Source organism: Lipophrys pholis (genome assembly GCF_963383615.2).
Source record: "Lipophrys pholis genome assembly, chromosome: 16".
NCBI classification, from domain to species: Eukaryota; Metazoa; Chordata; class Actinopteri; order Blenniiformes; family Blenniidae; genus Lipophrys; species Lipophrys pholis.
Genome location: NC_137634.1, coordinates 26,165,003 through 26,277,504, shown reverse-complemented (window position 1 = coordinate 26,277,504; position 112,502 = coordinate 26,165,003). Strand labels below are relative to the sequence as shown.

The window sequence follows — 112,502 nt, the reverse complement described above, 5'->3', positions numbered from 1 at the left end:
TTTGTTTGTTTGTTTGTTTGTTTGTTTGTTTGTTTCTGTGTTTAAAGGAAATTCTTGAAGAGGTGAAAAAGGAGCTGCACAAAGTGAAGGACGACATTATCACAGGTTCAGTTCTAACATCGAGAAACACACACACACACACACACACACACACACACACACACACACACACACACACACACACACACACACACACACACACTGGTTTCACAGTGTTCTCCTGCTGGTGTGTGTTCCTCTGCAGCGCTGGTCCAGGAGCTTCACAGAGCTCAGCTCGGGAGTGACGACTCATGAAGGACCTCCGAGACGTTTCACATTCCACCACCTGGCAAATCACACAGATTTACTGCTGTTTTTACAAACTGTATTTATGCTGTGCGGTGCAGTATTATTTATTCATTGCTGTACCTTATTTAAAATGTCGGAACTGAGAGTTTGTGTGTGTGAGACCACAGAAGATGTTCAGACGGTTCCACTTGTTTTCCTTCTAATTGTCTTCATCAGTGCCACAGTTGTAAAAGTCCATTAACATGCACTGTTTCCCCCCAGAATGTCTTTCATTTGGCTTTTAGAACTGGTTTAAAGTCTGTTTCTGGCTTCATGTTAGCCTGAAGATGTTCATGTTCAAAATATCATCATATGAAAATTAACACATTTTCAATAACACACTTGTGCGTCTGTTTTTTTTTATTCTGACGCTGTATCTAATAGTATTAATGGTATTAATGCACATATAAGAGCAATTCCAGCAACCCTTATGTCGGACTTTGAAACACAGTTATTACCATTTGAGTATTTTTATATTGTTTTCTTCATTCATGTTTGTACTTTGTGTTCATCAGCTAATGCAAAGAATCGATTAGAGGCAAATGATTTGTTCTAATTGATATGAGAGTAACTGGAGAACCTCAATCATTGGGTTATGTAGTGTTTTGCCACCAGTGACTGTAAAGGTGGAGGAGAAGAGTCTGATCTGAAGGTGGAGGTCAGAGGTGAGTGACATCATGGAGGAGAGTGACATCATGGAGGAGAGTGACATCATGCAGGTGAGTGACATCATAGAGGAAAGTGACATCATGCAGGAGAGTGACATCATGGAGGAGAGTGACATCATGGAGGAGAGTGACATCATGCAGGTGAGTGACATCATAGAGGAGAGTGACATCATGGAGGAGAGTGACATCATAGAGGAGAGTGACATTATGGAGGAGAGTGACATCATGGAGGAGAGTGACATCATGCAGGAGAGTGACATTATGGAGGAGAGTGACATCATGCAGGAGAGTGACATCATGGAGGAGAGTGACATCATGGAGGAGAGTGACATCATGCAGGTGAGTGACATCATAGAGGAGAGTGACATCATGCAGGAGAGTGACATCATAGAGGTGAGTGACATCATGGAGGAGAGTGACATCATGCAGGTGAGTGACATCATAGAGGAGAGTGACATCATGGAGGAGAGTGACATCATAGAGGAGAGTGACATTATGGAGGAGAGTGACATCATGCAGGAGAGTGACATCATGGAGGAGAGTGACATCATGGAGGAGAGTGACATCATGCAGGAGAGTGACATCATAGAGGAGAGTGACATTATGGAGGAGAGTGACATCATGCAGGAGAGTGACATCATGGAGGAGAGTGACATCATGGAGGAGAGTGACATCATGCAGGTGAGTGACATCATAGAGGAGAGTGACATCATGCAGGAGAGTGACATCATAGAGGTGAGTGACATCATGGAGGAGAGTGACATCATGCAGGTGAGTGACATCATAGTGGAGAGTGACATCATGGAGGAGAGTGACATCATAGAGGAGAGTGGCATTATGGAGGAGAGTGACATCATGGAGGAGAGTGACATCATGCAGGAGAGTGACATCATAGAGGAGAGTGACATTATGGAGGAGAGTGACATCATGCAGGAGAGTGACATCATGGAGGAGAGTGACATCATGCAGGAGAGTGACATCATAGAGGAGAGTGACATCATAGAGGAGAATGACATCATGGAGGAGAGTGACTTCATGGTTGTGATGCCCGTATGTGTCAGAGTGTCGTAGAGGAAGGAGACATTGTGGTCTGTCTCCAGCACCAGAACGTCTCAGCAATGAGACTGATCGTTACAATTGATAATCAATCAGTTCTATCCTCATATGAACATGGTTCTGCTGATTCAGCAGTAACGTTCCACTAAAGAAACATCTAGAACTCTGCAGCTTGACTATTTATGATCACGTGGATCAATAAGTCTGATATTAGAAGACATTAAACGTATGAGGTGAATCTGGTTCAGTTCTCCACCTCACCATCAGCACCACCAGGTTCTCCGTCTCCAGAATGTGCTGCTCAAGGTTCTAAGTTGTCGTACCGGTACCAACATTCTCCCGCTCACTTCGTTAATTTAGATCAGAGAGTTTGTGTGGGAAGTGGCGTACACATCTTCCAGGACCTGTTGTGCTTCAGCAGCGTTGACAGACGACGCTCCAGAAGCGGGTCAGAGGGTGACGGACGGACCGGCGGACGGACCGGCGGACGGACCGATGGACACCAGAAGTGGAAATATTTTCTGGAGTTATGTTACGTAATGGAATACGTACCAACGTGAAACCCTGAAACACATCAATGCTCTGCGTTCAAATCAAGGAGGGCTAAAGGTTTACTCGGGTAACCAAGGTTATCCCAGGTATGTTTAGACCGAGTTGGAGTACAGGCGTCTGACAGTTTATCTTTTATTGTCATTTAATGTTGTTGTATAAAATAAATATGCTTATGCCTCATCACAGATAGGTAATAAGTAGTGTATTTGCGTGGAATAAGCCCGCTCTGTAGACATACTCCTTAGAAATACTCCTTAGATAAACTTTTTACAGCATATTTAACTATTAACAGTGTTAAAAGGCCGCCTGCAAGAAGCGGTGTAGCCGCGCGCCGCCTGCAGGGGGCGGTGTGGCGGTGTGGTGCCAGCAGGGGGCGGTGTGGCCTCGTGCCCCCTGCAGGGGGCGGTGTCGCGGCGCGCCTCCTGCAGGTGGCGGTGTGGTGCCTGCAGGGGGCGGTGTGGCCTCGTGCCCCCTGCAGGGGGCGGTGTCGCGGCGCGCCTCCTGCAGGTGGCGGTGTGGTGCCTGCAGGGGGCGGTGTGGCCTCGTGCCGCCTGCAGGGGGCGGTGTCGCGGCGCGCCTCCTGCAGGTGGCGGTGTGGTGCCTGCAGGGGGCGGTGTGGCCTCGTCCCGCCTGCAGGGGGCGGTGTGGCGGTGTGGTGCCGCTTGTTCTCACAGAGTTAGAGAGTCGGTGTTGCTGGTTGGAGGGCCTGCTCTGGATCTCCGACACTTTCCCGTCAAAAGTGCCGTGAAAAAGCAGCACCGTGGGACAAAGTCAGTTCAATGTGCGGTAAAGTATGTTGTTGTGGGGTTACTTGTTGAAATAGGAACTTTAAACGCCGTCAGTATGTGAAGAAGCGGGTTTGAGTGACTTCATGACTAAATCTGCAAAAACCATATGATCGCTCATAAAACCTGTTTCCTCACAATACACGCACTTTCGGGCAGATTGTCTCTGTTTCTGCAGGATTACTTGTTCACGTCTCACGATATTTTCTCGGTTTATCTGCGGTTAAAATTGGATTTGAAGCTATAATTAGCTAAGTTAATTTACCCTGGACAACATGTTTTTCCAACCTCGTAAATTCGTGAAGAGTGGACTTTAACTGCTGAACATCGACCAATAGACGATCGTTTCATTAATCGGAGATACTTTTTGCCAACGATGTCCCGTCACGTTTAGTAGAAGTGAACTTTTAACTTGTAGCGCACAGCTAGCTGTTGCTAAGTGCTAACTAGCTCCATAAGGTTAAACGGCAGCCGAGCTAACGGACAAAATGCAACCATCTGATCGATTAATCGATCATTTCTCTTTGACTTCACCTTCAGCATGTCTTTATAAGCGATCGCTGGTCAACGCCTGTTTCTGCCCTTTGTGAACCACCACCAGATCTCCGGGGCAAATGACCCCGATTTCTACCTGCCCCACATCTGCTCCGTCTGTGTCTCTATTTAGCAGCTCTACGTCTCCCTTCTCACCTCCACCCTCCTCTTTTAATCCTATTGTTGGTTTGAGAGGAGACACATGACATAAACCTCCTCCTCAGGACTGAAGCATCTCGGATGTAAATGAAATCACTCCGTATTTAAAGCAGGAGGACCACAGCTGCTTTTATTGTAACCAGACGGAAAGTTTCCTCATAGTTCACTTATTATTGAAAAGTATTTTAAGTATGCGTCCTCTGTCAAATAATGTCTCTTCTGTATAGAAAATCAAAATACAACAGAATAACTGCTCTTTGTTCAAGTCCAGCCTGACAAAAAAAGTAAAGAAAACCTGAGATAATAAATAATAATGCTTACTTTATTAAGAACTCCAGCTTCAACATGATACCTTTTACTGTTTAATTAATGAAAACATGTGAAGGCCCCAGCATCGCCACTCTTAATAAACTAAAAATAACTCCAGGTCAGTTTTCGTTTCCTCTGAGAGGCGGTGTAAGATGAGGTGCAATGCTGCTCCTTCGTTTACATTTTCATTGATTTGTAAAGCTTCTGATGCTTCGAGCAGGACATCCACCGTGGGCTCACCTTTTCATCCTTGTTTATAGGCGCTCACTAAAGTACGTTCAGAGGCTTTTACTGTTCTGAAACAATGAAGAGATAACATTGACGTGCCATTTATTCATTTGAAAAGTTGTGTGAGAATTGTGAAATTGTCACAGAGTTTCTTGTTTATATATAGAAAAGTGTTCTCACGAAGTATTCTGCTCAGTGGAACGTGCTTTTTATCAGACATTCAAGTTTATTTCCCACAAAGAAGGTTTTTGTCTCACGGGTGATGAAAATATCCAGGTCATTTCAACAATTAGTCCCTTTTCTCAAGTTAGAGGCAAAAACTCTCCTGGATTTCTACGGCAGGGTTATTTAATAGATTCTGTTACGGTGATGAAACGATTGAAGGTCATGTGGGCTTGTTGTGGCGGCTCTATTGGTCGCATGTCCCCCATTCATGTTCTACCTGTGCTAATCACCAGAATATATTTGGAAGCGGGAGTTTGTTGACGACTGAATCTGTTTTCGTTTCTTGGGATTCAGACTCTCAGGTGCTGTGTGTGTGTGTGTGTGTGTGTGTGTGTGTGTGTGTGTGTGTGTGTGTGTGTGTGTGTGTGTGTGTGTGTGTGTGTGTGTGTGTGTGTGTGTGTGTGTGTGTGTGTGTGTGTGTGTGTGTGTGTGTGTGTGTGTGTGTGTGTGTGTGTGTGTGTGTGTGTGTGTGTGTGTGTGTGTGTGTGTGTGTGTGTGTGGGGCTCAGTGATTCAACCCTTAAAAGCTCCACTGTGTAAATAGTTGCTCCTGTATCTCTATGGAGTATCAGGCAGTAAGCCATCACTACACCTGCAAACTTTATATGTACATTTCACTTGAGCCAGATTAAGTGTTAACTTCACCCCCCAACAAAGACCGGCAGGGACACCCAGCTGAAGGAGAGCGTTAAACAGCATTTTCATGTGATTTAGTTTCAGTTCGTAGCTAGTGGTGAATGTTTCTGAAGTGGTTCCTTCAACAACTTCTACATCTAGAGTCTGACGTTGGAATGAGTGACCTTGTCGACACTGTCACTTTAATGCAGAAGCCATGAAGAAGACGTGTTGGATCTGGTCCTGACGCCTCTTTTCTGTTCTTCTGGCTCGGTTCAGCAGGTGCGGTTCCACTTGGACTGACTGAGACTTAAAGAAGCAGATAAAGTGCCTCGTCCTGACCTGCTCTGAAACACACATACTCAATATGAATGAAGTCAACGTCGTCCGAGAAGGCTGGCTTCACAAGAGAGGTGAGGAGCGTTTCACTGAGAGAGGCCATGTATGGTCCCGTATCTTCTGACTCTCTTCACACATTCGTAACCTCTTGCGGGGTGAGGTTTCCTCACCGGAGTGCTCATCCTGAGATGTCGTCTCTTTTCTTCCTAGGTGAATACATCAAAACGTGGAGGCCCAGATATTTCATCTTGAAGAGCGACGGTTCTTTCATTGGGTATAAAGAGAAGCCTGATCTAAACGACCAGACATCCCCTCCACTCAACAACTTCTCAGTGGCAGGTAAGTGACGCCTCCCACCTTTTACACTTCTTAGTCTTGAAACCTTCTCTGCTCCCTGAGAACCTCAGTCAGATTTGTGTTGGTTTTTTTTTCAGAGTGCCAGTTAATGAAAACTGAAAGACCGAGGCCAAACACGTTTGTCATCCGTTGTCTACAGTGGACCACTGTTATTGAGCGTACCTTTCATGTGGAGAGCAATGAAGAGAGGTAAGCAGACGTTCGATACCTTGATTAGATGAGCTGCACTCTGGACAGCAGCGCTTGAGGTCCTGCTGTGTTCCGTCTCAGGGAGGAGTGGATGAGGGCCATCCAGTCTGTGGCAAATAGTCTGAAGATGCGGGAGCAAGAGGAGGAGGAACCCATGGATGTGTTCGGCTCTCCCAGCCAAAGCAGTTTAGAAGAGATGGAGGTGGCTATATCCAAGAGCCGCAACAAAGTGGTGAGTGGTGTCTGCGGGCGGAGCCGAGGGAACACTCCCGGTGTTGGTGAAGAAGTGATTGAACTTGTAGGACAAAGTCTGACGAACCCAGAAACCCTCATTGGAGTGAGCAGTGGTCAAAGGTCCCGTCACTGAATCCAGATCTGACCAGAGTGCAGACCCACTGGTTTTATAAAAACTGTTTCAGTCGTAGGAAACGCCTGCTGATGTGAACAAGGTCTCTAAAGAACGGCTCTGCACATCTTCGCTCAGACATTATCGAGCTGGATTAACCTGCAGGACGTCACAAAGCTTCAGTCCACTGCTGTCCAACTGTTCGCCACAACATGGCGCTGTTTGGACGTATTTCACGCTCAAAACCCTGCAAAGCAACAGCAACATGCAATGTTTGCAAAGCAACGCAGCAACGTTGATGTTTGCAAAGCAACGCAGCAACGTTGATGTTTGCAAAGCAACGCAGCAACGTTGATGTTCGCAAAGCAACGCAGCAACGTTGATGTTCGCAAAGCAACGTTGATGTTCGCAAAGCAACGCAGCAACGTTGATGTTCGCAAAGCAACGCAGCAACGTTGATGTTCGCAAAGCAACGCAGCAACGTTGATGTTCGCAAAGCAACGCAGCAACGTTGATGTTCGCAAAGCAACGCAGCAACGTTGATGTTCGCAAAGCAACGCAGCAACGTTGATGTTCACAAAGCAACGCAGCAAGACTGTCAGCAGGCGATTCACACCTCCGTGAAGCTGCGTCCTACTCCACGCTAAACTCCCTGAAAATAGTCCCAATGGTTGGAGCTGCGTTAGAGCTGGAAACATTGTGTTGCTGCTGCCTTGCTAAAGAGTTTCCCCAGGGATTAATAAAGTCATTCTGAGCTTTTAAAGATAGAACTAGTTTATTATGAGATGATGACGTCACGCAGACCCCCACATTGTCCACATGGAACCAAAATACTTTGTACTGCTTCCTTTACTGTCCTGATACTAACCTCAAGTTGTCTTTAGAGAGAATACATGTATACATTAGTACATTTCATACTTTACTGTAGAGAGGAGTTTATTACAGCCTCATATAAAATCAACAATAATGATAATAATAATATTAAAGCAAACAGAGCTCTCTGGTATCGGTATGGACAGATATCCACATCCAGGTATCGGGATTGGATCAGACGGTGCTTCTCTAACAGGAACGCCGTTTCACGTAAACGTATTGTAGCTCCACCAAAAACCTATTTAAAGTGCCGCCAGAGGCAGTTATAAATAATAATCCTATATAAGACATAAAATGGCTCCTGCACACATCATTTTTGGCCGTCCAACCACACGGCGCGTCGCTTTAGGCTTTTTTTGGGGGCATTTTCTAAAGTGCTGGCTCGGCTTTGAGGTGTGGACAGAGCCTGAGAAATCCACCACGAGTTCACCTTTTTTGTGTGATTGTACGAAACAGTTGAAATAATGAAGGTAAAGGACCTGCAGAGCACAAGTGCTTTGTGGAAACAGGATGCGTCTAGTTTAGGCTGTATCTTGCTGATTCCAAATCCCAACCTTTCTACGTACCTTTAACACTGTCACAGGAGTTTTTAGTCAATAATTCTAACTTCTTTGTTTTCTTCACAGAATATGACTGACTTTGAGTATCTGAAGCTGCTTGGCAAGGGCACCTTTGGGAAGGTGATTCTTGTCAAAGAAAAGTCCACTGGAGTTCATTATGCCATGAAAATTCTGCGCAAAATGGTCATAATAGCCAAGGTAAGTGAGATTTGTCTTTAGACAGTAAATTGCACATAAAGACGCCCGGGACATCTTTTCCTACGACATGCTAGTGTACAGAAATAAAGCCTGAATATGAGCGCTGCGACCGTCCGACGTATTTGGCGATCACTTGGATAACGTGTGAATTCCTGCCCTCTGCATCTGCTGGAAATTCTTTTGCTCATGTCTGACGCTCACTCGCTCTGTCGTCACTTTATGTGTCTGATCATCTGTGATCCACACACACTCTGGTGGTTTCTGACGCCGTTTCCTCCAAATAATCTTTCAAACAAGTGAAACGCTAAACAAAGTTGAGGCCAGCTTTGTTTTTCTGTCTACAGTAGAGCGAAGTTCCTCACTCTGCCGTGGCGATAAGCAGTGAGCCACTCCAGGGGATTGTCCAGCAGAAAGAACCAGGTTCTAGTTCTGGTCCAGGGCCAGATTTGGCAGCCGTTCTTAGTCTTTCCACAGCCATAGCTCCGGCCTATCAGGGGTTAAACTGGTGCTGAGCCGGCTCCACATCGTTGCTGGGCCAGAGCAGAGCCGGACCTGGGCCTGACTTGTCATCAGCTGGGGGCGGAGTTATCGCCACCTCCTTCTGAACCGGCTTTCTGAAATCTACAGCGAACACGGATCCCCGGGGTGGTTATAGAGAAAATAATAATAATAACTTCAGGGAACGAGATAAATCGTTCCCTGAAGTTAATGGTACCATGGAGACCAGATCATTCAATCTGCGATCGCAGAGCTGCGGCTCTGGAGCTGCAGAGCTCCTCCTGTCCGTCAGCTGGTGGATCTAGAATCTAGAATCAGTTTTTTTCAGGCTTTTCATGGTGACATGATTGTAACTAACTTCACTTCCAGGTCTTGTTTGGCGTTATGAGCGCAGGCTGAGGTCTGCATGAGGCAGCAGGGGGCGCTCCGCTATGAGACGCTCCACAGAACTTCTTTATAATGAAGCCAGACTTCTGGTTCCTCAGGAACTACTAAACAAACTACAAACTACTGTAAATGAAAGCTTGAAGTTTTTAGACATAAAATTAGCCTTTTAATGGCTTCATGTGAAAGAGAACTTTAATCAGAGTGGTTACCTAGGTTACCATGGAAACGGCTGTAGAGCAGCGTTCTATCATTCTACACCTCCATTCCTCCATGTTGAAGCTTTTGATTCAGACACGTCCAGAAATAAAGTGAAAGGAGCAGAAAGTCACTATGGAATGTTGGAATGGTGAAAAATAAGACCCAGGATCATTTACGTTATTATTATGATTATTATTATTATTATTATTATTATGATGGCCAGGTCCATATTGTATTTTGAATGTTATTAGTTTTTTGTAAAAAAAAAAACTAAACATGCTCAAAAACTCACCAAATTTGGCACTGTCATTAACACTGGATAAAGTTATAAGAAAATGTAAAAATGAACCCCCAGAGAGCCAAACTGTGCTCTCTAGCGCCACCTACAAACACTACAACGCCCACCAAAGACACTTAAACGGCGACCACGGCCCGTAGGAATGTCGTAGCGAGATCAAACCAAAACTCAATTGTTCGTCTCATCCAGACCTACAAATCACATGCTGGGACCCCTGACCTAAATCCGACAGGAAGTCTGCAATTTGCCTTTCAAAATAAGATGTGCAAGCGCTACTCCTCAATAATCCCGAATCTCATTTTCAGCTGTCGAGCGGTTTTGTTTTTATTAACCGTCAAAGTTTTGAACACCAAATCCCGCCTCCTCGCCCAGTTTAAAGCTCCTCTGAGGGCGAATATCGTATCGCCTTCAACAAACTATGAAATGATAGAGGACACTCTCCTGCTCAATAATTCTGTTCAACTTTTTGACAAATCCAGCAGGTTTTTTTTAATTAGCCATCAAACTTCCGAACACTGGATGCCGCCTTCTCGTCCATGTGTGTTTCAACAGACATTTTAACCTACTAAACCTGCTCACAGGTTGATGAAACTACACCAATACATAGGTACAGGTGTTTTAGTTTGAATGACGCAATACTTTTGTCTTTATTCTAAACTGTTCTCGATTAACAATCATTTTTTCCGAGATGTCCGCATCGACAGGACTCATTCTCTCTCACGGCTGCTGGCTGCAGACGGAACACACACACACACACACACACACACACACACACACACACACACACACACACACACACACACACACACACACACACACACACACACACACACACACACACACACGGCCTTGTGGTGCAATACTGCCCTCTTGTGATGAGTTGGAAAACAGAACAGTAGCCCAAAAGCTTTAATTTTTCTTTTTCTTTTTTTTTCCAACACCTTCAAAAGAATTGTACTCACGCTGAGTACAGGATTCCAGCAGGTGGCGCCACTGATCCTTAAAGCCTGTTTTATTCTTGACACGTCCGCGAGCTCTGTACGGCTCCGTGCGGCCGAATGACGTCATTTTAGCCGCCAGGCTCCTCCTATGTGTCTTGCACAGACACATATTTAACTTAACACACCGTGATGAGGGACAATGACAACCTCGGTAAACACTCTGATTCTACTTTTCTTTCACATGAAGCCGTTAAAAGGTTCATTTTATGGCTAAAACTCCAAGCTTTCATTTACAGTAGTATGTAGTTTGTTTAGTAGTTACTGATGAACCAAACGTCTGGCTTCATTATAAAGAAGTTCTGTGGGTAGAAAATGCCCGTACATGTTCCATGATTGCTTCATAAAACACTGGATTCACTTCATTGCCAGTAACGTAAGGTAACATCCCTGCAGAGGGGCGGAGCCTAAAACACAGGGTGGAGGACGAGTATGACGTCACGAGTCCTTAAGTTTGACTTTCACATAACAGCAGAGGACATAAGGCCCGTGGACCAGAACCCACCAAGAGGCTCCAATCTGGTCCCACAGAGCAAGGAGGTTTAAAGGGTTTATACAGTATATAGTTTGTTTTGACATTTCAGTGGATTTTCACCAGAAGGTTTCATTCAGATTGACTTCATTTTCAGGAACTGTTGGATCTTGTAAAAATATAGAGAATTTTATTACTTTATTTATTTTTATTACTGAACACAACAAAGAAAAACTTTAAAGTGTAAATGTCACCGTTCTTATAGCAATGGAGGAGTAGAACAGAGCAAGGGGGGGAGGAGGAGGAGGAGGGTAGCATCAGGGGGAGGAGGGGGCATCAGGAGAGGGACGAGCAGGAGATGGCATGCTTTTTAATGCTAATGCTAGGCTAGTTAGCTTAGCATATTAGCATGTGAGATAAGACCAGATTCCAGGTCACCTGGGGAGGAACCTGTGTGATTTTCAGGTAAAGAACATTTAAAGGGGCCTGAGGCTGGGATTGGGCCGACCCTGACAGACCAGGGGGCGAGGTCCCGTCCAACGCTGCTTCCAGCTTTAATTATTATTATTTTTCTCTATGTCCACTCTGGGGCTCCGGACTAAAACAAGACAGATGTGAAAAACCTGCAACAGAGCGACGAGGAGCCTCAATGTTTTCATGAGGTTCAGGTCAGACTAGATGGAGCGACCCGGACCAAACCACTGGTACAGTCCGTCTCCTGGTTCCTGGATCCTGCCGGCGCTACGTTGGTGGAACCAGTGACGTAATGACGTGGCTCTCTCTGGCTCCGTTAACGCTGGAAAAAGAACTGGTTCTTTGAAGCTGCTGATAAAGAACTAAACTAGAACCTGAACTAGCTCCTGGTTCTTGATGGTGGAAAAGCCCTGGGGGGGAGAAGGCAGAGTGGTAGAATATCTCTAAACATGGCGGTCCTCATGTGGATGCTTTGCTGCTGAACGCTCCAGTCAGTAAAGCTTGGTACTGTTGTAGTTTGCCATGTTTTTTGATGAAGGTTTTTTTTGCAGGATGAAGTGGCCCACACCGTCACGGAGAGCAGAGTGCTGCAGAACACCAGACATCCTTTCCTCACGGTGAGAGAACCACACACTCACCGGGAGCGGCGTCACACGTTCTGAATGTAAAACTCACACCGAGCTGATCACCAGCATGTGGAGAGAAAACGCTCAGCTGCCACTGTATTAGGTACACCTTTACTTCAACAAGGTTCTGGAGACACGCTTGTTAAAAAAAAAAATTAAAAAGCCAAATCACAAGGTCTATATTACGTTCAGGTGTGTTGCACCAGGGAGAAAACCTGCAGGACACCGGCCCTCCAGGACCCCCCCCCCCCCCCACCCCCACCCCCCGCTTTAGTGTTTGACAGGCAATGCTGGTGTCAAACTCATTTAATCCAACTCCACATGTTTTCCTTTGCTTCAGAGGAACAAACACTGTGAATAGAGTCTCGATTCCTAAATACTTCCCAGGTTTGAAGGCTGAGAGCTTTACTCTCGATCTGCAGGCCTGATGTTTGTCACCGCTGCTGTTAAAGAACCAAATGGAAGACATCCGCCTGTAGCAGGCTGCTCCATCCCAAACTGCAGTCCCACATAGTAAAGAGGTCCGGTGGAGCACTGCAGCACCCTCAGAATTCTGCTGGGCCTGTGTTTGGACCTGGCCTCTGGTTCTGGACTACTTGAACCTTCTGGGCCTGTGTTTGGACCCGGCCTCTGGTTCTGGACTACTTGAACCTTCTGGGCCTGTGTTTGGACCCGGCCTCTGGTTCTGGACTACTTTTACCTTCTGGGCCTGTGTTTGGACCCGGCCTCTGGTTCTGGACTACTTGAACCTTCTGGGCCTGTGTTTGGACCCGGCCTCTGGTTCTGGACTACTTGAACCTTCTGGGCCTGTGTTTGGACCCGGCCTCTGGTTCTGGACTACTTTTACCTTCTGGGCCTGTGTTTGGACCCGGCCTCTGGTTCTGGACTACTTGAACCTTCTGGGCCTGTGTTTGGACCCGACCTCTGGTTCTGGACTACTTGAACCTTCTGGGCCTGTGTTTGGACCCGGCCTCTGGTTCTGGACTACTTTCACCTTCTGGACCTGTGTTTGGACCCGGCCTCTGGTTCTGGACTACTTGAACCTTCTGGACCTGTGTTTGGACCCGCCCTCTGGTTCTGGACTACTTTCACCTTCTGGACCTGTGTTTGGACCCGGCCTCTGGTTCTGGACTACTTGAACCTTCTGGACCTGTGCCTGCTGCCTGTCTTTGCTCTGACTTCAGCTCCAGTGAAGATCCTCCACCTTCTTCCTTGTCCTCCACCTTCTTCCTCCATGCTCTCTGGGCTCCAGTCACTTTTCCACGGCTGTGTTTGGTCCGGCACTGAGTGAAGAGCAGAATCCTGCAGAGTCGGCACATTTTGTGGAGTGTACTGAACCTGACCGACGGGTTGCCGGCGGTCACCCTGCTCCATTAATGATTTACTCCACCCTGACCTGACGGGCTGTTCTTTCCTTGAAATGGAGCTTTCCAAAACTTGACATTAAAGTATATCCTCATTAAATGAAATGTGACAACAATTTAGCCGTCTGACATCCCAGATTATTCTTTACTGTCTTATTCATAAGACAGTAAAGTTCATATTTAAATCAAAAAAAAATCTGAAGCATTTTCTGAATAGAGTTTTCTAGATGAATCCTATTAAGACATTGAATATCTGTGGTGCACTGATCAGTGGAACGGCCCAACGTGTCCATTGTTTCCTTCTTCCTTAAAGACTTTGAACACTTTAACAACATGCAGCACCTGAAACGTCTGGTTTCTTATCAGACCTGAAACCGGCGCCCAGATAACCGCTCACTTTTATTTTTATGTCCAATCTCTTGCAGACACTAAAATATGCCTTCCAAACCAACGACCGGCTGTGTTTTGTTATGGAATACGCCAACGGAGGAGAGGCGAGTGCTCCGGTCTTCCTTCCATCCTTACATGGACATGAATTAACTACGTGAGGTCAAAAGCATGCGTCCGTCTTCACCTGTCTGTCCTCCTGCAGCTCTTCTTCCACCTGTCGCGAGAACGCGTCTTCACAGAGGACCGAGCACGGTTCTACGGCGCGGAGATCGTGTCTGCTCTGGAGTACCTCCATTCACGGGATGTGGTGTATCGCGATCTGAAGGTCGGTATGCTGTGGTTGGGTTTAAGAAAGCTCTCCACCACCTCCACGACTGTCTCGTGACGTGGAGACATGATTACTTGTCACTGTTGAGATGAGGGTTCCTTCAAACCATAGTTTGCTTTGCAACAAATCAAAATAACATGAACATGGTGTTTTCATATTGCAGACAGCAGTCCCAGGCTATAAACTGTGTATAAAGAAAGGACACTTTTTACTGTAATCTTTGAATCATAAATCCTTCAGTTTGCTTCATCAGCAGCTTTAAAGGTCAGACTTTAAGTTTTGAGATTTAGATTAACATGTTAATCGAAGACATGTTTAACGTTCATTAAAATAGTTTAAGAACAAAACAAGCTGACCTTCGTCCACTGGCCCTTCCTTTCAGTGCTGAAGATCATTGATCCTGCTCAATAACAGAGACTCCAGTCAGGATTTGGTCTTTTTACAGAAACTGTGTTCATGAGTATAAAATATATATATATATATATAGTATAAAGTATAATAGAGAATTTTATTTCTTTCTTTTTCAGCTTGAGAATCTAATGCTGGACAAAGATGGCCACATCAAAATCACTGATTTTGGACTGTGTAAAGAGGGAATCACTCCAGATGCAACCATGAAAACGTTCTGCGGGACTCCTGAGTATTTAGCCCCGGAGGTAGGTCACCGGTTCAGTCCCCTCACATCCTGCCAAGGTGGAGCTGTTTGTTCTCTCCGTCAGGCTGACATGGACACCACTACCACTGACAAACTCACTTCATTGACACACTTCCTGCCTGTGTACACGTCCAGCTCTTAGTTACTGAACAAAAGCTAAATAAAAATGATGGTAATGACAATAGATTGTATTTGAAGGCGCCTTTCCCAGCACTCAGGGAGACCATACAACCATACGTTTAGCAAAGTACAGTAAAACAGTAAAACCAACACAAGACGCAGAGCAGCTGACCTCAAGGAGGATCTGCAGTTTGGATCAGATGTTTTAAGTTCTGATTTGAAACGAGGAAGAGGGTCCAGGTTTCTCAGATGAGGAGGAAGTGAGTCCCAGAGACGAGGAGCAGAGCGGCTGAAAGCTCCTCAAGGTGGTGAGACGGGTGGAGGAGACAGACGGATGAATGGAGAAAGAGGACCTGAGGAAACATGGAGGAGGTGGGATGGGGGGGGGGGGGGGGGGGCGGTCTTGAATGTGAGCAGGATTTAGAATTGGATGCAGAATTGAACTGGGAGGCAGTGGAGCTGATGGAGGACTGGAGTGATGTGGTGGGTGGGGGAGCTGATGGAGGACTGGAGTGATGTGGTGGGTGGAGGAGCTGATGGAGGACTGGAGTGATGTGGTGGTTAGGAGCTGATGGAGGACTGGAGTGATGTGGTGGGTGGAGGAGCTGATGGAGAACTGGAGTGATGTGGTGGGTGGAGGAGCTGATGGAGAACTGGAGTGATGTGGGTGGAGGAGGTATCAGTGTTGATGGAGAAGCTGCTGGTTTTATTGCTGTTCAGTTTGAGGAAGTCGAGGGTGAAGCAGGTTTTTGTTTCAGAGACACAATCAGTGAGGGTGGAGGAGGTGGAGGAGGGGGAGGGTTTCAGTCATTCATGAATGATTTTAGCTTCTCTGACAGTTTTCTGGAGTCTACATCCACTGAAATCCTGGTTGAACAACCAACATGATTAAAGAATCAGTCTTGCTGCTCCAGATTGTTTGAACCAAAGATCAGTTCTCATTATTTCATCTTCAAACCTGGAAACGGGTTCCTCTCGCAGAGGAAGAGAAATCTGGTGGGAACCTCAGAAACGCAGCTGAAAGAGAAACAACCAACACTGTTACTTTAAAACTGGTGTCAGAATCCTGAAAAATCCAGGATCAGACACTGAATTGTTAGTATCTTTAGTATTGTGCAGCCTGGTTCACACCCACATCTTCTGTGTGCGCGGGTAAGAATCCTCTTAGATCCTGTCAACCTGTTTCCTTGTGGTTTGAAGTATCATTGAAACATGAAGTTATGGGATGGCCCTCTGTTGACCTGAATGCTTCAGCTCTGTGCTCTCCATCACGGAGTGAGGGGCGAGCAGGAGGTGTTGGTGACGAGGCCTGGCCGTGTGCTCCTCAGGTCCTGGAAGATAACGACTACGGCCGGGCGGTGGACTGGTGGGGTCTGGGGGTGGTCATGTACGAGATGATGTGCGGCCGTCTGCCTTTCTACAACCAGGACCATGAGCGTCTGTTTGAGCTCATCCTCATGGAGGAGATTCGCTTCCCCCGAAACCTGTCGCCCGAGGCCAAGTCCCTGCTGGCCGGGCTACTGAAGAAAGACCCCAAACAGAGGTCAGTGTGTCGGCGTGCGGCCGGGGGCTCCGTCCTCCCACCGCCCGCTCATCATCACGTTTGCTCTTCAGGTTAGGCGGCGGTCCCAATGATGCCAAAGAAGTCATGAGTCACAAGTTTTTCATCAGCATCAACTGGCAGGACGTGGAGCAGAGGAAGGTGAGTCTCAGGATTCAGGTTGATCTCCTCATTCAGCTGCAAAACTCTCATGAGCTGAAAGAAACCAGCAGCAAGGTAGAGGGACGCCACACGACTGACGATGAGGAGGAGAGAAGATCAGCTCAACTGAAGTGGTCTGGACAGCGTGAGCTGAACAGCAGAACTCCGCCTCAGCAAACTGCTGACCGGGAACACGTCGGGAAGTTCACTATGGAGGCTTCATGACACCAAGTCGCTGCACGTGTCTTTGATTCTGAGTTGAAATCTGTGACCCAGTCAACGTCTGCTCTGTCCTCAGCTCGCTCCACTCTTCAGACCGCAAGTCACATCGGAGACGGACACTCGGTACTTCGACGACGAGTTCACTGCACAGACCATCACGCTGACACCACCAGACAAGTGTGAGTGTTGGTCAGCCGCTTTCCAGGTTTAGAGAACAGCTCGGGGCTTAGAGAACAGCTCGGGGTTTAGAGAACAGCTCGGGGCTTGGAGAACAGCTCGGGGCTTAGCGAACAGCTCGGGGCTTAGCGAACAGCTCGGGGTTTAGAGAACAGCTCGGGGCTTAGAGAACAGCTCGGGGCTTAGAGAACAGCTCGGGGCTTAGAGAACAGCTCGGGGCTTAGCGAACAGCTCGGGGCTTAGCGAACAGCTCGGGGTTTAGAGAACAGCTCGGGGCTTAGAGAACAGCTCGGGGTTTAGAGAACAGCCCAGGGTTTAGAGAGAACAGCTCAGGGCTCAGAGATCAGCTCAGAGATCAGCTCGGGGCTTAAAGAAGAGCACAGAGTATTGACACCAAGCCTCACTGCCTTCTGCTTGTTTTACAGATAATAATCTGGACTGTGAGGACCCAAGTCAGGAAGCACATTTCCCCCAGTTCTCCTATTCTGCAAGCATTAGAGAGTGATTGTTGGCCACACACACACACACACACACACACACACACACACACACACACACACACACACACACACACACACACACACACACACACACACACACACACACAGGTCAGAATCCTTTCAAAGCTCACCTCGGAGGAGGTTTCGCTCCCAGCAGGGTCAAAGTGCCTCGGCCGGCCGGCAGCCATGTTTTTCTACAGAACTCTTCCACCACAGCTGTTCGTCCAACTGGACCTTGATTTCATGTGTTCATCAGCACAATTCATCACTAGTGTGACTTCAACACTGTCAGCTGTACCAGAGGATCAGGGCCACTCCACAAATATACATATGTCTTTTAAAAAAACAAATCCTAAGACTTGTTCTTTGAATTGAATGAATAAGTTCAGATTGATTGTTTGAAACCACATTTGTCTCCACATCTGTATTTCGGTGGCCCTCGTCTTCTTCCATCCAGGTCGTCTACGAACAACTGCTGCTGTTTTCTCCCGAGCCCAGACCTGGGGCTCCCCTCCTGGTGTTTGGAGAAGACGTACGGCGCCCTCTACAGGCCGCCGTCAGGCTGTGAGCAGCAGCTTTGGGTGTCTTTCTATTTGTGTGGATTTATTTTTTCTGTCTTTGGAGACAACCAGGTTTTCTAAATCTGACCTGAAAGGCTTGTGAGTGTTTGTGTTCATATGTATCAGGATTGAAAACATAGAGTGTTTGTAGAGGAAATGCTTGACGGAGGGAAACGGAGCGCGACGTGTTCCAGGCTGTCCTCACAATGTCACCTGTCCAGGTTCACACAGCATTTAATAGAAACTCTGAGAACTCTACTGCAGGTGTATACTTCATATTTTCAAAAAGATCAATTGTCTTGACCGGCCAAATTGAGAGCAGCCACGTGACACACGAGCTTCAGACCTCATTTCTCTCATGTTCTTGATGAGGTTTGCTGACTCGTCTCTTCTCCACCTACTGTTGTTGGTTCTGCACACTATGACTGATGTCAGACAGGTCCTCCACAGTCCAGCTTCTTCTGTGGTTCCTGTCCATCAGTACTGCTGCAGCCTGGGAACATCGGGTGTGGAGTGTAAAGCGCTGGTTCTGCAGTCGCCCAGGTTCCCCCTTCGGTTCCAGCAGCCGTCACAGCAGGGTGGAGGACTGCAGTACTCAGCAGTGTACTCATGTCACTTTGTTGAGAAACAAGGAGCTGGTGCAGAACTTTTACCACAAGTGCTGTTTTTGAGAAAAATTCCGTTACTTTAGATTTTGTCTGGTGGTTTTACCTCCATATCTCCTGTTCTGGAGCTCCTTCATGGGTCGGTTCAATTTCAGGACATGTATAATGGTTAAACGTGATGTATGTGTTTCCAGTTACATTATTCTACTCAAGAATCATTTCTATCTGTGGATGTAATTATGAAATATGATGAACTAATACACCTTTTTATTTGTCTTACTATATCCCCACGTGTGTCTCCATCCTTTCACGTTTACAGTTTGAAGGACATATTTAATATGGTACTGCACATTTTACTGTGACGAGGCATTAAATCTCGTGTGTCCGATAAAATACATGTTAGGTTTCCCAGTGTACTCTATTTGCTTTGTATTTGGTGTGATCATGTAATTGTCACTGAAAGGAAGGATGTGGCAAACCAGCAGGACCAAAGAACCACGGTGAGCTCATCTGGGAACGTATGCAGCTCTTTGTTTCTCTCCTGAACAGCGGGGAGGTACAGCCAGTACTGCAGTATAGGGAGGCAGGTGGGGGTTTTCTATTGGATTTCAAATTGTCTGTTAGTTCAATCAAATCCCCTCCGTCACCCAGGGGCTGCAGCTGACTAGTTATTTTAAATGGAAAACTTGAATGTAGTGTATAAAGTCCTGCATCCTCCCATAAGAACAAGAACGTTCAGCAGTGACGTCAGCCAGCTGCTGAAACAAAAGCTTTTACGTCAGACAGTTCATACTCCGTTAAGAAGCTGATGAGCTTGCAGGCCACGCCCCCTCGCTGCAGACCACGCCCCCTTGCAACAGGACCACTTCTGTGAAGCAGCGTTTTAACTTTTCAACTGCACAGCTTATTTCTGGCCTCCAGTGTTTTCAGAAGTACATTTCTCTGAACTGTTCCAGTAATAACAGAGCTTCTGTCTGAGCGCCATGCTGGTTGGTTTGATCTACAGGAGCTGAGCTCAGAGTGATGCGTTCAGGTGCATCACGTAACTCCGCCCTCCGACATGTTAATGAGCTGCAGGGCTCCTACAGTAGTGAGGCTACAAGTTAAACATTAAAATATGACTGATAGTTATTAGTGAGCTGGAACACATGAGCAGCACGGCAGAGCAGAGGTTTCAGCAGAGCAGCTCTTACTCAGTTCAGCCAGGATGGTTGGAACAACCAAACTAAACTTCATCCAGTCGGAGTTGGACGAAGAAAATGAGGTCATTTAGTTGGGCAGGACCCGGCAGTGCCGAACTTTCTTCTTGGTCTTATGGAGGAGGAATCGGCCTTAAGTCATTGATTTGTAGGACAATAGTACTCATTGTAGTGGGCATTGCGATATAAAGATGTTCCTCGTTCTATGGCCTTCTTATTGCATTCCAGGGATCATGGGTCAGTTTGTCAGCATCAGAACTAAGAGGTCATGGTGCCTCATGCTGAAGAGGAAGTGCTTGAACAAGACAACCACCCTACTCAACACCAGCCAATCAGCAGTGTCTTGGTCCCAAACCAACTAAATTAAACTTATGGAGTGGTCAGCCCAATCCCCGGACCTTAATCCCACAAAAGACTTTTGGAGTTGCATCAAAAATGCTGCTTCTGAGGCTGAACCAGGGTTTATTCTAGAAAGGGGGTTCAACAAACTCTGAGTTTCTCCCTGAACTCTAAGTCGACTGACTCCTCGATAGGAAACTGAGTTTCCAGTTCCACACCAGCTGATCTGAATTAGTTCAATCACCTCTCAGCATGTGGACCTTGAGTTCAGCGCCTGAACAACCAGAATAAAAAGCTTCATCAATGCAGCCCCAATACCACTGGTCACTATGGCAACAGACCCCAAATCCAGTTCTTTCACAGTAAAAGTCCCGCTGCTGCAGCAGCAGAGGAGAGACGGCTGGGAGGAAAGTGCTGCCAGAGTCAACGCAGAAGTTTGAACACATTACTCTATTGACTGAACATCTAACTTAAGATCGCTGCATACAGGTATTTAAATTGATGTAGACTATTACATTTTAAAAATATGAATTCAGTAGCTACTTCAAGTAGGAACTGAAACCCCAAGAAAATGTTGTTTGCACTGGTCCTCTCTTCATATCCTGCTGAGTAGATTCACTCAATGTTTACACATTTTTATTAGAGTGGGGTCATTTAAAATGTGTACATCAACACTCAATAAAATACTACAATTACTACACACACACATACATATTTCATTATCTATACCCCCCCCCCCCCCCCCCCCCCCCCCAAGAAAAAATGTGTTAATCAATAATAAAATAAAATAAAAACTATTGATTTAGTGTGAGGGTGAATTTCTAAGAGCTTGACACTCTGTTGCTTTACTAAAAAGGTAAAAATGCACTCTGGCGTGAGACACGAGACAATTCGGGATGGACTGTCCTCTCCCAAAGATTCTCTCATGACGTCAGGTGGGAGGAGCCAGGAGAAACTCAGGGTTTCCTTTACAAACGCTGCCAGCAAGCAGGTTCAGTTCGGAGTCTGTTACTGAACGGATAACTCAGAGTTTCCCCTCATTTCAGGGTTAACCTACTCTGGGTTCTCACATAACCTGCTTTCTGGAATCCCCCCCAGGAAATGAAGACATATTCTGGAGCGTTGTCCTGCTGGGCTGGAGAACTGCTCCCAGCTCGACTCCACACAACACAGAAACAGCAGTTATACTACTAAATAATAGTTTAGTGATTCATTGGATACCTTTACATTAATACTGTAAAGATTTGAGTTTGTAAAGAGAAATGCAGAAACTGCCCAAATGTCATTTTTCTTCATGTGTGAAGTGAATTAAAACATGAATTCATACTTCGTTGCCTGATTTAGAATATAATGTGCAGCGTTCCCAGATGCACGGGAATAAAAAGCATCAATAGAATTTTGAGCTTAACTCACATTTTTAAACATACTGGAGCGCTGAATCTATTTCATTGTCTTGATGTATAGAAATGAAAGAGCAGCGGTTGAGCCGTCAGAAGAAGAGAGCAAACTAAATAAATTCCTGAGTGAGATTTCATTTTCCTTCCTGTGGGCTCTCCACCTTCCTGTGGGCTCTCCACCTTCCTGTGGGCTCTCCACCCTCATGAAGGTTCTTAATGGTGTAATGTGATCTGGGTGACGGTGCTCAGACTGACACCCCCACCACCCGGAAACGGATAAGAGGGAGAAGATGGATGGATGGATGGATGGATGGATGGAATTTCGTTTTCCACCGGCGTCTTGCTGAGGAGCGGCCAGTGGCCTCCATCCCCGTCCTGCTTCTGGAACCTTCAGATCTTCTGCAGGCATGAAGTGAGATCAGTCGCTGCAGAAGAGCTGAGTTGAGGAAAACACTGTCACTGTTCACTGACACTCCTCACCACATTGTTTGATGATATTGTGATTTTGAAGGATCCTCTTTTCTTTTTTTTTTTACACACTTCTCCAAATATATTGTAGCAGCTGCTGTGAACTGACGGAGGTGCAAAGGATTGTGGGAAATGCTTGCAGTAACTTTGTTTATGTGTTGTCATGGTTACGTGTTTGAGTTCTGTGTTTGACTTGTTCTGTTGTTGCCGGATTATTCAGTTATAGTTGATTCAGTTATCATCTGTCTTGTCCAGATGTGTTTCTATTCATTGTGTGTAACACCCTGAGCTGAGCTGAGCTGAGCTGATGTTGCAGATGAGCACCACCCTCTGAGGTGATGTGATGCTGCAGGTTTGCGCCCCCCTCTGAACTGAGGTGATGTTGCAGGTGAGCACCCCCCTCTGAACTGAGGTGATGCTGCAGGTTTGCGCCCCCCTCTGAACTGAGGTGATGCTGCAGGTTTGCGCCCCCCTCTAGGCTGAGGTGATGCTGCAGATGAGCGCCCCCCTCTGAGCTGATGTTGCAGATGAGCGCCCCCCTCTGAGCAGAGGTGATGTTGCAGGTGAGCGCCCCCCTCTGAGCTGATGTTGCAGGTGAGCGCCCCCCTCTGAGCTGATGTTGCAGGTGAGCGCCCCCCTCTGAGCTGATGTTGCAGATGAGCGCCCCCCTCTGAGCTGATGTTGCAGGTGAGCGCCCCCCTCTGAGCTGATGTTGCAGATGAGCGCCCCCCTCTGAGCTGATGTTGCAGATGAGCGCCCCCCTCTGAGCTGATGTTGCAGGTGAGTGCCCCCCTCTGACCTCAGAATGTATGTGTGGTTCCAAATAAAGGCATTCCTGAGCAATACAGTCCGTCTCTTTGTTCCTGTATCCACTGCCGGCGCCACAATATTGCAATTGTATACCTGCAGTTCTGAGATGGTCCAGCAGGGGGCAGCATGCTCAGCGTTCACACCTCCAGACAGTGTTGCTTAAAGAGCTACACCTTAAATTATGATTGATGTGAATCACAGACTTCACTTTCATACCGTGAATGTCTGTACTGGACACAGGCTCAGTCATGTACAGCTGAGTTACATAACTGTGTGTGTGTGTGTGTGTGTGTGTGTGTGTGTGTGTGTGTGTGTGTGTGTGTGTGTGTGTGTGTGTGTGTGTGTGTGTGTGTGTGTGTGTGTGTGTGTGTGTAGACCACGCCCCCTCAGTTCTCCTCACATGTCTGCACACTCGCTCTGATGAAGCTGTGTGTGTGTGTGTGTGTGTGTGTGTGTGTGTGTGTGTGTGTGTGTGTGTGTGTGTGTGTGTGTGTGTGTGTGTGTGTTCTTTCTACAGTGCAGGAGCATGTAAATGTTAGAAAACATTCTCATTCCCACACCAGAATTCGTCCTCAGGATCGTGGTCATGGCCTTCCTCCATACCTCCCTCCATACCTCCCTCCATACCTTCCTCCATACCTCCCTCCATACCTCCCTCCGTACCTCCCTCCGTACCTTCCTCCATACCTCCCTCCATCTTCTACACTGCAGGATAACTGTTCAGGGTCGTGGGGTGCTGGAGCCGATCCCAGCGCACTGTGTGCGAGGACAGGACACACCTGGACAGGTGAGGACAGGACACACCTTGACAGGTGAGGACAGGACACACCTGGACAGGTGAGGACAGGATACACCTTGACAGGTGAGGACAGGACACACCTGGACAGGTGAGGACAGGATACACCTTGACAGGTGAGGACAGGATACACCTGGACAGGTGAGGACAGGACACACCTGGACAGGTCTTCAGTCTGTCGTAGCACAAACACACACACTCATTCACACTAGAGGCAATTTAAGGTCATCAATTATCCTCACATGTATGTTTTTGGACGATGGGAGGAAACTGAAAAACCCAGACAAAACACACACACACACACACACACACACACACACACACACACACACACACACACACACACACACACACACACACACACACACACACACACACACACACACACACACACACACACACACACACACACACACACACACACACACAGGGAGAACATAGGAACTTCACTCAGAAAGGCCCCTGGGCAGTAGCTGAACCCACAACCTTCTAACACTACTCCACCATACGGCTATAAAGTGTAAGACTGATAAAGAACTTTATGTTATATTTTCTGTCAAAGTCACCACTGAATGTCATTTATCTGGAGGGATTAGGGTTTTTAGTGAGCGCAGCAGACAGAACTCAACACTGCTGAACATCAGTGATGAGCAGAGAAACATCCACCCTAAATCATTCTGCACTGTGCCATCTGGAAAACCTGCCCCAAAAACAACAAACTAAAATAAGTGATGTTTGTAGCATCAATCATAGGAGACAGATTACGTCATGATGAATCATGTTGAATAACCTCCGTCTCCAACCCTTGCTCATCTGATATTGTTGTTGTCTCTGTATTAGTGCCTGGAGATGACTTTGTTCACTTCCAGGTAAGCCCTGCACGAGAATACTTATGTGCCTAAACTGGTCATTTATGTGTACAAATGGCAAAATACAAAATCTAGAATGTTGTTGTGCTATAAATAAAATGAACTGGATTGACTGTAACTCTGAATAAACCCAATCAGAATGTCTGTATTTGGTCGTGGAGGAGAGATTATGCTGTCCTGGGGGACATGAGGAGGTCTGCCTGTCAGCCCGCCTACACGCACACTCCTTTTTACAACAGCACGTCAACACACCGCCGTCCCACAGAGGCGCGCTCACGTGGCCTCCCTGACGTCAGTACTCAGACACGTGTCGCGGCACAGTGATTGGGCGGAGCTTCGCTGAAGCGTCAGGGAGGAGGCGTGGCTATGCAGATGAGCAGCATGGAGGCAGAAAGTGTGTGTGCGTTCATGTGTGTGGTGGGAGGAGGAGGACCGGCCGCTTCTCCTCCTCCTCCTCTTCCTCCTTCTCCTCCCGGAGCGGAGAGCAGCCCGGACCCAGCGGCCGCTGCGGACACGCGCCTCCTCATGTCTCCTTCCCCTCGTGGATGAAGCAGCTGCAGGTGAGTCATGGGTTTGACCCCGGGGTCATCGTCACTCCGCTCTGCTGCTCATCAACATTCTTTCCCCGACGCGTCTGTCTGGATCGATTCCAGGTGAAAATATCGACATTGTCCTCAGATCTGCAGGTAGAAGGTGGAACTATTTCCTCCTGGTGTCGGGATGTTTGTTGTCCTCTAACAGAACCGGTAGTCCTCACCAGGCTCAGAGCTCAGGTGAGTTCAGGTGATGGCTGAACACCAACAACTTTATTTAACTATTTATTTATTTATTTATTTATTTAACTCTATTTTAAAAGCTGTAATTTGAACTGAAATCTTTCCGGATCAGTTGTTGAGTGTTTGTGGCTCATCAACACGCCCAACCTCCAGCCTGAGGATCAGCTGTGCTTCAGCAGGGTTACATAAGAGCTGTGAAGGTCCAGTCTGCAAGGGACCTGCTCCTCCTGCTGCTGCTCCTCCTCCTCCGACTGCTCCTCCTCCTACTGCTGCTGCTCCTGCTCCTCCTTCTCCTGCTGCCGCTACTCCTGCTGCTCCTCTTGCTGCTCCTCCTCCTGTTCCTCCTCCTGCTGCTCCTGCTGCTGCTCCTCTTGCTGCTCCTCCTGCTGTTCCTCCTCCTGCTGCTCCTGCTTCTGCTCCTCTTGCTGCTCCTCCTGCTGCTGCTCCTGCTGTTCCTGCCACTACTCCTCCTGCTGCTGCTCCTCCTCCTGTTCCTGCTCCTCTTGCTGCTGCTCCTCTTGCTGCTCCTCCTCCTCCTGTTCCTCCTGCTCCTGCTGCTACTCCTCCTGTTCCTCCTCCTCCTGCTGCTCCTGCTGCTGCTCCTGCTCCTCTTGCTGCTCTTCCTGCTCCTGCTGCTGCTCCTGCTGCTGCTCCTCTTGCTGCTCTTCCTCCTCCTCCTGCTGCTCCTGCTGCTTCTCCTGCTGCTGCTCCTCCTGCTGCTCCTCCTCCTCCTCCTGTTCCTCCTCCTGCTGCTGCTCCTGCTACTCCTCCAGTTCCTCCTCCTGCTGCTCCTCCTCCTGCTGCTCCTGCTACTCCTCCAGTTCCTCCTCCTGCTGCTCCTCCTGCTGCTGCTCCTCCTCCTGCTGCTGCAGGGCCATGTGATCTTGTCCATCCATGTGATCACTTTGACCTGCCAGGCTTTTGTTTACACCGGCAGACATGTGCACCTCCACTGACACCAGAACTCTGGTGTGAGTCTCCACATGTTCTTATAGGAGGAGAGACAGACGGGACCAGTGGACCAGAACATTATAAACACCCTTTGTTTGTTGGTGCTTTTTACTCTCTTATCTAAAATAAAGTGTGATGAAATGAGACAGATGATGAAGACTTACTTTTCCATAGAATATACATGTATTATCAGGTGTAGAGAGAGGTAGAGAGAGGTAGAGAGAGGTAGAGAGAGAGAGAGAGGTAGATAATAGCAGTATTTTGTGGACTGCCTAAGAATAAATCCCAGAATGGTTTTACTGTCTTTACAGTGGACAGTTTTCCCCTCCATCCCACGGAGCAGAATAAACACATATCCATTGTAACCCCCCCCCCCCCCCCCCCCCCCACACACACACACACACAACCTGTTCTCAGGACATAGTCCTCTGATTAAAACGGATCCTGAAGGTTCTTCAGCGCATTAGGAACATGTTCTGTTTAACATTTAGATGAAGCCTTTTGCAGCGTTTGGCTGCCGCTGCCCTTTGTGATTTAAATGTTTTGTAACTTTCTCCATCTGTTGATGTGAGTGTTTCTATGATGTGCATGTCGCTGCCTGGTCTCTGGTCTCTGGACGCTGGCTGCCCGGTCTCTGGACGCTGGCTGCCCGGTCTCTGGTCGGTGGCTGCCTGGTCTCTGGACGCTGGCTGCCCGGTCTCTGGTCGGTGGCTGCCCGGTCTCTGGTCGGTGGCTGCCTGGTCTCTGGTCGGTGGCTGCCTGCTGTTGTCGTGCTCACGCCCTTGAGGACCGCCGTCTCCTAAACATTGTTGGCGTTTCCTCAAAGCTTGTTTGTTGCTCTGCAGCTGCTTTTCAGCCACTGCCAGTGTCAGGCCCTGTTTACACCACAACGTTTCACATGACGACACCGAGTCCGTTAAAGAGCGTTGTGTTTCCACTGCAGCGGCGGACACACAGACAGCGGTGTAGTTAGTCTACCAGGCCACTGGAGGGCGCTGTTGCTTTATTTAGTGATGAAACCACACAGACATTTGCAGAGGACAACACGCTATAGATTGTTTGCACTGACGTCGGGAACATCCCATGATCCTCTCTGATTCGCTAGTGTCCACCATCTTTTATGACGGCTTTTATTTACAACACACCGATCACTGCTGACGAAGGCGGAAAATATTTAATTTCATATTGTGTTGGTGCTTTTTTTGTGGGGATTTTCAACACAGAATGATCTAATACAGTCATCCTCAAAGTGTGGTACGTGTACCACTAGTGGTACTCGGGGCTCCCTCTAGTGGTACGCCAAAGGATCACTGAAATAGATATAAATGCGCTGACATCAACAGTTAAGGCCTCTTCATCCTCCATAAGAACAAGACGAAAGTTGGGCAGTTCAGGTCCTGCTGAACAAAATGACGTAATTTCCTTCTTCCAGCTCCTTCTGGCCGAAGAAATTAGTTTGGGCTGTTCCAACCGCCCTGCTGAACTATGTGGGAGCTGCTCTGCCGAAACTTCTGCTCTGCTGTGCTGCTCATGCGTGTTCCAGTTCGCTCATGACTATCAGTCATATTTTAATCATATTTAGCTCGTAACATCGCTACTGTACGAGCGCCGCAGCTCGTTAAAATGTCGGAGTGTAGGCTTTTACATGATGCACCTGAACGCATCACGAACAGCTGTCAGCTCATGTAGTTAATACCGGACCAACAACTCTCTTTTATTACTGAAACAGTTCAGAGAAATGTGTTTCTGAAAGTACTGGAGGCCAGAAATATACTGTGCAGTTGAAAAGTTTAAATGCCGCATCACAGACGTGTGGCTGCTGCGAGGGGGCGTGGCCTGTTGTGTGGGGCGTGGCCTGCCGTGTGGGGCGTGGCCTGCGAGTTCGGCAACTTCTTATCGGAGTATGAACTGTCCTGCTGAAAAAGCTTTTTTTCAGTTGCTGGCTGACGTCACTGACGAATTTTCTTCTTGTTCTTATGGGTTCAAAAAGGGAGGATGAAGGGGCGTTGTCATGCCCACCTGATGGTGGCACAGGTGGGCCTCTCCGCCTATACGGCTCCGGACAATGTTTCTGAACATGAATTTCCAGGAGTTCCTCCCCTGTACCATGAATAAAAAATAAAGTTTTTATGTGAAAACGGTTATTCAGCGGTGCTTTCTGTGGACTGACCCCGACAGAGGGACCTCATTTCTGGGTTCGCGTCATGGCAACCCACGGTAGAGCGTTTATACCCGTAACTTATTCTGTACTGCAGCTGAAAACACGGGATTTAGCCAGCCAGAAGTATTTTGTGTGTAAAATGACTTTTCACGTCGAGTCCCGGAGGTTAGCAGGTCGCTAAGCATTATGGGCGATCGTGACACAAAGTGCCGCCACTGCCGTAACGCCGCCGAAACGCCGCCGTAACGCCGCCCGCTGATTACTAATATGGATGAACTGGACGGTGGAAGAGGAGTTACTTCAATCGCTTCTGAAGCCGTTATCTACTTCATAATGTTTATCGTCTGAAATACTCAGTCCGTGAATAAAACATCATTTTCTGAAATGGCAGCCATGTTTGATTTTCGATTGGCTCAAGCGGGGCCATGTGACACGAGAAGGGAGGGGTGATCCCAGATCTATAGTAGAATGATAGAGAGACATTCGCTAGAATCCATTGACCATCTGTTTATCATAGTTTTATTCTTAATCTTATTGTTCTTCGTGTGTGTGTGTGTGTGTGTGTGTGGGTGTGTGTGTGTGTGTGTGTGTGTGTGTGTGTGTGTGTGTGTTCAGTCAGCCTGTTTTGATATTTTTTTAATCAAGTACTTTACATTCTTTACTTAACATTTAAGTACAGCTTTATTTCATCTTGAAGAGTTTTTTGTTCGTTTGTTTTTCATTTATTAAAGTACAATGTTTATTTAACTTTTCTGTGCAATATATTTTAATTGAATCATTATTTAAGTACAGTCTTTTATTTTCCTATATTTAAGGGCAGTGTTACTAATCTAACTGTGTACAATGGTACAATGGCTGACAATATTAAATATACTTCTTTAGGAGTAAAACCTCTGCCTTGTTTTTGATGAATACTTAGGCTTACTACGCTGTATAGTGTTGGTCATTATGGTGGTACTTGGAGAGCCAAGTATTTTCTGTGTAGTACTTGGTGTAAAAAGTTTGAGAACCACTGATCTAAGGGTTTTCCTGACGGTGCAGATAGAGAACATCTGGCAGCAGAGAGCAGCACCGCCAGCGGCTCCTCTGTCCAAATGGTGCAAAGGGCCATATTGGTGTGTACAGAAGGCCATTGCTGCAAATATACATAAGATATATATATTTATATATATATATGGGGTTAGAATGTGTTTGCTCTTTTCCTGATTTCTTACGTTTTTGCATGTTTTCCACACTTAAATGTTTCAGATCATCAAACCAATTGAAACATTAGTCAAAGATAACAAATAAACACAAAATTCAGTTTTTAAATGAAGATTTTTATTAATGAGGAAGAAAAGTCCAAAGCTCCATGGCCCAGTGTGAAAAGGTGTTTGTCCCCTAAACCTAGTAACTGGCTGGGCTGTCGGCTCCAGCAGGTAGACCGGACCACATAGAGCAGCACACGGTGGCGGCAATAGTGAGACGAAGTCAGGAAGACAAAGTTCACTTTTAGAGAAGCCGAGGCTCAGAACAGCTCAGATACTGGAGGAAGAAGGATCTGATGCTCGTTCCAGAGCGCAGCTCTCGCCAGAGCAGTTTGACTTTAACAGAGTGGAAGGCCGTAGCTGGGGGGTGGTGGGGGGGGGGTTGATAACATTAATATCATATCCTGCATAACTTCTCAAATATATTGTTGATTTAATCTCTGTGTTAATAACTGGAAAGACTAGAACATGAAGAGGAGAAGAGACTAGAAAGACTAGAGCATGGAGAGGAGAGGAGACTAGAAAGACTAAACCGAGGAGAGGAGACGAGAAAGACTAGAACATGGAGAGGGGAAGAGACGAGAAAGACTAGAACATGAAGAGGAGAAGAGACTAGAAAGACTAGAGCATGGAGAGGAGAGGAGACTAGAAAGACTAAACCGAGGAGAGGACATGAGAAAGACTAGAACATGGAGAGGGGACTAGAAAGACTAGACTGAGGAGAGGAGACGAGAGACTAGAGCATGTTCTAGTTATTTTTCTTCTGCCAGATCTTTGCTGCTGCAGCGACAGACATTAAAACGATGAGAACGTTTGGGAATCGGTTGATTTGATTTTTAACAATTCAGCAAACAATTTTGGCAAAAATTGCAAAAAACGTTCTTATTGAACCGGAGAGGAGTTTGTTGAAGATGGGAGAATATTAAGGCTCGGCAAAAAATCTAACTAATCGATTTATAGGATTTGCAGCTGAAATTGATTTTCATTGTGCAAATTCCAGTTTTTTTCCAGCATTTTTCACGTTCTGTTCTTTTGATCCTTGTGAGTTTCCCTTGTTGCCGTTAGTAACGGTTACACTTTTTGTTTAAACCAGGGTTAAAGCTTTAACTTTTTTTAATATTTATTTTTTAATGGACGCAAACCCACCACCTCCGCAAGTCTCCACAGCAGACCAGGACCTCTTTATAAAGGCTGCTGAAGCACAAAAGGTCCTGAAAGATGCATACGCCACTTCCCACTCAAAGTTTGTGATCTAGAAAAATAAACTTTGGGGGAGAATGTTGGTACCGGTACGACTTAGAACCTTGAGCAGCACATTGTGGAGACGGAGAACCTGGTGGTGCTGATGGTGAGGTGGAGAACTGAACCAGATTCATCTCATACGTTTACTGTCTTTAAATATCAGACTTATTGATCCACGTGATCATAAACAGTCAAGCTGCAGAGTTCTAGATGTTTCTTTAGTGGAACGTTACTGCTGAATCAGCAGAACCATGTTCATATGTTAAACTTTCATCTTCTAATGATCCAGAGGATAGAACTGATTGATTATTAATGATCCAGAGGATAGAACTGATTGATTATCAATGATAGAGGATAGAACTGATTGATTATCAATGATCCAGAGGATAGAACTGATTGATTATCAACTGTGACAAAGTGAGTAACAATCAGTGTAAATCCAGAGTAAACACATAAACAGCACGGTGACAGTCACAGTGAGTAAAGCTGCAGTTTGGATGTTCCAGTGTAAAAACTGATTCCGTCCTCAGGAGGACACTGACTGTCTGTCTCCAGTCTCTGGGGACGTCTGTTCTGTTCCAGCTGCTTTTATTAGGATTTACAGCTTTAAGGTACAAATATACTAAACTGTATGTACACGGTAACAAAGTGAGTCTCTGGGAAAGTCTCATGTAAAAAAAACTGCAGTTGAGATGATTTACCAAAGTTTACATGTAAAATAAAGAAATTATAGATTTTATATTGTTTATTTTATTATTATACAGACGTGATACAGTTTAGTGTATTTTTACATTATGGTTGTTAATCCTGATAAAAGCCGCTCGAGGTACGGTCATGCGCTCTGGATGCTCTGGAGACAGACGACCTCCTCCACCCTCCTCCTCCACCTCTAGTGACTGAGGATAAAACCTAAAGTCCACTGAACCTTTTCACCGTTCAAATATTTAATTTATACATTTAATAACCAGATCAAACTGAACTTTATCAGTCTGCTGGTCTCCACCTAAATGTCTCCTTCCTCTACGACACTCTGACACACGGTGGAGTCACTACCATGATGTCACTCTCCTCTATGATGTCACTCTCCTCCATGATGTCACTCTCCACCATGATGTCACTCTCCTCCATGAACTCACTCTCCTCCATGATGTCACTCTCCTCTGACCTCCATGATGTCACTCTCCTTTATGATGTCACTCTCCTCCATGATGTCACTCTCCTGCATGATGTCACTCTCCTGCATGATGTCACTCTCCTTTATGATGTCACTCTCCTACATGATGTCACTCTCATCCATGATGTCACTCTCATCCATGATGTCACTCTCCTCCATGATGTCACTATCCTTTATGATGTCACTCTCCTCCATGATGTCACTCTCCTTTATGATGTCACTCTCCTTTATGATGTCACTCTCCTCCATGATGTCACTCTCCTTTATGATGTCACTCTCCTCCATGATGTCACTCTCCTTTATGATGTCACTCTCATCCATGATGTAACTCACCTCTGACCTCCTCATCTCACAGTTTAATGTTGTTTTAGAGAGTTGCCAGATTTCTGATCCTTCCAGTGAAAACCCAGTAAGGCTCACTGTAAACAGGTTTTATCATTTAGGGGGAAAACAGTCAATCTGGCAACAGCAGCCACCAGAGTGGCTCCACCGCCTACGTCATTAAAATGTGAAGCATCACGACAAAAACAAGTAGAAGACAGCAGCTCTACCTCAGACTCTGTCTCACCATTAATACTTCATCTTAGGATGGTTACAGTACTTTCTGGACGACAAGCAGCTACATTTTATTTTTTAATTGCTTTGAACCCTGCGGTGGACGACTCGGCTTTTTAAGGGTTAACAAGCTTCATGCTGCTGATACTGGGTGATGCGTTCAGGTGCATCACGTAACTCCAAAGCTCACAGCAACATATTGAAAAACAATTATTAGGAACTAGTTTATTTTTGTCCCCCGGCTAGCTCAGTTGGTAGAGCATGAGACTCATAATCTCAAGGTAGAGGGTTCGTGTCCCACGCCGGGCGCCACCTTCCCGTGGGCTCTCCACCTGCAGAAAGGTTCTTAAATGGTGCGATGTGATCTGGGTGACGGTGCTCAGACTGACACCCCCGCGACCTGGAAACGGATAAGAGGGAGAAGATGAATAAATGAATGAATGAATGAAAGTTTATTTTTAGAACTATGAACTGAACTGGTTCATGTAGAAACTGAACTTTCCCAACACTGCCTGTCAATCACTCTTGTGTGGGGAGGGGGGGGGGGGCACCTGGTACACCTGAGAGCAGCATGAGACCCCCCCGTGAGGAGGAGAAGGAGACATGAGGTTGTTTTGATTCTTTATTTTGGATATTTACAATCTCTTTTTTCATAATACAATTCCTATTTTAAATATTCTTAAGAAATAAAAGTTTATTTATCTTTAAAAGGGTATACTTGTATTATTATACCATTGTTAATATATTAGTGGAAAAATGGTATCAAAACGGCAATATTATCGTTTATCGCAATAATTTCTGGGACAATTAATCGTCCAGCAACATTTGTTATCGTGACAGGAATAGTGACACCAGATAAGATCATCTCCTGACCTCCACCTCCTCCATCACTATTTCTCTCAGTAAAATTCCTTTGCTTCGTCTTTTCTGTCAGGATTTAGCATCAAATGCCGGAAATCAACAGTCTGATTGAGATGTAAAAATATTGACGAGGCACTTTGCATAGAAAGTGGGCGTGTTGGGGGCGGGGCCTGAACGGTCAACCTTCCAGGTGGACTGGATCTAGAAAAGGCTTTTGGGCACACAAACATTTTTAGTAGGAATCCTAGTTTTATAAATGAGGCCCCTGGACTGGGTCTGGTACAGCTTGTCCTCCGTGGGGGGGGGGGGCTCGGTGGAACACCGGCAGTATATTTGCTTCTAAAGCCAGTTTAAGTTGCAGCAGCTCCGTTTCACGACACAGTTTAAAGCAACGAGCCTCCAGACGTCATTTGGACGGTCAATCTTCGACAAAGACGAACCAAAAAATAGCGCCACCTTGCTGAAAGCCTCTCACTTATGTGTTCAGTAGAACCTCGGACGAGAGACATGGTAAGAGTGGATACATACGTCCTACAATTTAGAATGGGAAGAATCTGGATTAGATTGGTCTGCAGCAAACTGGTTTATGTGTTTGTCTTTGTTGTTTCCTGGTAAAATATTTTCATAAGAAAGCCAAGCTGCCGGTCGATATATGAGAAATGAATGTAACAGAGTTTTGATGTTGTTATATAAGTAATAACATATTTGCTTTGTTAGTTAATGGTTCCAAATGTTCAATAAGCCCATTCCAACGTTTTCAATGAAGATTGAATCCGTCCAGCCCTGGACTAGTACCAACATTTTTAATTTGAGTTGGACACAACTGCTCTAGACCCTCTACCGAATCGATGGAAACTACATTCAACATTTCATTTCACAGAATAACTAATGTTTTCAATGTTCAGAGTTCTATACAGAGTCGCTGCAGGATAAAGTGAAAGATACGTTCTCAGGTGCTGTGAGTAATGCAGCATGCTACTGTAGAATTACCTGCACTAAAATTAATATATCCACTCTTCTCTGAACAAACCAGCCCTGAAATAACAAGGAAACACTTTTCTTTTGAGTCCCGATGACGACACAAGTAGGGATGATCCGATCGGTAGATATCGGATCGGGGCCGATATTAGTGATTTGTGAGTGATCGGGGATCGGCAAATCCAGCCGATCACCCCGCCGATCTAAAAAAAAAAAAAACACGCTCCGCTACGTCACCTAATAACCAGAACAATCAGGGACTAGAAGCTCCGGTCGAGCTGCAGAAGCTAGAAGCAGGCGGAGCGGGGCCATAGACCTATAAAACTAGAGTTATATATAGTGGTTTATGTGTTTATGTGCAGAAGTCTACTTCTAAATTTCTATGTGGTCTGTCTTCTTCTGCGTTTTTATTGTGTTTGAGTCACAGCGCCCCTAAAGGCCTGACATGTGTACTACATGCCCTGAAGCCTCGTGTTGAGAAGTGTTCATAGTGAGGTGTGGACGGAAGTTTTTTGGGGGAAGGACAGGGAGGAAAAAGATAGTTTTTCCGTCGTGTGGATGTTCCTCAGTTTACAACAACAACTAAAGAGAAAGAGAAGAATTTTGATTCAATAAGTGAGTTTTACAATAATTTCTATCTAAACAAAGCTTCTGCCAATAGTGCTTTTAGCTTCAGACGTCTTAGTTCCTCCAAAAATAGACTATTGAGTATATTTGCAATAGCTATGTGAGTATCGGATCGGGAAAGTGTCGGTATCGGCCGATACTCAATTCTGAAAAATCGGACCAATATCGGGGGCAAAAAAGTGTGATCAGGACGTCCCTGGTTATAAGCAATGTTCCTGATATGACTTGTCTTCAGTCCAGCTGTAAACCCGGCAGCCTCTGACTGCTGCCGCTTCTCCAGAAGGAAATCTTTGATTGTGCTCTTACTCTTTACAGATTGGCTATGCCGATAGAAGAGGGACATTTCAGGAAGGGTGTCCCCCACAGCACTTCCAAGATTGCCAAAGATAAGAGCAACATGAGCACCCTGCAGGTCACTCTTTCTCCTGGTGGAAAGAGTGACCTGACCAAGCACATGTTGCGCCGCGACTCCGAGAGGGACTCTGAGAAAGACTCCGGATATTCAGGTGAGCCGTGTGGACATGAGGTTTCTGAAACAGAAAATCAGAGACGAACGCTGGCGTATGTCTTGTTTTTCTTACCTGTGTCCCCGACCTTGTCCCCCTTGTCCGACCTTGTCCCCCGCTGCTTAGAGGCCGGTTCTGATGACCAGCGGAGCAGCAGGAGAAAACCTGTCCGAGAAAACGGCAAAAACCTCAACAGCAACAGCGCAAACGCTGCAGATTCCAGCCGCAGTCCACATGGTCAACGCCCGCCTGTTTATGTCCTCAACAACGTGCTGGTCAAACCGGTGAGACGTTCACTTCCACGGCGTCACTTCTTCTTTCATGCAAAAAGAAATTCTTCTTTATGTGTCGAGTCAAACATCAGGCTGCGTTTCATTAATCTGTGGCTCGGATCAGGATCACTTTCAGTTTAAAGGGAAAGTAAATAAACTTCAAGATGAAAAGATGGCTTAAATAAATGAGGCCCAAATAGTAATCACATTACTTAATGCCGCCAAAGTGAACATGTAAAATGTGACCAAATAGAACCTCCAACCACAGCGTTTTCACGACAGTTCTTCAATTTTTAATAAAAAAAAAGTTTTGTCTCTTGAAAAACTCCTCAACCTGCTTTTATTTTTCCACTTTAGTAATTCACATAATTCTAAAGTAAACAATGTACTTGAATCCAGTTGTTTTTTTATTTTAGTGTATGCTTCTTTATAGACAGTGATGTTTTGGATGGGGTGCCCCTGTCCTTCCATTTAGCTGAGTCGTCTGGTTTACACCAGCTGAGTAGAAGTATTCTTTCAGTTCTGGGAGACCGTTCCTCCGTCACCCTCTAGCAGCTGGAGAGTTTCATACCTGATTCTGGGTTTCCTTCCTGCCCAGATGAATCCAGATATCATCCTGTCCCGGCTCATGAATTGGGTACGAGGGACATCTGTAGGTAGAGCGTGGAAGAGGTAGAGAAGCTTAGGTAGTATATTTATTTCAATTATTTTGATTCTCGAGGTAAGATCCAGGTGGACCATCTTTGAATGTCATTTTATATAAGTTGTGTTAGTTTGTCATAGTTTTCTTTGTACAGTGTTGATAATTCTTTAGCGATGGTGACCCACAGGTATATACAGTGGGGCAAAAAAGTATTTAGTCAGCCACCGATTGTGCAAGTTCTCCCACTTAAAATGATGACAGAGGTCTGTAATTTTCATCATAGGTACACTTCAACTGTGAGAGACAGAATGTGAAAAAAAAATCCAGGAATTCACATTGTAGGAATTTTAAGGAATTTATTTGTAAATTATGGTGGAAAATAAGTATTTGGTCAATAACAAAAATTCAACTCAATACTTTGGAATATAACCTTTGTTGGCAATAACAGAGGTCAAACGATTCCTATAGGTCTTTACCAGGTTTGCACACACAGTAGCTGGTATTTTGGCCCATTCCTCCAGGCAGATCTTCTCGAGAGCAGTGATGTTTTGGGGCTGTCGCCGAGCAACACGGACTTTCAACTCCCTCCACAGATTTTCTATGGGGTTGAGGTCTGGAGACTGGCTAGGCCACTCCAGGACTTTCAGATGCTTCTTCCGGAGCCACTCCTTCGTTGCCCGGGCGGTGTGTTTGGGATCATTGTCATGCTGGAAGACCCAGCCACGTTTCATCTTCAAAGCTTCACTGATGGAAGGAGGTTTGGGCTCAACATCTCACCATACATGGCCCCATTCATTCTTTCCTTAACACGGATCAGTCGTCCTGTCCCCTTAGCAGAAAAACAGCCCCAAAGCATGATGTTTCCACCCCCATGCTTCACAGTAGGTATGGTGTTCTTGGGATGCAACTCAGTATTCTTCTTCCTCCAAACACGACGAGTTGTGTTTATACCAAAAAGTTCTATTTTGGTTTCATCTGACCACATGACATTCTCCCAATCCTCTGCTGTATCATCCATGTGCTCTCTGGCAAACTTCAGACGGGCCTGGACATGCACTGGCTGAAGCAGGGGGACACGTCTGGCACTGCAGGATTTGATTCCCTGTCGGCGTAGTGTGTTACTGATGGTAACCTTTGTTACTTTGGTCCCAGCTCTCTGCAGGTCATTCACCAGGTCCCCCCGTGTGGTTCTGGGATTTTTGCTCACCGTTCTCATGATCATTTTGACCCCACGGGATGAGATCTTGCGTGGAGCCCCAGATCGAGGGAGATTATCAGTGGTCTTGTATGTCTTCCATTTTCTGATAATTGCTCCCACAGTTGATTTTTTCACACCAAGCTGCTTGCCTATTGTAGATTCACTCTTCCCAGTCTGGTGCAGGTCTACAATTCTTTTCCTGGTGTCCTTCGACAGCACTTTGGTCTTGGCCATAGTGGAGTTTGGAGTCTGACTGTTTGAGGTTGTGGACAGGTGTCTTTTATACAGATAACCAGTTCAAACAGGAGCCATTAATACAGGTAACGAGTGGAGGACAGAAGAGCTTCTTAAAGAAGAAGTTACAGGTCTGTGAGAGCCAGAGATCTTTCTTGTTTGAAGTGACCAAATACTTATTTTCCACCATAATTTACAAATAAATTCCTTAAAAATCCTACAATGTGAATTCCTGGATTTTTTTTTCACATTCTGTCTCTCACAGTTGAAGTGTACCTATGATGAAAATTACAGACCTCTGTCATCATTTTAAGTGGGAGAACTTGCACAATCGGTGGCTGACTAAATACTTTTTTGCCTCACTGTATATTTGTTTAAGCTCCAGTTAAGATGGAATGATTCCAGAATCTCTCTTGGTGGAGTGGAGTGAAGGCATCTGTGTTTTTGTCTTCTTTTTTTGGTTTTCTTCTATCATTTCTGCTGTGAAGGCATTCAGTCGTTTTGAGATTATTGTTGTGTATATTTTATAGTTCACATTTTCTAACGAGATAGGTCTATAATTCCCACAATGCTTTATCTCTTCCTTGTTTGTGAATGACTGCAATTATTGCTTCAGTCCATGATGATGGCATTTCATTGTTTTTCAGTGTCCAATTGAAGGTGTCCAGACGTAGTGGTGTTAAATCGTCTTTGAACATTTACCACTCTGCGGGGTATCCGTCACTATCTGGAGACTAGGGTTACAAAATTCCGGGAATTTTCAAAGTTGGAAACTTTCCATGGGAATAACTGGGAATTTATGGTAATAAAACAGAAATGTACACAATTGAACGTTGGCCCTCAACAGGGAACTTAAATATAGTTGGGAAAATATACTGCAGCATAATCTTGGCTAAAACAACCAGATTTAATGCAAGTACACTCCTCCATCACATGCACACAGCACTGCTGACTGCAGGGCTATTGAGGCCACGCCCCCTGCATGCACTAGTGAGGCCACGCCCCCTGCATACACTATTGAGGCCACGCCCCTGCATGCACTAGTGAGGCCACGCCCCTGCACACACTGTGCACTCCTCCACCACATGCACAGATGGCCACACTTTAGACTATTGAAGCCACACTGTTGAACCTGCAGATTATATAAAGTCAAGTTTTTTTTATAATATTATGGGGTAAATATATTTGCTCTATAATGGTATTACTGTTTAACTTACAATAATTTACTAAAAATGTATTCATACAGTAGCTAGCTAGCTGCTAAGTTAGGTGCTAAATGACAGATATTTTTCATTTCGTTAATCATTTAAGAGGCGAGCTTATTATAGCCACCTCAAATGTGATGCTGTTTCTTCTTTCATTTAGAATTTTGAATGGACTTTCATTGGGGGTGGGGGGCATTTTACTTTTTGATTGGGTGGGGGAGTTCATGTTCATGTTTTTGTTGTCCATTAAAATAATTGATTGTTCATTGTTCAAGAATTAAAACTGAAGTTCTACTCAAATAAATCTGTTGAAATGTCAAGTTTTTTAATTGTATTATTTCACATGGATGTTTGCTTATGACAAAACACAAATATTTACATTTATATTTGTATATGATACAGTTTGTTTAAATTACCCAAAATTTCCAGTAAATTCCCATACATTTCCAATAATTCCCATAAATTCCCTTAATTCCCATAGAAAGTTTCCAATTGTGATTATTTCCGAAATTCCCCAGCTTAACATCCCATGGAAAGTTTCCGGAAATTTGCCGCCCCTTTGCAACCCTAATGGAGACTTGTGCTTTTTTCATGTATTGATTGCGTCAGTCATTGTTGTCCAGGCTGAGAGAAGCTGCTGGCTCCTGGAGCTGTTAGTAACTCCTGCTAACTGTGGTTGGCTGCCTTGAGCAGGAGGAGGAGAAGAAGAAGCTGGTGGTTCAGGAGGAGGAGAAGAAGCTGGTGATTCAGGAGGAGGAGAAGAAGCTGGTGATTCAGGAGGAGGAGAAGAAGCTGGTGGTTCAGGAGGAGGAGGAGAAGCTGGTGGTTCAGGAGGAGGAGGAGAAGCTGGTGGTTCAGGAGGAGGAGAAGAAGCTGGTGGTTCAGGAGGAGGAGGAGGAGAAGCTGGTGGTTCAGGAGGAGGAGGAGGAGGAGGAGGAGAAGTTGGTGGTTCAGGAGGAGGATAAGAAGCTGGTGATTCTGGAGGAGAAGGAGAAGAAGCTGGTGATTCTGGAGGAGAAGGAGAAGAAGCTGGTGGTTCAGGAGGAGGAGAAGAAGCTGGTGATTCAGGAGAAGAAGAAGCCGGCGGTTCAGGAGGAGGAGAAGAAGAAGAAGCTGGTGGTTCAGGAGGAGGAGGAGAAGAAGAAGAAGCTGGTGGTTCAGGAGGAGAAGAAGAAGCTGGTGGTTCAGGAGGAGGAGAAGAAGAAGCTGGTGGTTCAGGAGGAGGAGGAGAAGAAGAAGAAGCTGGTGGTTCAGGAGGAGGAGGAGAAGAAGAAGAAGCTGGTGGTTCAGGAGAAGGAGAAGAAGCTAGTGATTCTGGAGGAGGAGAAGAAGCTGGTGGTTCAGGAGGAGGAGAAGAAGCTGGTGTTTCAGGAGGAGGAGGAGAAGCTGGTGGTTCAGGAGGAGGAGAAGAAGCTGGTGTTTCAGGAGGAAAAGAAGAAGCTGGTGTTTCAGGAGGAAAAGAAGAAGCTGGTGTTTCAGGAGGAAAAGAAGAAGCTGTTGATTCAGGAGAAGGAGAAGCTGGTGGTTCAGGAGGAGAAGGACAAGAAGCTAGTGATTCTGGAGGAGGAGAAGAAGCTGGTGGTTCAGGAGGAGAAAAAGCTTGTGGTTCAGAAAGAGGAGGAGAAGCTGGTGATTCAGGAGGAGGAGAAGCTGGTGGTTCAGGAGGAGGAGGAGAAGAAGCTGGTGATTCAGGAGGAGGAGAAGCTGGTGATTCTGGAGGAGAAGAAGCTGGTGATTCAGGAGGGGAAGGACAAGAAGCTAGTGATTCTGGAGGAGAAGAAGCTGGTGGTTCAGGAGGAGAAGAAGAAGAAGAAGCTGGTGGTTCAGGAGGAGGAGAAGAAGAAGAAGAATCCGGCGGTTCAGGAGGAGAAGAAGCCGGCGGTTCAGGAGGAGAAGAAGCCGGTGGTTCAGGAGAGTCTTTGCAGCATCCTGGTTGTTCCTTTCAGACCAGAGGACTTGGTCACTTGGTCTGTGATGCTTTTCCTGCTTGTTGAGGAAAAACAAAGAGGTTCTCTGAGCCGTAGTTTATCTGGTCTTTCTCCGGGGAAACTGGTTGGTCGTCCTGGAGACCAGAATATCAGACACTCGGTTCTGGCCTCTGGTTCTGATTCTGAAGTTCTGACCCTAGGCTGGTGGGTTGGACTGCGGACGTCCTGTCGGATTTAGATCTGGGGTACTGGCACGTGATTTTTAGGGTTCGATGAGGCGAACAATTGAGTTTTGGTTTGATCTCTCTACGACATTCCTTCGGGCCGTGGTCGCCGTTATGAGCGTGTCAAATTTGGTGAGTTTTTATGCCAGTTTGGTGCAAAAAAAGGTGAATAATAAGAAACATTACAAATACTATAGGGTCCTGGGCCTTTCTGCTCGGTCCCTAAACATATAAATGCTCAAAACAATATATACATTGACATTCGGAGAGTACCCAGTACTATATAAAAGTCAGAGACCTGAAGTTGCGTTCACAGAAAGGTAAATGATCATAGCATTACTGAGAGGTCGTTATTGACAAATGTAGGAATGGTTGCCACATCTTATTAAAGGTTGCAGAGCTGAGACAGATGTTGTGTCGGATCTTTTCCATTTGTAATAAACTGGTGACTTCTGCAATCCATCTTAACCCGTCCACCGAGTTAAGATGGCCCCTTTTCCAACAGTCATCCCATACTGTGTAGTTTTACAGTGCAGACTGGTGAGCATTGGTAGGTGTTGGGAGCCACCTAGAATTGCAGTATTTGGCTCTGGAGGGATATTGCCCTTATATACCTCGGAGAAACATTTGAAAATATCAGAGCAGAACTGACTTAATTTGGGACGGAGCCAGAAGAGGTGGCTCAGGGTTCCCTCGGCCAGCTGGCATTTTGAGCAGATTGAAGAAACAGAAGGAAAGAAAGAGTGGAGCTTGGTTCTGGAGTAATGTAGTCTGTGGATAACTTTAACCTGAATGAGCTGGTGTCCTGAGTTTACTGAACATCTGTGAATATCAACAAGACAGGTTTCCCAATCGCTGCCGCTCATTGACAAGGCCAGCTCTTTTCCCCCGAGCTTCTTCTAAGTGTTGGGTTGAGGTTCTGGTTGAACGAAGGAAAAGGAGTAACAAATCATGAAGTAAGTCTTCGAGTCAGCGGGTTGATCCAAAAGTGTGTACAGGCCATAGAATCACTGGAATCTTAACTGATTATTTCCCCTCACATTAAAATAGATACAGTTGTGCTCATAAGTTTACATACCCCGGGAGAATTCATGATTTCTTGGCCGTTCTTCAGAAAATATGAATGATAACACAAAAACCTTTCTTCCACTCATGGTTGATGGTTGGGTGAAGCTATTTATTGGCAAACAACTGTGTTTACTCTTTTTAAATCAAAATGACAAAAGAAAGTATGCAAATGACCCAGATCAAAAGTTTACATACCCCAGTGACTTTGACCTGATAACATGCACAAAAGTTGACACAAACAGGTTTGAATGGCTAATCAAGGTTCCCATCCTGACCTGTGACCTGTTTGTTTGTAATGAGTGTGTGTGTATAAAAGGTCGGTGAGTTTCTGGGTTTCTGACAGACCATTAATCTTTCATCCAGTGCTGCACAGACGTTTCTGGATTCTGGGTCATGGGGAAAGCAAAATAATTGTCAAAGGATCTGCGAGAAAAGGTAATGGGACTGCATAAAACAGGACAGGGGTATAAAAAGATATCCCAGGAATTGAGAATGCCAATCAGTGTGTTCAAACGCTGATTAAGAAGTAGAAAATGAGTTGAAACCAAACCATGGTCAGGTAGCCCAGCAAAGATTTCAGCCACAACTGCCAGGAAAATTGTTCGAGATGCAAAGAAAAATCTTTAAATAACTTCAGCTGAAATCCAGGACTCTCTGGAACATCGTGGTGTGGCTGTTTCAAGATGCACAATAAGGAGGCAGTTGAAGAAAAATGGGCTGCATGGTCGAGTCGCCAGAAGACAGCCATTTCTGCAAATGTCACAAAGTATCCCGCTTCCATTACGCCAAACAGCACAGAGACCAGCCTCAACACTTCTGGAACAAAGTCCTTTGGAGTGATGAGACCAAAACTGAACTTTTTGGCCACAACCATAAACATTACATTTGGAGAGGAGTCAACACGGCCTATAATGAAAGGAACACCATTCCTACTGTGAAACATGGAGGTGCATCACTGATGTTTGGGGATGTGTGAGCTACAGAGGCACATGGAACTTGGCCAAAAGTTATGGCAAGATCATTGCAGCATGTTATCAGAAAATACTGGAGGAAGACTTTCACCCATCTGCCTGGAAGCTGCACATGGGACGTTTATGGATGTTCCAACATGACAGTGATCCAAAACACGAGGCCAAGTTGACCTGTCATTGGCTACAGCAGAACCAAGGGAAGGTTCTGGAGTGGCCCTCTCAATCTCCTGACCTCAATATCATTGAGCCACTCTGGGGAGATCTCAAACATGCAGTTCATGCAAGACAGTCCAAGAACTTACAGGAACTGGAGGCTTTTTACCAAGAAGAATGGGCAGCTTCACCATCTGAGAAACTAAAGAACCTTATCCACAACGACCACTAAAGACTTGAAGCTGTCATTGATGTTAAAGGGGGCAATACATGGTATTAACAACTGGGGTATGTAAACTTTTGATCAGTGTAATTTTGGTACTTTCTTTTGTCATTTTGATTTAAAAAGAGTAAACACAGTTGTTTGCCAATAAATAGCTTCACCCAACCATCAACCATGTGTGGAAGAAAGGTTTCTGTGTTATCAGTCATATTCTCTGAAGAATGGCCAAGAAATCATGAATTCTCCCAGGGTATGTAAACTTATGAGCACAACTGTATATGAAATGTAAAACAGATACTTTCAACCTCAGAAGAGGTACAAGACAGGGACGTTGCCTCAGCCCCTCCCTCTGTCTTATTTATTGAGCCCAGGACGTCAGACAAAACTCTGGAGTGGAAAAGATTAACAACAACTGAGGAGCACAAAATAGGTCTGTTTGCTGACGATGATATTTCCTTTATTAAACAACCAAATGTAACAATCCCCCGACTCTTAACCACTCTGGAAAACCTGGGTAGGATGTCCGGGTACAAAGTGAATATTAAAAACAACACAGGTTCTCTGCTTACATTATACACCAAACAGCAAAATTAGAAGCAACTACAAATTAAAGTGGGAATCAAAACCGTTAAAATATCTCGGAGTAATAATCACACAGAACTCATATAATCTGTATTAATCTAATTATTATACTTTGAAGGATAAAACCCAGAAAGACATAACAGGCTGGTCAACATGAATGTTGGACTTCAGCTCGAGGACAGAGACGATAAAAATGAAGGTGCTGCCCAAACTATTATATCTCCTCCTCTCACTCCCTGTCAGGATCCCAGAATCCCAGTTCTCCGCATGAAACTAATTAATATCTAGATTTATTTGGGCAGGTGGTAAACCACGGATAAACCTCAGAACACTGCAGTTAGATAAAGGAGGAGGAGGTCTCGCCCTGCCTGACTTCAAACAGTACTACTGTGTGGCTCAACTGCAATACTTAGTTTATTGGTCTTCTCCTGAATATCACGCAAAGTGGAAACACTTTGAATTCAATATAAAGTGCCACCGTCTGCAAAATCAGGGGGGAAAGAAATTAAGGATCATAAAGAAGAAAATACAATCTTGAGTAACACTTTTAAAATATAGTCTGAGATTGTTAAGAAAAATAAACTGGAAGGAGGTAGTAAGTTATTAATACGTCCATCTCAAACACCTGCTTTTGGTCCCAGTGTGTCAGACGAGACGTTTTCCAGGTGGACAGAGAGGAAGAACAGCAATATGTACACTTGTTGAAGGAAAAACCTTTAAATCCTTTGAAAAACTCAAACAAGAATTCAAGTTAGAAAACAGACGTGTAGCGGTATTTACAGTTATGGAACATTTATCAAAAGGAAGAGAAAATGCTTTTATCAGAGGAGATTCAGAAGTTGGTATTATTAGTGGCAGACGGGCGCATATAAGAGAGTTCCTTCAAAGATCGGATCAAAACTGTATCGCCATCTCCAAGAAGGAAGTGGAAGAAGCTCGTTACACCTGAAAACAAAATCACGTCGTCACAATGGCTCTCCATGTGCAACACAACAAACCTCAATGAGCTCGAGAATTAGGTTGGAAAAGCCTTAGATGCTTTTTTATAACCCCGCACACAAAGACTAAACAATCCGAATTACAACAGAATTGTTGGACAGGGCGTGGACATGTGGACGCCAAACACTCCCACATCTTTTGGTCCAAAATTACAGTCGTACTGGAACAATGTCATTCAAGTAATGGAGGAAATCTTAAACGTCAAACTACCCAGGGACCCACGGATTGTATATCTGGGATTAATACCTGGTAAAAGACACTTTCCTCTTTAAAATATTGACCATTGCTACCAAAAAGACCTTGACAAGAAAGTGGCTGAAAAGCACCAATGGCTGGACATTGTGGAGGAAATATATATCTAATATATATCTATTCAATGGAAAACTTTGCTGGACAGTCAGAGAGTGGCAGAACTGGACTGAGTCCAAGGTCAGATCCTCTCCACAACCGACTCCTTTTTGTTATTATTTTAGTTTTAAATTGTTTTTGCTGTAAGTCGGTGTTGTTATTATTGTTTGTAACTAAAATTTGGAAATAGTTAAAATAAAAAGTTGTAAAGAAAAAAAGAAGATGACGCCGTCTCGATATTCAGAGTTTCAGATGTTTAAATTGGGCTTCATAGGGATTTTCTAAACTTTCTCTCATTCTAAAAGATGAATCCATTCAAGTTACTGTATTTTTTCACTTCAGATTTTTGTCTGTGACTTTAACCTTCTCCCTGTCTTTTGTTCTTTTCTCTTTCCTCTCTTCTGTGTTTGATGCTCACAAACTCGTCCCCTGCTGGTGACAGTCGACACCAGAGCAGCTCCTCCACCGTCCCCTGGCCTGGAGCGGAGGCTGGCACAGCCTCGCCACAGCCAAACCACAGACTGGGTTCCTGCTGCTCCAGCAACCAGCCCTTTCTGCCCCTCCGTCCTCCAGGCCTCCACCTCCGCCCAGTCTGCCCTCACCACAGGCCCCACTCAAAAAAGGAGGCAGCTGCAACAAACAGAACCACAGCAGCAAGAACTCGTACCTCCCAATCCTGAATTCCTTCCCTCGCATTGCCCCCCACCCTCGAAAGGACAACCTCAAGGTGAAAGGAACCACATGGACGCAGAACGCCAAAGAGAGTGGAGGTGAAGGCCACACCCAGAGCAAGAGAGTTTGCATTGAGGAAGAGAAGTGGGATGCCGTGTCCACCACCAGCGACCTCCACCAGAGCCCCCAGCAGCCGAGCCGCGGTCCAGGGCCGGTCCAGAGGGAAGGCTTCAGAGGCCACAGCGTCCAGGATGGCATGGGCTCCCCTTCCGTCTCCAGCTCCCAGACACCTTCAGACTCTCCCTCGTCCTCCTCACCTTCATCTTCATCTCTGTCTTCCTCCACGGCTAACAGCTCCTATCACTCGGCCCTGGACAGCTCCAACACGCGCCAGCGTCGTTTCCTCAACACGGCTGAGATCCTCAGTCAGTCGGGCCTGCTGGCCATCACGCTGCGCACCAAAGAGCTTCTGAAGCAGAGCACTGCCACCGACGGAGAGCTGGCCCAGCTCAGACAGCACACACAGCTGCTCTGCCAGGCGGCCCAGGCCGGACAGCGCTGGTGCAACAAGAGCTCCGACAGCCTGGACAAACTGGTCCAGGCCATGAACCAGTCGGGTTCCTACCCCGGCTTAGACGGAGAGCATCTGAAGACGCTCAGGAGGACGAGGAACCAGGAGGACAGACAGAAGAAGCGCCACAGAAGGACCACCACTGTACACAGCAGCTCTCCGTCAGTGGTGTCTTTACACAACGTGGACAATGGAACATCTCCACCTTCGCCCCTGTTCGCCCCCTCACCAGACTCCACCTGAACAGGAGGACCCCCACTGTTACCACAGAGCTCACCAGCTAAACACCACCCACTGTAGCTTCTGGAGGAGGAGGGGGGGGGGACTGGATGTGCTTTTTAATCTCTGAGATACTGAAGAGTAACATTTTCTGAGCTTTTAGTCTGTGATGTGTTCGCTTCGTCTGGGAAATCACACGATGACTTCTTACTGGAGCTCACGACATTTTAGATGAAGGCAGGAATATACTGGTGACAGCTAAATGTACGATGCACAAACACGAGGACATTTGTGTTTGGATGGGTTGTTTCTGTTTTTAAGGCCGATTCCTCCTCCATAAGAAGAAGAAGAAGAAAGTTCAGCAGTGCAGGTCCTGCTGAACAAAATGACCTCATTTCTTCTTCCAGCTCCTTCTGGATGAAGTTTGGTTTGGTTGTTCCAACCATCCTGGCTGAAGTATGTCGGTGCTGCTCTGCTGAAACTTCTGCTCTGCCGTGCTGCTCATGTGTTCCAGCTCACTAATAACTATCAGTCATATTTTAATGTTTAACTTGTAGCCTCACTACTGTAGGAGCCCTGCAGCTCATTAACATGTCGGAGGGCGGAGTTACGTGATGCACCTGAACGCATCACTCTGAGCTCAGCTCCTGTAGATCAAACCAACCAGCATGGCGCTCAGACAGAAGCTCTGTTATTACTGGAACAGTTCAGAGAAATGTACTTCTGAAAACACTGGAGGCCAGAAATAAGCTGTGCAGTTGAAAAGCTGCTTCATAGGAGTGGTCCTGCTGTGAGGGGGCGTGACCTGTGGTGAGGGGGCGTGGCCTGTAAGTTCGACAGCTTTTTCTATGAACTCTCCCGGCGAATAAACATTTTTTTTGGCAGCTGGCTGACGTCACTTCTGAACTTTCTTCTTGTTCTTTTGGGTTCAAAAAGGGAGGATGCAGGGGCCTTGATGCTTCATGGCAATAAATTAAATCAAATTCCATTAAAAACTATTTCCCACAAAATCCCTGCTGCCAGTGTCAAAATGCTGTTGACTCGTGTTTGATGGATTGAACAATGGAAGAAAGTCGCCATTTATCAGTTTAGTGTGTGTGGAGGAAGCAGACCAGACTGCTCTGGTCACAGCCGGGTCCAGATTGGAGGATCCCGGAGCTCTGGGAGGCGGCAGGTCAACAAGAACCTTCAAACTGCTGGTGAAGGAAAATTCTCCAAGGTGGTCACATCTCACAAGCTCTAATGCTCATTTCACAGATTGATGTCTTTTAATATAGCTCCTTCTGAGAGGTCGATAGTCACAAAACAGAAGAATGGAGACTTTATAATGAGGTAGATTTCATTAGAACGTCAAGGTGTTTCAGGTTCCGTGTCCGGGGATCAGGTCGTAGAGGCCCCTGCCGTCGACTGCCACCCAAACCACATTGCACCCAACCCCGACGGTTGCCTCTGTATGTGGTGGGCTCACAGGAGGAAGAGGAGGGACCCGCGTCATCCCTTTGGGCTTGGTCCAGCCGGGCCCCGCGGGCAAAGGCCCGGCCACCAAGACGCTCGCATGCGGGCCCCAACCCCAGGCCTGGCTCCATGGTGAGGCCCCGGCTGTGCCTCACCGGGCGACGTTGCCTTGGGAGACCCTACTGGGGGGCAAGCCCCCCGACAATGTAGCTCCGAGGATCATTCGGGTACTCAAACTCCCCCACCACGATAAGGTAGCAGTTCAAGGGGGAGGAGTTCAAGTATCTCGGGGTCTTGTTCACGAGTGGGAGGAAGATGGGAGCGTGAGATCGACAGGCGATCGGTGCAGCGTCTACAGTTATGCAGTCGCTGTATCGGTCCGTCGGGGTGAAGCCAAAAGGCGAGGCTCTGGATTTACCGGTCGATCTTCCTTGTAGGCCTGTGGCGGTGTTGTTGCAGCGCTGCCAGGATGACCTGGGAGACATAACAGCACATTTATACACATTTAAACATTAATCTATTTCTATTTTATTATATTGTATTTTTAACTGTTTTTCTAGTTTCTGCTGTGTGTGCTTCTTTCTTTTTTAATATCCTGTTGTACCACTGCAAATTTCTCCACATGTGAGATAAATAAAGGATATCTTATGTAATCTTAATTAAAAGCCAGTGATATAAGAAAATTGGAAACACTTTTAAATTAATAAAAAAGCCCAGTATGAGGCTTCCCGTTTTCGGTAATACATAATCTGAAGAATTATGAATTACAGGTGAAATTTATCTCTTCCCAATAACTGTACAATAAACTGAAGGAAGTACAAATGGCTTCTGTGGCGGTAAAACAACTACTAGTAGTAACTATTGAAATAAACAACATTTCTATGAAGGTGACATTTTAATGGCTGATTAATCATGAGGTGCATTTTAGACATGTAATGGAGTAAAAACTACAGATAATCGCGGCCAAACGTCATGAGGTGAAAGTAAAAGTATGCTCTATATTTTCACTGAAGTAAAGTACAGTTACCCGGTTGCGTCGCCTCTTTCTTCTCTCCCATAGTCGTCTCTCCTCCACCTCCCGCCTCTCCTCCTCCTCACGCCTCTCTTCCTCCTCACGGATCTCCTCCTCCTCACGGATCTCCTCCTCCTCCCGCCTCTCTTCCTCCTCACGGCTCTCCTGCTCACGGCTCTCCTGCTCACGGCTCTCCTGCTCACGGCTGTCCTCCTCGTCTAAAGCCTGGAGCCTTCTCTGCAAAACAGCCTGTCTCTGTTTAGCAAAGAAGCAAAAGGCCAGGAGAAAGAACACGACGATCTCATAGTCCTCCATGTTTGTTCCTCGAGTTCTCCCGCATTTACCGCTGCGTAATGGCGTCACATCCTACGTGATCACGTGGCCGTTAGTAACCCCGCCTACATTTCAAACCGTTCCCCGTGTAATGGAAACGCGGCACCTGATACAGGTCTGGTTACGGATAGTAACCGGTACCTAACCGGTACCGGTACCAAGGGGCACTGTGGAAATGGGGCTTTAGAGATAGGGTGAGGAGCTCCGTCACCAGGGAGGAGCTCGGAATAGAGCCGCTGCTCCTCCACATCCAGAGGAGCCAGCTGAGGCTCGGGCATCTGTTTGGGAAGGCCCCCCGGACGCCTCCCTAGGGAGGTGTTCCGGGCATGTCCCTCCATTAGGAGACCTCGGGGCAGACCTAGGACACGCTGGAGAGACTATGTCTCTCGGCTGGCCTGGGAACGACTTGGGGTCCCACCGGAAGAGCTGGAGGAAGAGTCTGGGGCGAGGGACGTCTGGGCTTCCTTGCTTAGACTGCTGCCCCCGCGACCGGCCCCGGGTAAGAGGTGGACAATGGATGGATGGATGGATGGATGGATGGATGGATGGATGGATGGTGTTTCAGGTGTTTGACATCAATAAAGTTGTTTGAAGTAAATCTCTTCAGGTGTTTTTTTTTTACTGCAGATAAAGTTCAGACATGTTTTGGTAATGAAGGACTCAGACTGCAGTGGTTTGGAGGATGGTGGATTCTGCATGTACTTTCTTCAAGTATCAGTGGGGCTCGTGGTTTTGTATTATCATGAAATGATGCTGCAGAATGTGTGTATTTTTAATGAAGTATATGAAGAGTGATTGTAGACGTCATTGTGTTCTTCTGACATACAGCGACTCCATCGCCTGCTCAATGTCATCGTGTTCTCAGAAACAAAATGGCTCCTCTGAACATCTGAAAATAAAATAAATCCACATTTTTAAGTTGACGGATAAAAAGAATTCCACTTGACATAAAAAAAGTCCTGATCTGAATGAATGTAGCCTCAGCCTGAGCCTGAGCACTTCTATGTTACTGCATGAAAACAAACTGACACTGTGAGAGCGGGGAGCCACATTCATGGAACCTTCAGAGTAGATCAGGAGAACTGCTGCTGCCCCGGGAGCTCCTCACCTGGATCTCCCTCCTCCTGTAGCTCCTCACCTGGATCTCCCTCCAGTAGCACCTCACCTGGATCTCCCTCCTCCTGTAGCTCCTCACCTCACCTGGATCCCCCTCCTCCTGTAGCTCCTCACCTGGATCTCCCTCCTCCTGTAGCACCTCACCTGGATCCCCCTCCTCCTGTAGCTCCTCACCTCACCTGGATCTCCCTCCTCCTGTAGCTCCTCACCTGGATCTCCCTCCTCCTGTAGCACCTCACCTGGATCCCCCTCCTCCTGTAGCTCCTCACCTCACCTGGATCTCCCTCCTCCTGTAGCTCCTCACCTGGATCCCCCTCCTCCTGTAGCTCCTCTCCTGGATCTCCCTCCTCCTGTGCCCCCAACAGCAGCATCTTCTTTGTCGTCGGAGGGTAACAGCGCTGGAGCGACCTCCCTTCCCTCTGGACAGCCAGACCAGCGACCCTCTTCCCGTCAGAAGACCTCCGCTTCCCACCGCAGACTCCAGCAGGAAGCCGTGATGAGACACTCCAGCAGTCTGCCTCGCTCCGCTCCCGTCAACGTCACAGCCTCACCACAGAACCAGCAGCCCGGCCGTCTCCTCGTCCTCTCTCCTCTCCTACAACATTAATAACAGGAGATTCCATCACCAGAAACTTCCTCTTCTTCAACACCATCACACACCGTCTCCCCGGAGCCACCGTCTCCCCGGAGCCACCGTCTCCCCGGAGCCACCGTCTCCCCGGAGCCACCGTCTCCCCGGAGCCACCGTCTCCCCGGAGCCACCGTCTCCCCGGAGCCACCGTCCCGGTGATCCTCGGTGAGCTCCCAGAGCTTTTACTCTCTCTTCCCCCGTCCATCCACCAAGTTCTAGTCCATGTGGATACTAATGATTCGGCCCGCCGGCAATCCGAAGTGACTAAGAAGGACTTTAATGAGCTTTTTAAGTTTTGAAGTCGCTGTGGAAAGTCTGTTTTTATCTCCGGGCCCATTCCCACACTTGGTGGAGGCTCAGCTCTGATGCTCTCCAAACTCTATCGGTCTCTATTTGAACCGTAGATAAATTATTGCAGTGTCATATGGTGTAACACGTATCCTAGTTATCTTGAAGAACTGGAGATTCTTCAGAAGAAAGTTATATGTGTTATATCATGGGCAAACTTTAACTCCCTCAGATCCTCTTTTTTTATAGGTTCAAGCTTCTGAAGCTCACTGAGTGCAACAGATTTCACAATGCTTGTATTATGTATTATGTGTTTCATAAAAACAATTCTAGACTCTGCCAGCTGCTTCTAGTGACCGCTCCTCCTCATAAAGATGACACCAGAAGGAAACCTTCATCAAGAGGGACAAACCGTCATCTAAAGTGGACCAGCTTTAGTGTAGCACGTAGAGGCCCGGAGATCTGGAAGGAGATTGATAGTACTATACAGGAAACACGTTCTCTTAACACATTTAAAAAGCTTTTTAAGCAAAAATATTACTACGTTACACTTAGTTTAACCCCATATGGCTGAAGATTCACATTGGTCGCATGGTGGCCTGGCCCTGGAATACATGGGATATCCTGTAACCCTCAACACGTAACTACGTCTGTAAATCTGATTTAAATATTGTGATGTGCAGAGACTGGACGGGTGAATTTCACAGGCTCCTTTCTGTAACAGGATCCTGTTAGTGGGGGGTTGTGGGTAAAGGTTTTGCAATTTCTGTTTTCCTTTTGTGATTCTGCATCATGTTGTTTCTGTATTTTAGTTGTACGTCTATTTAAACTGTGGGTCCCTGTTCATAAGCGTTGCGCTTCGGGGGATTCCCCTTTTAACAACACGGACTTCAATATCAACAAAACTCAATGATAGAAATGGTCACATTTGTAAACAAACATCCATCCATCCCTCCATCCATCCATCCATCTTCTCCCTCTTATCTGTTTCCGGGTGGTGGGGGTGTCAGTCTGAGCACCGTCACCCAGATCACATTGCACCATTAAGAACCTTCCTGCAGGTGGAGAGCCCACAGGAAGGTGGAGAGCCCACAGGAAGGTGGAGAGCCCACAGGAAGGTGGCGCCCGACGTGGGACATGAACCCTCTACCTTGAGATGGAGAGTCTCATATGCTCTACCTACTGAGCTGGACGGGGGCTGGAAACAAACAAACAAATAAATAATAAATAATAAATAAATAAATAAAAAGGAACATGTACAGGCCTTCAGCCTTCACATACATAAAGAGGAACGATGAGAAAAAGCCTCATAGGACATTATCAGCTGAGAACACACACACACACACACACACACACACACACACACACACACACACACACACACACACACACACACACACACACACACACACACACACACACACGTTATCTCTCAGGCCCTCGGAGGTGTGTGACGGGGAGATATGGGGTGTTTCAGGGTCTCACTGATGTTTTCATTTCCTCGGTTTCTTGTCATGTTTTCTGTCGAACAGCACAAACAAGAAAGGTAAGCTGAAATATTCATGTCAAAATTAGACATGATTTTTATTATTCTATATCTTGGTGTGCCGTGGTTACTGTACTTTTCTTGAGTTGTACATGTTTTTAATGTTCCTGCCCGGGTTTGTGTCCTCAGAGGAAACTTCTGAATTCATAATTCATTGTGGGGAAACCGAGAGGTCAAGGTGAGTTCAATTCATTTATAAACTCTTCAAACTCTCCAAGAGTCCCGTTCTTTTTTTTTCTGTATTTGATTTAACTTAATATGCAGAGTGAACTTCATCACACTGCATCTGTAAAACAGTCTGCAGCATCCAAATGAAGTTATATTCATTCCTGAAAGGAATATTCATTGAAAAATGCAAACACATTGATAAAAATGAAGAAAAATGCAAATAAGATGTAAAAACGGATCCAGAATAGTTTTAGAGATTGTGTACAGTCAAAAAGAAAATTCATTCATATGTGAAAAACCTTTTAACTCCACATTTAATAGACAATAGTACAGAAGAACTTAAAGGCAAATGGATCAGGTTTACAGATATGGTGGATTTACAAACTGCTTAAATAATGTTTAATGTAATACCAAAACAAATATTTACCGACAACCATTCACAGCTTTTTCTGCCCGAGGCATAGGAATTAATCTGAAACATCTCACAATCACCATTTTGTCTTACTTCAATGTAAAACTATGGAAAACAGTTACAACTCAAAATGAAAAAAGTATTAAATATGTTGTAATTACAAAGTTAACAGAGATTAGAATAGCTGGAGTTGTACAAATATATTTTTCCACTATATACTGATTTTTTCCTGAATAGCAATGTAGAATAACAGTTTTCTACTGCGAGCATATATAGCCTGGTATTATAGAAGAAAGCTATTTACTTTTTTTTGTATAACTGGAACAAAGCAAAACATATTGTTGAAATAAAACAGAACGAGACGTGGTGGGTTTACTAGGTGTGTACTTTGCGTCACAATATGTTTGTATGGTTTTTCTATAAGCCCCCAGCTGGCTCAGTAGGTAGAGCATGAGACTCTCCATCTCAAGGTAGAGGGTTCATGTCCCACGCCGGGCGCCACCTTCCTGTGGGTTCTCCACCTTCCTGTGGGCTCTCCACCTTCCTGTGGGCTCTCCACCTTCCTGTGGGCTCTCCACCTGCAGGAAGGTTCTTAATGGTGCAATGTGATCTGGGTGACGGTGCTCAGACTGACACCCCCACCACCCGGAAACAGATAAGAGGGAGAAGATGGAGGGATGGAGGGATGGATGGTTTCTCTATATTGGTTTTGGATATGTATTTTATATTCAGAATAAATAAAGTTCATTCATTTATTTATTCATCAATTCAAAGTCAGTAAATACCAATTCTGTGTCTGACATCAGTCACATGTTTATTACTGTAAAGATGAATGTTCAATTTCTACAACAAAAACAGTGTTCCCTCAATGTGTGTGTGTGTGTGTGTGTGTGTGTGTGTGTGTGTGTGTGTGTGTGTGTGTGTGTGTGTGTGTGTGTGTGTGTGTGTGTGTGTGTGTGTGTGTGTGTGTGTGAGGACAGTTTAAAGGACTGGAACTGAAGATAATGACTTCTTGACTACAGCGTCAGACACTCAGATATGATAATAACGTTGACGGGCGGGGGCCTGGCCAGTGTTGGTCAGTCTCACTCCAAACTGTGTAATAACTGTCTGTCCAGTATTCATTTCACAAAATTGCACAAAATGGCTTTGAAAATGTAACATGGGTACGTTTCATCTGCCTTCACAATTGTGTTGTAGCAGTATTACTACGAGCAAATGAATAAAAAACACAACAAATTCATGAAAAGAACTGGCATCAAAGTACCAGTATATTATATAAAGACAAATTAAGCAGAATGACTTGATCTGAGAAAACAACTTAGACTGCCCTCTACTGACTGAGACATGGCTTGGCACTAAGTGGTTCTTACTGAGGCCTCCCCACCAAACTTTAATGTTTTATCTTCTATCAGGGGTGGAGGGAGAGGAGGAGGAGCTGCCTCCGTCACTAATGACACATGTTGCTCATCTAAAGTGGCTTTTTACAGTTTTACCTCTTTTAAATACCACACCCCTCCCATCCTGTCTTTAATTATATATATATATATATATACCCTTCATTCCAGCAATTTTCTTCCTGAATTGTCAGAATTTTTATCAATTATTCATACAAAGTATGAACCAATTTTAATCCCTGGTGATTTTAATCTAACATAGATCGCCGCTCGGACTCATTGTCCAGAGAATTCTTAACCTCCTGCAATGTGAGGATTTTAAACAACACGACTCCCAGCAGAGGTCTCACCCTGGACTTGGTCATGTCTTATGGACTGACCATGTGTCCTCTGGTGTTGACCTGGCTGTGTCCCACCACTTTTGGTTTTTTAATGTCACCAGTCTGAACCAGCAGGAGGCGCCGGTCAGAACGGTGAGGAAACACTCCAGAACTTCTGAGGTGGCTGAACATGTTCTATCCAGAATGTCCCTGCTGAGGTTTGTCCTCCGCCATGTGGTCTTATTGTTGACCATCTGAACAGGAAACTTAAGTCAACTCTAGACCTGGTGGCCCCAATGATGACAAGAAACCTAAATAAAGCCAAACCACCAGCACCAGGGAGAAAGAAAGAAACTGCTGATTGCTGAGCGGAGGAGGAGAAAATCAAAACTCACCATCGACTATGAAATGTTCCGGGACCGTCTCAAGTCTTACAATGGAACAGTCAAACAATCAAGGACTTTCTACTTCTCAAAGCTCCTCAGAGACAACAAACATAACCCCGCACTCCTCTTCTCCACCTTCCACCTTTTAACAAACGCCAATTTTAATAAAAACTCACCACCTCAGAAGCAAAATAAAAGACGTCAGATCCAGTCTTTTGCCTTTGAACTCACCTGGACTGGTGTCTTCACCTGAGGACTCACTGGACAGTTTGTCCCTGGTTGATGCTTGGTGGAGTTTCTCCCAAGTGAACCCAACAACCTGCCTTTTAGCTCCACTCCCTCCATCACTTGTGAAGTCATTTTATGGCTTCTTCTTTTTAACCATGGTCAGCTGCTCTCTTCAGACGGTGGTTTCCCCACCGCCTTTAAAACGGCCGCGGTGGTGCCCCTTCTGAAGAAGAGCAGTTTAGACCCCAAGGTTCTTAAGAACTACCGTCTGGTAGCCAACTGAACATTTTGAAGCAAAATTAGAGAAAAAATAGTTTTTACTCAATTAAATGATTTTTTACTTACAAATGTTGGGATTTATTAGCATTAAATTACTGTAAGTAATAGATTACTGGAAGTAATAAATCACTGGAAGTAATTTATGAAAAATTTAAATTATTAATAGAAGTAAATGGTAATTTACTCATTAACAACTCCTAAAGTAATCGAGTAATTACTTAAAAGTTAATAAATTATCAAAAATAATTTATTAATGAAAATTTTTTAATTTGCATAAATTTGTTATTTATGTATTAATAATAAAAAGAGGGCACCACCATCATAAAATAACCAGTTTTTCAAAAAACGGAGTTCTAATAACTGCCTGACCTCCTGCTGATACATATTTAACCTTTGACCTCCTGCTGATACATATTTAACCTTTGACCTTCTGCTGATACATATTTAACCTTTGACCTCCTGCTGATACATATTTAACCTTTGACCTTCATCCTTTGTTGTATTTATATCTGACTCACGGTGTTATCAGATTTTTACTAGTACTGGTATTTATTAACCCGGGGATGTAGTTGTAGTCTGTTGTTGCACTATTTATCTATTCATTTATCTATTTATTTATTTGCACTACCTGCTCTATGTGAGATTTTAATTGCTCCCCTGAGGACAAATTATGTCTTTGATTGATTGATTGAAAAATTGATTGATTGACTTCCTGCCAATATATCTTTTATCTTTTACTTTTTACTAACATCTCTACAGTTGTGTTCTTGTTGCAATGACAAGGTTTAGTGTTGATGTTTGTTAGTTCTCATTCTTTTGTGTTTGCTGTTAGAGGACGTTGGCCTGTGACTGGCTGAGAGTGGAGAAGGGGGCGGGTCAGTTGAGCGTGCAGAGACTGTATGGGTGGGTGGGTGGGTCCGCTCCTTCTGGGTGGGCTTCGGTAGCTCCGGGGCCGGTGTCGCTGTGCCTCCGGGTTTGCAGCTTTTCTCTGCGCGACCTACGACCTCTGGGCGTTGCATCCTGGGGTCCCTGGGACTTGGGGTGGCGTCAGTCTGCGTGATCCCATTACACCTGGACGAGGGTCAGGACGGTTTGAGTAATCCCACCTGAACGGCCGCAACAGCATTGACGAGACTCGCCGAAGTGTAGAATCCCTCTATGCTGGCCATAGTCCCGCCACGCCCACAGAAGGTAGTGCCACTCAATATAGTGGGGTTGTTTTCCTTCCAGGACGGCTGGCGATGCTCACTGGAACGCAAAAAGAAGAAAAACGTCTCTCAAAAACCAAAACTGATGTGAATTCTCTGAATTGATTTCACTGTAAGTTTGTTTTGGAGGTCATGGTGAAAAAACAAAACGGTGAAAAACTTTCAAGGTTCAAGAGTTCAGAGTTCATTTGTTTGGTCATTTGTTGTTGTGAATCTTGAATTGATGGTGGACTGGAGTTGCAGTTCATGGCGGAACCTCCTCACTGTTCCGTCCAGTTTGTTCTTCTCCCCCACATCCGAAGACAATTTGAAGCTTGCAAGTGTATTAACTTTGCAGTCAGTCTTATTCGTCTTACAATAGGAAAGGTGGAGACGCTGTTCCACATATGATTCTTTGTGTTTTTCCTACAAATCACAGCAGGTCACGTAGTCGGGTTTCCTGACCCAGTTTTCTGTAGAAATAAGGGCATAAAATATGTAATACACACAAATATATGATTTTAGGCAGTGCTTTTATTGAACTACTAGTTTATAAAGAGCAAGCGCTTCCTGCAGCATGTCAAATTATCTTCTATCGTTTTCAGGCATGTGGAGAAGAGTGGTGGAAGGGTTTAAGCTTCTCACTTATCTGAAGTTTAGGCCAATCTCGTACTGTCCTTAAAACTTCCTCCTGTTACGGAGAGCAGTCAGAGGATCAAGCACAGAAAGCAAGCAGAAGACAATAACTGAAGTTTTAAATAGAATTTATGAGGTTCTGAGCTGGCTGGTCTGAGGCTGAGCTGTGAGAGCGGAGAGCTTGGCTGAGGTCCAGATCCTGGATGGATGATGAAGCCGAGGTGGATTCCAGGAACAAGGCTGTACACTTGAAAGAGTCTCCAGGAGCGAGGTAACTGATTTGAGAGAGTCTCCAGGAGCGAGATTACTGATTTGAGAGAGTCTCTCAGAGAGAGGTTACTGATTTGAGAGAGTCTCCAAGGAGCAAGGTTAAGATAAGATAAGATAAGATAAGATATCCTTTATTTATCTCACATGTGGAGAAATTTGCAGTGGTACAACAGGATAGTAAAGAGAAAGAAGCACACATAGCAGAAACAAAAAAAAAAGCAGACAAAAATACAGTATAATAAAAAATATGCACACAGTGCCTACAAGTGTGGATGTGAGTGAGGTTACTGATTTGAGAGAGTCTCCAGGAGTGAGGTTACTGACAGGCAGGCATGTGGCTGAAACTGAGTTCCTGAAGCAGAACGGGCTCGCTGTCTGGGCTGGTTCGGGTTCAGGTTCGGTCACAGAGCGGATCAGAGTTCATGTGAACAGGTCCAAGAGTAGATGCAAGCAGAGCTGGACGGATCTTCAAGGTGGGAACAGAAGAGAACATAATGAGTTGAGGGCATAGAGACGCTCCAAACAAACCACAAGCCTGACTGCCGGAGTGCTACGGTCCAGGGAAGCCCGGTTATATAATGTGGGTCATCAGAAAGAAAACAATCTCCACCCGGCATAGCAGGTGAAGTCCGTCAGATCATTAATCCCAGCAAGCACTCTTCTGCAAACACAGCTTGGCACACCTACCTGGAGAGAACAGAGGAGGGCCAAGAAGAAAGCAAACATGGGGCAACAGTGCCCCTATGTGGCAGCTGATGTGCAGGGCCTGACATAACCTGTCTTATTCATTACAGCAGTGCATTTAATCATGCTTCATGATTTCACTCCAACACAGAACGTTTCTTGGCTTGGCAGCCTTGTTGTGTTCCAGCGTGGTCATGGCCCACAGTAACCGTTTGTTTCCTTTAATACAATGTTTGCAGTTTGAAGACACTTCCTGCTCCTCCTTTCAGCAACAGTACTGATGGAGCAGTGTGGAAAGAAGCCGAGCTCACAGTAGCAGCTTACGGATGTGAGGATTAAAGAGAGGAGAGGGTGTCAGTAATTATATTTAATATGCTGCAGGGCGAAGCAGTGGTTACTGCTGTCTCCTCACAGTGAGTGGGTTCAATTGCTGACCTGGCGTTTCTTTCTGGAGTGTGTGTGTTCTCCTCTTGTGTGTATTGGTACTCCGATTTCCTCCCTCAGTCCAAAAAACATGCATGAGGGTAAATGGTGACCATACATTGCCTCAGTGTGGATGTAAGTGGCTGTGGTCGTTTGTCCAGGTGTTTGTCCTGTCCAGGTGTACATGCCCTCACCTGTCCAGGTGTACCCGTCCTCACCTGCACAGATGTATCTTGTCCTCACCTGTGCAGATGTATCCTGTCCTCACCTGTCCAGGTGTACCTATCCAGGTGTACCTGTCCTCACCTGTCCAGGTGTACCCGTCCTCACCTGTCCAGGTGTACCTGTCCTCACCTGCACAGATGTATCCTGTCCTCACCTGTCCAAGTGTACCTGCTCTCATCATGTTGGGGACATGATGGTGTTGGGAATGTCACTTTGATGAGTAGAGATGTTGAAGATGTCTCTCAGCTCTTCTACACGTTGCCTCAGTACATAAATGAAGGTTCCTGTAGTGATAAAGGCCAATAAACTAGAATCCATATAAGAGGAGATTTGATGTTGGATTCTAAAATTGTGCATCATAGTCATTCTTCTCCCTTAAACTGATGCCATGCAGGGATGCTGTCTGTAAAGTACATTTGGTCTGTTAAATCACGTACTTTACACTCTCTTCTGTCTACTGATAACCTCAGTAATCTCCATGAATTGTACAATGACTTCTGGGGCATACACTGCTGAGGTATTAATTTGGGCTGTATCATGCTGTAATATGTGTTAAGTTGCTTCTCAGCAGTTATCTTATTAACATGTAATAATTTATCATTTCTCTCCTGGACAGAACACAAATAACACATAAAGAACAGACCTGGACCAAGGAAGAAAAATGGAGGGAAAGCAAACAAGAGATCACATAAATGCCAAAAGTGAAAGTATGAAAAGGCAAAGGCAACTTACCTGCGAATTAGCTGAGGAGATTGGACAACTCTGGGAAGAGACGCAACAACAAGGAGAAGAAATTGAACAGCTGAAAATAAAGACACAGCAGCAGCAGCAGCACATTGACAGGCTGAGATTTGAAAAACATGAGCAACACCTACTGATAAAAAGACTGAAACTGCAGATGGAAAACACCATTGAGAAGCTTGAGGAAACCCAATCTGTGGCCAATCAAGAAAAAACACACATTTTAAAAATTCAGGCTGAAATACACCAAGAGAGGGAAAGACTAGACAGAAGCCATAATTTCATCATCAGTGAGAGACATAAGTTAGAAAAGCTCAAGTATGCGACGAGAGGAGCACCGAGGACGCAGCCTGAGAGCCAGCAGGTTCTGATGGACAGGCTGGTTTCTGCAACTCAGATTTTATTGGGCGAAAACAAAAATGCAATGCTTGAAGCCAAAAGCGCGAATGAGATGACAGAGCAAACTTTAGGAAACCTACAGCAGGAAATAAAGAGAAATATAACTGATATGTTGCAGCACAGAGAGCACATCCAGCTCATCAAACAAAATCTGAACATTAAGATAAAAAGCATGAAGCAAAGGTGGGAAAGTGTTTCTGAAGGTGACGTGCAGGAAGCTGCAGAGACAAAAATCCACAAGAGTCAAAAAGAATCAAAAGTTGCAGCTACAGTGGACAATGTGAAGCTCAAACTCAGAAGACTGCAGGAAGAGATGGAGACACTCTGGGATGTGTTGGACCACAGTGAACAGAAGAAGTTAGAGGATGTCCAATCTGAAAGAGCTGCAATAGAAATAATGAGAATTGCCCTACAGGCCGAAAAAGAAAAGCTGGAGAAAGACCGGCAGGAGACGAAAGAGGAGATGGAAGCAATGAGGTCTCTCAAGGAGATCAGTGATGTGCAGAGAGAGGAGCTGGACAACAAGTTACAACTGACAAAGAGAAAGATAAGGGAGATGGAAGTGCTAAGCAGTGAGATTGATATGAAGAAAAAAGAGCTGGATAAAATGATTCGAATGAGCCGGAGAAAAAAGCAAGTAATGGGTAAGAAAAATGACTACCCTCCAAACGTTGAACAGACAGAAAGACAGAGCGAGAGACGTCTGGAGGAGATGTTTCAGGACGGCAATGTGGGACTTAAAGCTGAGAGAAAAGAAGGTACAGGGCAGAGCAGCAGGGAGTCAACCCAAGAGATGAGAACCAACAGAACAGAGCCGTGTGAGCCACAGGAGGAAAGCATGCAGGAAAGCACTGAATCAGATATCGTGAAGATAAAAACACAAAAACACCTGGAAGAGCTTGAGCAGAGGCTGAATGTCACCATGACGACGATTCAAACAATGGCTGAAATGAAAGCTGCTATTGAACGAGCTGCAGCAGAGATTAACAACACCCGGGAGGGAACGCTCCAAACTCGGCAAAAGGTTGAAGAGAACCAGGAAAATATCAAGAAGTGCAAGGTAAGTCCTTTCTTCAACACTGGGTCAGGAGATAGTTCCCCAAAGGCAGTTTAAAGCCGCGGTTCCACCGCACTTCCTGTTGCGGAGCGTCGCGGGGCGGGGCGGTTTTTCTTGCGGTCCGACTGAAAAGTTGTGGATGGTTACGGAAAGAACCCGCGACCGCCGGCTGCGATTTTCCGCTACCCCTCCGTTGCAGTACCTAGCACGGAGGAAGAGTCTGTGAGGAGGAGCAACAACGCAGCCGTCTGCTGATTGGTCGTGACGATCGTCACTCTGGACTTGCTCGCAATATTTAACTATTTCACCGCCGTAAACCTCCATTGTTGTCTACATACTCTGCTTTGCTCACTGGTTGATTTGTTAACTGGTTTATTGAAACATCGGTGCGACACAACATGGCGTCTTCTAAAGAGATACAGACGCTCCTCTCAGGAACAGGAGGAGGAAATTCAACGGGAGCTTGATGCTGCTGTTCACAATGCGAAAGTTTAACCTGAGTCACAGAAAACAACTTGGACGGCCGCCAGCTGCTTCCATGTTCTTTGCTGGACGGGTCTCCGAGTCGTTCTAAACCCCGCCTACATGTTTACCGTACTTTGTGTGGTGGGACTGCGCGACAGAGTTGGTCCTGTATGCGCTTTGCTGTACCGTAACCGATAAAAGGTTACGACTGTCCGTGACGGCGCTTGGCGACTCGGTCATGAATCATAGAATTTAGGTCAAAAGCGTGATCCGCGCTCAGGAATTCAGATTCCTGCCTTTCCTGACTTGTTGTCGTTCTGTGGATCGCATCGGAAAGCATTTCATGAAAACACTTTTCTGTGTCAACCGTTGTACCTGTACCTGTGCCTGCTTCTGATCCTGCACCTATACATGTACATGTACATGTACTATACCTGTACCTGAACATGTACTGTTGCTGTACTGCACTTGTACTGTACATGTGCCGGAACGGATGGTACTGAAAAAACTTAACCACCGGTTACATTTTTTGTCACCCCTCCATTGAGGAAGGGTCTCATGAGGAGGAGTAACACCGCAGCCATCTGCTGATTGGTAAAGACAATCGTCACTCTCGACTTTCTCGCAATATTTAATTATTTCATCGGCCGTAACCCTCTCATTGTTGTTTACATACGCCGCTTTTCTCACTGGTTGTTTAGTGAACTGGGTTGATTGAAATGTGGCGCTCCACTGCCCCCTGGTGTTCAGACGAGGTGCAGACGCTCCTTTCAGTAACAGGTGGGGCGGAGCTTCAGCAGGAGCTGGACGCTGCTGTTCACAAGAAGAAAGTGTCACAGAGAATGAGGCTCACGGCTTTTACTCTTACGGCCACCCACCACCGCGCGCTTCCGCGTTCTTTGCCCGACACATACCCGCGTCATTCACAACCCCGCAAACATTTTAACCATACTGTCTGCTGTGGGACGGCGCTACAGAGGTGGGTCTGGTGCACTTTGCTGTAACATACCCTCCTGCCCCGCCCCGCCCCGGCACATACTGCGGTGGGACCACGGCTTATATGTACTTGTACAGGTACTGTACGTGTACCTGTACAGGTAGCTGAACTGCAACTCTACATGTACCTGTACCTGCACTTGTACTGTACTACCTGCATATGTACTTGTACATGTACCTGTACAAAAACAATATGAAAGAAAACAAATCCAGCATGCAGAATCAAAATATCGACACTTGTTCCTGGACAAAACTGAAGAAGACACATTAAAATAACACAGACAGACTTATAGCCAAGCTCAATGAAGGGTGAGCAGTTGTTTTAATCCTTCTTGTCTGCAGCAGTATTTTAATACCGGTTTAAACTGTGTGTGTTCCTAACAGTGACTTGATGTTACAATATGATGAAGCTTGATTTCATAAGTACATTGTTTGATGTGACCTTGATTCATTGTTAACTTAAAATTGTTTACACACTTTTTCTGAATTTGTTTTCTCCAAAGGAGAAGCTGATATCCATCAAAACATGGGTTAACGGGTGGAGGTTGGCACAGACTAAATTCAAAAAGACTTTTTCACTGGGCACGTCTAAAGAAACGAAGACATATCAAGAGTCGTCTGAGAGTCACACACCGGACGATGTATCAGACAAGACTGAATTGGAAAATGTGATTGCAAAACTGACCAAATCTGAGGAAAAGTCATTATTAGAGGATCAGCATCAAAAGGAAGAGCAGCAAAAACAGTATCTCACAGTGGACATAGAGAAACGGCAAACAGTTTACACCCTGATGCAAACAGACGTCAATGAAGAAATGACTGCTGATTGTGAAACAGAATTAATGATGAATGCCAGAGAAAAAGAAGTGAAAAGTCAGATATCCAAACTCAAGGGGCAAGAAGAGGAAATAAAGCATCAAATACAGTTTGCTATAGAGAACATGAGAGAAAGAAATCAAGAGATACAAATGTTCATCACAGAAATAAATAGTCTGCAGAGTCAGATGCCAATAACTACAATCCCAGTATGGGTAACTGAAAATGTGGTGGAAACAGGGACTGACAAAGAGGAGGAGAAACAAGAGTCACACTTAATGAGATTGGAAGCTGAAATGTCAAAGCGAAGTGAAGAGTCATTAAAGACAGAGGAGATGGATGGAGGTACACAAAGCACCGACATTCAAAGAGTGATGAAAGAGGTTTACACAACTCAGCAAATCATAGCAACTCTAAACCTGGAACTCCAGAATCAAGCTGAAATAGGTATCTGTGACGCTGAGCACAAGAATGATGGTGGTGAAATACAACAATTTTTACAAGACATAAAACATTTCCAAGAGCTTTTAAAGATGATAAATTTCTCTCTAAAAGAAGAATCAAGAAACATGAAATCCATCAAAACTGCTGAGAGAAGACGGGAAAGAAAACTGGATCAGAGGTTAGAAAGAACGTTAAGAGAAAGAGATGAATTAGAAATTCTAAGAATCAAAATGCAGAGACAAATTCAGGATATACAAGAAAAGTTTGAAAAAATTGCAAGACTTAAAACCATAATGGAGAAAATGACAGTCAAGATAGGGAAACTAAGTGAAGACATGCATTTAAACGTTAATGAGAGTGAAATACGACTGAACCGGTTGGAGGAGACAAGTTGTTTAGTTAAAGCTACAAAAAATAACATGGAGAAGAGTTTTGCCCTCCTAATGATGAATGGGAGAACTGAGCTTAATGAATGCAAGGGCCAAGGAGAGAGTGACAAAGTGACGACCCAAAGAATGGCCAACGAAACAGAGACACTAGAAACTACAGACCTGGGACTTCAACATCATTACACGACTCCCAAGAAAGACTTAAAACAGACAGGTCAACGAGGGGCTGAGAAAAAGCAAGACAGTCAACAAATCTGTGAGCGAGAAGGAGAAAAAACTCTACAAAAGGTTGAAGAGAATCAAATGGAAAAGGTGAAAGAGCTCATTAAACCCGAGAGTTCAAAAGAAGCAAAACGGTGTCTTTCTGGTGCAGACATACATGAGATGACCCTTTTGAAGGAGGATATCGAAAGACAGCAACTGAAGCTTAACGACAGAATGCAAACGAACAAAAGAGAAATGAAAGAAATTGAGTTGCTAAAGTCTGAGTTGGAGAGAAAGAGAAAAGACAGTGAACAGATTTTCAGAAAAAGCATGAGAAAGAAAGCTGAATGTGAACTAATGTTAAATGAAATACAGCAAGAAAAGCAAACATTGAAAAGAGAAACCAGGAAAAGAAAACGAGAACTGGAGCAAAGACAAGAGAAAACCAGGAAAGAGAGGGATGACTTAGAAGTGCTGAAATTAAAACTGATACGACAAAAAGAGGAGATCGCTGAAGAGAAGAAAAAAATCAATGACATCCAGCAACAAGAGAAAGAACAGCTCAGTCAGATGAAATGCAACATTGATAAAGAAAGACAAAAGCTTCTGAATGAGAGGGACCAACTGGAAGGCCAAAGAGCTGAGCTCCAGAGAAGAGAGGATGAAGTCAGGAATGAAATGGACTCTGCTGAGACTCTGAGACTGAGACTTCATCATCTCGGCAAGAAGATAGCTGAAAATCTGAAGCGCAAAATGGACAATTTGCAAAGCGATATTGACAAGACCTTACATCTGAAGTCTGATTTGGAACAACAGATTGCAGCTGTGGATGAAAATGCAATTGGTCTGGATAATTACAATGAAATCATAAAGAACCTTTCAGAAGGTTTGGCACTTGTCTCCTCAACCATGATTACCAAGGGAGATGAAGCAGCCAGTCCGTGGAAAGAACAATTTGACTTGGATAAACAAGCTCTTGAGATGGTCAAAGTACAGATTCAACAAGACAGACTGACTTTAGACCAAATGGCCGACAAGATGGACAAAGAGAAGCAGGACATGAACGTACTGATGGATGACATCCAGCAACAAAGAGTCATGATAGAACTAGACAGGAAACAGATGAAAGAAGAACAAGATATGATGGAAATGACTAAATCACAGCTCCAAACTAAAGCAGAACATATCAACAACTTGTTTGAGGAGATCAACAGGGAGAAAGCTACCATCGAAGAGCTGACCCTTCAGGTTCAAACAGACAGACAAAGACTTGATGCTGTCATGAAGGAGAATTTCTTGAAAGAAAAACTGCTGGATGACCAGCTCCTGGAGGCCAAAGGACAATCTGAAGAGCTGCAAACCGTCAAGAACAGATTGTCCGAAGACAGACAAAGACTTGATGCTGTCATGAAGGAGAATTTCTTGAAAGAAAAACTGCTGGATGACCAGCTCCTGGAGGCCAAAGGACAATCTGAAGAGCTGCAAACCCTCAAGAACCGATTGTCCGAAGAACGACATGAACTCCAAACTCTCAGGAACAATGTCAGCTGGAAGAACCAAGAGGTGGAAGCTGCCATGAGAACCATCCATGAAGAGAAAGAACAGCTCAGTCAGATGAAATCCAACATTGATAAAGAAAGGCAAAAGCTTCTGAATGAGAGGGACCAACTGGAAGGCCAAAGAGCTGAGCTCCAGAGAAGAGAGGATGAAGTCAGGAATGAAATGGACTCTGCTGAGACTCTGAGACTGAGACTTCATCATCTCGGCAAGAAGATAGCTGAAAATCTCAAGCGCAAAATGGACAATTTGCAAAGCGATATTGACAAGACCTTACATCTGCAGTCTGATTTGGAACAACAGATTGCAGCTGTGGATGAAAATGCAATTGGTCTGGATAATTACAATGAAATCATAAAGAACCTTTCAGAAGGTTTGGCACTTGTCTCCTCAACCATGATTACCAAGGGAGATGAAGCAGCCAGTCCGTGGAAAGAACAATTTGACTTGGATAAACAAGCTCTTGAGATGGTCAAAGTACAGATTCAACAAGACAGACTGACTTTAGACCAAATGGCCAACAAGATGGACAAAGAGATGCAGGACATGAACGTACTGATGGATGACATCCAGCAACAAAGAGTCATGATAGAACAAGACAGGAAACAGATGAAAGAAGAACGAGATATGATGGAAACGACTAAATCTCAGCTCCAAACTAAAGGAGAACATATCAACAGCTTGTTTGAGGAGATCAACGGGGAGAAAGCTACCATCGAGGAGCTGACCCTTCAGGTTCAAACAGACAGACAAAGACTTGATGCTGTCATGAAGGAGAATTTCTTGAAAGAAAAACAGCTGGATGACCAGCTCCTGGAGGCCAAAGGACAATCTGAAGAGCTGCAAACCGTCAAGAACAGATTGTCCGAAGACAGACAAAGACTTGATGCTGTCATGAAGGAGAATTTCTTGAAAGAAAAACTGCTGGATGACCAGCTCCTGGAGGCCAAAGGACAATCTGAAGAGCTGCAAACCGTCAAGAACCGATTGTCCGAAGAACGACATGAACTCCAAACTCTCAGGAACAATGTCACCTGGAAGAACCAAGAGGTGGAAGCTGCCATGAGAACCATCCATGTAGAGAAAGAACAACTCAGTCAGATGAAATCCAACATTGATAAAGAAAGGCAAAAGCTTCTGAATGAGAGGGACCAACTGGAAGGCCAAAGAGCTGAGCTCCAGAGAAGAGAGGATGAAGTCAGGAATGAAATGGACTCTGCTGAGACTCTGAGACTGAGACTTCATCATCTCGGCAAGAAGATAGCTGAAAATCTCAAGCGCAAAATGGACAATTTGCAAAGCGATATTGACAAGACCTTACATCTGCAGTCTGATTTGGAACAACAGATTGCAGCCGTGGATGAAAATGCAATTGGTCTGGATAATTACAATGAAATCATAAAGAACCTTTCAGAAGGTTTGGCACTTGTCTCCTCAACCATGATTACCAAGGGAGATGAAGCAGCCAGTCCGTGGAAAGAACAATTTGACTTGGATAAACAAGCTCTTGAGATGGTCAAAGTACAGATTCAACAAGACAGACTGACTTTAGACCAAATGGCCAACAAGATGGACAAAGAGATGCAGGACATGAACGTACTGATGGATGACATCCAGCAACAAAGAGTCATGATAGAACAAGACAGGAAACAGATGAAAGAAGAACGAGATATGATGGAAACGACTAAATCTCAGCTCCAAACTAAAGGAGAACATATCAACAGCTTGTTTGAGGAGATCAACGGGGAGAAAGCTACCATCGAGGAGCTGACCCTTCAGGTTCAAACAGACAGACAAAGACTTGATGCTGTCATGAAGGAGAATTTCTTGAAAGAAAAACAGCTGGATGACCAGCTCCTGGAGGCCAAAGGACAATCTGAAGAGCTGCAAACCGTCAAGAACAGATTGTCCGAAGACAGACAAAGACTTGATGCTGTCATGAAGGAGAATTTCTTGAAAGAAAAACTGCTGGATGACCAGCTCCTGGAGGCCAAAGGACAATCTGAAGAGCTGCAAACCGTCAAGAACCGATTGTCCGAAGAACGACATGAACTCCAAACTCTCAGGAACAATGTCAGCTGGAAGAACCAAGAGGTGGAAGCTGCCATGAGAACCATCCATGAAGAGAAAGAACAGCTCAGTCAGATGAAATCCAACATTGATAAAGAAAGGCAAAAGCTTCTGAATGAGAGGGACCAACTGGAAGGCCAAAGAGCTGAGCTCCAGAGAAGAGAGGATGAAGTCAGGAATGAAATGGACTCTGCTGAGACTCTGAGACTGAGACTTCATCATCTCGGCAAGAAGATAGCTGAAAATCTCAAGCGCAAAATGGACAATTTGCAAAGCGATATTGACAAGACCTTACATCTGCAGTCTGATTTGGAACAACAGATTGCAGCTGTGGATGAAAATGCAATTGGTCTGGATAATTACAATGAAATCATAAAGAACCTTTCAGAAGGTTTGGCACTTGTCTCCTCAACCATGATTACCAAGGGAGATGAAGCAGCCAGTCCGTGGAAAGAACAATTTGACTTGGATAAACAAGCTCTTGAGATGGTCAAAGTACAGATTCAACAAGACAGACTGACTTTAGACCAAATGGCCAACAAGATGGACAAAGAGATGCAGGACATGAACGTACTGATGGATGACATCCAGCAACAAAGAGTTATGATAGAACAAGACAGGAAACAGATGAAAGAAGAACAAGATATGATGGAAACGACTAAATCACAGCTCCAAACTAAAGGAGAACATATCAACAGCTTGTTTGAGGAGATCAACGGGGAGAAAGCTACCATCGAGGAGCTGACCCTTCAGGTTCAAACAGACAGACAAAGACTTGATGCTGTCATGAAGGAGAATTTCTTGAAAGAAAAACAGCTGGATGACCAGCTCCTGGAGGCCAAAGGACAATCTGAAGAGCTGCAAACCGTCAAGAACAGATTGTCCGAAGACAGACAAAGACTTGATGCTGTCATGAAGGAGAATTTCTTGAAAGAAAAACTGCTGGATGACCAGCTCCTGGAGGCCAAAGGACAATCTGAAGAGCTGCAAACCCTCAAGAACCGATTGTCCGAAGAACGACATGAACTCCAAACTCTCAGGAACAATGTCACCTGGAAGAACCAAGAGGTGGAAGCTGCCATGAGAACCATCCATGTAGAGAAAGAACAACTCAGTCAGATGAAATCCAACATTGATAAAGAAAGGCAAAAGCTTCTGAATGAGAGGGACCAACTGGAAGGCCAAAGAGCTGAGCTCCAGAGAAGAGAGGATGAAGTCAGGAATGAAATGGACTCTGCTGAGACTCTGAGACTGAGACTTCATCATCTCGGCAAGAAGATAGCTGAAAATCTGAAGCGCAAAATGGACAATTTGCAAAGCGATATTGACAAGACCTTACATCTGCAGTCTGATTTGGAACAACAGATTGCAGCTGTGGATGAAAATACAATTGGTCTGGATAATTACAATGAAATCATAAAGAACCTTTCAGAAGGTTTGGCACGTGTCTCCTCAACCATGATTACCAAGGGAGATGAAGCAGCCAGTCCGTGGAAAGAACAATTTGACTTGGATAAACAAGCTCTTGAGATGGTCAAAGTACAGATTCAACAAGACAGACTGACTTTAGACCAAATGGCCGACAGGATGGACAAAGAGAAGCAGGACATGAACGTACTGATGGATGACATCCAGCAACAAAGAGTCATGATAGAACAAGACAGGAAACAGATGAAAGAAGAACGTGATATGATGGAAACGACTAAATCACAGCTCCAAACTAAAGCAGAACATATCAACAGCTTGTTTGAGGAGATCAACAGGGAGAAAACTACCATCGAGGAGCTGACCCTTCAGGTTCAAACAGACAGACAAAGACTTGATGCTGTCATGAAGGAGAATTTCTTGAAAGAAAAACTGCTGGATGACCAGCTCCTGGAGGCCAAAGGACAATTTGAAGAGCTGCAAACTGTCAAGAACAGATTGTCCGAAGAACGACATGAACTCCAAACTCTCAGGAACAATGTCACCTGGAAGAACCAAGAGGTGGAAGCTGCCATGAGAACCATCCATGTAGAGAAAGAACAACTCAGTCAGATGAAATCCAACATTGATAAAGAAAGGCAAAAGCTTCTGAATGAGAGGGACCAACTGGAAGACCAAAGAGCTGAGCTCCAGAGAAGAGAGGATGAAGTCAGGAATGAAATGGACTCTGCTGAGACTCTGAGACTGAGACTTCATCATCTCGGCAAGAAGATAGCTGAAAATCTGAAGCGCAAAATGGACAATTTGCAAAGCGATATTGACAAGACCTTACATCTGCAGTTTGATTTGGAACAACAGATTGCAGCCGTGGATGAAAATGCAATTGGTCTGGATAATTACAATGAAATCATAAAGAACCTTTCAGAAGGTTTGGCACTTGTCTCCTCAACCATGATTACCAAGGGAGATGAAGCAGCCAGTCCGTGGAAAGAACAATTTGACTTGGATAAACAAGCTCTTGAGATGGTCAAAGTACAGATTCAACAAGACAGACTGACTTTAGACCAAATGGCCGACAAGATGGACAAAGAGAAGCAGGACATGAACGTATTGATGGATGACATCCAGCAACAAAGAGTCATGATAGAACAAGACAGGAAACAGATGAAAGAAGAACAAGATATGATGGAAACGACTAAATCTCAGCTCCAAACTAAAGCAGAACATATCAACAGCTTGTTTGAGGAGATCAACAGGGAGAAAACTACCATCGGGGAGCTGACCCTTCAGGTTAAAACAGACAGACAAAGACTTGATGCTGTCATGAAGGAGAATTTCTTGAAAGAAAAACTGCTGGATGACCAGCTCCTGGAGGCCAAAGGACAATCTGAAGAGCTGCAAACCGTCAAGAACAGATTGTCCGAAGACAGACAAAGACTTGATGCTGTCATGAAGGAGAATTTCTTGAAAGAAAAACTGCTGGATGACCAGCTCCTGGAGGCCAAAGGACAATCTGAAGAGCTGCAAACCGTCAAGAACAGATTGTCCGAAGACAGACAAAGACTTGATGCTGTCATGAAGGAGAATTTCTTGAAAGAAAAACTGCTGGATGACCAGCTCCTGGAGGCCAAAGGACAATCTGAAGAGCTGCAAACCCTGAAGAACCGATTGTCCGAAGAACGACATGAACTCCAAACTCTCAGGAACAATGTCACCTGGAAGAACCAAGAGGTGGAAGCTGCCATGAGAACCATCCACGAAGAGAAAGAACAGCTCAGTCAGATGAAATCCAACATTGATAAAGAAAGACAAAAGCTTCTGAATGAGAGGGACCAACTGGAAGGCCAAAGAGCTGAGCTCCAGAGAAGAGAGGATGAAGTCAGGAATGAAATGGACTCTGCTGAGACTCTGAGACTGAGACTTCATCATCTCGGCAAGAAGATAGCTGAAAATCTGAAGCGCAAAATGGACAATTTGCAAAGCGATATTGACAAGACCTTACATCTGCAGTCTGATTTGGAACAACAGATTGCAGCTGTGGATGAAAATGCAATTGGTCTGGATAATTACAATGAAATCATAAAGAACCTTTCAGAAGGTTTGGCACTTGTCTCCTCAACCATGATTACCAAGGGAGATGAAGCAGCCAGTCCGTGGAAAGAACAATTTGACTTGGATAAACAAGCTCTTGAGATGGTCAAAGTACAGATTCAACAAGACAGACTGACTTTAGACCAAATGGCCGACAAGATGGAAAAAAAGAAGCAGGACATGAACGTACTGATGGATGACATCCAGCAACAAAGAGTCATGATAGAACTAGACAGGAAACAGATGAAAGAAGAACAAGATATGATGGAAACGACTAAATCTCAGCTCCAAACTAAAGCAGAACATATCAACAACTTGTTTGAGGAGATCAACAGGGAGAAAGCTACCATCGAAGAGCTGACCCTTCAGGTTCAAACAGACAGACAAAGACTTGATGCTGTCATGAAGGAGAATTTCTTGAAAGAAAAACTGCTGGATGACCAGCTCCTGGAGGCCAAAGGACAATCTGAAGAGCTGCAAACCGTCAAGAACAGATTGTCCGAAGACAGACAAAGACTTGATGCTGTCATGAAGGAGAATTTCTTGAAAGAAAAACTGCTGGATGACCAGCTCCTGGAGGCCAAAGGACAATCTGAAGAGCTGCAAACCGTCAAGAACCGATTGTCCGAAGAACGACATGAACTCCAAACTCTCAGGAATAATGTCACCTGGAAGAACCAAGAGGTGGAAGCTGCCATGAGAACCATCCATGAAGAGAAAGAACAGCTCAGTCAGATGAAATCCAACATTGATAAAGAAAGACAAAAGCTTCTGAATGAGAGGGACCAACTGGAAGGCCAAAGAGCTGAGCTTCAGAGAAGAGAGGATGAAGTCAGGAATGAAATGGACTCTGCTGAGACTCTGAGACTGAGACTTCATCATCTCGGCAAGAAGATAGCTGAAAATCTGAAGCGCAAAATGGACAATTTGCAAAGCGATATTGACAAGACCTTACATCTGCAGTCTGATTTGGAACAACAGATTGCAGCTGTGGATGAAAATGCAATTGGTCTGGATAATTACAATGAAATCATAAAGAACCTTTCAGAAGGTTTGGCACTTGTCTCCTCAACCATGATTACCAAGGGAGATGAAGCAGCCAGTCCGTGGAAAGAACAATTTGACGTAGATAAACAAGCTCTTGAGATGGTCAAAGTACAGATTCAACAAGACAGACTGACTTTAGACCAAATGGCCGACAAGATGGACAAAGAGAAGCAGGACATGAACGTACTGATGGATGACATCCAGCAACAAAGAGTCATGATAGAACAAGACAGGAAACTGATGAAAGAAGAACAAGATATGATGGAAACGACTAAATCACAGCTCCAAACTAAAGCAGAACATATCAACAGCTTGTTTGAGGAGATCAACAGGGAGAAAGCTACCATCGAAGAGCTGACCCTTCAGGTTCAAACAGAAAGACAAAGACTTGATGCTGTCATGAAGGAGAATTTCTTGAAAGAAAAACTGCTGGATGACCAGCTCCTGGAGGCCAAAGGACAATCTGAAGAGCTGCAAACCGTCAAGAACAGATTGTCCGAAGACAGACAAAGACTTGATGCTGTCATGAAGGAGAATTTCTTGAAAGAAAAACTGCTGGATGACCAGCTCCTGGAGGCCAAAGGACAATCTGAAGAGCTGCAAACCGTCAAGAACAGATTGTCCGAAGACAGACAAAGACTTGATGCTGTCATGAAGGAGAATTTCTTGAAAGAAAAACTGCTGGATGACCAGCTCCTGGAGGCCAAAGGACAATCTGAAGAGCTGCAAACCGTCAAGAACAGATTGTCCGAAGAACGACATGAACTCCAAACTCTCAGGAACAATGTCACCTGGAAGAACCAAGAGGTGGAAGCTGCCATGAGAACCATCCATGAAGAGAAAGAACAGCTCAGTCAGATGAAATCCAACATTGATAAAGAAAGACAAAAGCTTCTGAATGAGAGGGACCAACTGGAAGGCCAAAGAGCTGAGCTTCAGAGAAGAGAGGATGAAGTCAGGAATGAAATGGACTCTGCTGAGACTCTGAGACTGAGACTTCATCATCTCGGCAAGAAGATAGCTGAAAATCTGAAGCGCAAAATGGACAATTTGCAAAGCGATATTGACAAGACCTTACATCTGCAGTCTGATTTGGAACAACAGATTGCAGCTGTGGATGAAAATGCAATTGGTCTGGATAATTACAATGAAATCATAAAGAACCTTTCAGAAGGTTTGGCACTTGTCTCCTCAACCATGATTACCAAGGGAGATGAAGCAGCCAGTCCGTGGAAAGAACAATTTGACTTGGATAAACAAGCTCTTGAGATGGTCAAAGTACAGATTCAACAAGACAGACTGACTTTAGACCAAATGGCCGACAAGATGGACAAAGAGAAGCAGGACATGAACGTACTGATGGATGACATCCAGCAACAAAGAGTCATGATAGAACAAGATAGGAAACTGATGAAAGAAGAACAAGATATGATGGAAACGACTAAATCACAGCTCCAAACTAAAGCAGAACATATCAACAGCTTGTTTGAGGAGATCAACAGGGAGAAAACTACCATCGAGGAGCTGACTCTTCAGGTTCAAACAGAAAGACAAAGACTTGATGCTGTCATGAAGGAGAATTTCTTGAAAGAAAAACTGCTGGATGACCAGCTCCTGGAGGCCAAAGGACAATCTGAAGAGCTGCAAACCGTCAAGAACAGATTGTCCGAAGACAGACAAAGACTTGATGCTGTCATGAAGGAGAATTTCTTGAAAGAAAAACTGCTGGATGACCAGCTCCTGGAGGCCAAAGGACAATCTGAAGAGCTGCAAACCGTCAAGAACAGATTATCCGAAGACAGACAAAGACTTGATGCTGTCATGAAGGAGAATTTCTTGAAAGAAAAACTGCTGGATGACCAGCTCCTGGAGGCCAAAGGACAATCTGAAGAGCTGCAAACTGTCAAGAACAGATTGTCCGAAGACAGACAAAGACTTGATGCTGTCATGAAGGAGAATTTCTTGAAAGAAAAACTGCTGGATGACCAGCTCCTGGAGGCCAAAGGACAATCTGAAGAGCTGCAAACCCTCAAGAACCGATTGTCCGAAGAACGACATGAACTCCAAACTCTCAGGAACAATGTCACCTGGAAGAACCAAGAGGTGGAAGCTGCCATGAGAACCATCCATGAAGAGAAAGAACAGCTCAGTCAGATGAAATCCAACATTGATAAAGAAAGGCAAAAGCTTCTGAATGAGAGGGACCAACTGGAAGGCCAAAGAGCTGAGCTCCAGAGAAGAGAGGATGAAGTCAGGAATGAAATGGACTCTGCTGAGACTCTGAGACTGAGACTTCATCATCTCGGCAAGAAGATAGCTGAAAATCTGAAGCGCAAAATGGACAATTTGCAAAGCGATATTGACAAGACCTTACATCTGCAGTCTGATTTGGAACAACAGATTGCAGCTGTGGATGAAAATGCAATTGGTCTGGATAATTACAATGAAATCATAAAGAACCTTTCAGAAGGTTTGGCACTTGTCTCCTCAACCATGATTACCAAGGGAGATGAAGCAGCCAGTCCGTGGAAAGAACAATTTGACTTGGATAAACAAGCTCTTGAGATGGTCAAAGTACAGATTCAACAAGACAGACTGACTTTAGACCAAATGGCCGACAAGATGGACAAAGAGAAGCAGGACATGAATGTATTGATGGATGACATCCAGCAACAAAGAGTTATGATAGAACAAGACAGGAAACTGATGAAAGAAGAACAAGATATGATGGATACGACTAAATTACAGCTCCAAACTAAAGCAGAACATATCAACAGCTTGTTTGAGGAGATCAACAGGGAGAAAACTACCATCGGGGAGCTGACCCTTCAGGTTAAAACAGACAGACAAAGAGTTGATGCTGTCATGAGGGAGAATTTCTTGAAAGAAAAACTGCTGGATGACCAGCTCCTGGAGGCCAAAGGACAATCTGAAGAGCTGCAAACCGTCAAGAACAGATTGTCCGAAGACAGACAAAGACTTGATGCTGTCATGAAGGAGAATTTCTTGAAAGAAAAACTGCTGGATGACCAGCTCCTGGAGGCCAAAGGACAATCTGAAGAGCTGCAAACCGTCAAGAACAGATTGTCCGAAGACAGACAAAGACTTGATGCTGTCATGAAGGAGAATTTCTTGAAAGAAAAAATGCTGGATGACCAGCTCCTGGAGGCCAAAGGACAATTTGAAGAGCTGCAAACTGTAAAGAAAAGATTGTCCGAAGAACGACATGAACTCCAAACTCTCAGGAACAATGTCACCTGGAAGAACCAAGAGGTGGAAGCTGCCATGAGAACCATCCATGAAGAGAAAGAACAGCTCAGTCAGATGAAATCCAACATTGATAAAGAAAGGCAAAAGCTTCTGAATGAGAGGGACCAACTGGAAGGCCAAAGAGCCGAGCTCCAGAGAAGAGAGGATGAAGTCAGGAATGAAATGGACTCTGCTGAGACTCTTAGACTGAGACTTCATCATCTCGGCAAGAAGATAGCTGAAAATCTGAAGCGCAAAATGGACAATTTGCAAAGCGATATTGACAAGACCTTACATCTGCAGTCTGATTTGGAACAACAGATTGCAGCTGTGGATGAAAATGCAATTGGTCTGGATAATTACAATGAAATCATAAAGAACCTTTCAGAAGGTTTGGCACTTGTCTCCTCAACCATGATTACCAAGGGAGATGAAGCAGCCAGTCCGTGGAAAGAACAATTTGACGTAGATAAACAAGCTCTTGAGATGGTCAAAGTACAGATTCAACAAGACAGACTGACTTTAGACCAAATGGCCGACAAGATGGACAAAGAGAAGCAGGACATGAACGTATTGATGGATGACATCCAGCAACAAAGAGTCATGATAGAACAAGACAGGAAACTGATGAAAGAAGAACAAGATATGATGGAAACGACTAAATCACAGCTCCAAACTAAAGCAGAACATATCAACAGCTTGTTTGAGGAGATCAACAGGGAGAAAGCTACCATCGAAGAGCTGACCCTTCAGGTTCAAACAGACAGACAAAGACTTGATGCTGTCATGAAGGAGAATTTCTTGAAAGAAAAACTGCTGGATGACCAGCTCCTGGAGGCCAAAGGACAATCTGAAGAGCTGCAAACCGTCAAGAACAGATTGTCCGAAGACAGACAAAGACTTGATGCTGTCATGAAGGAGAATTTCTTGAAAGAAAAACTGCTGGATGACCAGCTCCTGGAGGCCAAAGGACAATCTGAAGAGCTGCAAACCGTCAAGAACAGATTGTCCGAAGAACGACATGAACTCCAAACTCTCAGGAATAATGTCACCTGGAAGAACCAAGAGGTGGAAGCTGCCATGAGAACCATCCATGAAGAGAAAGAACAGCTCAGTCAGATGAAATCCAACATTGATAAAGAAAGACAAAAGCTTCTGAATGAGAGGGACCAACTGGAAGGCCAAAGAGCTGAGCTTCAGAGAAGAGAGGATGAAGTCAGGAATGAAATGGACTCTGCTGAGACTCTGAGACTGAGACTTCATCATCTCGGCAAGAAGATAGCTGAAAATCTGAAGCGCAAAATGGACAATTTGCAAAGCGATATTGACAAGACCTTACATCTGCAGTCTGATTTGGAACAACAGATTGCAGCTGTGGATGAAAATGCAATTGGTCTGGATAATTACAATGAAATCATAAAGAACCTTTCAGAAGGTTTGGCACTTGTCTCCTCAACCATGATTACCAAGGGAGATGAAGCAGCCAGTCCGTGGAAAGAACAATTTGACGTAGATAAACAAGCTCTTGAGATGGTCAAAGTACAGATTCAACAAGACAGACTGACTTTAGACCAAATGGCCGACAAGATGGACAAAGAGAAGCAGGACATGAACGTACTGATGGATGACATCCAGCAACAAAGAGTCATGATAGAACAAGACAGGAAACTGATGAAAGAAGAACAAGATATGATGGAAACGACTAAATCACAGCTCCAAACTAAAGCAGAACATATCAACAGCTTGTTTGAGGAGATCAACAGGGAGAAAGCTACCATCGAAGAGCTGACCCTTCAGGTTCAAACAGAAAGACAAAGACTTGATGCTGTCATGAAGGAGAATTTCTTGAAAGAAAAACTGCTGGATGACCAGCTCCTGGAGGCCAAAGGACAATCTGAAGAGCTGCAAACCGTCAAGAACAGATTGTCCGAAGACAGACAAAGACTTGATGCTGTCATGAAGGAGAATTTCTTGAAAGAAAAACTGCTGGATGACCAGCTCCTGGAGGCCAAAGGACAATCTGAAGAGCTGCAAACCGTCAAGAACAGATTGTCCGAAGACAGACAAAGACTTGATGCTGTCATGAAGGAGAATTTCTTGAAAGAAAAACTGCTGGATGACCAGCTCCTGGAGGCCAAAGGACAATCTGAAGAGCTGCAAACCGTCAAGAACAGATTGTCCGAAGAACGACATGAACTCCAAACTCTCAGGAACAATGTCACCTGGAAGAACCAAGAGGTGGAAGCTGCCATGAGAACCATCCATGAAGAGAAAGAACAGCTCAGTCAGATGAAATCCAACATTGATAAAGAAAGACAAAAGCTTCTGAATGAGAGGGACCAACTGGAAGGCCAAAGAGCTGAGCTTCAGAGAAGAGAGGATGAAGTCAGGAATGAAATGGACTCTGCTGAGACTCTGAGACTGAGACTTCATCATCTCGGCAAGAAGATAGCTGAAAATCTGAAGCGCAAAATGGACAATTTGCAAAGCGATATTGACAAGACCTTACATCTGCAGTCTGATTTGGAACAACAGATTGCAGCTGTGGATGAAAATGCAATTGGTCTGGATAATTACAATGAAATCATAAAGAACCTTTCAGAAGGTTTGGCACTTGTCTCCTCAACCATGATTACCAAGGGAGATGAAGCAGCCAGTCCGTGGAAAGAACAATTTGACTTGGATAAACAAGCTCTTGAGATGGTCAAAGTACAGATTCAACAAGACAGACTGACTTTAGACCAAATGGCCGACAAGATGGACAAAGAGAAGCAGGACATGAACGTACTGATGGATGACATCCAGCAACAAAGAGTCATGATAGAACAAGATAGGAAACTGATGAAAGAAGAACAAGATATGATGGAAACGACTAAATCACAGCTCCAAACTAAAGCAGAACATATCAACAGCTTGTTTGAGGAGATCAACAGGGAGAAAACTACCATCGAGGAGCTGACTCTTCAGGTTCAAACAGAAAGACAAAGACTTGATGCTGTCATGAAGGAGAATTTCTTGAAAGAAAAACTGCTGGATGACCAGCTCCTGGAGGCCAAAGGACAATCTGAAGAGCTGCAAACCGTCAAGAACAGATTGTCCGAAGACAGACAAAGACTTGATGCTGTCATGAAGGAGAATTTCTTGAAAGAAAAACTGCTGGATGACCAGCTCCTGGAGGCCAAAGGACAATCTGAAGAGCTGCAAACCGTCAAGAACAGATTGTCCGAAGACAGACAAAGACTTGATGCTGTCATGAAGGAGAATTTCTTGAAAGAAAAAATGCTGGATGACCAGCTCCTGGAGGCCAAAGGACAATCTGAAGAGCTGCAAACCCTCAAGAACCGATTGTCCGAAGAACGACATGAACTCCAAACTCTCAGGAACAATGTCACCTGGAAGAACCAAGAGGTGGAAGCTGCCATGAGAACCATCCATGAAGAGAAAGAACAGCTCAGTCAGATGAAATCCAACATTGATAAAGAAAGGCAAAAGCTTCTGAATGAGAGGGACCAACTGGAAGGCCAAAGAGCTGAGCTCCAGAGAAGAGAGGATGAAGTCAGGAATGAAATGGACTCTGCTGAGACTCTGAGACTGAGACTTCATCATCTCGGCAAGAAGATAGCTGAAAATCTGAAGCGCAAAATGGACAATTTGCAAAGCGATATTGACAAGACCTTACATCTGCAGTCTGATTTGGAACAACAGATTGCAGCTGTGGATGAAAATGCAATTGGTCTGGATAATTACAATGAAATCATAAAGAACCTTTCAGAAGGTTTGGCACTTGTCTCCTCAACCATGATTACCAAGGGAGATGAAGCAGCCAGTCCGTGGAAAGAACAATTTGACTTGGATAAACAAGCTCTTGAGATGGTCAAAGTACAGATTCAACAAGACAGACTGACTTTAGACCAAATGGCCGACAAGATGGACAAAGAGAAGTGGGACATGAATGTATTGATGGATGACATCCAGCAACAAAGAGTTATGATAGAACAAGACAGGAAACTGATGAAAGAAGAACAAGATATGATGGATACGACTAAATTACAGCTCCAAACTAAAGCAGAACATATCAACAGCTTGTTTGAGGAGATCAACAGGGAGAAAACTACCATCGGGGAGCTGACCCTTCAGGTTAAAACAGACAGACAAAGAGTTGATGCTGTCATGAGGGAGAATTTCTTGAAAGAAAAACTGCTGGATGACCAGCTCCTGGAGGCCAAAGGACAATCTGAAGAGCTGCAAACCGTCAAGAACAGATTGTCCGAAGACAGACAAAGACTTGATGCTGTCATGAAGGAGAATTTCTTGAAAGAAAAACTGCTGGATGACCAGCTCCTGGAGGCCAAAGGACAATCTGAAGAGCTGCAAACCGTCAAGAACAGATTGTCCGAAGACAGACAAAGACTTGATGCTGTCATGAAGGAGAATTTCTTGAAAGAAAAAATGCTGGATGACCAGCTCCTGGAGGCCAAAGGACAATTTGAAGAGCTGCAAACTGTAAAGAAAAGATTGTCCGAAGAACGACATGAACTCCAAACTCTCAGGAACAATGTCACCTGGAAGAACCAAGAGGTGGAAGCTGCCATGAGAACCATCCATGAAGAGAAAGAACAGCTCAGTCAGATGAAATCCAACATTGATAAAGAAAGGCAAAAGCTTCTGAATGAGAGGGACCAACTGGAAGGCCAAAGAGCCGAGCTCCAGAGAAGAGAGGATGAAGTCAGGAATGAAATGGACTCTGCTGAGACTCTTAGACTGAGACTTCATCATCTCGGCAAGAAGATAGCTGAAAATCTGAAGCGCAAAATGGACAATTTGCAAAGCGATATTGACAAGACCTTACATCTGCAGTCTGATTTGGAACAACAGATTGCAGCTGTGGATGAAAATGCAATTGGTCTGGATAATTACAATGAAATCATAAAGAACCTTTCAGAAGGTTTGGCACTTGTCTCCTCAACCATGATTACCAAGGGAGATGAAGCAGCCAGTCCGTGGAAAGAACAATTTGACGTAGATAAACAAGCTCTTGAGATGGTCAAAGTACAGATTCAACAAGACAGACTGACTTTAGACCAAATGGCCGACAAGATGGACAAAGAGAAGCAGGACATGAACGTACTGATGGATGACATCCAGCAACAAAGAGTCATGATAGAACAAGACAGGAAACTGATGAAAGAAGAACAAGATATGATGGAAACGACTAAATCACAGCTCCAAACTAAAGCAGAACATATCAACAGCTTGTTTGAGGAGATCAACAGGGAGAAAGCTACCATCGAAGAGCTGACCCTTCAGGTTCAAACAGACAGACAAAGACTTGATGCTGTCATGAAGGAGAATTTCTTGAAAGAAAAACTGCTGGATGACCAGCTCCTGGAGGCCAAAGGACAATCTGAAGAGCTGCAAACCGTCAAGAACAGATTGTCCGAAGACAGACAAAGACTTGATGCTGTCATGAAGGAGAATTTCTTGAAAGAAAAACTGCTGGATGACCAGCTCCTGGAGGCCAAAGGACAATCTGAAGAGCTGCAAACCGTCAAGAACAGATTGTCCGAAGACAGACAAAGACTTGATGCTGTCATGAAGGAGAATTTCTTGAAAGAAAAACTGCTGGATGACCAGCTCCTGGAGGCCAAAGGACAATCTGAAGAGCTGCAAACCGTCAAGAACAGATTGTCCGAAGAACGACATGAACTCCAAACTCTCAGGAACAATGTCACCTGGAAGAACCAAGAGGTGGAAGCTGCCATGAGAACCATCCATGAAGAGAAAGAACAGCTCAGTCAGATGAAATCCAACATTGATAAAGAAAGACAAAAGCTTCTGAATGAGAGGGACCAACTGGAAGGCCAAAGAGCTGAGCTTCAGAGAAGAGAGGATGAAGTCAGGAATGAAATGGACTCTGCTGAGACTCTGAGACTGAGACTTCATCATCTCGGCAAGAAGATAGCTGAAAATCTGAAGCGCAAAATGGACAATTTGCAAAGCGATATTGACAAGACCTTACATCTGCAGTCTGATTTGGAACAACAGATTGCAGCTGTGGATGAAAATGCAATTGGTCTGGATAATTACAATGAAATCATAAAGAACCTTTCAGAAGGTTTGGCACTTGTCTCCTCAACCATGATTACCAAGGGAGATGAAGCAGCCAGTCCGTGGAAAGAACAATTTGACGTAGATAAACAAGCTCTTGAGATGGTCAAAGTACAGATTCAACAAGACAGACTGACTTTAGACCAAATGGCCGACAAGATGGACAAAGAGAAGCAGGACATGAACGTACTGATGGATGACATCCAGCAACAAAGAGTCATGATAGAACAAGACAGGAAACTGATGAAAGAAGAACAAGATATGATGGAAACGACTAAATCACAGCTCCAAACTAAAGCAGAACATATCAACAGCTTGTTTGAGGAGATCAACAGGGAGAAAGCTACCATCGAAGAGCTGACCCTTCAGGTTCAAACAGACAGACAAAGACTTGATGCTGTCATGAAGGAGAATTTCTTGAAAGAAAAACTGCTGGATGACCAGCTCCTGGAGGCCAAAGGACAATCTGAAGAGCTGCAAACCGTCAAGAACAGATTGTCCGAAGACAGACAAAGACTTGATGCTGTCATGAAGGAGAATTTCTTGAAAGAAAAACTGCTGGATGACCAGCTCCTGGAGGCCAAAGGACAATCTGAAGAGCTGCAAACCGTCAAGAACAGATTGTCCGAAGACAGACAAAGACTTGATGCTGTCATGAAGGAGAATTTCTTGAAAGAAAAACTGCTGGATGACCAGCTCCTGGAGGCCAAAGGACAATCTGAAGAGCTGCAAACCGTCAAGAACAGATTGTCCGAAGAACGACATGAACTCCAAACTCTCAGGAACAATGTCACCTGGAAGAACCAAGAGGTGGAAGCTGCCATGAGAACCATCCATGAAGAGAAAGAACAGCTCAGTCAGATGAAATCCAACATTGATAAAGAAAGACAAAAGCTTCTGAATGAGAGGGACCAACTGGAAGGCCGAAGAGCTGAGCTTCAGAGAAGAGAGGATGAAGTCAGGAATGAAATGGACTCTGCTGAGACTCTGAGACTGAGACTTCATCATCTCGGCAAGAAGATAGCTGAAAATCTGAAGCGCAAAATGGACAATTTGCAAAGCGATATTGACAAGACCTTACATCTGCAGTCTGATTTGGAACAACAGATTGCAGCTGTGGATGAAAATGCAATTGGTCTGGATAATTACAATGAAATCATAAAGAACCTTTCAGAAGGTTTGGCACTTGTCTCCTCAACCATGATTACCAAGGGAGATGAAGCAGCCAGTCCGTGGAAAGAACAATTTGACTTGGATAAACAAGCTCTTGAGATGGTCAAAGTACAGATTCAACAAGACAGACTGACTTTAGACCAAATGGCCGACAAGATGGACAAAGAGAAGCAGGACATGAACGTACTGATGGATGACATCCAGCAACAAAGAGTCATGATAGAACAAGACAGGAAACTGATGAAAGAAGAACAAGATATGATGGAAATGACTAAATCACAGCTCCAAACTAAAGCAGAATATATCAACAGCTTGTTTGAGGAGATCAACAGGGAGAAAACTACCATCGAGGAGCTGACCCTTCAGGTTCAAACAGAAAGACAAAGACTTGATGCTGTCATGAAGGAGAATTTCTTGAAAGAAAAACTGCTGGATGACCAGCTCCTGGAGGCCAAAGGACAATCTGAAGAGCTGCAAACCGTCAAGAACAGATTGTCCGAAGACAGACAAAGACTTGATGCTGTCATGAAGGAGAATTTCTTGAAAGAAAAACTGCTGGATGACCAGCTCCTGGAGGCCAAAGGACAATCTGAAGAGCTGCAAACCGTCAAGAACAGATTGTCCGAAGACAGACAAAGACTTGATGCTGTCATGAAGGAGAATTTCTTGAAAGAAAAACTGCTGGATGACCAGCTCCTGGAGGCCAAAGGACAATCTGAAGAGCTGCAAACCGTCAAGAACAGATTGTCCGAAGAACGACATGAACTCCAAACTCTCAGGAACAATGTCACCTGGAAGAACCAAGAGGTGGAAGCTGCCATGAGAACCATCCATGAAGAGAAAGAACAGCTCAGTCAGATGAAATCCAACATTGATAAAGAAAGACAAAAGCTTCTGAATGAGAGGGACCAACTGGAAGGCCAAAGAGCTGAGCTTCAGAGAAGAGAGGATGAAGTCAGGAATGAAATGGACTCTGCTGAGACTCTGAGACTGAGACTTCATCATCTCGGCAAGAAGATAGCTGAAAATCTGAAGCGCAAAATGGACAATTTGCAAAGCGATATTGACAAGACCTTACATCTGCAGTCTGATTTGGAACAACAGATTGCAGCTGTGGATGAAAATGCAATTGGTCTGGATAATTACAATGAAATCATAAAGAACCTTTCAGAAGGTTTGGCACTTGTCTCCTCAACCATGATTACCAAGGGAGATGAAGCAGCCAGTCCGTGGAAAGAACAATTTGACTTGGATAAAAAATCTCTTGAGATGGTCAAAGTACAGATTCAACAAGACAGACTGACTTTAGACCAAATGGCCGACAAGATGGACAAAGAGAAGCAGGACATGAACGTACTGATGGATGACATCCAGCAACAAAGAGTCATGATAGAACAAGACAGGAAACTGATGAAAGAAGAACAAGATATGATGGAAATGACTAAATCACAGCTCCAAACTAAAGCAGAATATATCAACAGCTTGTTTGAGGAGATCAACAGGGAGAAAACTACCATCGAGGAGCTGACCCTTCAGGTTCAAACAGAAAGACAAAGACTTGATGCTGTCATGAAGGAGAATTTCTTGAAAGAAAAACTGCTGGATGACCAGCTCCTGGAGGCCAAAGGACAATCTGAAGAGCTGCAAACCGTCAAGAACAGATTGTCCGAAGAACGACATGAACTCCAAACTCTCAGGAACAATGTCACCTGGAAGAACCAAGAGGTGGAAGCTGCCATGAGAACCATCCATGAAGAGAAAGAACAGCTCAGTCAGATGAAATCCAACATTGATAAAGAAAGGCAAAAGCTTCTGAATGAGAGGGACCAACTGGAAGGCCAAAGAGCCGAGCTCCAGAGAAGAGAGGATGAAGTCAGGAATGAAATGGACTCTGCTGAGACTCTGAGACTGAGACTTCATCATCTCGGTAAGAAGATAGCTGAAAATCTGAAGCGACAAATGGACAATTTGCAAAGCGATATTGACAAGACCTTACATCTGCAGTCTGATTTGGAACAACAGATTGCAGCTGTGGATGAAAATGCAATTGGTCTGGATAATTACAATGAAATCATAAAGAACCTTTCAGAAGGTTTGGCACTTTTCTCCTCAACCATGATTACCAAGGGAGATGAAGCAGCCAGTCCATGGAAAGAACAATTTGACTTAGATAAACAAGCTCTTGAGATGGTCAAAGTACAGATTCAACAAGACAGACTGACTTTAGAACAAATGGCCGACAAGATGGACAAAGAGAAGCAGGACATGAACGTACTGATGGATGACATCCAGCAACAAAGAGTCATGATAGAACAAGACAGGAAACTGATGAAAGAAGAACAAGATATGATGGAAACGACTAAATCACAGCTCCAAACTAAAGCAGAACATATCAACAGCTTGTTTGAGGAGATCAACAGGGAGAAAGCTACCATCGAAGAGCTGACCCTTCAGGTTCAAACAGACAGACAAAGACTTGATGCTGTCATGAAGGAGAATTTCTTGAAAGAAAAACTGCTGGATGACCAGCTCCTGGAGGCCAAAGGACAATCTGAAGAGCTGCAAACCGTCAAGAACAGATTGTCCGAAGACAGACAAAGACTTGATGCTGTCATGAAGGAGAATTTCTTGAAAGAAAAACTGCTGGATGACCAGCTCCTGGAGGCCAAAGGACAATCTGAAGAGCTGCAAACCGTCAAGAACAGATTGTCCGAAGACAGACAAAGACTTGATGCTGTCATGAAGGAGAATTTCTTGAAAGAAAAACTGCTGGATGACCAGCTCCTGGAGGCCAAAGGACAATCTGAAGAGCTGCAAACCCTCAAGAACCGATTGTCCGAAGAACGACATGAACTCCAAACTCTCAGGAACAATGTCACCTGGAAGAACCAAGAGGTGGAAGCTGCCATGAGAACCATCCATGAAGAGAAAGAACAGCTCAGTCAGATGAAATCCAACATTGATAAAGAAAGACAAAAGCTTCTGAATGAGAGAGACCAACTGGAAGGCCAAAGAGCTGAGCTTCAGAGAAGAGAGGATGAAGTCAGGAATGAAATGGACTCTGCTGAGACTCTGAGACTGAGACTTCATCATCTCGGCAAGAAGATAGCTGAAAATCTGAAGCGCAAAATGGACAATTTGCAAAGCGATATTGACAAGACCTTACATCTGCAGTCTGATTTGGAACAACAGATTGCAGCTGTGGATGAAAATGCAATTGGTCTGGATAATTACAATGAAATCATAAAGAACCTTTCAGAAGGTTTGGCACTTGTCTCCTCAACCATGATTACCAAGGGAGATGAAGCAGCCAGTCCGTGGAAAGAACAATTTGACTTGGATAAACAAGCTCTTGAGATGGTCAAAGTACAGATTCAACAAGACAGACTGACTTTAGACCAAATGGCCGACAAGATGGACAAAGAGAAGCAGGACATGAACGTACTGATGGATGACATCCAGCAACAAAGAGTCATGATAGAACAAGACAGGAAACTGATGAAAGAAGAACAAGATATGATGGAAACGACTAAATCACAGCTCCAAACTAAAGCAGAACATATCAACAGCTTGTTTGAGGAGATCAACAGGGAGAAAACTACCATCGAGGAGCTGACCCTTCAGGTTCAAACAGAAAGACAAAGACTTGATGCTGTAATGATGGAGAATTTCTTGAAAGAAAAACTGCTGGATGACCAGCTCCTGGAGGCCAAAGGACAATCTGAAGAGCTGCAAACCGTCAAGAACAGATTGTCCGAAGACAGACAAAGACTTGATGCTGTCATGAAGGAGAATTTCTTGAAAGAAAAACTGCTGGATGACCAGCTCCTGGAGGCCAAAGGACAATCTGAAGAGCTGCAAACCGTCAAGAACAGATTGTCCGAAGACAGACAAAGACTTGATGCTGTCATGAAGGAGAATTTCTTGAAAGAAAAAATGCTGGATGACCAGCTCCTGGAGGCCAAAGGACAATCTGAAGAGCTGCAAACCCTCAAGAACCGATTGTCCGAAGAACGACATGAACTCCAAACTCTCAGGAACAATGTCACCTGGAAGAACCAAGAGGTGGAAGCTGCCATGAGAACCATCCATGAAGAGAAAGAACAGCTCAGTCAGATGAAATCCAACATTGATAAAGAAAGACAAAAGCTTCTGAATGAGAGGGACCAACTGGAAGGCCAAAGAGCTGAGCTTCAGAGAAGAGAGGATGAAGTCAGGAATGAAATGGACTCTGCTGAGACTCTGAGACTGAGACTTCATCATCTCGGCAAGAAGATAGCTGAAAATCTGAAGCGCAAAATGGACAATTTGCAAAGCGATATTGACAAGACCTTACATCTGCAGTCTGATTTGGAACAACAGATTGCAGCTGTGGATGAAAATGCAATTGGTCTGGATAATTACAATGAAATCATAAAGAACCTTTCAGAAGGTTTGGCACTTGTCTCCTCAACCATGATTACCAAGGGAGATGAAGCAGCCAGTCCGTGGAAAGAACAATTTGACTTAGATAAACAAGCTCTTGAGATGGTCAAAGTACAGATTCAACAAGACAGACTGACTTTAGACCAAATGGCCGACAAGATGGACAAAGAGAAGCAGGACATGAACGTACTGATGGATGACATCCAGCAACAAAGAGTCATGATAGAACAAGACAGGAAACTGATGAAAGAAGAACAAGATATGATGGAAACGACTAAATCACAGCTCCAAACTAAAGCAGAACATATCAACAGCTTGTTTGAGGAGATCAACAGGGAGAAAGCTACCATCGAAGAGCTGACCCTTCAGGTTCAAACAGACAGACAAAGACTTGATGCTGTCATGAAGGAGAATTTCTTGAAAGAAAAACTGCTGGATGACCAGCTCCTGGAGGCCAAAGGACAATCTGAAGAGCTGCAAACCGTCAAGAACAGATTGTCCGAAGACAGACAAAGACTTGATGCTGTCATGAAGGAGAATTTCTTGAAAGAAAAAATGCTGGATGACCAGCTCCTGGAGGCCAAAGGACAATCTGAAGAGCTGCAAACCGTCAAGAACAGATTGTCCGAAGACAGACAAAGACTTGATGCTGTCATGAAGGAGAATTTCTTGAAAGAAAAACTGCTGGATGACCAGCTCCTGGAGGCCAAAGGACAATCTGAAGAGCTGCAAACCCTCAAGAACCGATTGTCCGAAGAACGACATGAACTCCAAACTCTCAGGAACAATGTCACCTGGAAGAACCAAGAGGTGGAAGCTGCCATGAGAACCATCCATGAAGAGAAAGAACAGCTCAGTCAGATGAAATCCAACATTGATAAAGAAAGACAAAAGCTTCTGAATGAGAGGGACCAACTGGAAGGCCAAAGAGCTGAGCTTCAGAGAAGAGAGGATGAAGTCAGGAATGAAATGGACTCTGCTGAGACTCTGAGACTGAGACTTCATCATCTCGGCAAGAAGATAGCTGAAAATCTGAAGCGCAAAATGGACAATTTGCAAAGCGATATTGACAAGACCTTACATCTGCAGTCTGATTTGGAACAACAGATTGCAGCTGTGGATGAAAATGCAATTGGTCTGGATAATTACAATGAAATCATAAAGAACCTTTCAGAAGGTTTGGCACTTGTCTCCTCAACCATGATTACCAAGGGAGATGAAGCAGCCAGTCCGTGGAAAGAACAATTTGACTTGGATAAACAAGCTCTTGAGATGGTCAAAGTACAGATTCAACAAGACAGACTGACTTTAGACCAAATGGCCGACAAGATGGACAAAGAGAAGCAGGACATGAACGTACTGATGGATGACATCCAGCAACAAAGAGTCATGATAGAACAAGAGAGGCAACTGATGAAAGAAGAACAAGATATGATGGAAACGACTAAATCACAGCTCCAAACTAAAGCAGAACATATCAACAGCTTGTTTGAGGAGATCAACAGGGAGAAAACTACCATCGAGGAGCTGACCCTTCAGGTTCAAACAGAAAGACAAAGACTTGATGCTGTCATGAAGGAGAATTTCTTGAAAGAAAAACTGCTGGATGACCAGCTCCTGGAGGCCAAAGGACAATCTGAAGAGCTGCAAACCGTCAAGAACAGATTGTCCGAAGACAGACAAAGACTTGATGCTGTCATGAAGGAGAATTTCTTGAAAGAAAAACTGCTGGATGACCAGCTCCTGGAGGCCAAAGGACAATCTGAAGAGCTGCAAACCCTCAAGAACCGATTGTCCGAAGAACGACATGAACTCCAAACTCTCAGGAACAATGTCACCTGGAAGAACCAAGAGGTGGAAGCTGCCATGAGAACCATCCATGAAGAGAAAGAACAGCTCAGTCAGATGAAATCCAACATTGATAAAGAAAGACAAAAGCTTCTGAATGAGAGGGACCAACTGGAAGGCCAAAGAGCTGAGCTTCAGAGAAGAGAGGATGAAGTCAGGAATGAAATGGACTCTGCTGAGACTCTGAGACTGAGACTTCATCATCTCGGCAAGAAGATAGCTGAAAATCTGAAGCGCAAAATGGACAATTTGCAAAGCGATATTGACAAGACCTTACATCTGCAGTCTGATTTGGAACAACAGATTGCAGCTGTGGATGAAAATGCAATTGGTCTGGATAATTACAATGAAATCATAAAGAACCTTTCAGAAGGTTTGGCACTTGTCTCCTCAACCATGATTACCAAGGGAGATGAAGCAGCCAGTCCGTGGAAAGAACAATTTGACTTAGATAAACAAGCTCTTGAGATGGTCAAAGTACAGATTCAACAAGACAGACTGACTTTAGACCAAATGGCCGACAAGATGGACAAAGAGAAGCAGGACATGAACGTACTGATGGATGACATCCAGCAACAAAGAGTCATGATAGAACAAGAGAGGCAACTGATGAAAGAAGAACAAGATATGATGGAAACGACTAAATCACAGCTCCAAACTAAAGCAGAACATATCAACAGCTTGTTTGAGGAGATCAACAGGGAGAAAACTACCATCGAGGAGCTGACCCTTCAGGTTCAAACAGAAAGACAAAGACTTGATGCTGTCATGAAGGAGAATTTCTTGAAAGAAAAACTGCTGGATGACCAGCTCCTGGAGGCCAAAGGACAATCTGAAGAGCTGCAAACCGTCAAGAACAGATTGTCCGAAGACAGACAAAGACTTGATGCTGTCATGAAGGAGAATTTCTTGAAAGAAAAACTGCTGGATGACCAGCTCCTGGAGGCCAAAGGACAATCTGAAGAGCTGCAAACCCTCAAGAACCGATTGTCCGAAGAACGACATGAACTCCAAACTCTCAGGAACAATGTCACCTGGAAGAACCAAGAGGTGGAAGCTGCCATGAGAACCATCCATGAAGAGAAAGAACAGCTCAGTCAGATGAAATCCAACATTGATAAAGAAAGACAAAAGCTTCTGAATGAGAGGGACCAACTGGAAGGCCAAAGAGCTGAGCTTCAGAGAAGAGAGGATGAAGTCAGGAATGAAATGGACTCTGCTGAGACTCTGAGACTGAGACTTCATCATCTCGGCAAGAAGATAGCTGAAAATCTGAAGCGCAAAATGGACAATTTGCAAAGCGATATTGACAAGACCTTACATCTGCAGTCTGATTTGGAACAACAGATTGCAGCTGTGGATGAAAATGCAATTGGTCTGGATAATTACAATGAAATCATAAAGAACCTTTCAGAAGGTTTGGCACTTGTCTCCTCAACCATGATTACCAAGGGAGATGAAGCAGCCAGTCCGTGGAAAGAACAATTTGACTTGGATAAACAAGCTCTTGAGATGGTCAAAGTACAGATTCAACAAGACAGACTGACTTTAGACCAAATGGCCGACAAGATGGACAAAGAGAAGCAGGACATGAACGTACTGATGGATGACATCCAGCAACAAAGAGTCATGATAGAACAAGACAGGAAACTGATGAAAGAAGAACAAGATATGATGGAAACGACTAAATCACAGCTCCAAACTAAAGCAGAACATATCAACAGCTTGTTTGAGGAGATCAACAGGGAGAAAACTACCATCGAGGAGCTGACCCTTCAGGTTCAAACAGAAAGACAAAGACTTGATGCTGTAATGAAGGAGAATTTCTTGAAAGAAAAACTGCTGGATGACCAGCTCCTGGAGGCCAAAGGACAATCTGAAGAGCTGCAAACCGTCAAGAACAGATTGTCCGAAGACAGACAAAGACTTGATGCTGTCATGAAGGAGAATTTCTTGAAAGAAAAACTGCTGGATGACCAGCTCCTGGAGGCCAAAGGACAATCTGAAGAGCTGCAAACCGTCAAGAACAGATTGTCCGAAGACAGACAAAGACTTGATGCTGTCATGAAGGAGAATTTCTTGAAAGAAAAACTGCTGGATGACCAGCTCCTGGAGGCCAAAGGACAATCTGAAGAGCTGCAAACCCTCAAGAACCGATTGTCCGAAGAACGACATGAACTCCAAACTCTCAGGAACAATGTCACCTGGAAGAACCAAGAGGTGGAAGCTGCCATGAGAACCATCCATGAAGAGAAAGAACAGCTCAGTCAGATGAAATCCAACATTGATAAAGAAAGACAAAAGCTTCTGAATGAGAGGGACCAACTGGAAGGCCAAAGAGCTGAGCTTCAGAGAAGAGAGGATGAAGTCAGGAATGAAATGGACTCTGCTGAGACTCTGAGACTGAGACTTCATCATCTCGGCAAGAAGATAGCTGAAAATCTGAAGCGCAAAATGGACAATTTGCAAAGCGATATTGACAAGACCTTACATCTGCAGTCTGATTTGGAACAACAGATTGCAGCTGTGGATGAAAATGCAATTGGTCTGGATAATTACAATGAAATCATAAAGAACCTTTCAGAAGGTTTGGCACTTGTCTCCTCAACCATGATTACCAAGGGAGATGAAGCAGCCAGTCCGTGGAAAGAACAATTTGACTTAGATAAACAAGCTCTTGAGATGGTCAAAGTACAGATTCAACAAGACAGACTGACTTTAGACCAAATGGCCGACAAGATGGACAAAGAGAAGCAGGACATGAACGTACTGATGGATGACATCCAGCAACAAAGAGTCATGATAGAACAAGAGAGGCAACTGATGAAAGAAGAACAAGATATGATGGAAACGACTAAATCACAGCTCCAAACTAAAGCAGAACATATCAACAGCTTGTTTGAGGAGATCAACAGGGAGAAAACTACCATCGAGGAGCTGACCCTTCAGGTTCAAACAGAAAGACAAAGACTTGATGCTGTCATGAAGGAGAATTTCTTGAAAGAAAAACTGCTGGATGACCAGCTCCTGGAGGCCAAAGGACAATCTGAAGAGCTGCAAACCGTCAAGAACAGATTGTCCGAAGACAGACAAAGACTTGATGCTGTCATGAAGGAGAATTTCTTGAAAGAAAAACTGCTGGATGACCAGCTCCTGGAGGCCAAAGGACAATCTGAAGAGCTGCAAACCCTCAAGAACCGATTGTCCGAAGAACGACATGAACTCCAAACTCTCAGGAACAATGTCACCTGGAAGAACCAAGAGGTGGAAGCTGCCATGAGAACCATCCATGAAGAGAAAGAACAGCTCAGTCAGATGAAATCCAACATTGATAAAGAAAGACAAAAGCTTCTGAATGAGAGGGACCAACTGGAAGGCCAAAGAGCTGAGCTTCAGAGAAGAGAGGATGAAGTCAGGAATGAAATGGACTCTGCTGAGACTCTGAGACTGAGACTTCATCATCTCGGCAAGAAGATAGCTGAAAATCTGAAGCGCAAAATGGACAATTTGCAAAGCGATATTGACAAGACCTTACATCTGCAGTCTGATTTGGAACAACAGATTGCAGCTGTGGATGAAAATGCAATTGGTCTGGATAATTACAATGAAATCATAAAGAACCTTTCAGAAGGTTTGGCACTTGTCTCCTCAACCATGATTACCAAGGGAGATGAAGCAGCCAGTCCGTGGAAAGAACAATTTGACTTAGATAAACAAGCTCTTGAGATGGTCAAAGTACAGATTCAACAAGACAGACTGACTTTAGACCAAATGGCCGACAAGATGGACAAAGAGAAGCAGGACATGAACGTACTGATGGATGACATCCAGCAACAAAGAGTCATGATAGAACAAGACAGGAAACTGATGAAAGAAGAACAAGATATGATGGAAACGACTAAATCACAGCTCCAAACTAAAGCAGAACATATCAACAGCTTGTTTGAGGAGATCAACAGGGAGAAAGCTACCATCGAAGAGCTGACCCTTCAGGTTCAAACAGACAGACAAAGACTTGATGCTGTCATGAAGGAGAATTTCTTGAAAGAAAAACTGCTGGATGACCAGCTCCTGGAGGCCAAAGGACAATCTGAAGAGCTGCAAACCGTCAAGAACAGATTGTCCGAAGACAGACAAAGACTTGATGCTGTCATGAAGGAGAATTTCTTGAAAGAAAAACTGCTGGATGGCCAGCTCCTGGAGGCCAAAGGACAATCTGAAGAGCTGCAAACCGTCAAGAACAGATTGTCCGAAGACAGACAAAGACTTGATGCTGTCATGAAGGAGAATTTCTTGAAAGAAAAACTGCTGGATGACCAGCTCCTGGAGGCCAAAGGACAATCTGAAGAGCTGCAAACCGTCAAGAACAGATTGTCCGAAGAACGACATGAACTCCAAACTCTCAGGAACAATGTCACCTGGAAGAACCTAGAGGTGGAAGCTGCCATGAGAACCATCCATGAAGAGAAAGAACAGCTCAGTCAGATGAAATCCAACATTGATAAAGAAAGACAAAAGCTTCTGAATGAGAGGGACCAACTGGAAGGCCAAAGAGCTGAGCTTCAGAGAAGAGAGGATGAAGTCAGGAATGAAATGGACTCTGCTGAGACTCTGAGACTGAGACTTCATCATCTCGGCAAGAAGATAGCTGAAAATCTGAAGCGCAAAATGGACAATTTGCAAAGCGATATTGACAAGACCTTACATCTGCAGTCTGATTTGGAACAACAGATTGCAGCTGTGGATGAAAATGCAATTGGTCTGGATAATTACAATGAAATCATAAAGAACCTTTCAGAAGGTTTGGCACTTGTCTCCTCAACCATGATTACCAAGGGAGATGAAGCAGCCAGTCCGTGGAAAGAACAATTTGACTTGGATAAACAAGCTCTTGAGATGGTCAAAGTACAGATTCAACAAGACAGACTGACTTTAGACCAAATGGCCGACAAGATGGACAAAGAGAAGCAGGACATGAACGTACTGATGGATGACATCCAGCAACAAAGAGTCATGATAGAACAAGATAGGAAACTGATGAAAGAAGAACAAGATATGATGGAAACGACTAAATCACAGCTCCAAACTAAAGCAGAACATATCAACAGCTTGTTTGAGGAGATCAACAGGGAGAAAACTACCATCGAGGAGCTGACTCTTCAGGTTCAAACAGAAAGACAAAGACTTGATGCTGTCATGAAGGAGAATTTCTTGAAAGAAAAACTGCTGGATGACCAGCTCCTGGAGGCCAAAGGACAATCTGAAGAGCTGCAAACTGTCAAGAACAGATTGTCCGAAGACAGACAAAGACTTGATGCTGTCATGAAGGAGAATTTCTTGAAAGAAAAACTGCTGGATGACCAGCTCCTGGAGGCCAAAGGACAATCTGAAGAGCTGCAAACCCTCAAGAACCGATTGTCCGAAGAACGACATGAACTCCAAACTCTCAGGAACAATGTCACCTGGAAGAACCAAGAGGTGGAAGCTGCCATGAGAACCATCCATGAAGAGAAAGAACAGCTCAGTCAGATGAAATCCAACATTGATAAAGAAAGACAAAAGCTTCTGAATGAGAGAGACCAACTGGAAGGCCAAAGAGCTGAGCTTCAGAGAAGAGAGGATGAAGTCAGGTATGAAATGGACTCTGCTGAGACTCTGAGACTGAGACTTCATCATCTCGGCAAGAAGATAGCTGAAAATCTGAAGCGCAAAATGGACAATTTGCAAAGCGATATTGACAAGACCTTACATCTGCAGTCTGATTTGGAACAACAGATTGCAGCTGTGGATGAAAATGCAATTGGTCTGGATAATTACAATGAAATCATAAAGAACCTTTCAGAAGGTTTGGCACTTGTCTCCTCAACCATGATTACCAAGGGAGATGAAGCAGCCAGTCCGTGGAAAGAACAATTTGACTTAGATAAACAAGCTCTTGAGATGGTCAAAGTACAGATTCAACAAGACAGACTGACTTTAGACCAAATGGCCGACAAGATGGACAAAGAGAAGCAGGACATGAACGTACTGATGGATGACATCCAGCAACAAAGAGTCATGATAGAACAAGACAGGAAACTGATGAAAGAAGAACAAGATATGATGGAAACGACTAAATCACAGCTCCAAACTAAAGCAGAACATATCAACAGCTTGTTTGAGGAGATCAACAGGGAGAAAACTACCATCGAGGAGCTGACTCTTCAGGTTCAAACAGAAAGACAAAGACTTGATGCTGTAATGAAGGAGAATTTCTTGAAAGAAAAACTGCTGGATGACCAGCTCCTGGAGGCCAAAGGACAATCTGAAGAGCTGCAAACTGTCAAGAACAGATTGTCCGAAGACAGACAAAGACTTGATGCTGTCATGAAGGAGAATTTCTTGAAAGAAAAACTGCTGGATGACCAGCTCCTGGAGGCCAAAGGACAATCTGAAGAGCTGCAAACCCTCAAGAACCGATTGTCCGAAGAACGACATGAACTCCAAACTCTCAGGAACAATGTCACCTGGAAGAACCAAGAGGTGGAAGCTGCCATGAGAACCATCCATGAAGAGAAAGAACAGCTCAGTCAGATGAAATCCAACATTGATGAAGAAAGACAAAAGCTTCTGAATGAGAGAGACCAACTGGAAGGCCAAAGAGCTGAGCTTCAGAGAAGAGAGGATGAAGTCAGGTATGAAATGGACTCTGCTGAGACTCTGAGACTGAGACTTCATCATCTCGGCAAGAAGATAGCTGAAAATCTGAAGCGCAAAATGGACAATTTGCAAAGCGATATTGACAAGACCTTACATCTGCAGTCTGATTTGGAACAACAGATTGCAGCTGTGGATGAAAATGCAATTGGTCTGGATAATTACAATGAAATCATAAAGAACCTTTCAGAAGGTTTGGCACTTGTCTCCTCAACCATGATTACCAAGGGAGATGAAGCAGCCAGTCCGTGGAAAGAACAATTTGACTTGGATAAACAAGCTCTTGAGATGGTCAAAGTACAGATTCAACAAGACAGACTGACTTTAGACCAAATGGCCGACAAGATGGACAAAGAGAAGCAGGACATGAACGTACTGATGGATGACATCCAGCAACAAAGAGTCATGATAGAACAAGACAGGAAACTGATGAAAGAAGAACAAGATATGATGGAAACGACTAAATCACAGCTCCAAACTAAAGCAGAACATATCAACAGCTTGTTTGAGGAGATCAACAGGGAGAAAACTACCATCGAGGAGCTGACTCTTCAGGTTCAAACAGAAAGACAAAGACTTGATGCTGTAATGAAGGAGAATTTCTTGAAAGAAAAACTGCTGGATGACCAGCTCCTGGAGGCCAAAGGACAATCTGAAGAGCTGCAAACTGTCAAGAACAGATTGTCCGAAGACAGACAAAGACTTGATGCTGTCATGAAGGAGAATTTCTTGAAAGAAAAACTGCTGGATGACCAGCTCCTGGAGGCCAAAGGACAATCTGAAGAGCTGCAAACCGTCAAGAACAGATTGTCCGAAGACAGACAAAGACTTGATGCTGTCATGAAGGAGAATTTCTTGAAAGAAAAACTGCTGGATGACCAGCTCCTGGAGGCCAAAGGACAATCTGAAGAGCTGCAAACCCTCAAGAACCGATTGTCCGAAGAACGACATGAACTCCAAACTCTCAGGAACAATGTCACCTGGAAGAACCAAGAGGTGGAAGCTGCCATGAGAACCATCCATGAAGAGAAAGAACAGCTCAGTCAGATGAAATCCAACATTGATAAAGAAAGACAAAAGCTTCTGAATGAGAGGGACCAACTGGAAGGCCAAAGAGCTGAGCTTCAGAGAAGAGAGGATGAAGTCAGGTATGAAATGGACTCTGCTGAGACTCTGAGACTGAGACTTCATCATCTCGGCAAGAAGATAGCTGAAAATCTGAAGCGCAAAATGGACAATTTGCAAAGCGATATTGACAAGACCTTACATCTGCAGTCTGATTTGGAACAACAGATTGCAGCTGTGGATGAAAATGCAATTGGTCTGGATAATTACAATGAAATCATAAAGAACCTTTCAGAAGGTTTGGCACTTGTCTCCTCAACCATGATTACCAAGGGAGATGAAGCAGCCAGTCCGTGGAAAGAACAATTTGACTTGGATAAACAAGCTCTTGAGATGGTCAAAGTACAGATTCAACAAGACAGACTGACTTTAGACCAAATGGCCGACAAGATGGACAAAGAGAAGCAGGACATGAACGTACTGATGGATGACATCCAGCAACAAAGAGTCATGATAGAACAAGACAGGAAACTGATGAAAGAAGAACAAGATATGATGGAAACGACTAAATCACAGCTCCAAACTAAAGCAGAACATATCAACAGCTTGTTTGAGGAGATCAACAGGGAGAAAACTACCATCGAGGAGCTGACCCTTCAGGTTCAAACAGAAAGACAAAGACTTGATGCTGTAATGATGGAGAATTTCTTGAAAGAAAAACTGCTGGATGACCAGCTCCTGGAGGCCAAAGGACAATCTGAAGAATTGCAAACCGTCAAGAACAGATTGTCCGAAGACAGACAAAGACTTGATGCTGTCATGAAGGAGAATTTCTTGAAAGAAAAACTGCTGGATGACCAGCTCCTGGAGGCCAAAGGACAATCTGAAGAGCTGCAAACCGTCAAGAACAGATTGTCCGAAGACAGACAAAGACTTGATGCTGTCATGAAGGAGAATTTCTTGAAAGAAAAACTGCTGGATGACCAGCTCCTGGAGGCCAAAGGACAATCTGAAGAGCTGCAAACCCTCAAGAACCGATTGTCCGAAGAACGACATGAACTCCAAACTCTCAGGAACAATGTCACCTGGAAGAACCAAGAGGTGGAAGCTGCCATGAGAACCATCCATGAAGAGAAAGAACAGCTCAGTCAGATGAAATCCAACATTGATAAAGAAAGACAAAAGCTTCTGAATGAGAGGGACCAACTGGAAGGCCAAAGAGCTGAGCTTCAGAGAAGAGAGGATGAAGTCAGGAATGAAATGGACTCTGCTGAGACTCTGAGACTGAGACTTCATCATCTCGGCAAGAAGATAGCTGAAAATCTGAAGCGCAAAATGGACAATTTGCAAAGCGATATTGACAAGACCTTACATCTGCAGTCTGATTTGGAACAACAGATTGCAGCTGTGGATGAAAATGCAATTGGTCTGGATAATTACAATGAAATCATAAAGAACCTTTCAGAAGGTTTGGCACTTGTCTCCTCAACCATGATTACCAAGGGAGATGAAGCAGCCAGTCCGTGGAAAGAACAATTTGACTTAGATAAACAAGCTCTTGAGATGGTCAAAGTACAGATTCAACAAGACAGACTGACTTTAGACCAAATGGCCGACAAGATGGACAAAGAGAAGCAGGACATGAACGTACTGATGGATGGCATCCAGCAACAAAGAGTCATGATAGAACAAGAGAGGCAACTGATGAAAGAAGAACAAGATATGATGGAAACGACTAAATCACAGCTCCAAACTAAAGCAGAACATATCAACAGCTTGTTTGAGGAGATCAACAGGGAGAAAACTACCATCGAGGAGCTGACCCTTCAGGTTCAAACAGAAAGACAAAGACTTGATGCTGTCATGAAGGAGAATTTCTTGAAAGAAAAACTGCTGGATGACCAGCTCCTGGAGGCCAAAGGACAATCTGAAGAGCTGCAAACCGTCAAGAACAGATTGTCCGAAGACAGACAAAGACTTGATGCTGTCATGAAGGAGAATTTCTTGAAAGAAAAACTGCTGGATGACCAGCTCCTGGAGGCCAAAGGACAATCTGAAGAGCTGCAAACCGTCAAGAACAGATTGTCCGAAGACAGACAAAGACTTGATGCTGTCATGAAGGAGAATTTCTTGAAAGAAAAACTGCTGGATGACCAGCTCCTGGAGGCCAAAGGACAATCTGAAGAGCTGCAAACCCTCAAGAACCGATTGTCCGAAGAACGACATGAACTCCAAACTCTCAGGAACAATGTCACCTGGAAGAACCAAGAGGTGGAAGCTGCCATGAGAACCATCCATGAAGAGAAAGAACAGCTCAGTCAGATGAAATCCAACATTGATAAAGAAAGACAAAAGCTTCTGAATGAGAGGGACCAACTGGAAGGCCAAAGAGCTGAGCTTCAGAGAAGAGAGGATGAAGTCAGCAATGAAATGGACTCTGCTGAGACTCTGAGACTGAGACTTCATCATCTCGGCAAGAAGATAGTTGAAAATCTGAAGCGCAAAATGGACAATTTGCAAAGCGATATTGACAAGACCTTACATCTGCAGTCTGATTTGGAACAACAGATTGCAGCTGTGGATGAAAATGCAATTGGTCTGGATAATTACAATGAAATCATAAAGAACCTTTCAGAAGGTTTGGCACTTGTCTCCTCAACCATGATTACCAAGGGAGATGAAGCAGCCAGTCCGTGGAAAGAACAATTTGACTTAGATAAACAAGCTCTTGAGATGGTCAAAGTACAGATTCAACAAGACAGACTGACTTTAGACCAAATGGCCGACAAGATGGACAAAGAGAAGCAGGACATGAACGTACTGATGGATGACATCCAGCAACAAAGAGTCATGATAGAACAAGAGAGGCAACTGATGAAAGAAGAACAAGATATGATGGAAACGACTAAATCACAGCTCCAAACTAAAGCAGAACATATCAACAGCTTGTTTGAGGAGATCAACAGGGAGAAAACTACCATCGAGGAGCTGACTCGTCAGGTTCAAACAGACAGACAAAGACTTGATGCTGTCATGAAGGAGAATTTCTTGAAAGAAAAACTGCTGGATGACCAGCTCCTGGAGGCCAAAGGACAATCTGAAGAGCTGCAAACCGTCAAGAACAGATTGTCCGAAGACAGACAAAGACTTGATGCTGTCATGAAGGAGAATTTCTTGAAAGAAAAACTGCTGGATGACCAGCTCCTGGAGGCCAAAGGACAATCTGAAGAGCTGCAAACCGTCAAGAACAGATTGTCCGAAGACAGACAAAGACTTGATGCTGTCATGAAGGAGAATTTCTTGAAAGAAAAAATGCTGGATGACCAGCTCCTGGAGTCCAAAGGACAATCTGAAGAGCTGCAAACCCTCAAGAACCGATTGTCCGAAGAACGACATGAACTCCAAACTCTCAGGAACAATGTCACCTGGAAGAACCAAGAGGTGGAAGCTGCCATGAGAACCATCCATGAAGAGAAAGAACAGCTCAGTCAGATGAAATCCAACATTGATAAAGAAAGACAAAAGCTTCTGAATGAGAGGGACCAACTGGAAGGCCAAAGAGCTGAGCTCCAGAGAAGAGAGGATGAAGTCAGGAATGAAATGGACTCTGCTGAGACTCTTAGACTGAGACTTCATCATCTCGGCAAGAAAATAGCTGAAAATCTGAAGCGCAAAATGGACAATTTGCAACGCGATATTGACAAGACCTTACATCTGCAGTCTGATTTGGAACAACAGATTGCAGCTGTGGATGAAAATGCAATTGGTCTGGATAATTACAATGAAATCATAAAGAACCTTTCAGAAGGTTTGGCACTTGTCTCCTCAACCATGATTACCAACTTTGTCGAGAAGAATGATGAGTCTCAAAATCAATCAACAAAAGAAGTACTTTCGGTAGAAAACACACATCGCTGTCCTGATATACCAATACAACAAAAAGAACAATGTAGTCAAACTTACCCTGTGTTTGATTGGGAAAGTAACATGTTTTCCTCGAAAACTGAGTCAATGGAAAGACAACTCCCTCACATTACTCTTACAGATGACCAGTTGTCAAATGCAGTAGAATCCATTGGTCATTTCAAACTAAAACTTAAACTGTTACTTGAAAGGACACAGGAAATGCTTAAAGTAATTGAGAACATTGTCACAGTTAAAAGTGAAGCAATGTCTCAGCTAATGTCAGTGTTTGAATCTGTGTTTAATTCAATAGAAAAGCTGACATTCAGTATCACCAGTTACCGTGATATCATCGAGGAAGAAAATAAGCCTTTGGAGGGAAAACATTTGAACAAAGCAGTACAAACCGAGGTTTTCGTTAAATACTTGTTTACCAGCCAAGATGTTGAGAAACATAGATCAGGCAATCTTGACGACAAGAGTCAGTTCCTGCATCTTAAAAAGCAGAGTCTTCTCATTGCATCAGAAAGTGAAACCTTGGAGGATGCACAGGAATTTGACGCACTCCAGACAGCAGCAGAGGATGATCCTTCTGATCAGGATATGTCAAAAAGACATCTCTTGCGTATAATGTGGAAGAACACCAGCGTGGAACGACAGGAGATTAACCAGATGAAGGGCAGAGGTCATGAAATGAGAAACAACCTGGAAGAAAGACTGAAGGCGATCAATCACTGTGTTCAGAGAGTTTTGATACAAAAAGAAAACACACTACTGGGAAGATCAACACTGGAACAAAGGCAGAGCAAAGACATGGGACATTTGGTTGAAGGTCACAAGTCCCCCAGTGAAAAATACAGTGAGCTCCAGCAGCTTAAACTCTGTTTGCTCAGTGACATTGAGAAACTCCACATCAGAGAAAAACTATCCAGGACACTAACAACGTGTGACAAAGCCAGTCAAACCAGTACAGCAGCACCGGGACACCAAATAATTGTGTCTGAGATGAATGGAGAAGAGATGAGAAGAGCAGCGGGTGGTCAGGGGACAGCTGGTGGTCTCCTCTGTCAGCTCTGCTCTACCTGCTGGAAGCAAAGACACCTCAAGAAATGATGCGCAACACACAAACACGCAACTTCAATATGTACAGATGGGATATTGTCGTGTTCTGGGAGCGCTCCACAGGAATTGGTTCATGATTTACAGCCGCCCTGATTCACCCTCAGCCTGAAACAAGCTCTTGTTTTTAAGACCCGTTTCCCTGAATCCCCAACTATTCTTCTGATTGGGTGCTCTGCCTGCTGAGGACAGCATTGTAATTTGGCAACAGCCTCATTGGCAGCTTTAATACCGGATCACCCTGGGAACATTTTCTGATGAACCGGCAGTGAGCAAATTGATGAGCACCTTTTGTAATGTCCGGGTCAAATATGGGACAGAAGATTCAAATGTCTGCTTGCTTTTTCTGAAATATCAATGCATGTGAATGTTTTCAGCTTACTATATCAGTTTCCTACTGTGATTCATTTTCAGGTCCCTGTTGAAATGTAGTAATATTAATAGTAATGATCTGCTTTCACTTCATTGTTTATACATTTCAAAATAAACTTTGTAAGGTGCTTTATCTGTATTGTTGCTGCTTTACTAATTATGTGATCATTTTGACGTATGCCACTAATTCTTTTTTTTTTTTTTTTGCTGCAGCAGATTAGAAAATGCTCCGTGAAAGGAAGTCTGTCCAAACTGCTTCATGTGAAAGTGAGTTTCTTGTTGAATAAAACTTCCTTCAATAAAGAAATAAAAAATAAACTCTGTGTGTGTGTGTGTGTGTGTGTGTGTGTGTGTGTGTGTGTGTGTGTGTGTGTGTGTGTGTGTGTGTGTGTGTGTGTGTGTGTGTGTGTGTGTGTGTGTGTGTGTGTGTGTGTGTGTGTGTGTGCGCGCACGTCAGGAATTGGGCCGATCCAACCTGCGGAGGTTCCTGATCCATGATCCTGGTCTGCTTCATGGTGCTGAAATGATCCCCAGTGTTTCCCTGCTGCTGCTCTGCTCGCTGGCTGCAAACTGTGGACTGGATTTCCTGAAGGGAGGCGGGTCTCAATGAGACCAGGAGGAATGAGGCAGGAAATCCATTCCACAGTTTGCAGCCAGCGAGCAGGCTAGGGAAGTAGCACTGTGCTATCCAACTTTTCATGGCAACATGTTGCTGTTTGGAGGGATTTTACACTCAAAACACCACAAAGCAACACAGCAACGTGCAATATTTACAAAGCAACACAGCAACATGGATGTTAGCAAAGCAACACAGCAACGTGGATGTTAGCAAAGCAACACAGCAACGAGCAATGTTTGCAAAGCAACACAGCAACGTGGATGTTAGCAAAGCAACACAGCAACGTGGATGTTAGCAAAGCAACACAGCAACGAGCAATGTTTGCAAAGCAACACAGCAATGTTTTCAAAGCAACGCAACAACGTGGGTGTTAGCAAAGCAACGCAGCAACGTGGATGTTAGCAAAACAACGTAGCAACGTGGATGTTAGCAAAACAATGTAGCAACGTGGATGTTAGCAAAGTAACGCAGCAACGTGGATGTTAGCAAAGCAACGCAGCAACGTGGATGTTAGCAAAGTAACGCAGCAACGTGGATGTTAGCAAAGCAACGCAGCAACGTGGATGTTAGCAAAACAACGTAGCAACGTGGATGTTAGCAAAACAACACAGCAACGTAGATGTTAGCAAAGCCGTAGTCCAGCAGGGCGGCGCTCTGCAGCCAGACGTCAGTGTTTTCAAACTCCAGCTCTGGGAGGAGAACAGCACTAACATCAAAACAACGAGCAGCAGCTCCTCCAGGCTGTCAGCAGGAGATTCACACCTCCGTGAAGCTGCGTCCTACTTAGGGATGGGAATCGAAAACCGGTTCTGAATGAGAACCGGTTCCCAATTGATCAATTCCATGGAAATCGTACATCTTATATGTGATCGATTCTTCTTAACGATTCATTACCAGCAGGAGGTCAAGTCGCGTTGCGGTAGGTTGCATGACGTCACACTCTGCGCCGCAGAACCTCCTTCAACCAGGAGGAAACATGGAGGAAGAAGGTCTAAAGTGGGAGACGATCAACTTTACGGTAATACATGTTCCACTCACCACGTCCTGAATCCACAGAGTCCACAGCCTCTCGCCTCACAGCCACAAGGTCCAGTTAAAAAAAAAAAAAAAAAAAAAAGTTCTCGGTGCAAATCCCATCAGGAGCCTTTCTGTGTGGAGTTTTCATGTTCTCTCTCTCTCTCTCCGTGCTGGTTCTCCTCCGGTACTCCGGTTTACTCTGATAGTCCAATCAACCTGCACCATGGCTCCCTGAGCTACACCCCCGGCCTCCATCACCTCCTCCTGAGCTACACCCCCGGCCTCCATCACCTCCTCCTCAGCTACATCCCCGGCCTCCATCACCTCCTCCTGAGCTACACCCCCGGCCTCCATCACCTCCTCCTCAGCTACATCCCCGGCCTCCATCACCTCCTCCCTGAGCTACACCCCCGTCCTCCATCACCTCCTCCTGAGCTACACCCCCGGCCTCCATCAACTCCTCCTGAGCTACACCCCCGGCCTCCATCACCTCCTCCTGAGCTACACCCCCGGCCTCCATCACCTCCTCCTCAGCTACATCCCCGGCCTCCATCACCTCCTCCCTGAGCTACACCCCCGGCCTCCATCACCTCCTCCTGAGCTACACCCCCGGCCTCCATCAACTCCTCCTGAGCTACACCCCCGGCCTCCATCACCTCCTCCTGAGCTACACCCCCGGCCTCCATCACCTCCCCAGAGCTCTGCGCTGTGTGGCTGCTGAAGACGGTCCATTTGGTGAAGAAATGTCCTGTCGGAGGACTAATGAGGGACTTTTAATAAATTGTCTCCGTCAATCTGTCCCGTGTTCGTTAATGTCTGCTCCAACGAGCCGACAGCGTAGACATATGCTGGTAGATCTTTCATTTGTGTGAACCTTTAGTTTTCACACCATATGGTTATAAACGATCTACTAGAGTATGTCTACTATGTAGACATACACAATCTAGTAGAGGTCTAAAAAATAAGCTCTGTGTGTGTGTGAAGTCTTTAGACATACAGTAGTATGTCTATGTATTAGATCATTCTGTGTTGAATATCTCCTCAAAAAAAGCACCAACACAATATGAAAACAAAATTCCAGAGGGCATCCAATGAAGGCAGATACACATTTGACTGTTGTTTTTTAAGGGTAAAATTATAATTCAAGTTTCATGTTTGGAAAAAATGTATTTGTTGCTCAGGAATCATTAGAAGAATTGATCAAATCTTATCAATTCCCACCCCTAGTAATCTGCCTGTTAATTCTCCTTTTTAAAAATAACAATAATTAAAAAAAAATAATAAAAAAAATCGATAAAGAATTGAATCCTTTAACAGAATCGAAAATAGAATCAGAATCGGAAAAATCTTATCAATTCCCATCCCTAGTCCTACTCCAGGCTAAACTCCCTGAAAATAGTCCCAATGGTTGGAGCTGCGTTAGAGCTGGAAACATTGTGTTGCTGCTGCCTTGCTAAAGAACTTCCCCAGGGATTAATAAAGTCATTCTGAGCTTTTAAAGATAGAACTAGTTTATTATGACATGATGACGTCACGCAGACCCCCACATTGTCCACATGGAACAAAAATACTTTGTACTGCTTCCTTTACTGACCTGATACTAACCTCAAGTTGTCTTTAGAGAGAATACATGTATACATTAGTACATTTCATACTTTATTGTACAGAGGAGTTTATTACAGCCTCATATAAAGTCGACAATAATGATAATAATATTAAAGCAAACAGAGCTCTGGTATCGGAATAGTATCGGTATGGACAGATATCCACATTCAGGTACCGGGATCGGATCGTAAGTGAAAAAATGTGGATCGGTGCTTCTCTAGTGTGTGTGTGTGTGTGTGTGTGTGTGTGTGTGTGTGTGTGTGTGTGTGTGTGTGTGTGTGTGTGTGTGTGTGTGTGTGTGTTTCTTTTTTGAGATTGCAGTGGTGGACACCATAGACATAGACACCGCACCGACCACTATGACTTACTGGTGCTGGTGAGCGGTGGCGCCGCCATCTTGGTCCGGTCGCCGCTCCGCTCAGTGTAATCTGCTTGGAAGGAGCAGCGACGTGTCAGTGACTTTAATCCATCATCACTCGCTGAATACTAAACTGATTTTTACCTGGTTTTCTTTCCTGCAAATGTGTGTATGTGAAGTCTATAGCGCTGTTCTGTAAAGCCTTGTAATTCAGTGTGTTTTTCTGAAATATTTCCTTCATTGCAAGTAAGGCTTGCTTCATAGTGAAAATTTTGTTCAACACCAGAGCACCAACATTACACAATACATCTTTTTTTTTTTTGTTTATTCTGAACATTTTTCCTTCAGAACAGAACAGTGAGATGTACTTCACACGAAGACAAGGACAGATACAGAGTAATCAAATATTAATAATTGGAAAAAAGCATACACAAGAAAATCATAGATACAACAGCAGGAACAAAAGGAGGTTTAACACCTCCTCGCTTCTCTATTTCCTTTTCTCTACCTCCCCAGAACTCTATTATCTCGGGGCAATCCCAAAATATATGAGTAAAGTCCCCCACCACTCCACAGTTCCTCCAGCATAAATTAGATGTGTCGTTGGGGTAAAAACAATGGGATTCCCTCCATGATGGACTATTTGTTAGTGTATGTCCTGAAGCAAAGGCGTCCTCCCAATCCTCGTCCGTTATTATAATGTTCGCTTCAGGCTCACATTAATCTTTGACATCACTGTTGTTTCTGGTTCATTCTTTTTGTAGTGCTTTATAAATCTTTGAAATCAGTCTTTTTTTTGCATGTATCCTCTGTATAAAACATAAATAATTCTTGTACTTTGGTTGGTTCTTTACATATTTTTTCCCACTCCTTATGTTTCTCAATTGCAAACATTTGTAAAAGTCACTGTTTGGTAAACTGAATTCCTGTTTGAGTTCGTGAAATGATTTTAAGACTCGTGCAATGAATATTAACCCTTTACTTGTCCATTTTTCAAATCCCTTCTCTATCCTACCTGGTACAAAATCTGGATTTTTAGCAGTCTTAGTCGCTTTGCTCACTGAATTTGATATGTGCAATTCTTTTTGGACGACCGACCATATTTCTATTGTTTCTTTAACCCATTCATTCTGAAGCATTAGTTTGTTTTGTTGTGATCCCGTCATGAAGGGTAGTGATCCAAGTTGCGCTCCCAAGAAATAATTCCTCAGATTTGACAGATCCCTTCTTGTTCTTTGGAAGCAACAGTGTTTTCTATTTAATCCTCACTTTTTGTTTTGCCATAAAAACATTGATATATTTTTGTCCCATATTCTAAAGGTGGATTTGGGGATGTTAATAGGAAGTGATTGAAAAAGGAAGAGTGGTCTTGGCAGGATGTTCATCCTACTTGTCTCCACCCTTCCACTAAGTGTTAAAGGTGGAACGCCCCTATCCAAATCCCTTTTAATGTCTTTCATTAATTTGACGTAATTTCCATCATATAACTTTGAGATTTGTGGTGTGAGAACAACCCCCAAGTATCTAAAACCTTTGTCAGTCCATTTAACATTGAGCTTTTCTCTCAGCTCTGTTTGACTTCCCTTGATATCATCAGAGCAATCGATTTATCCTCATTACTCATATATCCTGATACTGTACCATATTCCTTAAGATTCATCATCAGCACTGGAACTGACTGCTGGATTATTTAACATTCCTAAAAGATCATCTGTAATCAATGATACTTTATGTTCTATGCCACCTTCATCCCTTATACCCAAGATCAGACTATTCTGCCGTGTTAATTCAGCCAACGGTTCGAGGCTTATAGCAAAGAGCAGAGGACTGAGACCGTCACCCCGTCGTGCTCCTCGTTCGAGGTTAAAGAGTCCGAGCAGCAGCCATTAGCTCTTATCCATGATCCGGCGCTCTTGTAGATAATTCTGACCCAATCAATAGTGCTGATTGCCCGTTCATGCTTTTATTGTGATAAGTTCCAGGGAGCCATTTCCTGCTGCAAGCTGTTTCTCCTGCGCTCTTCACAGAAGCTGGGTGCACCTGCAGGTCACCAGGGTAATCACCACAGCTACTTAAGCTCTCCTCTGGGTGAAAGCTGATGTGAGAAGATTCCTATTCGAGTGTGTCTCTCCGTGCTCGCGGTGTGTCTTCAAGCCCTCAAGTGTGTCTTCAAGCCCTCAAGTGTGTCTTCAAGCCCTCTAGTGTGTCTTCAAGCCCTCAAGTGTGTCTTCAAGTCCTCTAGAAGTTGTCTCGTTCGTGTGCCTCTGCCCGTCTCCAGTCCCTCTGCCTTCAGTCTTCCTGGTAAAACCCCTCTCTTCAGTTCGTCACTTCAAGCCTCAAGTCACCCTGAAGACCTCTCCTTCCTGTGTGTCCCAAGTCTCCAGCCTCCCAGCCTCGAGTCTCCCTGGTCTCCCCCCACTCCTCTGTTCCTCAATAAACCTTCCATAACTGCTCCTTTTGCCTCCAGTTCTGCTCTTGGGCCCTCAACTCCAGATTCCATACATCATTACATCAATAACATTTTTTGTGAAATCTCAGTGTTGCTAATGTTTGGTACAGAAAATTCCATTTCCCCTGTCGAAGTCTTTCTGTGCGTCAAGGTGAAGCATCATAGCGGGTTGGAGTCTGGGCTTTGTGGTTGTAATGATATTAGTATCCTCCTAACATTATTTGCTCCCTGCCTGCCAGGAATGAACCCAGTTTGATCTGTCTTTATTAATTTGGATATATCTTTTTGCCATTCTTTTTGTAAGGATCTTCAGGTCGTTACAGAGCAGACTCAATGCTCTATAGCCCCCGCAGGAAGTTGGGTCTTTCCCTTCTTTATGTAGGACTGATATGATTGCTTCCGAACAATGATTTCTGTGGATCTCCTGATGTAAGAGCATAATCAAACACCTTAAATAACGCCATTGTAATTCCCTCCCTAAAACCTTTTTAAAACTCTCCTGGAAACCCGTCTGCCCGGTGACTTATTGTTCGACAAGGTCTTAATAGTATCTAAACATTTCCTGTGCATCTCAGATGCCTCCTCTTCTGTCAGTGTTGGTAATCTTATCTGTTTTAAGAAAGTTTTTGTTTCCTCTTCCTCAAAGTTAGTTTTGGATTTTGCATATATATATTCTTATAGTAGTCTGCAAATGCTTCTACAAGCTCTTTTGGCCAAACCATCATTTGTCCATGTGTTGGATGTTTTATTGTGTAATTATTCTACCTGTCTGAGCCTTTCTCAGTTGGAATGCTAATAAGCGACTTGCTCTATTTACCATTTCATAGTAATTCTGATAAGTGAAACGTAGGGCTCCTTCTGCTTTGTCAAAATTTAATTTAATTTATCTCTTGTTGTTTTCAACTGACTAAGTATGTGTTTATCTTCTGCCTCCAATTCTTTAATCTTATCTTCTAGTTCTATTTGTCTTCTTTGTCTCTCTTTTCGACCTCGATGATATTTCTATAATTTTACCTCGTATCACTGCTTTCCCTCCATCCCATAGTGTAGATTGTGTCAACTCTCCATTTTCATTGATCTCAAAGTACTCTTTTATATTTTGATGTATTTCATTTACCGCTTTTTCATTCGCTAAAATTGAGAGATTGATCCTCCAGTATCTAAAAATAGGTTCTTTCCCCACGTCTACAGTCAAAGAAATGGGAGCAAAGAAAGATATCAAGCAGAAGATAAAGGAAACTTTAATAAACTTCAGCAGAACCTACATCAGTAAAAACACAAGTTAGAAACATTATGTACGCAGAAAAATGACATTGTTTTTAAAAATTCTAAAGTTTTTTCTTTTATTTCCCAGAACCTCCTGCAGTGATACACAGGTCAATAATAATGCTCCCATCCTGGACACTTTCTCTCCTGGAAGTGTCGTGACTCCAGCTTCAGGGTTTCCAGGAGCATCGTTATGTTGATACTGATGCTCCTGCTGGTCATCAGGCTGTACTGCTGTACTGCTGGTTGATGGTGTCACCTTCTAATTCTTCCTCCTGCTGGGGCCTTTGATGGTGTCACCTTCTAATTCTTCCTCCTGCTGGGGCCGTTGATGGTGTCACCTTCTAATTCTTCCTCCTGCTGGGGCTGTTGATGGTCAACGGTCTTCCTCAGAGCGTCATCTGGGCGTTCACCTGATGAAGACCGACACTTCATCACAACCAGATGACTCTCTGAGGAAGACTACAGATGAAGCTGAAACATGTCAGCAAGGTAGAATCTTCTCTGCATCTACCTGTCGTTAAAAAAGAGTCTATAATATATGAGGTTTATTGATGTGTACATTGGTACCAGCTGTTACGGCAGACACCAGCATATTTTACTAACTCCTTTAGGAAGCCTCCGAACACCTTTCACTAACTCCTTTAGGAAGCCTCCTAACTCCTTTCACTAAGTCCTTTAGGAAGCCCCCTAACACCTTTCACTAACTCCTTTAGGAAGCCTCTTAACACCTTTCCTTAACTCCTTTAGGAAGCCTCCTAACACCTTTCACTAACTCCTTTAGGAAGTCTCCTAACACCTTTCACTAACTCCTTTAGGAAGCCTCCTAACACCTTTCACTAACTCCTTTAGGAAGTCTCCAATCCAATCCAATTTATTTATAAAGCACTATTAAAAACAACTCAGTTGACCAAAGTGCTGTACAACAATATAAAAATACAATTATAAATACAACAATACAGTGGCAGCACAGAAAACACTTTGAGCAGTAAAAGTCAACTTCAACACTGGTTAAAAGCCAAAGAGAACATGAGTGTTTTGAGATGTGATTTAAAAACCTGAAGGGAGTCAGCCTGTCTAATGAACAGAGGAAGCTCATTCCACAGTTTGGGACCAACCACAGAAAACGCTCCGACTCCTCTTAGTTTGCGATGCGTCTGGGGGACCGAAAGCA

At 44.5% G+C, this 112,502-nt stretch overlaps 4 protein-coding genes across 9 annotated transcripts in view; all 4 read left to right on the top strand.

Moving 5' to 3' along the window:
* LOC308122347 (uncharacterized protein) overlaps positions 1 to 664 on the top strand; it is a 12,776-nt gene extending 12,112 nt beyond the window's left edge. The window contains exons 12-13 of the mRNA XM_080484113.1: positions 48 to 105; positions 245 to 664. Coding sequence (XP_080340239.1) covers positions 48 to 105; positions 245 to 294 — 108 coding nt within the window. The 3' untranslated portion in view covers positions 295 to 664. The remainder of the gene's footprint in view (positions 1 to 47; positions 106 to 244) is intronic.
* Positions 665 to 3,252: 2,588 nt separating this feature from the next.
* Positions 3,253 to 19,282, top strand: LOC308121554 (RAC-beta serine/threonine-protein kinase-like). 5 transcript variants are annotated; one of them, XM_080482830.1, is made up of 14 exons: positions 3,253 to 3,384; positions 5,737 to 5,870; positions 6,007 to 6,135; positions 6,231 to 6,342; positions 6,424 to 6,574; positions 8,188 to 8,319; positions 12,196 to 12,261; positions 14,060 to 14,128; positions 14,227 to 14,349; positions 14,880 to 15,008; positions 16,456 to 16,670; positions 16,742 to 16,829; positions 17,128 to 17,230; positions 17,654 to 19,282. In XM_080482830.1, exons 2-14 carry the CDS (start codon positions 5,825 to 5,827, stop codon positions 17,731 to 17,733), a joined length of 1,443 nt encoding a protein of 480 aa, XP_080338956.1. In that variant the 5' UTR covers positions 3,253 to 3,384; positions 5,737 to 5,824; the 3' UTR covers positions 17,734 to 19,282. The 5 variants fall into 5 exon arrangements, with proteins under 5 accessions (XP_080338956.1, XP_080338957.1, XP_080338958.1 ...); XM_080482831.1 differs by having other exon boundaries at positions 3,258 to 3,384; positions 5,740 to 5,870; positions 17,654 to 19,176; XM_080482832.1 differs by having other exon boundaries at positions 3,268 to 3,373; positions 17,654 to 19,176.
* Positions 19,283 to 25,145: 5,863 nt separating this feature from the next.
* On the top strand, positions 25,146 to 48,367 carry LOC308121726 (CLOCK-interacting pacemaker-like). Of its 2 annotated transcripts, XM_080483154.1 has the most exons (5): positions 25,161 to 25,331; positions 25,450 to 25,544; positions 35,659 to 35,849; positions 35,976 to 36,133; positions 46,340 to 48,367. In XM_080483154.1, exons 3-5 carry the CDS (start codon positions 35,666 to 35,668, stop codon positions 47,381 to 47,383), a joined length of 1,386 nt encoding a protein of 461 aa, XP_080339280.1. In that variant the 5' UTR covers positions 25,161 to 25,331; positions 25,450 to 25,544; positions 35,659 to 35,665; the 3' UTR covers positions 47,384 to 48,367. The 2 variants fall into 2 exon arrangements, with proteins under 2 accessions (XP_080339279.1, XP_080339280.1); XM_080483153.1 differs by lacking the exon at positions 25,450 to 25,544 and having other exon boundaries at positions 25,146 to 25,331.
* A 5,193-nt stretch (positions 48,368 to 53,560) lies between these two features.
* Positions 53,561 to 104,305, top strand: LOC308121724 (uncharacterized protein). Its single transcript, XM_080483151.1, has 4 exons — positions 53,561 to 53,740; positions 53,870 to 53,918; positions 60,972 to 62,555; positions 64,517 to 104,305. Exons 3-4 carry the CDS (start codon positions 61,017 to 61,019, stop codon positions 103,634 to 103,636), a joined length of 40,659 nt encoding a protein of 13,552 aa, XP_080339277.1. The 5' UTR covers positions 53,561 to 53,740; positions 53,870 to 53,918; positions 60,972 to 61,016; the 3' UTR covers positions 103,637 to 104,305.
* Positions 104,306 to 112,502: the final 8,197 nt, after the last annotated feature.

Bases quoted from the DNA above. Each gene is read 5' to 3' on its own strand.
- LOC308121726 (XM_080483153.1), top strand. From the start codon at position 35,666: ATGCCGATAGAAGAGGGACATTTCAGGAAGGGTGTCCCCCACAGCACT. The intron at 35,850-35,975 runs GTGAGCCGTGTG...CCCGCTGCTTAG, and splicing joins GAAAGACTCCGGATATTCAG to AGGCCGGTTCTGATGACCAG. The intron at 36,134-46,339 runs GTGAGACGTTCA...TGCTGGTGACAG, and splicing joins ACAACGTGCTGGTCAAACCG to TCGACACCAGAGCAGCTCCT.
- LOC308121554 (XM_080482830.1), top strand. From the start codon at position 5,825: ATGAATGAAGTCAACGTCGTCCGAGAAGGCTGGCTTCACAAGAGAG. The intron at 6,343-6,423 runs GTAAGCAGACGT...GTTCCGTCTCAG, and splicing joins GTGGAGAGCAATGAAGAGAG to GGAGGAGTGGATGAGGGCCA. The intron at 17,231-17,653 runs GTGAGTGTTGGT...CTTGTTTTACAG, and splicing joins GCTGACACCACCAGACAAGT to ATAATAATCTGGACTGTGAG.
- LOC308121724 (XM_080483151.1), top strand. From the start codon at position 61,017: ATGGAGGGAAAGCAAACAAGAGATCACATAAATGCCAAAAGTGAAAGT. The intron at 62,556-64,516 runs GTAAGTCCTTTC...TTTTCTCCAAAG, and splicing joins AAAATATCAAGAAGTGCAAG to GAGAAGCTGATATCCATCAA.